At 34.3% G+C, this 144,179-nt stretch overlaps 1 protein-coding gene and 1 non-coding gene across 2 annotated transcripts; one reads left to right on the top strand and one right to left on the bottom strand.

Moving 5' to 3' along the window:
* Positions 1-43,426: 43,426 nt before the first annotated feature.
* LOC125996517 (U6 spliceosomal RNA) lies at positions 43,427-43,533 on the bottom strand. Its single transcript, XR_007491281.1, has one exon. It is a non-coding gene; the product is annotated as a U6 spliceosomal RNA (small nuclear RNA).
* Positions 43,534-54,272: 10,739 nt separating this feature from the next.
* On the top strand, positions 54,273-131,289 carry SLC13A1 (solute carrier family 13 member 1). The gene is made up of 15 exons (XM_049779257.1): positions 54,273-54,368; positions 61,927-62,055; positions 69,342-69,478; positions 71,822-72,009; positions 72,886-72,943; positions 73,025-73,073; positions 87,311-87,462; positions 99,506-99,625; positions 113,671-113,769; positions 114,323-114,424; positions 119,215-119,321; positions 121,609-121,718; positions 125,533-125,694; positions 127,381-127,518; positions 131,152-131,289. The coding sequence occupies exons 1-15, from the start codon at positions 54,273-54,275 to the stop codon at positions 131,287-131,289; spliced, it is 1,785 nt and encodes a 594-aa protein (XP_049635214.1).
* The last annotated feature ends 12,890 nt before the right edge of the window (positions 131,290-144,179 follow it).

The raw sequence follows: 144,179 nt of genomic DNA, 5'->3' as shown, positions 1-144,179 counted from the left end.
AGTGGACCATATGGGGTGCCTGAGATTGAACTTCAGTTGACCATGTGCAAGGCAAGAGCACTCCTCTCTGTACTATATCTCCAGCAGCATACATGATTTCTTTGGGTTCATCTTTGTGTTGATATAAAGTTCACCACAAAAAGTGATGAGTGGAGAGAGAGAAATAACTATCAACTACCATGACAATGATGGTGAGAGAGAGAAACAAAATACCCGTCCCTAAGACAGTAGGGGTTGAAGAGGGGGGAAAATGGGTAACATTGATGGTGGGGAAAAGTTACACTAGTGAAGGGTGGTGGTGTTCATTTGATGACTGAAACCCAACTATGAACATTTTTGTTACCACGGTGCTAAATAAAGATATAATTATCGGGGGGGGGAGATTATTGATTAGGGTGGGGCAAAAGCGGGGTTTGTGCTCATTAGTGACCTTTAGTGATAATTTGGAAACAGTATGTTGTGCTGTGGTTGCAGAATGCATGGCAAAAACTTGAATATTTTACTATCTCTCTATTTCCAACATTGACTGTAATATCAATAGGTTTGTGGTTGAGAGCTAGAGGCTTTAGCCCAGATGATTATCAGTTTTAAAATCTGAAAGGCCTGCATGGTATAGAGGTAAAAGAGGATATCAAGGCTAGCTTAGGAGGGAATCAAGGATATGATAAGTAGTTCTGGTTTTATTCCAAGAAGTGGCAAGAGAAAAGGAACACAATCTTAGCAAACATCATTTGAATAATATGTGGATTTTGGATTGGATAATGTAGGGTGGGCTGATGCCTGCAATGGAGAAGGACTCAGGAAGAATGCTAGGTCAGATGTCTAGAGAACTATGGTGGCATGACTAAGGCTGGAACAGTTGAATTCAAGAAAAAAGGAGGGAACAAAACCCACTTTAGAAGTAGAACATTTTATTGAGATCTTAATGGGAAGAATTGTGACATTATCTGGGCATAATATTATTCAGTGTACCAACAAAGAAAATATCTATATGAACATTTATACATATATATGTGTGTGTATATACACATAGTATGAAGTTGTTGCCAACACTTAAAATCAACTGATTGCCTTATCTTGAGCTAAAAGTTTAAAATTTATCCCTAAACAGAGCTTTATAAGAATGTCTACAATTTACTTTTGACTTAGAAGAAGTACAATTATAGATTCAATTTGTCCTGGGATCAGATTCCAAGTTGCCCTCTCAAGAAGATATAAATCCAGAATATTGATATACCATTTATTAAAAACAAAATATATTTTAAACATTGAATTTTAATCTACTTGAGATTCTCTCATTGTTTAAATTTAAAAATAACTAAGATTTTGAGATACTGATGCATGATTTTTTTTGACCTGACATCTAGTTCTGAAGATTAGATGCCAAGATTTTGAATATAAATATCTTCTAGCAAATAATAAAAGTACCATTTAAGTGTAATTTTAAAGTTTTGCATTTCACAGTAAAACTTTTGAGAATTCTAAATTTTTATAAGTCTAGGCAGAAATTCTTTGAGTTGTAAATAATGGCAAAAATTCCTTTTTGTATATTTATTTTAAATTTTCTCTGGTTTTCTTTTTTCTTTATTAAATTTATTTAAAGAATTGTATCACATAGTTGACATAACAGATCATAATACATTTGTTTTAAGATGGCCAAAAGAAAAGTTACTAAAAATAGAAAAACTAAAGAGATGGAAGAGAAAGGAAAGAAGAAAGAGTTCAGTAGCAAGTATATTTGTGAAAATTATTGATTCACCAATGAACTCATTACAGCATTAGCAAGAGGTTTAGTATGCTTTTTTTTAAGGATAAGAATTAGAGAAATACAGTAAAAAAGGTGTGAGTAGCAATTGTTGTTTGCATAAGCCTAGCAAAATATGGGGGAAATAGAAAGGAAAAAGGCCTTGGCTTAAATTCAAGGAGACCTTACCCCTGAATTCTGGCATAAGACCAACTATGTGCTCTAGGCATACTAGGTTGTTCTAACCCTGAGGCATTCTTTGTGGTCCCAGTAAAATTTTTTCACACAATTGCTATTGTTGGTGTCGGGTTTCTGTTGTTAGAGATCCTGTTTTCTGTGGATATCCTACATCAAAGTCAGGCTGATGTGGAATGTCCTCGAGTTTCACCTCACTGTGACAGGGCAATGCAGAGAGATATATCTGAAAGCAGATTGTTGCTGTTGCTAAATCGTCTGGTTGTTAAAAGAACCCTCTTTGAGTAAGTCGATACCAGGGCAGCAGTAGGGTCTTCCCTGGTAGGGATTTGCTTCTTGGTGATGTTATAGACAACTGTGGTTGTTTCTGTAGATGACATACACGGTTCAGGGATGAATGGACAATAACCATTTTTCTGAGGCCTAAGCCAAGTCATATGGTAATGTTCAGGGTGTAAGGTACAAAATTTGTGTGTTCCTATCTCTATTAGATAAGAACTTGTTTGCATGTGTAATATTTTCCCATTTTTATGTGCCTATGCAAAAAGGGAACAATGCTACAAGTTATTATTAGTGCATATGGGGAGCCGAGGGAACAAGTCCATCAATTCCCATAACTTGGTTCTATCATGAATTCTAAACAGAAACTTTTCTACAAGAATTTCGTATTGAACAGATTACAAAACAACAACAACAACAACAACAAAAAACCCCAAAAAACAATGAGGGAAATTGTCACTATATAAGAGGATATTCAATAAGGTTATAGTTGTTAAGGGAATATATCTAATATATTTAAAGGAGATATACATGTCCCTTTTAAGTCTTTAGAAATAGTTGGGGGGGGGTGTAAAATCCGGGGAACCGTTTTGATCTGTGATTTGGCCTTGTGGAGACTGAAAAATGACTCCCAGCAGGTCCATAAACAGGAAATGTCTTTGAATGGGGACTTCTCAGAAACCGAGTCTAGTAGCAAGCAAAGGTCACAGTCAAGGCAGGTGGGGAAAAGGTCGCTGAGAGTAGATCAATAGCGACAGTGTATTGGCTTCTTATCAGGCTTTTCACTTTGGGAGCTGATTGGCAGCTGGCTTGAGTTGGGATGAATATCTGCTTCGTGAGGAGCCAAGTACTGAGGGTATAAAGGGTTAAATGTGGGATAATATAGGTGGGGGTGAGGTGTGAAGGATTAGAAATTAAGGTGGTGAGCCAAGGGGGGAAGGACAGTATACACATAGACATTCTGTATATTGCAAACATACATTAAACAGACATAGGTATTGGGGACCTGTACGCTCATGTGCATACATCATCAGGCACTAAGGATCAACCCATAGATTACAGTTGAAAAACTGACCCAAATGAAATGGGACAAGATGCTTAAAACCTAAAATAAAATAAGAAAAAGACAGCAAGTCTGATAGAGTGGTTTTTCATTTTCTAGATCAATCATGCTTGGTGAGGGTAGATTATACTGGAGAGGCTTCATGAATTAGATTGTGTATAGTGCCCTCCTAGAAAGAAATCATAGTATTTGAGTCTAGAAAACTAAGTGAAATGATAATTAGCACTTATGTGGAGTCAATACCATAAAATAGACATATGTCACAGAGGACATTGGACAGATATTGGTATGGCAAACACATACATTCATGTGCTTATATCGTCTTACAATGAGGATAGATCCATGGGATGCAGTTGAAAAACTGACCCAGGTACGGTGAGAAAGGACACTTTTTTCAAAGAAAAGAGTAAATAAGGTATACTAAAATAAAATTAAAAGAAAGAAATTTATATATATATATATATATATATATATATATATATATATAAAGTCAGCTAGTCTGGTGTAACAGTTTTCCATTTTCTAGACAAAACATGGTTAGTGATAGTAAACTTTACTAAAGAAAGGTTTCATGGATTAGACTGTGTATAGAGGTTTTTTTTTTTTTTTTTTTTTTTACAAAACACTCATAATTTTCAAGTCTAGAAAGCTAAGTAATATGGTAGTAGGTCCTGTCTGTCGAGTTCATATCATGAAATACTGTCCAGTGTGTCTTGAGCATATCATTTCCTTTCCTAAGCATGCTAAGATTATGAGCTCTATGATATCCTGGTAAACAAGTGCTCCTGCGCATGGGGTTTTGAGAATGGAAACTGATGGGAAGAAAAGTTGCCAGCAATTTCCTCAAGCCATTCCCCAAGGCAATCGGCTTGCAGCCTCTCAGTCCCTCGTGCTGGCAAAAGCCTTCCAGCTCCCAGTACCTCTGGTTTTCTTTATATTCCAGCCTAGGTCAGGATTTAAGGATCCACATTCAGGATGATTTCTGAGATAGATATAAATGTTCTTATTAAACTAAAAGTTATAGGAACACTAACTAGCCAGTTGGTAAATTTCAACATTTTCTATGTGTAAGCATTCTAGTCCCCAAATAAAGAATTTTTGTTCCCCTCCCTACCACATATAAAACGCTAACAAGACTGATCACAAGAAAGCCTGAACATTGTTAGTCTCCTTAAAAAGCAGCTTAGATTGATTTTTTAAGTGAAATAACTTGATCCACAACAATACTCTCTAACAAATTGACATTCACAAAGGAGTTTTGCTGTGCTCTTAGAATTTTAAGCAATTTTAAGCACTGATTTATAAATCAGTGAAGTTGACTTGGATACATGTGGACATAAAACCCAATAGCTAGAAGATTACACAAAAAATTCTTACTCATTGAGAGGTCTCTAAGCCTCTCAGCTCTAAGCTCTTCACTTGAAGAACTCATAGCTTTCACCTCACTTTTGGAGGTATTAAAAATGTACCATTGGAACTATTAAAAATCAGGAATGATACCTGAACACAAAGCCAGGAGTAAGCCTTGAGCATTTCCAGATATGTTCCCCCAAACAAAACAAAACAAAAAAATGGTGATTGTTGGATTTGGAGAGATAGAACAGAGGGTAGGTCTGGGTCATGCCTTGCATATGACTACCCCAAGTTTGATTCACTGGCACACCATTGATGCCCTGAGATTAGCGTCAGGCTTGATTTCTTTCTTTCCTTTCTTTCCTTCTTTCCTTCTTTCTTTCCTTCTTTCTTTTCTTTCTTTCCTTCTTTCCTCCTTTCTTTCTTTCTTTCTTTCTTTCTTTCTTTCTTTCTTTCTTTCTTTCTTTCTTTCTTTCTTTCTTTCTTTCTTTCTTTCTTTCTTTCTTTCTTTCTTTCCTCCTTCCTTCCTTCTTTCCTTCTTTCTTTCCTTCTTTCTTTCTTTCTTTCTTTCTTTCTTTCTTTCTTTCTTTCTTTCTTTCTTTCTTTCTTTCTTTCTTTCTTTCTTTCTTTCTTTCTTTCTTTCTTTCTTTCTATCTTTCTTTCTTCCTTCCTTCCTTCCTTCCTTCTTTCTTTCTTTCTTTCCTCTTTCTTTCTTTCTTTCTTTCTTTCTTTCTTTCTTTCTTTCTTTCTTTCTTTCTTTCTTTCTTTCTTTCTTTCTTTCTTTCTTTCTTTCTTTCTTTCTTTCTTTCTTTCTTTCTTACTTTTGCAGTTTATTTTTATTTATTTATTTATTGCTTTTTGGGACACATCCTGTGATGCTCAGGGGTTACTCCTGGCTATGCGCTTAAAATGACTCCTGGCTCAGGGGACCATATGGGACGCCCGAGGATCAAATGAAGGTCCGTCCTAGATGAGCCTTGTGCAAGGCAAACAACCTACTGCTGTGCTATCGCTCCGGCCCCAGCAGTTTGTTTGTTTGTTTATTTATTTGTTGGTTTTTGGGCCATACTCGATGATGCTCAGGGGTTACTACTGACTGTGTGCTCAGAAATCGCTCCTGACAAGCCTGGGGGACCACATGGGATGCCAGGAATCGAACCGGGTCCGTCCCAGGTCCACTGCATGCAATGCAAATGCCCTACAGCTGTGCTATCTCTCCAGCCACAGGATTGATTTCTGAGCTCAGAGCCCGGTGTCAGACCTGAAGACAGCTAGTTATAGATTTAAAAAAAGGCAAACAAATAATGCTGGATCTCGGGCTATATTCAAACAAGTAGAACTTGGGAGGAGAGACCCTGGCATCACTGTTTTGAGACTTCCTATATAATGAAATGCAGTAACGATGGAAGCAGGACTTCATACAAAAGATGTTCCATCTTCTGTTTAGCAAGGTTGGGTGTTTTCCTCCAAACTTACATTAATCTTAAAGAGCTGGAATTTAGAACTTTCTTGGTGAGAAGTTTATTCAGTGAAAGGCATAAGGAACTTGGCACTGTTTACTGCTTAATAGTAACCAGGTGTGTATCACATTATTTCTGTAAAGAACAGGATAAAAGTAATTTGCCCCAACACACAAAAGCATTTTCTTAATAGGTCAAATGTGATCAATGATTACATTGTTTTTTTAACTAAAAAGCAGGCAGGATCTTAGAAGGACAATGAGAAATGAAGCTTAGTAATTATTCACCGGTTAGATCAGATGCCTTATACCTAAGAATCACAGTGAGAGTGTGAACAAACATAGACCACTCAGGAACTTGGCTTTCATGCAAAACCTCAGGTTCTGGTAACCAGCAATCAAGGAACAATAGGAGGAAGTTAAATTTGTTTCTAACTGGGAAGAAAAATTCAATTGCAACAGAGAAACACTGTAACCCCATACATTCACTAATGACATGTGGAGAAATTGATACACAGAGGAGAATCTATAAAAATTTCTTAAAAATTATTTGAGGATGAAGACCACAGTGACATTTCATTTTCTCAGTCCTTCTGAAGTAACTAAATTATGAGATGCAAGTCTAATAAATACAATAAATAAATACATATTTATTTAAACAAATGTCTAGTACTACACCAACAATAATTGGGTGTTTTGGACTCTGCTTTGTAACTACAAGTAGTTATAATAACTATAGGTTATACTATGACCAAATATAGTTATGGATAGTCATATAACTCATATAAAGTGTATAGAATAATAAGTTATAATAACTTCAAAGTTATTACTCAGAGAGTACAAGTCAGCAGATGGTTTTGTATAGAAGGGACTGGTAAACATGTGGGAATCCAGGTGCATGACATTTACAGTCTTTGTGGCAGATGTGTTCCTTCATGACATAAAACTATTACATTATTATTTTGTCTAATGATATAATCATTATCATATTCACTTGAGTGACAAAATGCCAGATTCATGCTTATAAGTTTTTGCTGTGACTTTTCAAATCAAAGCACTTTTTTTAAAAAAAAAATCTATCAAATTAGCATGGTGGACTGAGAAAACAGAGGAATTACAGTTGTGATATTCAAAAATTATATGCCATTTTAGTCCATCCCTGTAATTCAAGCATTAAATTTGGTGCTGCCAAGATTTAGTCATTCAAGCTTGAATAGTTCTGAATTTAATTATGTGTATCAAGACAAATATTTAAGTGTGAAAAATTCAATCAGAAGAAATAAGAAAAAAGTCAACACAATTTAGAAGGGAAATGTAAAAAGAAATATTCTTATTGTGTTTCTGATTATTCATATAATCATAATTCTTTTGAATGAATTAAAAGAATAAATTTGCTTTCCATGCTATTTAAAAGTGATATTTTGACTGCAAACAAATCAATGTGATTATAGTTAGTAGAAACTATTTAGCTAGAGGTGCAGAAAGACTTATAATAATTTGCCTAATGAATTAAGGAACCTAGTAAAGTTGGAGAAAATAAAACTAATATATTTTAATTGTTAGAGAGTTTAGCTCTGATATCAAATAACATGAGTTTTAATATTGGTTAGGTAGTTATATTTAAATAGGACAAATTAATTATAAAGCCTCACAGTGCTATGTTAGCATATTTTGTTGAGGATAAAAAACAGACAACATGTCTGGCACATAGGAAGTACTCAAAACTTTGTTACAATTATTATTAGTACCAAGAATTATTGTACTGTATATTGCATTCCTCTAAATTATAGCTTTTTTTGTTTTGTTTTGTTTTTTGGGCCACACCTGGCGATGCTCAGGGGTTACTCCTGGCTGTCTGCTCAGAAATAGCTCCTGGCAGGCACTGGGGACCATATGGGACACCGGGATTCGAACCAACCACCTAAGGTCCTATATCGGCTGCTTGCATGGCAAACACCGCTGTGCTATCTCTCCGGGCCCTAAATTATAGCTTTTAATAATCCTATTGTATAAAGCAACTGATTTCCAGTTATAAAATGGGATATATAAAACAGATAGACAAAATGAATCTGAAATTTTTTACATATTTGAAATTTTGATACTTATGGTGATAAAATAAAAAGTCAACTTTCAATGTGATAGTTTATTATTATGAATTTATAACTAGGTGATTAGCCTTAGGTACTGTGTTGATATCAAGAGAATTGGACTGCTTAAACAAGATCTACTCTACTAAATTAATGACACCATCCAAATTCCACCTTGTCAAATGAAATAAGAAATTCTTGGTCCTGGGCCAGAGAGATAGCATGGAGGTAAGGTGTTTGCCTCGCATGCAGAAGGTTGGTGGTTCGAATCCTGGCGTCCCATATAATCCCCTGAGCCTGCCAGGAGCAATTTCTGAGCGTAGAGCAAGGAGTAACCCCTGAGCACTGCCGGGTGTGACCCAAAATCAAAAACAAAAACAAAAAGAAATTCTTGGTCCTATGTGATGTTTGTGTTTCTTCATGTCTCTTTTCCCCAGTGTTGAACTCAAAGAAAATCTCTCCAAAGTGTTACTTCTTCCCATTCCTCATTCATACATGCCTTTTCTGTTTCATCTTTTTTTTATTTCATCTTCTATTCATACAATCATTGAATTTCTGGTTTATAGTCTCTCTATTCTAGCACAGTTACTTTCCTTGTTATCTTCAATCCATATCTTAATCTTCTTTTCTGGGGGGGGGGCAGCACACCCGTTTGATGCTCAGGGGTTATTCCTGGCTAAGCACTAAGAAATTGCCCCTGGCTTGAGGGGACCATATGGGACGCTGGGGAATCGAACCGCGGTCCTTCCTTGGCTAGCGCTTGCAAGGCAGATACCTTACCTCTAGCGCCACCTCACTGGCCCCTTAATCTTCTTCTTAAGAAACTGGTGGACAATAAAATTCTAGTATAATAATAGAGTTTAAAAACACCATTTGAATATAGTTTGTCTAGCTTCTAAAATATTTTCTGACTGAATGATTTATATGCAATTAAACCTTAAAATTTTACATGAATATGGGTCAAGTCCCACATATGAGAAGTCCAGATTGTTAATTATTTAACACTGTAAGTTAACAGAGTGACATGTATTACATTATATAAAACCAAGTAGCATTCTCTCCCTATAAATTCAAAACAAGAACTCAAGCATGATAAATACTCGTATGTGGGAAGCAAGAGTATAAAAAATTATTTTAAGCTAAAATCATGTTTTGTTTGTTTGTTTAGATTGAGCCACACCTGTAACGCTCAGGAGTTACTCATGGCATTGCACTGAGAAATCGCTCCTGGCTTTGGAGGACCATATACAATGCCAGGGATCTAACCAAGGTCTGTCCTGGGTCAGCTGCATGCAAGGCAAATGCCCTACTGCTATGCCATTGCTTCGGCCCCTAAAATCATGGTTTTTTTTTTTTTGTAGAGTCCAAAGGAAATTATTCTTTACTAGAGAAGTGATTGAATTATTCATATAAAATGCTTATCATAGAGGCCAGAGAGATAGGTAGTATAGAGATAGTATAGGAGTTGCATGTGGCTGACCCTAATACAGTCCCCATCACTACATATGGTTCCTTAAGCAATTCCAAAAGTGTTCCCTGCACATAGAGGTGTTCTCTAAACACAGCCAGGTATCATCTTACACTTTTTTTTTTTTTTTTGGTTTTGGGTCAGATCCGGCAGCGCTTAGGGGTTACTCCTGGCTCCACACTCAGAAATCGCTCCTGGCAGGCTCGGGGGACCATATGGGATGCCGGGATTCAAACCAATGACCTTTTGCATGAAAGGCAAATGCCTTACCTCCATGCTATCTCTTCGGCCCCATCTTACACTTTCAAAGTTAATTAATTGACAAATTAAAAGAAGAAAATGCTTAACATAGTTTTTATTATAGTTCAGCATCTATATACTATAAATAAAAATAATTACATTATATATTTTTGATGTGTTTATACATGTGAATGTGTGTTCTTTAATATTTTTTTACTAAGGATCACCTCCATCTAATTGCGATTACCTCCATCATAATTCCAAAGAAAGGATGGTAAGAAAGAGGAGCCTAAACTTTAAAAGGTATAGATGATAGTTTTATATGCACTTATAATATCTAGTTATTTACATATTGTCCTCTGAAAGTTTTTGTTCATTAATTTAATATTTATTCACTTACTTAAAATTATTTAATTAGGGCCAGAGAGATAGTACAGTAGTTAGGGTGCTTGCCTTGCTCTCTGCCAACGTAGAGAATAAAATCTGATAAGAAATAATTTTAGGTGTCCAATGTGTAGTGGGCATAGGGAGAGAGGGCAATGCAGGCATCTGTAAAAGTGAATTTTAGTAGACAGGCCAGTAAGTACAAATCCCAACCAAGAAGGTTTTTTAGATTTTTTTATGAGCCACAAGAATATCCAGGAAGAAGAAATGGGTGTGGGAGGTAGCTGCACATGTAAGATTTTAAGGGTAAAATAAAGGTTTTGGCTTTCATTCTGATTGCAAGTGGGAAGTGGTAAAAGGTTTTTGAGTGGAGGAGTGAAGTGTTCTATTATGTATTAGTCTATATGACTGATGTATTAAAAAGTTCTTTCTAGCTAATATGGAAAGACTAGACTAAAGAGAGTTGGCAGTGAAGACGGGTGGAAGCAGGGAGTCCTATTAGGAAGCAGGGAGTCCTATTAGGAAGCAATCGCAGCACTACAGAGTTGGTGGCTTGGAACAGTATGAAAGATAAAGAAATGGTGTAAAATGGTCCGTTTTTGTCACAGATTATAAAACTATTATTCTACATGTTAGTATATTGTCTCATTTAATATTCCTAAACAGCTGTGAATCATTTGTTCTACTTTGTAAGAAAGAAAATTAGTGCACTTAGTCATTCATGTGTGTTTGAAGTCTAATAGACTCAGCATGCTACAGTGGGGTGCTTTGTTTTTTAGTTTTGGGGTCACACTGGCTGTACTCAGGGCTTAATCTTGGTTTTATGCACAGAGATTACTCCAAGTAGGCTTGAGGGACCCTATGGGGTACCAAGAATAAAACCCAGGTTGGCCATCTGCAAGGACTGGTGCATGCAAGATAACTGTCCCATCCATTGTACTTTGACAGCTGCCCACAAGTGTAATCTTGAACTCTTGCATGATTATTCTATTTGTCTCCTCCTGTTCAGGGACATTTCTTCCCCAGAGTTCTTTCAAGGACCCATTTACTCTTATCCCACATCTATTTAAGATCAGAACAAATCCTTGTTTCAATTTACAGTACCTTCTATTACTTATCCATTTCTGTAGGACCCAAGGAATTTCCCAGACTTCATAATGTACTGAGGATAAAAATTCAATAATCTTGCAGTAATTTGAGTGTTTCTTCATTTGGTGTTTAGTAATTTCTACTGATTCATGCCTTTATCTCTGGTTTGCTTTTCTTCTCTATCTACTACTGTTCCCATTACCCCACCATACATATTAGATATACTGTAGATACCTATACCAAACACATACACATATATACAATACATGCATACACTAATAGCTAATACTCATAGAATAATCTTTACTTTTAATCAATACTTTCCAGTTTATTAGGATAACTTAATTGTGTATTTCCTGCTGTGAAAGGAGAAAGGGAGTAAAACATAACAATTGCAGACCAAAACAGAAACTATCAATTAGTCTTCTCAGAAAATAGTTATTAAAACCTCAGCAAAGATATTTTTGTATTTTTATCTTGGTCTTATCAGCACAAAAGAACTTTTGTTTTTGTATTTTAAAAGCATTTCTGGACTAGAATATTGTAAGGAAAGAACATGTGAGGGGGCTATGGAGTCTGGGAGAATTTCAAGTAGGCAAGTTTTTCCTTGAACATAATGAGAATTTAAACAGCATGATGCCAATTTTTCTCCTCTCTCTGATGGTTGAGGAATAAATGAAAATTAACAGCATTTTTACTGAGATCAAACAGAGTAATTCTAACCAAGTACCTTATAAAATCAAGGTAATTTCCATTCTTGGGGTAAACAGTCCCTCAAAGGCCTGAATGAAAATTCAAGTCTGAACTTGGCAATTTTGTTCATTTTAGAAACTATTGGCTCTTTTACCACCTCCCCCCACCCCACCCCATAAAAGAAAGCTCTTTGTAGGAGGGGTAATTGTTTAGTCTCCAGACAACTTTTCAGCTCTCTCTAAGTCTGGAACTTGAATGTTTCTGTGAAGAGAGCTGCAGAGAAGACTTACTGACATGGATTTTGGCATGCAGGAAGCTTTTCTCCCTAAGCCATCATGGCCCTACAATAGAAAGCCATTTGGCTGAATTGACTGCATCAGTAACGGGACTACAATGTATTTTAGTATCTTTAACCTCCTATGGAGAGTGGGAGAGTGTTCCAGTTCCTAATGGTTATTACTTATGAGTACAACTCACCAATCTTTCATTTCCTCTTCTGTAAAATTACACCGAGTGGTTTGAAGCTACTGGGGAAAGATTATGCACAGACTTGCTGATAACTGAGCTCTGTTCTGTTCCTAAAGACAATCAAATGGATTCTGTTACTCTAGTACTGGTTGCTGTTGTGACAATAAGTGAATTCTGAAGAATGGCAGGTCTTAAATTCAGATCAGTTATTAAGATAATTTTCATCATCAGTGATTCTATAATATCACTTCTAATTATTGATTAGAAATGCAATAAAATACTAATTTCAAAAAATGAAATACAAATTGATTAGGAGTACAGTCAGAGAGCTTTTGAATAAAAAAAATGCTTGATGACATCCAACAATAAAAAAATTATTTTCTATAGAGACCATTCAGTTAATTCTCTGTGTTGATAATCATCTCAAGAAATTATAAATGATTGACCACAATCATGATAGAAAATTAATTTATTCAAAATATTTGTATGAAGAGGTTGGCATATCCTTTGTTTGGAATTCCAGCTGTGCAAAAAGGATATAGTTTTTGTTTCTGTTTTGGGCTCCTATTTACCTTGATTTGGTCGGAGGGATATTAGCGGACTTGAAATGTAATAGCATTACAGTCCTTGTGACCTCTCTTCTCTGAGTAAATTGTTGACCCTTCAGGGGGACTTAGAATGACATAAGTGCATAATCTTAACAGAAACCATCAGTGAAATCTTGACTAGAAAACCTAGCCTTCAGATTACATGTATACATGTCTCTTGCCTTAAGTCCAACTTTATCTAGGTAGTTATGTAGTAATGACGATAGATAATAGCTATTTATTAGACATTTACTGTTTCTTATATAATTCTTTTTTTTTTTCGGGGGGGCACATGATGCTTAGGGTTTACTCCTGGCTAAGCACTCAGAAATTGCCCCTGGCTTGGGGGGACCATATGGAACGCTGGGGGATCGAACTGCGGTCCTTCTTTGGCTAGCACTTGCAAGGCTTACCTCTAGCGCCACCTCACCGGCCCCCTTATTTAATTCTTGACTCAATCCTTGTACTAGATATTATCATCACAAGGTTGAAAGAGTATTGATAGTCAATATTTGAACCTCCTTTACCAGAATTCTAGGGCAAAATGCTAAAAGAGCTTTTAAAATAAAAAAATTTCTGGCCATACTCACTTGCCTCAAGAATCTAAATATGCTAAGCTTTTACCTATATCAGAACTGTAGATGCTTTTTATCTTGTGGGACATATTTTAGGAGAATTTACTTATCTTAATTTAATGTACCCTTTTTTTCTTCATTAATTTCTTCTCTGATAACATCCTATTTGTTTCCTTCCAAGCATTGTTTTTCTTTTCTTTATTTTTTAACTTTATTTTAAACATTGTGGTATACAATTCTTATAATTGAAGAGTTTAAGGCAAAATTAAAATATTTCAATATTTCGATAACACCTCCACCAGCTTCCCTTCATCATGTTCCAGTATTTCTCCACCATTTCTGATTTCCTAGCTCCTCTCCAGATTCATAAAAATATAAATAAGAAGAGGCCTAAGTATGATGCATATAAGAGGTGTACCAAATATTTTTGAGGGTTTAGGGAAGATTTTAGAGGCACTATTTTGGTTGAAGATGGGAAGATAAACTGGAAGCGATCAGAAGTAGGGTGGAAATGTGGATGACTTTTTGTTTAGAGGTTGTCCTGGAGATGTGACATTTTACCCCATTTCACTATTCAGTTATTTGTGCCTTTAGATTGTATGTAAATAACAGGGCATCTGTCTCATCAAGAAATTTTGTGTACTATAGAGAATGTATAATTAATAAAAAGAAGATTTAACTTACATGGATTGTTTGTGTTTATTATTTATAGTTATGTTAGCCATTCTCAATATAATTTAGCAATTTGTTTTATTATTTCCAAATCACCATATTGGGCCATTCAACTGCTGAAGTTCATACAATGAGTTATTTTTTTTTATTATTGTGACTGAAGTTCATTACACAGAATGATTTACGATACATAATGATAATGAATGAAGGGCATTCCCACCACCAATGTTGCCCTCCCTCCGCTCCTGTTCCCAGCTTGTCTCCCACATCTCCCTCCTCTACCCCCCAGAATCCTAGTGCAAATGGTCTCCACCTTACAGCTTGTTACAGGTTGGGTATCTATTCTGTTTGGTGTTCCAGTCTGGTCATTTTATATTTACACTACATGTTCATATGACTGGTCCTGGTATCATTCTTTCCCCCCCTCAATTTATGAGGCTGAATGATTCAAGTTATGCTACTCTGTTGGAGATAAAAAGATTAAGGAAAAGAGAAGAAAAAATTTGGTATCAACTACTAAAAAAGAAAAAATAATCACCAAATAATATCCACAAAAGTGAAAAAGAAAGAAAAAAGTGGAAGAAAAAAGAGAAGGAAAATAATATCAAAAAACAAACAAAAAATAAAACAAAACAAAACCAGAAAAAGTGCTGCAGTGGAAGGGTTTGGTGTTACCTGTGTACCCCACTTTTTTTTGGATAGGCACAGTAAGTATTGGAGAAGGAAGGAAATTCCCATGGCCTAAGAGATTCAGGGTTTCTCCACTATTGAAGCATATTGTCATGGGAACAATCACTAGCTCCATACCTTCTCATTGCCATAGACCAGGGTTTTTTGTTTGTTTTTTTGTGGTGTCAGGAACCTTTCCTCAGTTGTGGATGAGAAAATAAGGCCACTATAGCAAGCAATCTTGGTATTTGCGCAGGTCCTAGGACAAGGCCTAGGATAGAGTCTTTAAGGTTCTAGAGGTACTGTTCCACCATTGTTGGTGTGTTCAGTTTTCTGTATCATGTGCTCCATTTTTTTGCTCGCTCCCTAAGCCGAAGTCTAGGAAATTATGGTTCCAATGGTTCTGCTCAGTCTGTGTTCTCAGAATTGGGCCTCTATACTAAGAAATCTTGATTCTTGTAAGAGACCAGGGCTATAGCCTAGGGTAGGGTTTTCCTTAATGGTCTCAAAGTATGTTCTTCCCAGTCACGGTTTTCAAAGTCAGTTTTCTGTAGTTAACGCTCTTATTTTTCATAGTTCAAAGGATGATACGTCTTCTGATTTCCACTTAGTGTTAGGTGACGTGATAGGACCTCCTGGTCTTAGGTCAAGTTGTCATTTCCTCACTGTCCTCGTTGTCATATTAACACTTGCACAAGTATATCTCCCAATGGAGCTTAGTTCCTGGTGTTGTTGCAGGGGGTTGTTTCAGTTCTGGGATCTGGGATTTGAGAATGAACTAACACTGTCCAATCTCGTGGAGACTGAGTTGTATCCACATGACATATGTCCAGAATGGGAGGCACTCTTGTATAAATAGTGTGAGTTCCTATACTTAGAAATAAGATCTTGTGTCTGAGTCCATGATTTCCCCTTATTTACTGTGCCTATACAAAAATGTATGTTGTCCTTTTGTATTGCTGGTGCTATTCCGGGTAAGGATTACAGGCTACACATACAGAATCTGTGGTGTGGTCTGAGCTTTTATCCCAGGCAAGACGTTTTCTTAGTTTCTGTACTGAGCAGAACCAAAACTGCTGAGGGTAGAGAAAATATGTATATATAGAAAATACAATATATAGATAAAATTAAGATATAAAAAACAAGAAAGTAAATTGAGAAAAAAAGAAAAAAAAGGTATTTAAAAAAAGAAAGTGATGGGGGAAGCTATCTGTATGTTTAGGAATACATATCTTAAGATACATTATTATAAAGGTATTAAGCTTACATAGGCAATATAGGCCTCTCAATTAGGTCTTCTGAGATATTCTTCTGGGGAGTGAAAGCCAAGGTACTTTTTCATATCACAGACTTTTGTCTAGAATTTAGGATATGATTTACGGCATTTCAGAGTCCTGTAGTGTCTTTGAGCTGGGGGTTTTGCTGCAGCTGAATCCGGTATCATGCAACCATCCATGATGTGATGGGGGTGAGAGGGGTCACAAGCTTGAGTCAGGAGGCTTATTGGTTGTGGTTTCTTGCTGAGACACAAGATGAGGGATCTAGAGGGTGTCTTTCATTGAGGAGCTGGATGGTGGTCTGTTGGAAGAAGATCGGTCTTGGTGCCTAACGAGTTAAAAACTGAGGGTAAAGAGGGTTAAATAAGGGGGAGATAACAAATCCGGGTTGGAATATGGGGGGAGTAGAAAGGTCTCTGGGTGTGGAAAGGCAATATAGAAGAGGGGCTATATATATTGTATAGATAAAATGTTTAAGGCTAAGGCTCGTCAGTCAGAGAGGTCAACTGTATAGAAAGTAACGTTCACTTAGACACTGACTTCAGAGATCTATTTGAGTGCTATTCACCATATATAGGATATTCCATTTCCTATAAATAGTCAAGAATTAGAATATTTTTGGACGATGTTAAAAAGGGTTGTCAGTAAAAAAAAAAAAAAAAAAAAAAAAGACACCCTTGCAGAGGGTTTGCTATGGTTGAGATAAATCTGCTTTGGCTAGTTGTCCGGAATGTGGGGTCTCCAAGCCCAGCTCTCGCCTCTGCAGCTTGTGAAGGAATGGATAGGGGAGGAGTTTTTCTCCACCCCATTCCATCCCCCAAAGCCCAGGTTACCAGATCTGGCCATGAAGACCATTCTGGCGTGGGGGAATCTGGCCCCCCGAACTGACTGGCAGTGAGGGGGTTCTTTGGCTAGCTGTCCAGTGCAGTGCCCACAACATACCAGTGCAAGGGACCAACTCCTGGCATGTGGGGTCTCCACATACAATGAGTTATAACCTATATTTTTAATCATGAGGGTGGCTTTATGCTGAGGTGTCTTCAAATCAGCCATTGGCTTGGAAAAAATTGTAGGGAATATAGGTATTTGTCTTATACATGGCCAACTTGAGTTCAATAGCAGGCACCACATATGGACCCCTGAATACTACCAGGAGTGATTTCTGAGTGCAAAGCCAGGAAAAAGCCATTAGCATAGTTGGGTATGTATCTTCTTTTTGCCAAAGGAAAAAATAATGTTATTCTTGAAGGTTTTGCATTTGGTCACAAAAAATTATGAGGAGAAACTTTGAAGGGCTACAAGTTCAAGTCCACTAGATAAGCCCCAAATTAGTTTTGCGAATAGGTCTTTCCATTAGTTGAAGCAGTCATATTTAAATAACAAAGAAAATGTTTTGTAGTTCATTAAAAGAGATGAAATCCTACATACTTTTTATGGCAGCATGATTATGATAGCAGAAGCTGGATCAATTTCTGTATGAAACTAGTAATAAAAGCCTAAGTGATCTGCTTCATTTTTCTCTATAATAAAACTTCATAACTTTTCCTTGCCCCCAAGCAAATACTTCACTTATGACATTGGTCATAAGGTTAAAAATTGCATGTTTTCCATAAAAGGGAAGATAAATATCAGGGCTTGGGATGAAGGCTTATACTGATTGGTGTCTTATTTTAATAGTAGTGAGCTTGGAGTCAGAACAGAATGGAGATGTGTGGAAAGGAAGGATATTTTTTAAGTTTATAAATCAATATAAAAATGAAACAGCCTTTTTGGCACTCTCTAAAGTGGAGCTTTGCAAAAGAAAATAGTCATTTGTTTTCTGTTCACTTTTGACATTATGAAATCAATATCCCTTTGGAAGAATTGTATTTGAAGAATCACAAAATTCATTGTTCTAGTCATTCAATATGACAAGAATGAAAATGTTTTAACAAAAAGCAAGGCAGTAGTAGTTGAATTTTATTTTTTATTGCTCATAAACTACATTTTTCCCGTGCCATTATTATGGGATCTATTAACAAATAAGGGATCTATCATCTTAAGCCCTTATTGTGTTTGTGTTTCAAATAATTTATGAAGAATGGGAGGTAAGGAGGTTAACTATTTCCATTATAACTCTCTGGTATCAACTCATTTAATGTTTTTACTTTAAATGTAGAGAATATTTCTATTTTGGGATCTACCCTTCCCCATAAAGGAGACTTTAAATCTAAAAATAAAGTCCAGAAAGATCAAAATGTTTAAGATATTTAAGGTGAAATATGATATAGTTTCCTAAAAATACTGTTATCATTTATAAATGATAGAAATGTTAAGCTACAAGTTCAGTTAGAACAATAACATTTTAGTTCTCCAGATACTAGTGGAAAAAATTTTAAGTTAAATATAAACATGTGTAAGTGACTACTCATACTAAGATCGTCAATAAAAGAGTTAATACTTATTGATTTTAGAGTTTGTAATTTGGTAATGTGAATTCTGTCTAGCTGTTATGTATATATGTATATAACAGCACCAATATGGGAAAAGAGTTCACAGAGCTAGTACATTGAACTATGGTACCATGGAATGGAAGTATTAAATAAAATCATTTTCTGGGACCGGAGAAATAGCATGGAGATAGGACGATTGCCTTGGAAGCAGAAGGACGGTGGTTCGAAGACTGGCATCTCATATGGTCTCCCAAGCCTGCCAGGAGCAATTTTTGAGTGTAGCCAGGAAAAACCCCTGGGAGCTGCCGGGTGTGATGCAAAAACCAAAAAAAAAAAAAATATTTTCTAAACGTAAAGATTACCATGAACAAAGAGCCCGATATTTAGAGAACATATTTATGTTATGCCTGTTTTCCCAGTATAAATATTAATAGACCCCTGTTAGTTTTAAGTGTGTAACCATTTGGATAATAGTATTGTATCTATTTATGAATCATTGTTATTGTCATTAAATGTTCTCTAGTTGAGGAAGATAAGTTATTTTTAACTTTAACAAACTCAATAATGAAAATAACACAATTATTGTGGGAGACCTCAACACGGCCCTATCAACACTTGATAGGTCAACCAGACTGAAACCCAACAAAAACATACTAGCCCTGAAAAGAGTTATGGAAGAAATAGGACTAGTAGATATATACAGGACACTCCATCCCCTCAAAAAACTGGATACACATTCTTTTCCAATGTACATGGGTCATTCTCCAGAATAGACTACATGCTGACACATAAAACATACCTCCATAAAATCAAGAGGATAGAAATCCTGCAGGCTACCTTTGCTGACCACAAGGCTCTGAAATTAGATGTGAACTACAAAGTCACACAGAAGAAAAACTTTAACAATTGGAAATTAAACACCCTGCTACTGAACAACCAGTGGGTCCGAGATGAAATAAAAAAGGAAATCAAAACTTTCCTGGAAACGAATGATAATGAAGACACAAACTGCCAGAATCTATGGGACACAGCAAAAGCGGTCCTGAGAGGAAATGTATAGCTCTACAAGCACACATCAGGAAGGAAGAAGGAGCATACCTGAATAACTTAATGATGCAGCTCAAAAATTAGAAAATGACCAACAAAAGGAACCAAAAATAGGGAGACAGAAGGAATTAACAAAGCTGAAAGCAGAACTCAATGAAGTGGAAAATCAAAAAACAATCCGAAAGATCAACGAAAGCAGAAGCTAGCTGGTTCTTTGAAAAAAATAAACAAGATTGATAGACCATTGGCAAAACTCACAAAGAAAGAGAGAGAGAAATCTGATAACCCGTATTAGAAATGAAAGGGGGGAGATCAAATGTCTAATTGAGGTTGGAGAGAATTAAGCAAATGTAGTATAATTTGTGATTTAGTACTATTTATTTAATATATAATTTTACAGTATTATTTTGGTTGGATGGTAGAAGCAAATAGGACTAGGGATGTAGTATAGAAAACAGAATGTAAACCAAATAAATAAATATTTTAGCAAAATATTTTCAGTTAATATGGTGAATAATATTGTGTTTAGCCACAATAAACTAATTATGTATTCTTCATTATGTATTCCTTCCTCCACTACAAATTTTGCAGTCCTTATCTATAATATGATAGCATTAAGAGTAATGCCATTTTCAAGGTCATTTGGTCATTCGGTTATGAGGGTGGAACATTGACATGAATGGAATCAATGTTCTCATAAGAAAAGATAGAACATGATTTCTGCCTCCATTTCTCCATTTATCCACCATTTATGAGGATAGAACTAGAAGTTAGACACCTGTTTACTAAAAATAGAACTTCCACAGTATCCCAGCATGAGAGAAACTTGATATTTGGTTCTCAGCCTCCAAATTATAAGACAAATGTATGTCATTTTAATAACAATATCTATGAGATTCAACTATCTGATTCAAATACTGGGGATAAAATAGTGTTTTACTTGGGAGAACCCATTGTATAACCAAATGTCAAATAGTTTATAGCACAGAGAGACAAATAAGAGCATTAGTTAGAATAAGTAACAATGATTAATTCACCAACGAATTGGGATTATTGTGAGGTGATCTATGTATTTGTTAAGAACACTATGGCTGTTAGTAGTGACTATTCAGCAATTACTACCAAGAATTGTTATACATGTCAATACTGGGTTGATATAGTAGCATAGAATTTGAAGGTTCCAGGATGAGGTTAAAAATAAAAGTGGAAGACAAAAATAAAGTTATGGATAACATGTATGACAAAGTGGAAGGAGATATTGGATCAACAGTATAGAGAGTAGGGCTTTTCCTTTACAAATGCCAACAAGGTTTGACTCCTGACTTATAGTCTCTTACACACTACAGGATTAATTCTTGAGTGCAGAGTGACTGAGCAATGTCAGGTGTGACAACCCCCCCCCAAAAAAAAACATACAAAAATACAAAAGTGGGCATAGCAGGAGTGAAAAGAAGAACAAGCAGGATATAGCAGGTTATGATGGTAAAAGAAAATTGGTAGAGGGTAATTTAAATAAGTATCTGCTTGGTTGAGAGGGTAAAGTCCTCCAAAACACCCACAGATCATTTAAAAGTTTATTTCCTACTTTTGCACTATTGATATAACCCACACTCCAGAACTGTTTGAGGTAATATATTCATCCTTTAAAAGGAAAACTTTCTGTGTGAAATCATAGCTAATAAATTAAAAATAGTGGGAACATAGTAGTAATTATCTCAAGAAATTAATGGATAAAAGTGATTTTTCACATTTTTATTACTCATCGTTTGTAGATGTTTTGTGATTCTTTGCATTCTATTTGTTTTGGAATATAGATTTCTTTTAATTGTCATGGTCAAAATGATGAAAGAGTTTCATATCACTGTTGATGTGTTGATGGAAAACAAATCCATAGCCTCAGACAAAGGAGTTCCAGTTTGAAGACAAATGTATGTTGACAAAAACAGAATAGATATTGCAAATTTATACTGACAAACTGTAGAAAAAATAGCACATGGCATGTTCTGCAACTCAGGTTTAGGGCATTTGATATGAAGACTGTTTTCAATTCTAATTTCAACAAGGAAGTTAGTTGTTCTCTTGCTTTGTGCCTAGTGCAACAAAATAACCCTCACCTTTATTCTATTTTGGAGGATTCAGAAATGGCCATTCTTGATCTGAACTGTTTCCCTTGGTGACATTATTGAGTTTTATTTTAACAGCCTAGAGGCAAAACCAATCAGCAATTTATATAGCATCCCTACTATGTGATTTGCTTTCTGTTAGGTACCCTCTAGCAGTCTATAATTGAATTGAGGAGGCAAAAACCTATACATACAAAATAATAAAAACTATGAAGATAAAACTGGGTGGAACTGACTCCCAATTCAAAAAAATAACCTGAAAAAGGAAGGTCAGTGTGAGCTAAATAGCCTAAGGTTCTAACATTATTATCATCAATTTCTATCATTATAACAACAATGGTTGGCATTTACGCTCGCCATATGTTAGGGACTGTACAGACTATGCTATATGTTGTATTGCTTTAAAAATCACAATATTTTTCCTTTACTCCCACTTACAAAGAGTAAACATGCTCTTTGAAAACTTTAGGGTAAAGGACTAAAACCAATAGAACGCTGAATATTAAAGGTCAGCAGAAAGTTTAAGTGAGGGGGGGAGTAATTTCAACATGCATAAAGCCTGATATATACAGAAAAAAAGCAGACTCTATAAAATTAAAACCAGTGGTGAAAGTATTTTCATTAGAAAAGAGACCATATATGTCTCCTACTAACATTAAGAGGGAAGAACAGAGATGAGGATACAGAATTATCTTTATCTTATAACATTAACATTGAAGCTACATTTTTGTATGCTTTGTGTATGCTAAATGTCTTACTGCTAAAAAAAATAGCTCAACCTCAAAGATACTATAGATACTATTAAAATTAAATATAAAGAAAACAGGCCATAGAGACAATACAGAAGTTTGTCTTGCTTGCTGCAGTCTCATTTCACCCCCACCACTATATATATGATCCTCCAAGCATTTCCAGGGACCACTCCTAAGCAAATAATCAAGAATAACCCTGAGAATCTCAGGATGTAGCTCAAAACACAGAAAGGAAAAAAATTCAAATTAAACAATAAAGAAATTTACCCCTCTCATGTGTTTTATAACATATTTATTTTTGTTCCTAATATATTATCTCCTACTACATTAAATAAGGTATATTTAACTGCATGGAAACTAAAAAATGATAAATGAAGATATAGAAAATCAGGATAGTACTCAAGGCCACCCTATAACTGATCTAAAAGCTGCACAAAACAAATGAATCTTGAGGAAGAGAAAAATACCACAAAAGAGTCTTGGAGTTGATCAGGTTGGCTCAAAACACTTGGTCAAGTTTGCAACCTTATGGTGGTTATTACAAAGGTGTACTAAATAAAGACATCCCAGATTTCCTCTAAAATTAGCAGTTTATAGATGAGTAACTCTATAAAATAGATAAAACCTATTCTATTTTTCTAAAAAATGCTTATATGCCCATAATGACTTTAAGATTTTCATAGATCCTGCCATAAAATAGAGAAAACTCAGAGTTAGCATGATAATATAATGGTTAGGGCATTTGCTTTGCACCCATGTTCAACCTCCAGCATCCCATATGGTCCACTGAGCACCAACAGGGCTAACTCTGGAGTGCAGAGGCAGGTGTAATCCCTGAGCATTGCTAAGTGTGACCCTCATAATTATATATATATATATATATATATATATATATGATCTCAAAACTAATATATTTCCATATATATATGGAAATATATTAGTTTTGAGATCCTATTCATTCACTTTATTTTTTGGTTTTTGGTTTTTAGGCCACACCCGGTGATGCTCAGGGATTACTCCTGGCTATGTGCTCAGAGATTGCTTCTGGCTTGGGGGACCATATGGGACACTGGGGATTGAACCTACATCTGCCTTGGGTCAGACATGTGCAAGGCAAATGCCCTACCATTTTGTATCACTCTAGCCCCTCATTTACCTATTTGTTCACACTTTGATTAAAAGCCCTTTCAATCTTTCTATTTATATACTCAAATATATATGTTTCTATATATAAATGGAAAGACATTAATTTTTAAGTCCTATTTATTAACCTATTTATACTTTGATTAGAAGCCCTCAGTAAAATCAATATTGCCAAATGAATTCTAGAAAAAAGCAAATTTTGTTCTTTTCTCTCCAAATACTAGTTTTTTAAACTGCCTTACCATCAGTGCTAGAAACAAAACAGTGATTTATTTATGTGTTTGTGGTACTTGCATGTGTCAAGTACTTTCTCCTACAACCAAATACTTTTGGAAATATATATGAATTAAATACCATTGTATTAGTTAATGAGGAAAATAGTAGGTAGAATGTTGACATCAATGAGTTACGATCAACTTTTCCTTACTCAGTAGTGACTTGGCTTCTAAAATATGGCTTTATTAGAACCACTAGGAAGACACTTTAATAAAGAATTATTATTGGTGTGGAATTCCAGCTGAGAGAATTGATTTAATTGGCTTGAGAAAATACCTTAACATTAGTATTGAAAAAAAAGCAAAAAACAAGTACACCTAAAAGTACATGTACTAAAGAAAATTTAAGGTACTGTGAGAACATTTGGAAGCTACTGGAGTGGAGGGTTTATCTAGAAGTTACCAAGCATGGAGAGATATTGAAAGGATGAAAATATACTAGAGTTGATTTACTCAGGGAAGAAATCTAATTGAAGTAAGGAGTCTCACCCAACCAAACACATTAGTATGTGAGAAACTATGAAAGCCTGACTATGATTGTTACACTCATGCCTTCACTAACAAGTACTTGTTGAATAGCTTTTATACTGAGACACTATATAGTGGCCTAAGATCTATAATACAATAACTTTCCAGAACTCATATCTGCTCTTAAACTATAATTCCGATGGCAAATGTGATATTATTAGTTGCAAACTGTTTATTAAATTTTATTTTCAAAGGTGCTATATAGTAGAATCAGAAGAACTATAATGAGGGTGTGCTGAAGAGATAGTACATCAGGTTGCCTTGCCTTGTATGCAACTAACCAGTTGTGGTACTCAGAGCACTGCCAGGGAATGATCTATGAGCAAAGAGCAAAAAATAAATCTTGAATGCTCCTGCGTGTGGGCCTCCCAAATAAACAAACAAGCAGAACTATGAGAGACCAGTTGAGATCAACATGATTTAACTCAGAGGAACCAGGAATATCAATCTCAATCAATAACACATAATTAGATAATTAAAATTAAATATAATAGATCATTAGGATTAAACATGGACTATGGACAAGTTGGCAACAGAAGCAGGTATGGGATGCAGAGAAACTCTGCAAGGGAAATTAGGTTGTGAAACCCTTGTCAGTAACAAACTGCAAAGTGTTATAATGGGAAGTATGATGTGGGTGAAAAATCAGTGGGTTTTCTCAATGCAGTAAGATTACCTAGGATTTTGTGGGACATGCTTGAGTGCTGCTTATATCACATCCTCTGCTCTTGTGCTACATCAACATTATCAGCTCATGATTCCTTTGAGACTTAACAAATAATTCCACAAATACTTTAACGTCCTCAACTCTTACATTTTGGATGATCTTTAAAGTTGCTAATTGATTTACAATTACATAGTTGTAGAATAAAGATTAGAAATAAAGTTTAGTGACTCAAAATGAGCCTCTTCAAATTACTTCACAGAAAATATTTTGTTTATTGCACTATGAATTATACATAGAATTCGCTTCTCGGCCTTTGGCTAAGATCAAGTGAATTATACACAGCAGAGAAAAGTTTGTTCGAATAAACCTAGAATCACATGTGTAATATATTATGAAAGTACAAAGATGTAGGAATACTTTGTGCTTCATTGCTTTTATAAAAACAATAAAATAAAAATAAATAAAGCAAGAAGTTCTAAACCCTTTTACAGTAGCTAGGCAGAAAGTCCAGAAGAAAGGAGTCTATGAAAGTAATGTATTGTTCAAAGTTTTGTGGGTTTTATGTTTGTTTTTGTTTCTGTTTTTGGACCACACTCAGGGGTTACTCCTGGCTATGTGCTCAGAATACACTCTGGCCGGCTCAGGGCACCATATGGGATGTCGAGGATGAAACCTGGTCGGCTGTGTGCAAGGCAAATGCCCTGCTGCTGTGCTATTGCTCCAGCTCACATTGTTCAAAGTTTAAGTCACTTGATACACTTTAGAATTGCTTCTAAGAAAAAGTGACTAAATTCCTTAAAAGGAAAACTTATAAAGAGAAGTGAAACATCTCACTACTCAAAGTCCACTAAGGACAAGAAAGAGTTTTAACATGTCAAATGGTTTAAGGAATTTGTAGGAACTTAGAAGAGGCAGACCACATATCTTAAGGTTTTACATTGCTCTAGGGTCTCACTTTCTCAGTGTACCTCCAGAAGGAAGGTTTGTGTCTACCAAAGTGGCCTCAAAGTGACTTAGCAGCAGATTCACCAGCAGCCCTTCTGTGTGTAGGACCAAATCCAGGCCATCACCTTTTCATAGTGACATATCCAAAGAATTAATAGAATTGTCTGGCTAAGTGAATTCAAAGAAGTTGTAAGAGAAAACAAAATCTATATTCTGCCCAACTTTCTCTTGTAATATAGTAGCTATAGATATTAAGTTCAGACACATGCTGTGAATTAATATAAACTAACCACTTACTGAACTAAGTATCAAGCATGGCTGCACATAGGAATGCAGGTCACAGGGTCTTGCAGTAAACTAGCACTTCAAGACTTGCTGTGTTTCTGCTTTCCACACTGGTATTAGTGCAGGTTCTAGAGAGCTTGCAAAGTCTATTTGGACATTTTCATAGATTAGTGACTAAAATTAGTTGAGGTGAATGATTTTACAGTAAATATTTAAATTTCCATCACTTTTCACTCTTTCTTTTTTCCTTTTCCCTTATCATTTCCTTTGCTATAAGATGAATGACAAACATGAGAGACTTGGACACTGATGTTTCCTGTCTCAAAAGCTGCAAGTGGGATGAGGATTTTATTGATCACTTCATTCAGATTTTCCTGCAAGAACTAGTTTCAAAGAGCTGACCCTAACCTATAATCAAGCTCACTACCGTCTGCATAACTCCTTGAAGTAGCAGAATCCTACTGATGTTGTGATAAATACTGACCTTCTGGAAAGAACACTGGTTCAGATCCTGGATCATCCAGAAGAAATGGCCAGAATGACAAATGTGTGACAAAGTCAGTATCACAAATTTCTTCCTTACAAAAAGTTATTAGTTTAATATGATTTTAAGATATAAAACTTAAAATAAATGAATCTAGGTATATCTGCTATTGTGTTGTGTTTTATACTTTCATTGTAATAGGATGTTAAATTGGAATGGAATGCATTATTGAGAAAGCATTTCATATGCATTATTGAGAAGGCATTTCATAGTTTAACCAGTTTAACCAGCTTGAGTCATTTTTCATTCATACAACTAATATTTGATATAAGAATTTGAATTAGAAGATTTAAATGTCAAACTTCAACTTGGTTTCTACAACATATGTTCAACCAGTTTTACTACTGCAATAACAAATATGTCTGTGGCTGTATTATTATGCATAACTAATGATAGATTCATTTTATATTCCAGCGATTGCTTACCATGTATAATAATTAGTGTCAAATTGAATCATCACCAACATTTAAGTACCAGGATGTTTTACATAAAATGTTCTTAAATTTCCTCAGCATACCAGAAAAATGATAACTGGAACATGTAGTGTTTCCTGTTGACAAACTGGAACTTGGAATAACTAAGCTACATCTCTTAGGAAATTTCTTTCAATTTTACGGAAGTCTCCTACTAAGTCTTTCTTATTGTTTCTGATTCTCTGGTATCTGAAGACATTTAAATTTCTAATCTCTGTTTAAAGGCTGGGATGGATTTTTGTTTTACTCACATTAGATGAAGCTAAGGTTGGGCCACACCCACTGGTATTCAGAGGCTATTCCTGGCTCTATGATTAGGATTGACCCCTGGTGATACATATGGTCAACAATACATATGGCCCCCAAGCACCTCCAAAAATGATGCTTAAGTATGTATGGTCTCCCAGAAGACAAAAAAAATTGACTTATGTTAGCATGTAGTAAAGTCATTATTTTTAGTTTTAAACAAATAGCAACAAAGATCCAAAGACAACATAGATAAGAAATTGATCTACACAACTGAGTTGGTGTAGGAGGGTAGTATGAAAGGGAAGATGGATGGGTACACTGTTGAGGGCGTAGTATTGTCCATGATAAGCCATAATTAATTTTGGATACTTTCTGTTTTGCTGTTCCTGATTTGCTTAGCAGACAGAACCCCCATAGAGCTATTTGTTCTTGGGGGACCCCATTGAGCAATTGTTCTAGGGATTCTCCTTGAGGCTGAAAGCTTTGGAGATATTACTGCACCAGAAAAGACAGCACAAAGAGGGGTAACATTTTACACACACACACACACACACACACACACACACACACACACACACACACACACACACACACACACACACAGAGTCTGGCCATCCCTACTCCCTCACTGAGAGCTCTGATTAAAGGAGATAATACCTATCAATATGGTGTTTCTCCTGGGGCATACCTGAGCCCCATAGATCAAGCTTATCTGCTTCCTGGTGGCTCACCTACTCCCAGACTACTCTGCTCTGTCCTACTACCTTGCAGGTATCCCAGTAGGGATATAGAGTGTCTGGTCATCAGGCTGGGACCTGTTCCCTTCTGCCATGAACTTGGGGGAATGCCCTTGGTCCCCAAATACACCAGGAGGAGGAAATTGACCTTTTCCAGTCTACAGAGATGACACAATTAGAAGTATTTTAAATTAAAAAATAATAATTTAAAATTTACTAAACATAATTTTTCCGTTTTATTATGTAATAGGCTACAACAAAATATTAGGTAGGAGTATAAAAAGGTTCTGCTACTAAAACTTTTGAACTGCTAATAAAGTGCCATAAACATTCATGCACAAGTTTTTATGTGCAGAAAAGTCTTCTTTTTCTCTTGGTTATATTACAATATGAAGTTTCTGGGTCATATGGTATCACTATGCTTAATTATTATTATTTTTTAAAACTTTCAAACTGTCTCTTAAAGAAGTTGCAGATTTTTATATTCCCATAAACCATGATAATTTACAGTTCTTTACAGTCTTGCCATCATTCGTTATTATTTGTCATTTTTATTAAAAACCATTCTAATTGGTATGAAATTGTATTCCATTGTGGCTTGGCTTTGCAATTCTTTCATGGCCAGTAATCTTGAGCTTCTTTTCATATGCATATCAGCTATTTGTGTAGCATCTTTACAGAATGTTTATAAAAGTTCTTTGTTTATATATTTTAAAGTGTACTATTATTATTTGATTTTTATTTGCAAATATATGTTCCATTGTTTGGGTTATATTTTCACTTTCTTTACAATGCTTTTTAAACTCATGTTTGCTTTTATTTTGATGAGGTTAAATTATGCAGCTTTTCTTTGGTTGTTTGTATTTTTGGTGTCATATTTAAACTGCCAGATCCAAAGTCATGAAAACCTATTATTTAAAATAAATATCTTATATTTTTCAGTTCTTACATCTAATTTATTTAACATTGTGAAATTTATTTATTTTTTTCCATGTACAGGGAGGCAGGGTCCAACTTGTTTGTCTGTGGATATCTTACTTTTTCTATCTCTATTTATAAAAGTACCCCCTCATAGTAGTTTTAGTTTTGTCTCGATTTTCTTTGCCTCCACAGTAGTCTCAAATAATTGACCTTTTACCTAAATTCAAAGTACACATTCCCAGACTCACTGCTATATAATTAGTGAAAACATGTGGCAATGAAGTCAATCCTGAAAAAAATTGTTTACTCAATGTCTTTGAACCAAGTTTTTGGATGAGTGATCACAACAAGCTCCAAAAAATATTCCAAATCAAATAATCAAAAACTTTCTTTATTCCATGTAAACAAAATATTTTTTCAGGAGGGGGGCACATCCAGTGCTCAAGGGTTACTCCTGGTGGGCTTGGGAATCATATGGGATGCCAAGGATCAAACTTTGGTCAGCCATATGCAAGGCAAACCCCCTATCCACTATGGTTTCACTCCATAAGCTATCATTCCATAAGCTAGATTTTTTTTAAGGCTCTAAGGAGCAGTAGGCATTATCTGTCCATTTTGATTACTTGTTTACATTGGCTTTGAATGAGTGTTATATTTCATGTATATATGTTTTATAGAATATCTTAAAATAATAGTATAATTTTAATTTTAGGAAAAACATAACTCAAAGGTTAGATCTCGATTTCTTTTTAAATATTTTTTTAATTCTACATTTTTTACTTAAATTTTAAAAATTATTATTATTTAAATTTTTGGATTAGCCTGGTGTTGTTCAGGGTTTACTTTCCTCATGCTCAATGGTTACTCATTTGATTACTCAGGGGGCCATATACAGTGCCAGGATTGAACCAGTACCAGTCACATGCGAGATAATCACCATAACCCCTGTACTATCTCTCTCTGACCAAAGGTTCTATGTTTTATACTTTTAAAACTTCAATATGTATATTGCATATATCTGTCTATATATATATACGTATATGTATTGTGAAAAGGAACTATTTGTTCAGAAAGATGGGCTTAGTGCAGCATGTAAGAACCAAAAGGATCTTCTGCTGAGTGTTCCCTCCCCTATCCAAAGCAAAGAACCAGGAATAGCCCACAGAACTGCTGAATATGGCCCCCACTCCCCAAAGAAAACCCATAAAAATAAATATATATTATTTATATAAATATAAATCTGTATTTATAATATAATTTATATTATAAACATATATTTATATAATACATAATATATAAATTATATATCATTTATAATATAATTATAAATATGTTTATAAATATAATAAATATTTATATTTATATTCATATTATATTTATAGTATATTATATTTTTATAAATATAAATATTTATATATGTCCTTAAAAATAAAGTTTTAAATATACATGTGTTTACACATACATGTGTATGTATATATACATATACATATATTTAAATATATAATTAGTCCTTATAATGATGTTTTAATAATGAAGCTTACAAATCTATCCACAGGATAAAGAAGCCCACAGATAAGTCATCAGGAAGGAAAAAAATAATAAGAAGTCTTATCCCATGTTTTAAGAGTTGAAAATTTAATAACTTTCAAATTTGTAAAACTATCCTGGTACTTGACTTATTTAGAGAATCTCTCTACTTAGAAAACAATTGGCATGCTTTTTACAATGTCAAAGGATTGATCTCTCAGCTATGAATATGATACTTTAGCTAAACCAAGAAGAAAAATGCAACAAGAGTTACTATGCGACTGGTAGACTGAGAGAGGGTGTTACAATCATAAATGAGTATCACTGACCTATATAAAGTCTGAGGAAGGAAAGGAACAGCTATCTGCCTTAAAATTTAGATAGGAAATAAACCTAAAGTTAAGACACATCAAATTGTATATAGGGAGATAGCTTTTATACAAGGCTAGTGCTTAGAATAATGCTCCAAGTAGAAGGAAAATTAGATGCAAAGGGAATCTGATCTGCTGACTCAGGTTAACAGTAGGTACTTTTGTGGCTGCTAAGTTCTCATATTTTAATTTCAAATTTTATAAATTAATGCATGTTACCCTCTTTCAGTTCCTAAATCAAGAACCTGGGCAGAATAGCTGTCTAAATACAAGTACAATTTTTCTAGAGTGTTTTGTAACCCCCAGTTCTTCTGACTACAGTCTTTCCTATATTTTTCCCACAAATACCTAAAATACTACTGTGAATGATTTGTAATCCACTTTGGTCAAAATGAACATTATTAAAAAATAAAAAATATAGCAAACAAGACAGTCTAATCAGAAGTGACACTAGTCCCACTTACTTTTAAATAGCCTCAATTTATCTTAAACTCTGATTTCTTCATAGTTGTCACCCAATTCTGATGCTTATACGAATCAAAAGTAGAGTGAGTTGGACAAAAGAGCATCATCTTTGGAGTCCTATAGATTCTATTTGTATTAGATTTGAATGATCCAGAAAATTATCTAGTCACCTAGTGCCATATCTGTAAAAATGAGATTGTTGTTGGAAATCAAAGATATGACATATATATAACAGTGGCCATAAATAGTAAATGACCAAAAGGAAATGAACTGAAAAATGGCCTATAGAACCAATGGTAGCAATTTTAATGAGGGAGGTGGTACGTGTGGGGTGGATGGAAGAGATCTTTGGGTCATTGATGGAAGAAAGTTTAAACTAGTAGTAGATGTGATTTTAGAGTACTGCTTACATGAAACATTCTATCACTAAAAATAATGTAAATCACAGTGACCTAATAAAACTTATAAGACAAAAACAATAGAAATAGAAACACTTTTGATGACAGAAATCATGTCTTTCATTTCTATCACCTTTGAGCTTTTCCCAGTATCTGACATGTAGCAGGTGCTAAATAAATGTGAATCTCTTTCTCCTGTTTCACAAACAAACAAAACAGACCTAGCCATCAGAAATTGTATTTTTATTTTCATGGGTCTTAATAGTATCAGGAGGAATTGCTTGTTACATTCAATCCACTTCCACTGTTTGATGGCAACTCCCTTATTGTCATCTTAGGTATAAGTATTGTCATGCTTATGTGAAATATCTTATTCATATCAATTCAATCCTTACAAGAATTTCTTTTTTTTCTTTTTTTTTCTAAATTTTTTAAAATTATTAACAGGTGTAGCCCAAAAACCAAAAGAAGGAAGGAGAGGAGAGGAGAGGAGAGGAGAGGAGAGGAGAGGAGAGGAGAGGAGAGGAGAGGAGAGGAGAGGAGAGGAGAGGAGAGGAGAAGGAGAGGAGAGGAGATGGAGAGGAGAAGGAGAGGAGAAGGAGAGGAGAAGGAGAGGAGAAGGAGAGAAGGAGAAGAAGGAGAAGAGAGGAGAGGAGAGGAGAGAAGAGGAGAGGAGAGGAGAGGAGAGGAGAGGAGAGGAGAGGAGAGGAGAGGAGAGGAGAGGAGAGGAGAGGAGAGGAGGAGGAGGAGAGGAGAAGGAGAGGAGAAGGAGAGGAGAGGAGAAGGAGAGGAGAGGAGGAGACAACAAGAATTTCTATTTGAGTCCATTTTATTAGCCTTATTTATTTTACAACCTCCCAAAATTTAAATGTCTTACCAACACAATTTTATATCACATCATTCAAACAAAAAGTGTAATTGAAAAAACATGATATGAAATAATGTTGGTGAGAAGTTTGGATTTGTCCTCATAGTCTTGTCACTTGATAGGTTTAAGTGTATAAAAAGGATATAAATTGAGAAGAAAGTATCATTCTGAAAATGTTCCTCTATGATTCTGTGATAAAGAAGATGGGCTAGAGTTGGCATAAAAGGTTGAATTTACATGTAGTCGACCCCAGTTGGATCTTTAGCAACAAAACATATTATCTCCCTAGCACTGGTAGGGATAATTCTGAGTATAGAGCCAGAAAAAGGCCAGAGTGCTACTGGGTTGGCCCAAAATACCAGCTCCCACAAAATAAAATGAACAAAAATCCAAGAATATATAAGTATATATATATATATACATACATATATATATACTCTTATGAATAAATATTGGTCTGTTTCTTACCAAAGTTGTAAGTAATCAGTCACAAGGCATTCATTTGCTTCCTTTCAACAGTGAATTTCATCTATTAGCACCATTTTAAGACAAAAGCCACAAATTTAAGTAATAAAGGAGATTAGTCATGAACAAAGAATAGTGTAGTTAAGCCAACAGAAAATTACTGCAAGAGGGCAGCCTAGTTAACTTCTTGTATTCATGTTAATGACATTGCAAAAAAACACTAGACTTAGGTTAAAAACTAATTTCCAAGGAAAATGGGTCAGTCTGACAGTAAGTTGGATGTGTCAATGACACTACTTTTGAAATTACTATTCAAAACTATGTTAATTATTTTGTCTTTTCTTAATCATCAAGGGCAGGAGATGTTCCACACTCAAAATGGCAATACTTTGGGTGGCTAAGAGTTATTCCTGGAGGAGAAAAAATTGCCGGTGAGCAAGAGTGAAATCAAAGCAAAACTGAGATTACTAAGAGAGAAACTATATCTCACTAGTTTCTTTAAATTAAACTATCTAGTCATACTCCATAATAGGCTGGTTATTTTGAATTTATAAAGCCTTCTTTATTAGAAGAATGAACACTTTGATCTTCTCTGTGATCATCTTTCTGTGAATGTTTTGTGAGAAATCCATCAGTCATTAAAATCCTCTAAAATTCTATTCTGTTTTAATTTATTTATTTTTTCAGAAAACTTTTGTTTTAAAAAAAAATGCTACAACTGGTGCCAGCTGAACCAGGACAGACCAGGGGTTGATCCCCCAGCATTCCATGTGGTCCCCCAAGCCAGGATCGATTTCTGAGCACATAGCTAGTAGTGACTCCTGAGCATCCCTGGGTGTGACCCAAAAATCAAAAAAAAAAAAATGCACAACCAGAATTCATTCTAGATTCACCTACAAATTATCCTGAAATTTCTTTCCTGACTTATGTTATTGTCACATGTGAATATTTTAAGATATATTTCTGACATATAAGGGTTCCAGGCATGTGAGTGAGAACACTCAAGAAATAGCAGGAAATATGGTTCTTGAAATTTTAAAGTAGCTTAATTCAACTGTATTTCCTTCCTCAAATTCCCATCTTTAAAATCTCTACCCCTCTCCTCTACTATTCCTGAGTCCCCCATCTTACTTCCCTTACCTCATCCCCCTTTCTAAAATATTAATTAATTAATTAAACACTGTGGTTACAGGTTCATCATAAAATCCCATTCCCCTTTTAAGCCTAAGAGCCAAAGTTAAAGATATGGTCAGGTATGCTGACCATGCCTCCATCCAGGTGGAGGATATGTTAATTGCTCTGTCTAGGCCAAAGTGCTAAAATAACTGGGAAGTACTATTTTTGCAAGAATTGAATCCTTTAAACTTGGAATTTGTTGTGCTTCTTGGTTCATGAGAGTTCAGTTTCTCACTTTATAGGACACAGTTCAATTTTCATCTGTTCAGTCAATTGTTTACTTCAGAGAACTAAATCAATGATTATTGAGGTTGTGGTTAATAATAAATGATAATAATGTTGATGTTTAGGACTTGTGCATAAATCTGAAGTCAGCTAGATTATCCTACCTCCCATATTGACCTCTATTAAGAAATGAAAATAGAAAAATAGTTAATTTATATGGACTTAGAAATTTCATTATATATTTATTACTATATTATTCTTTCACACGAATCCATTATCTTATGGATTATAAAAGTGGTAATAATTTTAACTATTAAAATGACATGATTTGGTTTTTAAAAATACAGAACATTTTGGGTTTGAATATGGAATATGGAACTTAGAGAATATACCCAATGAAATACAGTTTTTGGTAAGTAATAGAACGTATGATGAGAACCAGATAAGTGCACCACAAATCAACTTTAAAATTGGGAACTAATCAAATTTTAGAAAAATGACTGTCAGGAGAATGTTTGACTCACATTCTTGACTTAATATTCTCAACAATATCAATTTATTAAAACTAAGATATACTTTGAACTTAAATAATTCTTAAACTAAAGATAGAAATGTACAAATAAAACAAATTTAGTTTATATATAAATAAGGCTTTTCCAACAATAGTAAAAGAATGTGACTATTTTTCCAAATCGAAGGTGAATACACAAACTTTTCATCTAAATATTTACAGGTAAAGTATTTTAAATTATAGGAATATTTTCAGTGGACCAAATATTTCCCCATTATAAGCAACACTTTCATTGCTTTTATGAGTATTTTATTGAGGAAATACTTTTGTAAATAATATTATATAACTACCTGTAAGATTAGTTGTTTCTTATGTACCTATATTGATAGGTAAGTTTAGAGAAACTTTTTATGAAGAATTCATTTTTTTCCTAACACTCAGCATATAAGAAAAGTAAATATTCACATTAATTAAAGAACAGACAATATTATTTAAATGTAGGGTTATATGCATTATTAAAATATTATTGTAAATCTCTTATAAATGTTTCTTATAAATCCTGAGTCTATTTTTAAATGTACTATTTAAACGCTTCTGTGTTTTACACTTGTAAAAATTTCTTTAAAATGGCTCAATGGTTTGAAGTACTTGTCTGGCATGCATAAGGATATAAATTTAAACTTTGATATCAAAGACTTAGAAGATATCTCAAAGGATTGGGAAACCCAATTTCAATCTCCAGCAATATTGTGTACAGCTCAAGAAGCATCATACATACCATTGTAAGATCCAAGCTTACATGTACTAAATCTATCCTGATAGCTCCACTGTCTGGTATCCTCAGCAAGCAAAATAAAACTAACTTTGTTAGGAAACAACTAATATCAAGAATGGCCAGAAAGATAGTACCAGCACATAGGATGCTTGTCCTGCATGTGGCTGACCCAAGTTATATCACTCTCTTCTCATATGGTCTCCTGAGCACTGACAGAAGTAATTCATGAGCAGAGAGCCAAGAGTAATGCCTGAGCACCACTGGGTATGGTCCAAAAGCCAAAAGCTAATAATAATAATAATACAATGAAAATATCTTTGATACAACAGAGCAGAAAGAGGGCAGCAAGCTTGCCTTTATGTCAAACCTTGATTATCTGGGTGTAGTCTGTGTAAGATGCATATTTGAAATGCACCTCCTGGGGGAATAAGTGGAAAATAAGAATTGGAATTGCCAGGATGATCTATAAGCATAAACAGATTTAAGAGGCATCTACTAGGTTCAACTTTAAGCTTACATAGGATTTAAAAACAGAAAGCTTGCACATTCTTGGAAAAAGTAAAGGACTAGACTCAGGAACCTTAGTTTGAAATGCAAGTTGGGCCTGACACCCTGCTTTGTTATCCCGGGAGTTGTAGTCAGGGTCAGGTAAATTGATACTTACAAGCAAATCAGCTCTCTAACCTCATTATCACTGCTAGCCATAGACTGTTATCTCACAGCCACACCCAATGTTGCCTGTATGACCAAAACAAAAGCCTCTCTGCCTCCCTTAATGTTGTCCGGGCTCTCTCCCTCAATGCGAATGTCCCACAAGCTGGCCCAAAGAGATGGGTCTGAGCTCTGCTCACAGTTCCTAGTCCTGCTGTAGGACTAAGTCAGGGCTTTACAGTCTCCTGAAATTCTCCTGGCAATGGCAACACTACTCGATGGCCTCAATGCCACTGCTGGACTTCTTGTCTTTGGTATCTAAGTAGGAAATTTTATTCTCTTATAAAGTTCATACAAATCATGTCTAATCTTATGTTAAAATATTTTTAAAAATAAGCGTTTATGGGGGCTAGAGAGATAGAGTAGGTAAGAAACTTAGCCTTAGAACTCATGGAAGACCTGGATTCAACATCAAGAAATCCATGTGGTCCCAAAACCCCAGCATAAGTAATCCTTGAGTATAGAATTAGAAATAAGCCCTAAGCACTGCTGAGTATGTGATCCCCAAAACCAAACCAAATAAAATTATTTTACAGTTACTCACTATAATCCTGAAACTAATCAACAATGTCTTACATACAAATTCTAGATTTAATGGTATTAACATTAGATGTCAAAGTAATAATTATTGTTTTAGAATGGCATTATATATATGTATATATATATATATATATATATTTGGCATGCTATCTATCAATCTATATTTAAGCATTGCCTCATGAGTCAGAAAAATTAAAATACAGGGCTTGAATTTCTGACCTGGTTTCAAGGTCTGATACTACATGGTCCTAAGTATTGGTAATTGTATTTCTGGAGGCCTCCAAATACTTCCAGGGTTTTCTGGTAGTCCTGGGCACCACTGAGGTGGCCCTGATATACCTTGGTGCTTTATACTTGGCTTGTAACATTGAATCACCAGTCACACTGGACAAGTGTCATGAATAGTAAGTGACTTTTATATATATACATATATATAATTATATATATACATATACAATTTCAATATTTTGTCTTGATGAGTATGTAGAGAATAAATGTAAACTCCCTAGTATATAGTAAGTGCAATGAGTGGACAATACTATGATATTTTAAAGTTTTATTTTTATTTTGTTTTTTTTTTTTGGGGGGGGTGAGGGAGCATTCTCAGCCATGTTCAGGGGTTAGTCTTGACTCTGCACTCAGAATTCATTCTTGACAGTACTTTAGGAACTATATGGGATGCTAGGTATTGATTATGGATTGGCTGCAAACAAGACAATTGCCCCTACCTCTGAACTATCTCTCTGGCCCCAATTTGTGAGATTGTTCTATACTTGTTAAAAACATATTTGAAATGCACTAAGACATGATTATGCAATGGTCTGTCATATTTAGATTATATAGATAAAACATAGAAAAAATTAGGGGCTACGAGGGTTAAAATGCATGTCTTACCTGTGGCTAATCTCAGCTTAGTCCCCAGCTCCATATATGGCTTTTCTAGCATAGCCAGGCATGATCCTTGTGCACAAAACCTTGTACACATTGATGGTAACCCATTCCCCTCTTCAAAAATAAATTACAATCAAAATATTTTACTTTTGATATAATAAGAGAAATTTCTATTTTTCTATACACAAGGCGATATTTGACAGTTTTTTGAGACTAAGCAGCAATTTATTGCTTGAAAGATCTGTGAAACAGGATAGCCACCCCTCCACCTATATGAATTGAGTCTTGAGCAAAGATAATTCCCAGGTGCAAGCCAAAATTAGACCTGCCAAAGTCAGAGTAAGCAGATGTTATATCACAAATCTTTCAGTTTATTCTCTTTTAGGTATGCTCAGAAACAGCTTAAAGGAAATAATTCAAAAATTGTGAGACAGCCCCTCCACACCAGAAAGCAATGTAACCTCAAAAGGGGTACTTCCCAGTGAAGCTGTAAATAAAAAAATAGAAAAAAGCTCTGGAACCATTATGCTGGGAACGGGTTTTCCCATAAGACTGATAGTCCTCGCCAGCATAAGAATATCTCATACATTGAATTATTGTCAAAATCTTTCCAGGATATCCCTAACCCTGTAACCTTAACATACTTCAATAAGTTAAGAATGTGTCTTGGTATTTTTGCCTTTGTGTAGAAGGTATACATGTGTGCTAAAGAACCTGCTTGAGGTCTCAAGGTCTCTTTGGACCAGGGTCCTCAGTACTGAGCTCTAATAAACTTTCTATTCTCTATCTATCTATGGTGTCTCTGTGTTTCTGGCCTAACATATCCTTTTACAAAGTTATTTTAAATGGCTAAACTTGCCTATTCGAGTTTTAGTTATGGGTGACTCTTTTAGAGGTATTTATATCATACAAGTCAATAATGTTCACTATAAATGAGTCAGTTCTTTTATATCTGTAACAGTGAAAAATACAGAGAAGAGGAGAAAGGATAGTATAAGTAAAAGATAAAATCATTTTGTTTTTGTTTTTGGTTTTGGTTTTTGGGCCACACCGGCAATGCTCAGGGGTTACTCCTGGCTGTCTGCTCAGAAATAGCTCCTGGCAGGCACGGGGGACCATATGGGACACCGGGATTCGAACCAACCACCTTTGGTACTGGATCATCTGCTTGCAAGGCAAACGCCGCTGTGCTATCTCTCCGGGCCCATTTTGTTATGAGACCCTTTTTCAGATCAAATTGACTAGCACCTCAGTCCATAAAGAAGGATCTGGAAAAGTTTTCATCTGAAAACTAATGACTCTAGAATGGAGAAAATCGAGGGCAGAAAGTAGATAAGAAATCTCAAAGGTTATTCATTTCACCTCTATCTGATTTTACTATCATTGTTCTCTCTTTCTATTGGTTCTTGTTTATGTTACCTAAAGGCCTTTTCATTTTTGGAATTATCGCACAAAGTAAAATTCTTTGCGATGAATAAGTGAGACTTCATTTTTTTTACTAGGTGATCAAGGAATTTTGAGAAAAGAAATGGTTTCTTTAAAAAATAGCTAGTTTCAATAAAAATCATTTTAAAATAGCTGGAAAAAGAATATGCCACAAACTCTAAAGTATCATGTGTCTTTTTTGAAAGTTTTATTTTGTTTAGCATGCTAATTTTACCAAATTCCCATATGAAATTATAGCTTTAGAAATTTAGATGTTTGGAAGAAAAACCTTCCTTCTTATCTACATTGAGAAAATAGTAAAAATTTAATAATTTTTTCCTTGATAGAACAAGAAAATGGTCTCATTAGTACAGAATTTTAAATAAGACCTAAAAGGTAACTATAAATTATATAAATGTAGTTATTTTTGCCAAGAGAATTTAACTATAAATTACAGAAATACATTTTGTTTAAGGCAGATACATGTAACTTGTTTATTGTATGATTAACTTCCAATATAACAAGAAATAAAATAATGAGTCTTTAACCCTGAGTAGTTTAAAAATAGATCCTCCCTATCATTGTTATAAATTACCATATCTATAAGAGTATGTCTATAAGAGCTTGTTTACACACAGATACACATATACTTTGATGACTCTAATGACTCATCTCTGCAGATGATCTAGTTAGATGCAGCAAAAGAGTATCAACTCAGTACTGAACAATTTTTTATTTTGTTTTGGCAAGGAGACTTTATATATATATATAAGTTTATAACTTTATAAACCTTTATATATATAAAGGTCGACATATATATATATATGTCGATGGTAATTTTTAATTTTCTATCAAAGGGGTCAGAAGAGCCTGAAAAAATGAAAAGAGCTTTCCCTTCATATAGCAAGGAAATCATTGTGCAACTGGGTGTGATGCTGAAAATGAAAATGCAGCTCAAGGTCACTGAAAGCAATTTGAAAGACAGCAGAGAATTCCTGAATGGGAGAGTCAAAAGCTCTTAGAACCAAAGTTCAAATAAGCAAGGCAGAAGGTTGCCTCAATACAGTGTCTAAGAAAATCCAGAAACAAAAATTTGTTCCCAAATTTTTCCTTTGACACTGCCATTCTCTGAAATTCTCATTATAAGCATAATTTTTTTAGCTCATGCAATGAAATGAGTTTCGTTAGATATTTCTAAACTCTTGTCTGAAGGTACACGTTAAGGACTTGCTCAAGATACTATTCAAGTGTGGATCTGGGAAGATGTGGAATTTCAAAAGAGGTGAAGTACATTGTGGGAACACTTAAAAATTTCACAAATTTTCCACTTCCTAGGCTTGAAAAATGAAAGTAAACCAATGGGGAAAGATAATTTTACTGCTGAAAGGTCTTTGATTTCTCTAAGACACTTAAGCTTATCTCTCTGTGTTAATTATAACAGTAAAACAATAAAACTATAGATTTAATTTTAACTCATGTGGGGACACCTAGGGAAGTAAATGAAAATGATGAGCTAGAGAAATATTAATCCAGGTTGGTTATTTAACATCTGCCTTATTTTGAGACGAACTATTGAAGGCATCTGCTCAGAACAATGAAACTCTTCAGTAGTATTTTGGTTTATCGTCGATTTTTCCTGGTAATTTTCAGTCTGTTGATTTTACTGCCATTGCCAATTATACTCGGAACCAAGGTATGTAAACCTGATTGATTTCCTGATTTATTTAACTGTTCTTTATTGTTGCTATAAAGTTACTTCACTTCTCACTGAATGGATGTTGATATTTGGAGCTCGTAGTCAAGATGCTTTCCATTGTGCTTTGCCTACTTTTCTCCTTTTTAATGGTTAACACTGACAGCTTATCAATAATTAACAGGAGTAATGAAATAATATATTCAGAATTTTTCTGTATCTAGCAACTAGGTAAAAGGAGGAAGGAAAGAAGCACAACCTTTGAAATCTTGTAGTGTGAGTTAATTAATCTCTAGTGCCCCTTAAAAGTTAATCCACCTCCTTCCCTTGTGAGCAACAGCAAGGTGACCTGGAGAAAATACCTGGAAGAGCAGGCTGGAGTGCCACAATTTGGCACTGATAGATTTTCTTCTCACTTCCCTTGCCTTGATGTTGGGATCACAGAGCCTGGGGGAAAATTAGTTTCCTCTTAGAAAAAGAAGATTTGGGTGCATGAAGTAATTTGCCTTAGTTAATCAGAAAAACCTATAAAGTTGCAGGTGATGGGTGAAGTGGAGAGGCTGGGAAGTAGCTTCTAGAATACTTCCAACTCTCTGTGCTGTCAACCTTAGTCACCCAGAGACTTACCTGGCAGGGTTAGTCCTGGCAAAGTCCACTATGATCACCTACACCTCTTTGACTCCAGCGTTTTGCCAGCCCCAGGAGGTAGCTATCAAGAAACTCTTGAAGTCACCTTGTTCTGCACACTGAGAATATGGTCCTCCCTATCGAAGTTCTGGAAGAGTCCATATTCCAGATTGAACAGGGAATTTTCTCTTTGCAGGAAAAGGAAAATCAGTCCTGACTTATAGCACATACGTTTTCCTCTCAAAAAAGAATTTCAGGAGGAAGCAAATAATGAAGTAAAGTACTTTGTATTCTTTTGGTTTGGTTTGGTTTGGTTTGGTTTGAGGACCACACTCAGTAGTCCTCAGCAATGCTCAAGATCATTCCTGGCTAGCTCGGGGACCAGTTCTGGGTCTAGTTCTGGAGATCTAACCTATATCATTCACATTCAGGGAAAGTGCCCTACCACCTGTACTATCTCTACTGTCCTGAAGCAAAATAGTTGTATTGAAAGAGATTTATTTAGGGAAGTGTTACAGTCCACACTTCCCTTAAAAAGGGAAAGGTATATAAAAATAGAGGTAGATGTTGAGGAAAGAACAAGAGCTTCTTCAAGTGGAAAAGCAGAGAAAAGAGGTTAACTGCAATATCAATAAATTGTCTTGGTCTGGAGTTCACTGCATACATAAAATTAATCTTCATGTTGTCACAGGAAAAGTCTTGGACTATTGAGGGTTATTCTAAATTCTTATCTTGATCTATAGATTCCTTGTAGCTTCTGTTCAGAGGTGTCCACCCTTTCAAGGTGATACTTAGGTCTCCAAAGAGCTCAAGATTTATATCAAGTACCTTTGGACTATATCAGGACTAGGCAATTTCTATTTTTCATTTATAAATTTGTTTGGAGGCCACACCCAACAGACCTCAGGGCTTATTTGGGACTCTTCAGTCTGGGATCACTTTCTGACAAGCTCAATGTATCAGTGGGGTACCAGAAATTGCACTCACCTGAACTGCACACAAATGCCCTCCCCACTGTACTATTTCTCCAGATTTGGAAAATTCTTTTTAAGTTTTATTATTTCCCCAAAGCTCATTATTAGACCTCTAAACTCCTCATCCATCTCCCTAGAGTTACTATTAGAATAGAATACTATTCTAATAATTTGAAATTTTATTTCATTTTTATTTACTTGTAAGCATTTTTCTGTTTGACTTTGGCTAAATTCAGAAATGATATAAGAGGAAAAAAAAAAAAGAAAGGAGAAAGAGCAGACAGACTCCCACAATAAAAGGGAAAGGGATTTTCTTTAACCAGGATTCTTCTTATTTTCTTTCTTTTCTTTTTTTTTTTTTTTAAATATGGAACACTTCACGAATTTGCGTGTCATCCTTGCGCAGGGGCCATGCTAATCTTCTCTGTATCGTTCCAATTTTAGTATATGTGCTGCCGAAGCGAACACTTGTTTGTTTTCTTTTAGTGAAGCTTTGATTTATTTTCTTTTTTCTTTTTTGGGTTTTGGGCCACAACTGGTGACTCTCAGGGGTTACTCCTGGCTATGTGCTCAGAAATCACTCCTGGCTTGGAGGACCATATAAGACACTGGGGAATTGAACCACAGTCCGTCCTAGGTCAGCGCATGCAAGGCAAACACCCTCCTGCTGTGCCACCGCTCCAGCCCTGCTTTATTTTTTTTAATTAGATTAAAGTCAAGAGAGGAAAAAAAAATAAGACATGTTCTAGGAAAAATATGAACTTTCCTATAGACAGAAGATTTGTAGATACATACTTCAGGTTGAAATGCAGGTCAATTTTTATTGTGAATGAAACCCAAGTGCCTCAATTGATTTTAGTAAGGCTTCTTCCAAACTGTCATAGCCCGAGTAAGGGTCTGTTCTCAAGCAGAAAAAGCTGTGGATTCAAGATAGTTTTTTCATATTCTTATCATAACCTTTAGATTCTTTTGCAGCTTCACCTTTTCTAAATGGATCCACTTATCTCTACTCTGTGGCTCTTTCTCTCCAAAAACTCAGAATATACATCTCAGAGGATGTGACCCTCAAGTCATTGGGCTCTAACCTCTTTATCTTTTTTTTTTTCAGTGTTATCTGTCTATTCAGTATAGTCTAGAAAATACAGTATTGTTTTATGTTTGTTCTTTATTGTGATTTTTAAAATTACCTTATTAAAGACTTTTAAAACAGTTTTAGGTATAGTTGTTTATAGTACTATTAATGCCTTTTAAAAATCTCTTGGTAAAAATAGCCTGAATCAGCAAACAAGTGAGCACTTTATGCTAAGCTCTAGGATCTGAAACACGCAAAACATGTGTTTAACTTTTTGAACTATGTCTCTGATTTTGTATCACTGCTTACAAGTTATGTGATCTGGACAATACTTAAACTTACTATAAGTCTGTCTGTCTTCTCATATGTAAGATTATGATGAAAACCCATGATTGTTGTAAAGGTTTAGTGAATACATACTAATCAAGGTCTTGGAACAGTGACTGACACAGGCAACAGTGCATGGGGGAGTGCAAGTGGATCCAAAATTGTTTTTACAGCAGGTGAGAGTCCCATAGGGATACTTTATGATCCCCTCTCTCTAAGAGGTAAGACTTACTAATGTCCTTCTTCATCAATTGTTGACAAGGTTATAATACTCTGATTTAACACAGAACCTCATAATTTAAGTATATGGAGTCCTTCAACCTTTCTCAAGAGTCTGCTACTAATGTGGGTGTCTCTTAAAGAAGTTCATTAAAAGACAATAATTTGTTTTTACTACTCTGCTAAAGTCTCTACCTAGAAAGCTGACAAAAAGGCTGGCTCACCTTTGCAGCTTACTGTTGCAGGTTATCTCCTACCAGGAATAACCCCCCTTACCCATGCCTTCTCTGCGTTCCAGAGCTTGGGTCTCTCACATGGAGGCCTCATGAAGGGAAGATACTACTCTATACCCTCTTTGGTCAAATATTATTTTGATCCCTTTGCTTCTCAGAGAATTCATAGTAAAAGCAATAGGTACAGTTTATTGCTTTTAATTTGGTAAGTTTTACTTCTCAAATTTTGTGTGAGGAATCCTTCCTTTTTCTTTTTGCACCTCACATGGAGCAGGGAGAAAATTCTGAGATCACAATTCTGAGGACCCCTCTATGATTCTCTCTACAGGTCATTAGATGAGAAATTTAAACCATAGACAATGAATTTCAATCTCCATGTTCTACCTCTCACAAAAACTTGTTATTCTCACATGATGGTGTTTAACAATTCTTTCTTTTCAATTCACTGGTTTTATTGGCCCCTCAAACTTGACTGTCTCCTTCCAGAGAATTTTGGTTTGTGCCTGAACATTGCTGTTCTGTACTTTAGGATTAGTCAGCACAGGTTCATGTGTTCATGTGGCAGAGAAAAAAGTAAAATAAAAATAGGTTATGCCTGCATAGCATCGGTATATTGTAAGTTCTTATAAGAATATAAGTTCTTTGATAAGGAAAACAAGGAGCTGAAGTGATAGCACAGCAGGAAGGGCATTTGCCTTACACATGGCTGACCTGGGTTCAATCCTTGATATTCCATATAGTCCCCTGAGCCTATCTGGAAAAACTTCTGAGTGCAGAGCCAGGTGTAACCTTTGAAAGCTGCTGCATATGGACCAAAAAACAAACAAACAAAAAAAAAAAAGAGAGAGAGAGTAAGAACTAAATTAAAAGTAATGACTTCAGTAAATTATTTTTTGACTAGAAAGTGTATTTTTTTAAATTTGTGGGACACACTTGGTGACACTTAGGGGTTACTCCTGGCTATGCCCTCAGAAATCGCTCCTGGCTTGGGGGACCACATGTCACACCTGAAAATTGAACCGCAGTCTTTCCTGTATCAGCTGTGTGCAAGGCAAATGCCCTGCCACTGCGCCGTTGCTCCTAGAAAGTGTATTTTTACAAAAGAAAAGATTCATAAATTTTTCCATGGAGGGGTTGAAGTGGAAGGGATAGGAAGTTATTACAAAATGGCAATTCTAGAGTGGGACTAAAAGTTCAGAGTTTGGGCCTACAACATTTGGGGACTACAAGAGTTACACTGATTGGTGTTCAGGGGGTCATCCTGTGCTGCATGCTGACAGATTAAATATAGAAGACGTACTCCAGACAACCCAACAGTCATTTTTTTCCTTACAATTTATTATGAGCACATTAAATCTATGGGGAATACAGGTATATTTAGTAAACTGAACTCATTTCTTTCCCTCAAATCAATTTGTTAAAACTCAATAAATGGTAATGCTAAAATTGTTTTCAAAGCACTAAAACAGAATTTTGTCTTTTTTAGCTTACTTAAAATATATATTCAACTATCCAATCAACTTCTAATTGAACTTAAAGAAAATAATTTTAACTGCTGCTTATAATAAAAGTAGATTTTTTTCCCAGAGCAAATGAAACTCTGGATAGTATTACTTGTAATTAATGTCTTATTTGAATAAATACCTTAAAATACAATAATTAATACAATAAATAATTAAAGTCAAGGAATACTGTTTGTTTTTTGCTTTTTTTTTTTTTTTTTTTTTTTTTGGTTTTTGGACCTCATCCGGTGAAGCTCAGAAGTTACTCCTGGATATGAGCTCAGAAATAGCTTCTGTCTAGGGGGACCATATGAGATGCCAACCAGAGATCAAACCAGATTTGTCCTGGTTGAGCCACATGCAAGGCAAAGGCCCTACTGCTGTGCTATCGCTCCGGCCCTAAGGAATACCATTTTAATTGTGGTATACAATAAAAGTATATCCCTTTTAGAGGCCATGTGACTCTTGAGTGCATAAAATTTAAGCAGCGACTCACTTGGACATAAATTCTGATCAATTTCATTACCATCAAGTTTCAAAACTGGAGAATCATATGCTTCTATGCAAACAGAAATAGGACAGCTAGAGAATCAAAGCAAAAAAGCCAATTTTACTTTATCAAAGCACAACAAGTCTAACTGATATAGGAACAATAAACAATGAATTAGTGACTAGTTCATTTTTCATTTTCCTACTTATTACTGAGTTATTTCTATTGACTAACTTTAATCCTTGTCTAGATCCCACTTCCTGTAAAATGTGGCACAAAATGAGAGATCTTAACTAGTGTTTTAAAGGAATATTCAAAGAGAGGGGAAACAATTGCCTTGCAGAATAGTCAGTCAGGTTTTCTGCCATCTGCTTTTTGTAAATTATATTACTTATACTTAATTACAAATCATAAGACAATTGCATGCCTCTCCAATTGTACTTTTACATTTGTGAAAATTAATGCTTAAAGATGAGAACCAACAGGGCCACAAATATGCTATTTAAATTTAGATTCTTTCAGAATCACCAGTAATGCTGTTTTTCAATTGCCACATATACTCAAAGTCTTAGTTCTTCCTCAAATTAGTAGTTAGTAATCAGTAAAAATAATCCTATAGCACAATTGCTATTTAGCAGCTATTTAAAGGAAATAAATAAATGCAATGATATTGTCTTCATTTTAGTTGGATTGTTTGTTTGTTTTTTGTTCTTTTTTTTTTTTGTCCACACCCAGTGACGCTCAGGGGTTACTCCTGGCTATGCGTTCAGAAATAGCTCTTGGCTTGGAGACCATATGGGACTCCAGGAGATGGAACCAAGGTCCTTCCTAGGTCAGCTGCATGCAAGACAATTTATCTTCATTTTGGAACAAGAGTTTAATAAATAATTTTATATAGAAACTCTTTAAAACTACACAAAGCAAGCCAGATCAATAGCACAGTGAGTAGGGCATTTGCTTTGCTGCTAATCTGGATTCAGTCTCTGGCATCCCATATAGTCCCACTAGCCTGCCAGGAATTATTTCTGAGTGCAGAGTCAGAAGTAACACCTGTGTACTGCCAGTTGTGAACCAAAAAAATATAAAAACAGGGGCCGGGCGGTGGCGCTAAAGGTAAGGTGCCTACCTTGCCTGCGCTAGCCTTGGACGGACCGCGGTTTGATCCCCCGGTGTCCCATATGGTCCCCCAAGCCAGGAGCAACTTCTGAGCACATAGCCAGGAGTAACCCCTGAGCGTTACCGGGTGTGGCCCAAAAACCAAAATATATATATATATATATATAAAAACAACAACATCAACAACAAATCTCAACCAACAACAAAATAACTACATAAAGCTACATGCATTTAGTCCAGCTATGTTCCTTGCACACCTATATTCTTTTATGAAAATTTGTATCATCTTGTTCATTTTCATCATTCTCAGCAACCTGTACTATTTTTTATTTCTTTTTCCAGTTCTCATTTTTATTATTTTGCTTTAATGAAACAAAACCATGAAGAGAAAATTTGCTTGATTTGCAATAGGAGGAACAAATTGAATTATAATAATTTTATAGATCATTTCTCCTAGTCATGCATAACTCTTTATATTTTATACATTCATTAGGACATTTTTACAAATAAGAATACAGGAAAATATCCCAAGAATTGAGGAGCTATTTCCTAATTGATTGCAAACCTAAAAAGATAGAAACAAGGCAATACCACAAGATTTCAATTTTATCTCAGATACATCAGGATTTTTTTTAGAAAATCTTTATTACAGAGAAAGTTTGGTTCAAAATATTGTAGGAATGAATATGACAGATGAAATGTTATAAAGTTCCCCCCAAATGAACACTTTTGTTTAATCCAGTGGTGCTGTGCTGCTCAGGCCACTGGTGCTGGGGGGTCCTGTAAGGCTATATCTAGTGGTATTTGGAGAACTATCAGTGCTCTGACTCAGAATGTTCTGCATGCTAGACTTGTGCTCCAACCTTTTGAACAATCTTCAAGGTCAGAAATTGAGTTTTCAGACATGAAAGGGCACACAAATGTTAAAGTGTAATAATAACATATAGAAATCATGTTCTGTAATAATGTGGTAAATGAGATGAATCATCAGAGACCCAAATCTGATATATTTTTATTTCATGAGCATTTGTGAGCATTTCCTAAGCCCAAAGTGTTATCATTAATTAGAGAGGTGGAAGTTAGAAGTTTAATTCAATGTTTCTGCCTTCAAGTAGATTGAAAAAATCCTTAAAGTCAATAATTGGCTGGCAAATATGAATCACATAATAAAGTGGTATGTAAATTGCTGTTAAATTATTTAAACTTAATTGCATTTACAAACTTGTAGTTGAAAGAAGTTTAAAAACAAAAGACAATAAAACTCATATTTTTCCAACCACACAATCTTGCTTGGTCATGAGCTATTGTTTCTTCTCTTTTGTTTACTCTCAAAAAAAGTGATACTTTTTTCTCATTTCCAGGACTAAAATATTTGTCATCTCAAATGCTGAAGATATTCCTAAAATCCAATCATTAAGTCTATATTGCTTTGTTTGTGAAATCTACCCTTATTTTATTGACATTCCATTGCCATTTCTGCAGGCACGTCCTTCCATGAAATTGACTTTATTTTATTCTTGCTTTTGCTTTGTTTTGGGCTTCATACAGCTGTGTTTAGAGCCTACCCCTATCTTTGCATTTGAGAGTTCTCTTCTGATGGGGCTTGATATGCCATATTGGGTGCTCAATATTGAACAGAGTTCAAAGTGTAAGGCATCATATCCACTGTACCAGTCCATTTTATAATTTCTTTTTCTTCACTTTATTTAAAGAAAATGCATTACAGAGTTCACATAGTTGACAAGTTGACTATAAGAAATTTATTTCCAGATAAGTGAGAGTGAAGTTATTTAAAAATAATAGAAAGAAAAAATAAAGAAGACCAGAAATAAAACTTAAAAAAGAAAAATATATAGTAGCAAGCACATTTGAGAAAATTACTATATCTCCAATTAAATTATTAATATAATGGCAGAGGTTTAGAGTGCTCTTGTTCACTGTCCGTTATGTTAAATTGGTCTGTTCCTATAGGGATGATAGCACCAAACAAATAAATTTGTCCAGGAATTCAAAGTACTAGTATGGATACTGCAGCTTTAATGGGCATGTTCTCAGCTGCAAGTCCTCCCAGAAGAATGGGGAAGCAGAGGAGTTTGCCTACACTCACTCCAAAAAGCACTGGCGATATCAACTCAAAGATGTGTGTACTTGAAGTTTGGTTAGAATGGTGTCCCTGACTAAATAATAGAAGGGTGGAAAGGCAAAATGATGCTTCTGAGTGATGGATACAGCAGGTGTGACCTTGTCAGGGCGGGGGCTTGGTCTGCCCTCTCCTCCCAATTTTTCTTGCTCTCTGATGCATGGCCTGTGTATTCATGATTTTTTACAGTTTTTTTTTTGTTTGTTTTTAGAAAAGAATAAGTTCATGGAATTGGCCCAGTGTGAATATGGTGACTGTGATTATGGGTGTGGTTTCAGTTACCAGGCCTCCCTGAAGATGTAAGATAGAGAGGTTGCTTGCACTTGCTCCCAAAAGCTCTGGTGATTATCATCAACCCAAATATCAGCATACCTAAAGTCTGGTTAGATTGGTGTCCCAAGAGAATGATAGAGGGATGGGAAGACAGGGCCATAGGCAAAACAGTGATTCTAAGTGACATGTTCAGCAGATGTGGCTTAGGCAGTGTGGGGACTTGGTCCACTCTCTGATCCCAGTATTTCCAACTTTCTGCTGCATGGCTAGTGTATACATGATTTCTCACAGCTTGGTACATCTTTTTAGGAAAATAGTGAGTGAATATATAGAGCTGGAAATATTACCCATTTCATTGTTTCATAAACCATTCTAAAATATTAAATTCTTAAATATTATAATTTAAAATATTAAATTCTTAAAATACTCTACCAGAATACCTGCCATATTTTAAATGCCAGTTCAATCCTATTATGGACCTAGTTTAATTTGTCTTCAGTGGTTCCCCTTTGCTGAAGAGAAATGATTACAGCAAAGTATGTATGTATAAAGTATGTATACACTAATATATCTGAGAGATGTTTTCTTTATGCATAACATAATAAAATATTCATCTTATACATTCACATACTACACATTAGTACTGTTTCAGTTACAATCTCTTGAATAGCAATAATTATGTTACCTTTTTGCACATCTTTATTTTTTTCTGTACTTCATTCTTCTCTTGATCTACCGTATTTTCCGGCATATAAGACGACTTTTAAAACAAAAATAAGTCAACTGAAAATCAGGGGTTGTCTTATACGCCGAGTATATCCTGAAAAATGTTTCAATATGCCGCTAATTGAAACAAAAAAAATCAGGCCGCAGAGTTTCCAAATCTCTTTCTTGGGGGCTCCCAAACAGTACTCAGGAGATCTGGGGGCCACTTGTGGCAAAACCCAGCTAACCGTGTTGGTGGTTCAGTGCTAAGGTCCGAGGATGGGGTGTTGTTTGGTTCATGTAGTGGGGGAGATTAACTGACGCCACCGGGGATTTGCCAGAAAAGATGCCTATGATAAGGGACCAATCACTGCCAGGCTGCTGGACCGCCTCTCTAACTCAGCCAATCCAAGCAGGCTTTTCATGCATGCAAATTAGAAAATGTTTTGGAACCGGATCTACACTGTAAAAAGCCTGCTCAGATTGGCCAGAGTCATAGAGGAAGTCTATTACAGTATAATCTTTGAACCTTGCTTGTAGTGATTGGCTCACTGTGGTACATACAGTTGCAGCACAAGAACGTTCTGTCTGATACAGCAAATATAGGCCTAAACCTATGTTTTAACTGCAAAATTAGGGGTCGTCTTATACGCCAGAAAATACGGTATCTTTCTTGGAAAAAGCAGTTCAAACTATGAGGATATAGAGCAATCTTCAATTCTCTCATTGCCTCATAGAAAATTTAATGTCTGTTACAATATGCACTCCGTTTGTTTTTGTTTTATTTTTATTTATTTATTTTTTGGTTTTTGGGTCACATCCGGCAGTGGTCAGACGTTACTCCTGGCTCTATGCTCAGAAATCACTGTGGCAGGCACAGGAGACCATATGGAATTCTGGGATTCGAACCACTGTCCTGTATGCAAGGCAAATGCCTTCCTTCCTTGCTATCTCTCCGGCCCCTTGTTTTTGTTTTAATCTTTGCCTTTACTTCTCACCATTTAACATAAAGAACTATTTAATTTTTTTCTTCAGCACCAAACATATTGCTTATTACATAGTAAATATTTGATAGATATTCAGAATGATAGATATTTGGTTGTTATCCATAACAAGAGATACTTGATAGCTATACAGAATGATTATCTGTCATGTCAGGAGGATGTGGGGTTTAATTTGGATCTTGTAGGAAAAATACGATGCAGAAGAGGATAATAAAAAAGAGTAAAAACTGATTAAAAGTGTCAATAATGCAAATGTAGCAAGAGTACGTTTCTTCCACAAAGATGTCTAGTCCTTTCATGATGCAAGCTTATACAATAATAAATGTGAATGTCCACCAAGTTTATTAAAATATTAAAAATAGTTACTATCTCTTCAAATCATAGGTGAACCAGTAGGTTCAAATAAGTAAAGGGAGTTGGAGGTCTTAAGCACCGGCCTATCTAACTCCCAAGCAATTTAGTGACAGTGTCTTTTAAACATTTATATAAGCTCTTTAAAAAAAAATGCACTGTTTATCTTATCCAGTGTTTCAGGGTGTGTAAGGATAAAAAAAAAAACCCACGAAGCTGAGATTTTCTGCCTGATTGTGGAGCAACTATTATTCATAATGAATAAAAAGTTTGATTAAGAAATAAAACTCTTTGAATCTGCTGAGATTTAGGAGGCTTGCTGTCCCTAAGTGTAGGAATTTCTGATATTTTGCCTACCATATTGTGAAAAACTCTCCAAGTGATGATGTTATACAGTTACATTATCTAGTGTATAAACAAGACACTTAAAAAGAGCTTAATATTCTTTTGAATTAGATCACCCGATTCACCTGAGATACCTAATGGAAATTAAAAGCTATAGATATGAAATTGAGATGCTGCACATTTAATTTTGCATGCTTTGGAAGCAGTTATTTCATGGACTGCTTTTGAATGCATCCAAATCAAAAACCAGATGATCTCTGTGGTTATATTTGGTTCTGCTTGTGCAGCAGGTGTGAACATAGTACATTTCCAAATGCTAATTAATTGCAGAGGTTATATGAAAAAAAAAGGAATAAAAATTATCTAGTAATTAGTAGACTAGAGTCACCTCTGACCTTCTCCTGCTCTCCACTGGAGCTAAAAATTAACAAGAAATCATTTTATTATGTTTTGTTTTGTTTTGTTGTTGTTACTTTATAGTTGGGTTTCCTCATGTTCTTATTTTTTGAGTTGAGGATATTTGGAATTCTTGTTAGCTTTGCAGTTATATAGATTGAGTCTTGAGAAATCACTGCAGTGGTACAAGTAGGTGTATCAGAAACCTCACAGAGCTCTTTAAAGGCTCTGTCAAATAATAATAGTGTTTTTCTTTTAGCACACAGATTTAGAATGCATGATTTTTATTCCTTCTTAATTGCCTTGCATTCTCTTCAACAAATCAATTGCAGCAGGGAGGCCTGTGATTGGTTCTATGTTTCTCAAGCAGTGCTGAAAAATCATACATACTAATTCACTAGCCAAATTACTCCCTAATATCATTCCGTATGTCATTTTAAAGGTAAGGGGAGGATAAAAAGAACCCTATTTTAAAGTCTAATTTATATTTCAATTCCACCTGGAGCTATCATTTAAAAGAAAATCAAGGTGATTTTTAAATATAATCGGCCACATTTCCCAAGACAATTTTTTAGTCAGAACAGAGAGATGTGGAGAAGGGCAGAGACTTTATCCAACTCCCCTCTCCATGATTTTATTTGCTTTTTCTAGCGCTACAGCAAATGCCCCAATTGCACTTAGTTTAGGTGGTTAATAGAGATAATGACTATGTTGTTGCTAATAAGACCTGGGAAAGTAAGATAAAGTTAATTTTCAGAAAGTTGACTTTGAAGGTATAATTTTAGTTTCAATTCTAGCTTTTGGGAAGAAAGATGAGAGGATTTCCTAAGGAAAAATATGGAGAAAATCACCTCTGAGGTGAAGCATCAAACTACCCATACTAAGTAGAAATAGAGTAGTAAAAAAAAATACTCATGGTAAAAATATTGTATGTTTATGAGAGTGATGTAATGATATAAGATAAGGGTGAACTGAATTATTAAAATAAGACAAGGCAAATTTTATTCAGTCAACAAATAGTAACATCTTACTATATGACGTTATTTTTAGCTTTGACAATAAAGTTAGTATGCTTAGTTCATATGGAGTTTATACTTCTTGGAATCCCATCTGTCCCACATAGTAGCAATGTGACCATTGATTCCAGGTTATACCAACCTCATAAAAATTTGGCAGTGACTGAAGATAAGCCATCCGAATACTCCAAGAATTAGATTTGTCATGTAGTAAATTATACACCAAAACATAATTTATCCTCCTCTTTCTTAATATGTCATAAAAACCCATTTTCTCTCTTCAAAACTTGTTATTAGCATTTTATATAAATATATAAAATGAAGAATCCTCAACTTATTAAATATAAACACAAAGTAATACATATTTTTATAGATTAGAGTCATAAAAGAAAGCAGAAAGATACTCAGTGATAAAAAGTGGTACTCAATTATTTTGGTGTCAGAGTCAATTTGAATGTCATAAACTAAAATTTGACAGAAAGTAGAATTATTTCTTGCAGCTATAAAAAGAAAGCCCAAACTGACTACTATTTGAAATAGTATCACAAGATGCAGATATTACCCAGAATCTCAGCCAGGGGTTGAGTCAAGATACCTAAATCTAAGCTATATTATGGATTTGCATCAAGCTGGCAGCATAGGACTCCAGGCTAACAAACCAAGACATATTATGAAGAGGAAGCCAGAGAAAACTATAAGACTTCTAAATAATTATTAATTATTGCAGAAAGAAAAATAAAGGCAAAATAGCTATCAAGTTATCAAGTAGGATAAATCCAAAAACACAATGCCAAAATGAAATAAGACATTTAAGAAAAGCCTAATGATATTTACACACATAAAAGCAGCCGAAATCATATAAAAACAACAGTAAAATCAGTTGTTAGAGGAAGGGAAACATACATACATACATACATACACACACACACACACACACACACACACACACTTGCATGCACACACTCAACCCCAAATAATGCCTATTATAAAATTGGAAATGTGTCAATCATATAACAAAAAATTTGGAGATATATAAATTCCTAGATGCATCAAATCTATCAAAATTATCATCAAATCTTTATATACGAATTTTAAATTAGTAATCATACACCTTAAAAATTTATCAGGAGTTGGGAATGTGACTCAGTGGTAGTCTGTGTGTGAAATGTGTGAGCCATGAGGATTGAGAATGGTGGAGAGAGAGACAGACAGACAGAGAGATGAGAGACAGAGAGACAGAGAGAGACAGAGAGAGAGGGACAGAGACAGAGACAGAGAAAGAGACAGAGAGAGAGAGACAGAGACAGAGAGAGACAGAGAGGGAAGGAGGGAGGGAGGAGATAGAGCGTGTGCACTTAGGACTAGATGTCTTCATTTGTAAATTCTACTATTTAATGAAGAAATAATAACAGGGCCCGGAGAGATAGCACAGCGGCGTTTGCCTTGCAAGCAGCCAATCCAGGACCAAAGGTGGTTGGTTCGAATCCCGGTGTCCCATATGGTCCCCCGAGCCTGCCAGGAGCTATTTCTGAGCAGACAGCCAGGAGTAACCCCTGAGCACCTCCGGGTGTGGCCCAAAAAACAAACAAAAAAAAGAAATAATAACAATTATTTTTAAGATCTTCAACAAATTTTAAAAGTAGATAGGTAGCACTTTCAAATTTATTTGTGAAGGCAAGGTTACCAATATTCCAATTTGTAAGGAAACATTAAAGAATCAGAAATATAAATAAAAAATGTACTGCAAGCTAATTTTGCTTAGCACACATGACTTCTCCCATAAGTGTTGAAATTTCACTCCAACGTGGTTCTATTCTAATAGACAGTCATTGTGAACTCTAAAAAAATTAAATACAAAATAAATAAAATAAAAATTTTAAGGTTTAAACTATTAGAAAACAATAATAAACCAAAGAAATCTTACTAGAAAAGAAACTGTTATGTACCAATGACACATATAGTGAATCCCAAAGATTTTATTGAAAAAAATTATTTTAAGTTATGAGTACTGTAAAATGACAGCTTACAAAATCAATTTAAAAAAACAAACAAGTTGTTTGCATGCCTACAAAAAACAACTAATTAATAAAATAAGTTAAGAAAATCTTATTTATAACTTCATCCCAAGCAACTAAATTCCTTGGAATAATTCTAAGAAAGAAAAGTTGCCATAAAATAAAAACTACAAGATACTGTTACAAGAAGTAGAACATTGGCAGATAGAAAGACTTCCCATATTCCTGGATGAGGAAAAGTAATACAATTAAAATGCTCACTTTGCTAAAATCAATTCAACATAATTTTTTAAAAGCTATTCAACAGATTCAATAAAAATCTTATCAAAGTTGGGACCAGATCGGTGGCACAAGCAGTAGGCATTTGCCTTGCATGCACTAAACTAGGATAGATCGCGGTTCGATCCTCTGGAGTCCCATATCGCCCCCTATTTCTGAGTGCATAACCAGGAATAACCCGTGAGCATCACCGGATGTAGCCCAAAAAAGCAAAAACAAAAACAAACAATTAAAAACACCTGGGGCAGGAGCTGTGGCTCAAATAGTAAGCCATCTCTTGCCCACGCTAGCCTAGGACAGACCATGGTTTGGTCCCCCCTCCCCCAGTGTCCAATATGGTCCTCCAAGCCAGGAGCGATTTCTGAGCACATAGCCAGGAGTAACCCCTGAGTGTCACCAGGTGTGGCCAAAAAAAAAAAAAAAACCTTATGAAAGTTGATTCCCTATATATTATATATAATTTATACTTTAAGGAATTTGGACAAAAAAAAAGCTAAAATTTATATGAAACTATGAAAGACTCCCTGTAGCTAAATCCTGAGAAAAGTGAAGAAAATTTAGGCATCGTATACCCAACTTCAAACAATATTTCAAAACAACAATAATGAATTGTCTGAAATAAACATAGGCACCCTAATAAAATATAATAAATAGAAAAATTACTTTTTCTCATAAAATTAAAAAATATAATAAATTATAAGTTTATTTAATTTTTAATACAATTTTTATTTAGGCATCATGATTTAAGAAGTCATCCATTGTATAGAAGCCTATCTCCATTCTGTTATAAAATATATTTTAATACTTTTTGATAAGAACTGTTTCCATAAAGTTTCTTGAGATTTGCATTCGATAGCTGGTTCTCACCATGAACCTCTAAACCATAATGCTCTAATAGTTAAATCCCAGATACCATAAGTGCCATCTAATACATTTGTATGATCATAAGCTGATCTCGTGAATTCTTTGGCTTGCCTACATTATTTAAATAAAGCAACTGATGACCAAATCTAGCACAATTTTGATTCACAATGGGATTTGTCTGTAACTTGAATTAATATTTACAAACTACCAGAATTCACATGAAAATAAAACCTGAATATCTGGTTGTTTCTTTTGAAAAAAAATGAAGTGTTTTAGCAGCAGTGGGATCATTTTTTATATTAACAGTTCTCCAAACTCAGGAGCACTTACCCTTTAGATACTGACTTGTGCTTTTCAGTTCTGCACAGGAACACCATATCATCTCACTCACATCTTATCTCCTTGACCTCTGTCAGCACTTGAGCAAAATCTCTGGTAAGAAGAATGCTATCTGCCTGATATGATTTGCAAATCTTATTTTACAAGTCAGACTCAAAAGGTAAAAAGAAAGATATGAGCATTTGTGGGAATTGCTTGCAGTATCTTTATTTTAAATTCAAATTCTTAAAAGGAAGAAAATATAATTACTTCCCTTTTGGTAGGTAAGATACCCATCACTTCCAGCTTTGTCAGAAAAGTATATAATTTTTTCTTGATTGTCCCTGATTGGCTGAAAATTGTGCATTCAGCATATCGATGGATCCATTTTAGGAACAAGGATTTCTTCCAATTCCTGTTTTTATCTCCTATCAGCCTGGTCAAGATTTAAATTAATGATGCTCTTTTGGCCCATGAATACTACTTATACATTTGATAATAGGATAATCCAGATAGTATCAGTAACAGTTTTAGGAATCTTATATTAAAATAGAGAGGATTAGTGCTTACTTTTCTAGCATGCATACTAAGGTGAGAAGAAAACAATAAACAAAGCACACATGCAAATTTGTGAAGCATTCCATATAAAAAGTCATTTAAAAATAAAGAATACAGGGGCCAGAGAGGTGGCACAAGCCATAAGGTGTCTGCCTTACCTGAAATAGCCTAGGACAAACCACGGTTTGATCTCCCCGTGTCCAATATGGTCCCCCAAGCCAGGAGCAACTTCTGAGCACATAGCTAGGAGTAACCCCTGAATGTCACTGGGTGTTGTCCTCAAACCAAAAACCAAAATAATAATAATAATAATAATAATAATAATAAAGAATACAGGGCTATTTTCTTTAAAATAAGGATGGGCAAGAATTCTTGTTAAGAATAAACAAGGAGGGCCCAGAGACATAGCACAGCGGCGTTTGCCTTGCAAGCAGCCGATCCAGGACCAAAGATGGTTGGTTCGAATCCCGGTGTCCCATATGATTCCCCGTGCCTGCCAGGAGCTATTTCTGAGCAGACAGCCAGGAGTAACCCCTGAGCACAGCCGCGTGTGGTCCAACCCCCCCCCCCAAAAAAAAAAGAATAAAAAAGGAATGTAGTAAAATCACCATTTTATTTTTTTCTTGCTCATGTATATTCAAAGTAGCTAATATAAGGATGAGTAATTTGTAGTGAACAAGTTCTTTCATTGAAGAAAACTCAGAAGTTATCTAGCCACTGCCACTCCATAGAAGTCTGAATATGTTTTGTTTTACTTTGTTTTGAGAAAAATAGCTTGACTTGAGGTAGAAGAAAATATCATTTTAATTTCTTTTTTTTTACTGTGTTCATTTTAATTTCTTATTAAAAATTCTGAGTAACCAATGAGCCACTAGCAATCCAAACTTTTTCTCTTTATTTTTTTCTATTTCTCTACTTCTTTTTTTTTCTTTTTGTTTTTGTTTTTGGGTCAGACCCAGCAGCACTCAGGGGTTACTCCTGGCTCTATGCTCAGAAATCACTCCTGGCAGGCTTGGGGACTATAGGGGATGTCGGGATTCAAACCACCATCTTTCTGCGTCTAAGGCAAACGCCTTACCACTGTGCAATCTCTCCGGCCCCAGTCCTCTATTTCTAAAACAGAACATGGTACTGCTATCACCACTATATTCTGTAACTCTACAACTACAATAATGAGCAAATAATGATTCAAATAATAAAAGGAAGTTAATAGCTTTCATTTTTTCCAGCCCTTGTTGTATAGTGAAAATCATTGCTACAATTGAAATGTTGTTTGTTTGGGTTTTCTTGTTTGTTTGTTTGTTTGTTTAGGATTAATTGAATTGATAGTATATTAACACTTAGATCATGATTCTTTCCCAAAGTAACATGAAACAATATTGGGGAATCCCAGAAGAATTTCTTAACACTAAAAACATCAAGGAATCCTAAGAGACAGTTCAGTATTGTCTGCAGTGGGAAGGTGGGATAGAAATTGAGAACCTGATAGAACGACAGAGAGACTGGTTGAGGCCGATGAGCAAAATTCTAAAAGCAAGCACACTATTTTTTAAAATCTTATTTCTTGCAAGTATGATAGAAAACAAAGTAATAATAAAGCTAAGAAGTTATTCATATATACTCATGAAGGGAAAAATGAAAGTTTAGTCTTTTGTCCTATTCTGCTATTTTCAATCCTACTCTGTTATTTTCAATTAGGATAGTATTCTCAAATTCTCTCCAGAGCATGTAAAGATAGTCCAATAAATTTTATTTTACTGCTTATTGTTTGTCAAAACCACAGAGTTGGGCTCTTTATAAAGTTGTCAACATCAAAACACATCTTTATTCTTTATCCTTTATAAAGAAAACACAATAAAGGTACAACACAATCCTTCATGACAGAATATTGCAGATACACTGAAAATGCAGGGATGCTAGGGAAATAAACACTGTCAGCTAGGAGAAGAGTAATAGAGCTAGGAATTAGAGCTAGAATAGAACTGGAGAAATCTGAAATAAAATGCCTCATTAAATTTATACTGTAGTTTTCACTGATTAGTTAAGTGTAGTTCAGAATTTAAAGAGATAAAGCACTATAAGAGCACAACATATAATGATGGCTAACCTATAATGCTTACTTAGCTTGGTGCTGCAGATTTCATAATGCAATCATTACATAAGTCAAATATGATGACATATAATCATTACTTAGCAAAACTCTAAAACAGAAACCAAATTTTATACTAGAACATAATAAGTGTTAGGGTCCAGAGTCGAAGGGCAAGATCACACAATTTAAATAAAGCAAAGCTTTATTTTGTCTATTAACAAGCTACAAAGTGAACAATCAGGGCCACCTCCTACAGAAGGTGACCCCACCCAGGGGTCACAAGCTAGGTTATATAGGGCTAGAAGCAGAAAGTCTTAACCTTTAAGTTGATTGGTTGTTTCTAAGGTGTTTCTAGGGTGTTTCATCATGTACATTTATGGCTAGATATCTAGGGTGGTATATTTTGGTTTATAGGGCCTTGGGGTTTGTGTCATTATTGTTGGACAGAAATTTAACCCTTACATGGAACTTAGCTTTATTAGCCTTAAATGGAAACAACTTTAGGTTGACAAAACTAAAGCTCTTCTAAACCTAAAGCCTAAATCTAAATCTAAAGCACTTCTGCTCCAGGCTTCACAGTGTCATCATACTTGGTGAGTCTCATTAGAAGCTCTATTGCTCACCACGTTTTATCTGAAATAAAATCATATTTAAGAGTTTACAGGGTTTGGGCCAGAGAGATAGCACAGTGGTAGAGCGTTTGCCTTGCAAGCAGCCGATCCAGGACAGATGTGATTCGAATCCTGGCATTCCAGTACCCCAAGCCTGCCAGGAGCAATTTCTGAGTACCGAGCCAGGAGTAACCCCTGAGCACTGCTGGTTGTGACTCAAAAACCAAAAAAAAAAAAAAAAGTTTCTTGGGATTGATTTTATTGTTTTTGTAGAAGGAAAGGGGAACAGGTGAACCAAACACAGAGAAATGCAGTTCAAAAGTGGCAGGTGTATCTTATTCTGAAGAGTCAATAATAGGCTGCTTTTACTCTTATTGGAAGTGGGAGGATGTTATATAGGTCAAATGAAGGTAAGCACAAACACCCACCTGAGGCAATATGAAGACAGAAAATATGAACATATTAATTCTTACCTATTTTGAAGAAATTGTGAAATTTAATGCATAAGAAAATTTTATGCCTTTGACTTTCTAATTTTATTAATATATATTTAAATGTGTTAAATTATAGAAACGCTAATTTGTATTCTACCGCCCAATCTACAGGCTCAGAGAGGTCTTCAGAATTTCTTCTTGGAGTCAGAGCGATAGCACAGTAGTAGGGTATTTGCCTTGCACATGACAGATCCAGGACAGACCTGGTTCAATTCCTGGCATCCCATATGGTCCCCTAGCCAGGAGTGATTTCTGAGCACATAGAGAGAAGTAACTCCTAAGCATCATTGTGTGTGGCAAAAACAAAACAACAACAACAAAAAAAAAATACAGAATTTCTTCTTTTCTTTCTCTGTGATACAACTCATCCAACAAATGTGGTTGTAATTTGATGATTTTCCAGCCTCATGATTTCCCTTGAAATTTTTTGTGTCTTTCCAGGAAGCAGAATGTGCCTATACACTCTTTATCGTCGCAGTGTTTTGGATTACAGAAGCTTTGCCTCTGTCAGTAACAGCTTTGCTGCCTGGTTTAATGTTTCCGTTGTTTGGGATCATGCCTTCTAAGAAGGTAAGTAATCTACCAAATGTTGATCAGAATCAGATTTCTTCCCGTGTGTTGATATTTCCATTACACATAAACCCTTCAGATTTTGAGTTTTCTGCCTCTTGAATTCTGCTTGAATGTCTTATTTAAATGACAAAATAAAAAAAACCGCCCCCCCTCAAAAAAAAAAAAAACCAAAAACGAACAAGCATCAGCTTCTTGAGTTATGTGAAAGTGTGTGTATCTATTATCCCAGGTTGACATTTGTCTCTCCTAGACAAAAGGGCTAACAAATTCCTGTCCTGCATAAGTTTTTTCTATCCTGTAAATTTTAGCCTCACACAAGTGTTGGAAAAGCAATTTTTGTTTTTAATGAAGAAAAAAGCTCCTTTGTTTTCCTTTCCATAAACCTGCCGTTTCACAAGAAAATGCCGAATTAACTTTCACGTGCATTTCTACTTTGTTCTTGCTGAGAAGAGTTTCTCATGCTGAGAGCTGTTGCTGAACTTACACAATCTAAGGGTACCTGACTGAAGAAAATGGATTCAGTTTCCCAATAAAAACACAAAATGCATTGAAACCTAACTAGCTATCTCCATGTCTTCTCTAGTTACACAACTGCCTAAATCACAACTGAAACAATGCTCAGGAAAGATATAAAATTCATGATACCAGTGCCTGCAATATATCACCTACGGGCTTCTGTTTTCTACCCTGGGTCCAATGGTGCTGCTCTCTTGAGAAACTCATTTGTCTTGTACTGTGGGTGGAGAATTTTCTCTATAACTAATGTGGTAATACAGATAGTTTTTTTCTGATACTGGCTCAAACCCTTTGTTGCTTTTCATTCATTCTTCTACACTTTAGAATCCAAGTTTAGCCTTTTGAATTTCTGATCCTTTATGTTCTCCTGTTATTTCCACATTGGAAAAGAAATACAGTAAAAAGTTTCTTGAATCATTCTAAGAGCAGTTGCCTAGCAGGGAGCATAGCCAAGAGAGTGGATTCCTACTGCACCAAGACTAGCCAGAATCAATAATTTACAAATTTCTCAAATACTCTCACTGGTTATATGACTCTCAACAAATAGAAAAAATAATGGGTTGGCAAGTTCTCAAAATGAGAAGTCAGACCTATTCCTAATGCCTTGGTGTGAATTGGGGTCCTGCCTCCAGGGATAATTAAGTTACTTTAATGATAACAGTCACATATTTGGCTTATATGATTTAATATCAACAAAGTGACCATATTGACTTTGTAAATGAGGCAGAGAGAGAATTAGTCTGACTGGCATTTAAGAGTATTTCCATAGCAAGCAGGCTAGGACAGAGAAAGGGAAAAGGCTTGACTTTGTAATTCCGGTTTTGTGAAATCAAAAGAAATGTCTTGGCTTGGCACTCTGTGAAGGCTTTACTAAAGCAGCAAAATTCTAGGTACCAATGGTAGCTGCATTCATTATCCAGACTGCTGATATCTACCTACGGTTCTTTTATTACCAGATGTGTCAGCCTCAGAATAATTTTGCAGTTATAAAATTACTGACTTGGACAGAAGTTTGTCTGAGTCACCTACTCTAGGCACGACTGTCCTATACTATTTCTTACAGGTGAAATCATTCAGTAAATGCATACATACTTCCTTGTGTGGGCCTATATTTTCCCACATGGCAATCCATATTAGTAATAAGTTTGGTGCTAAAGAATTCAACTTTACTGAATCCAAGCCTGAAATTCATTCTCTATGACTCAGCATTTTTGTTTTACATCTAAGATTTAACAAATAAACCTTATCTTTTCTTTTTTTGATAGTATTTTTTGCATTTGAATATATATATGAATATATATTAAAACAAAATATAAAATACATATAAATATAAAATATATATGTACATATATATTTGGTTTGGGGGCCACAACCCATGACCCTCAGGGTTTACTTCTGGTTCTATGCTCAGGGATTCCTCCTGACAAACTCCAGGGACTATATAGGAGGCTGAGGATCAAAACTTGGTTGGCAGCTTGAAAGGTAATTGCCTTCCCCACTGTGCATTGTTCTGGCACCAGTTTATTTTTAATTTTTAATTTTTTAGGCCTCCCACTTCTAAGTTTTCTGGTTTGTAGACCTCAGTTTCTTTCTTCAACCTTACCACCCTATCATCCCTACTGTTTTGTTTATTTTGGGGCCACATTTGGCAGCACTCAGAGTTTACTGCTGGCATTAAGCTCAAAGATCATTTCTGACAGGGTTTGGGAGACCTTCTGGAATGATGGAGATTGAACCTGGTCTGCTAGATGCAAAGCAAATGCCCCACCCATTATAATACTGCTCCAATCCTTTTATCATTACTATTTTATTTTCCTGATACTACCTCCAGTGTGTCAAAATATTTAATAAGTATAAATTATGTTATATAATAAATACTCAGTATAAGTTAAAGTTATTATCAGATACATTTGACAGAAGCAAAAAATATTCCCAAAGAAACATGATTGTTATAAAAGTGAATAAATCTTTTGTCTCTCTGTTCTTACATATTATTTTCTTTTAGTCTTTTGCGTATGTTAGGAGCCTTACACATTATTTTTTTGGCCACAATAATTTTATTCTTACTGTGACTATATATAAAGTAGTAATTAGATCTAATTAAATACTAAGACCAATCTGAGAACATTGCTGTACTTAAAAAAATCAACAAATATTTAAATATTCTCTTACATACCTATTAAATTAAACCTGAAATTCTAAATATTTTGTGCACTCAAATATTTTTGAACATATATATTGTAATTATTGAAAATATGTTAATATATAATTATTGAAAATATGTTAATATATAAATTTATATATAAATAAATATATAAATAAAAATTAATATAGATAACTGTGACATTTCACATATGCATTTATAAATATATAGTTACTATATATAGTATATATAGTTAATAGCTACTCAGTAAGATGATAAAATATCTAGAGTTCTATCAGGCACTTGGAAACAGTAAATGAATAAAATCAGATAAAATGTCCTTTTATTTCAAGAAGTAAAGAAACTAAAAAGGAATATATATTAAGTAACAGATAAATTCAATGGTGAGTTAGAAGATATTTAGTGTTACAGAAAAATATTCAATGGGATAATGAGAACAGGGATAGAGTTGGAGTTTTAAAGTGGATAAATCTGATTAGACATATAGTGCCAATTCCTGAACCAAATTTACAGAAGATGAGGGTCAAACATTTGCTCTGTGTAGAAACACTGAATATGGGGAAAATCCAGCATAAAGACCTAAAGGTATTTATACATATATTTCAGTATGATTGGAACAAAGTGAATGAAGAATGGAAAATGGTATTAGGGAGATAACGTTATATGCCTAGATGGCGTGAACTGTCGAGGGACTAAGGAGGCTACTATAACATTTTAAGTCTAAGTTGAAGTGGGGCCTTCTAGATGTCTAAGTAGAAGAGTGTTCAATTTAATTTTTAGTTTTAAATGGTTAATTGAGTTGTTATGTAGAGAAAATAATACAAGAAGGTGTGGCTGCAGTAATTCAAGAAAGATGACATGATAATTCAGCAATAATAATAGAGTTATTGACCATATTCTTGATAATTTTTTAAGTAAAGTCAAGGAAATTTTTTGAGTGACTTAACATGGCCTGCCTCCAAAAAGGGTGTGTGTGTGTGTGTGTGTGTGTGTGTGTGTTTTGCCTTTGCTTTTGACTGATCAACTAGGAAATTTAAGTGATCATCAGTTAAATGGGAAAGAGTAAGAGTAGAGTAGACTTGTTACAAGAAATAAATCTCTTGTTACACCTAATGATCATTGTTGGATATTCAGTTTAGTAAAATATTATATATATATGTGTGAAGATGATACAAAAGGCAGGTATAAAATAGGCAAATGCAAAAGCCCATAGTTCACGAGAAAGAAATGAGCTATAAGTAAACATTGGGGAATCATCAGCATATTGAGATACTTATAAGATTTAGTCAGATTATTTAAGGAGTGAATAAAAATAAGAAAGCAAAGAGGAGGGCCAGAGTAATAGCGCAGCAGTAGGGAGTTTGCTTTCTACGCTGCTGATCCAGGACGAACCTTGGTTCAATCCCAGTGTCCCATATGGTCTCCAAAGCCAGGAGAGATTTCTGAGCGCCTAGCCAGGAGTAACCCCTGAGCTCACCAGGTGTGGCCCAAAAACAAAACAAACAAACAAACAAACAAAACAAAACAAAAGCAAAGAGAAAAAACTGGATTGTGGTAAACTATATTATGAGTTTGTTGTGAGGAGAATGTACTAGCAAAGAATACTGAAAAGGATAGGAAGGTGACTTTGTAGAAAGACTAGGAGTATATGGTGTTGAATTCCAAGTGAAGTGAATGTTTTAAGAAAGTGATTAGTGATAGGAACACCATAATGTTTCTATTGACCATTAAATTTGTTAATACAATTTAAATAAATTTTGGGGGGTAAGGGATTTCGGACCATGTCCAGTGCTGGGGGGGTGGGCAGCTCTTGACTCTATATTCAGGGATAATTCCTGCTGATGCTTGGAACACTATCAAACTGGAACTGTTTGTGTGGAAGAGAAGCACCTAAATTAGTAAATTTTATAATAGGGATCTCTCCAAGGATACTCAGGGGGATCTAAGAGCCATTCAATGCTAAAGTCTAGCACTACTGACGAGCAATGAGTACCATACTTGGCAGTGGTTGGTTGGGGAATATGTGCTCCATCCTTTCAAGTTAACTCTCAGGACACAAAGAAAAATTTTTGAAAAGCAAATAAATATAGTCTATAGAATTTTATTATTGGGGCCGGGCGGTGGCGCTAAAGGTAAAGTGCCCGCCTTGCCTGCGCTAACCTTGGACGGACCGCGGTTCGATCCCCCGGTGTCCCATATGGTCCCCCAAGCCAGGAGCAACTTCTGAGCACATAGCCAGGAGTAACCCCTGAGCGTTACCGGGTGTGGCCCAAAAACCAAAAAAAAAAAAAAAAAAAAAAAGAATTTTATTATTAAAATTGATGAGGCACTTTTTAATTGAGTTTTTCATGATTGAGTTTCAGTAATGCAATGCTCTTATACCAATCTCTTCACCAATCTCCATTTCTCTCTACCAGTATCCCCACCCCCTACCCTATCCCTATAACAGGCACTATTTTCTTTTCTTCATTTCCTCTTCACCTTTTAGGCACTGTATTTTATAGTACTGTTACTGACAGGGTACCATGTATGACACTTTGCTTCCTTTTAGTACCTAATACTGGTCCAGGGTGCAGTCACTTTCCTCTAAAATGTCATAGTGGTCTCTTCCCCGATCTATTTCCTATCTCCACCTACTCCCAGTGGCAAACTTCCTAGTAAGGACCAAGTATCCTGTGACAAAGGACTTTTTAAAAAAATCTCCTTTAATTCACAAATTATATAAAGTGCTTCTTAATATTTAGTAGAAAATACAAATAAAAAAGGAACAAAATAAATTTCTTATTTAATTATAAATCAGTATAAAAAGACTTGTAGAAGTGGTGGTGAATTGATAAGCTACATGGCAGAGAGCACAGGTGCTCTTTTTTCAAAGGTGTTTAGCAGTCCTGGGGCCTGCAAGGCTAGGGATCATACACATAGAAATCATATACTATTCCACTATTTCAGACATATCTCAGTCCCAAAAGTTTATGTTTATTTTATGAATTTATATCCTAAAAGTTTATATCCTATAGTCTCTTGATTGTTATTTGACATACCATTCTTACCTATAAAGAAGAATAATACAATTAGTTTTAAATTCAGAAACATGACTTTGATAATGGTAAGGGTTAGATCAATAAAGGGCAGAACATCATAATCTTGTGCACGAGATTTCTTGTGCCATTTTTTTTTAAATTTATTTAAACACCGTGATTACAAACAAGACTGTAGTTGGGCTTCAGTCACCAAAAAACACCCCTTTCACCAGTGCAACATTCCCACCACCAATGACCCCATCTCCCTCCTCCCACATATTTGCCTGTATTCAAAACAGGCATTCTATCTCTCCCATTTTTTAACATTGTCATGGTAGTTGTTAGTGTATTATTTCTGTGCCATGGATTTCTTTCTTTCTTTCTTTTGGCTCTTGGGCCACACCCGGCTGTGCTCAGGGGTTACTCCTGGCTGTCTGCTCAGAAATAGCTCCTGGCAGGCACGGGGGACCATATGGGACACCGGGATTCGAACCAACCACCTTTGGTCCTGGATCGGCTGCTTGCAAGGCAAACGCCGCTGTGCTATGTCTCCGGGCCCGCCATGGATTTCTTAATGTCAAATCTCATATCAATATCATAAAGTATAAGTTCATCACTCTGACAATGTACATTAATGTTTAAAGATTTTGAGAGGGCCTATAGAAAAAATATTCTACTATATCAAATGTTTGAACTCATTTGACCCCAAATGCACCTATATGGGACTGGAGTGGTAGCACAGTGGTAGGGCATTTGCCTAGCATACGACTGACTTAGAATGGACTGATGGACTGCGGTTCAATCCCCAGTGTCCCATATGGTCCCTCAAGCCAGGAGCGATTTCTGAGTGCAAAGTCAGGAGTAACCCTTGAGTATCACAGGGTGTGGCATCTATGTATGTTTGTGTGTGTGTGTGTGTGTGTGTGTGTGTAAGAGAGAGAGAGAGAGAGAGAGAGAGAGAGAGAGAGAGAGAGAGAGAGAGAGAGAGAGAGAGAGAGAGAGAGAGAGAAATATTATATCACCTATAGTCCCAGAGCCTGCCAGAAGTGATTCCTGATTGCAGAGCAAGTGATAATCCCTGAGCATCCCAGGTGTGGTCCAAAGACAAACAAACAAAAATGTATACTGGCTAGTCTTTATATATATATATATATATTTTTTTTTTTTTGGTTTTTGGTTTTTGGGCCACACCCGGTGACGCTCAGGGGTTACTCCTGGCTATGCGCTCAGAAGTCGCTCCTGGCTTGGGGGACCATATGGGACGCTGGGGGATCAAACCGCGGTCCGTCCTAGGCTAGTGCAGGCAAGGCAGGCACCTTACCTCCAGCTCCACCGCCCGGCCCCTAGTCTTTATATTTTTTAAAAAAATGCTACTTCTCTATAAGAAAAAAGTAAGTACTTTAAGTTAGTATTCTGATCATCTACGTTTATCGTATTAAAATAGACCAGGAAGTTGAAGGTTAAAGTTAACAGCACTGAAATAAAAGCATTGAAAGTTAAAAGTATTGAAATAATGCCTTTCTTGTACAATGTTACTTTTCATCTACAAGTATAAATAACCATTGGTTTAATTGTAATTTCAGGTGGCATCTGCTTATTTCAAAGATTTTCACCTACTGCTAATTGGAGTCATATGCTTAGCAACCTCAATAGAAAAGTGGAATTTGCACAAAAGAATTGCCCTAAGAATGGTGATGATGGTGGGTGTGAACCTAGAATGGCAAGTACTGTGTTTTCTGTTACAGGCTTTTGTTCCAAAAAGAACACTTTTGCGCAGAGCAAATAACTAAATAGCAACGTACAGCCAAGTGATCATCTGTATCACAGTGTAATTTGTGATTTTTTCTATGCAAATATGTAAGTGATATACTACTTACTTGAGCTGTAGGCAGAAAAAAAAATATTGTTTCCTTTCACTGTAGGTCTAAGTATGGGGAGAGTGGAGTGTGTACAACTCTCACTGGGAGTCAATGCTAAGGCAAACCTTGAGCTTCAACAGACAAGATTAATCTACCTCAGCATAAATTTCAATCATTTCTTATTTATTTGGCTGATTACACATTCAAAAATTTTTGAAGAGCATCTTTGATCATTAGCAAGAATATGAAGAACAAAGTCAAAAGACATTATTACTAACAAAATAAAAATGTGTACAGAAGAAATCATAAGTAAATTTTTTTCTGAATTAACCATTGAAAATGAAACAGAAAGTTTAAGAATATGAAATCTTTTGACTCTTTTCCAGACCCTCTGAAGTGAATGAGTGGACATTTATTTAAGGTCACACTGAGGTGACCTTAAGAACATTGTGTCATAAACATTTGGATAATGATACTATGCTTCAAGCCTTAGGTGGTTATTCCCTTTTCAGTTTTCTTAAAAATAAAATAAATGTACTGTATTCTATTGCATAATTTATTCGAGAACAAAAGTTCCCAGATTTATTTGGCTTATCACCACCTTTTCAGAAAAAAATGTTATACAGTGTTGTGAAAATCTATGCTTTTACGAAGAAAAACATTACAGTAGAATAAGCTCTGATTGCACCTTAGAATACTACAATCCCTTAGATAATTCTAACACTTCTTGGGAGGTAGTATTGCATACTTTGGAAAGAATGGTTCTAGAGTATTCATTACTTGTGGAGAAAATTGTTAAATTTAAGACGACTACTGAATACAACTGGTGTGGCTCCAAAATCACAAATAATAATGGACTTTGATAGAACACTAAAAAATGTTAGTTAATATTTTCTAGCATATAAGTACTCTGATTATTTCATTACTACCTTGAAATTTTTCTCTCTTACTTCTTGGGATACAATAGTAATAAGTCTCTTATCCTTGAACATTGCTCACCACCTCCAAAGGAAGGCCTTGCCCATGCACATGCACAGTAGATCTAGTCATATCTACTATACTCTAAGTAGCTTTTCCATTTAGAATTTTCATAACACAAAGTCTTTTGTTCCTCTCACTCAACCTTTACTTTCTTGGAAGATTTTATATCTTATCAATGTTAAAAGTGAAGATAATTTCAATTTTCTGAGTATTTCAGAATTGTTCAGAATCACTTCTTTTTAAAGATATATCTCAAGGGTTTTATTTTGTTCTTAACATTGAAAATATTCACCTACCTCAAAGTAAAATTGAATTGTAGTAAATTTCTTGTAGATATATTTTTAAAGACTTAGAAGAATCTAGAACTGATTCTACATAAAAAGAGGTGTTTGGGATGATTTCCTGAGACATTTTTATCAAAAGATCTATATTTTTTCCCCCATGTAACTGTGAAAGTTTTCTTGATGTTACTTAGAAACTTATAAACTTAGGTAATTTTATTTAAAGGAGAATAGTCATATAATATATAATTATATGTATAAATTATAATATGATATAATATGGTATGATATGATAAGATGTAATGCAATGTAATGTAATATAATTACAATTTAACAACTTCTTAACAACGGGCAAAAATATCATATTCAAGAGAGTATAAATAAAATCTTCAGGAAATTTTATAACCTCATTTAAATCATGATTTTAATCATTTTCTCTACTTAGCAAATATTGAGCTGGATCAGTGAATAAGTAAAATTAAAATGAATTAATAAATATTAACATCTCTTCTTGCCCCTGTGCCTCCTTGGCATATATACTAATAAACAGGGATCTGTGTAAAGAAAGTATGAGAGCCTAAATTCAAACATTAATTGTTTCTCACATCACTAGTATGTGAAGCTGTGTGTCATCTGTGAAAGGGCAAGGACAATTTTATAAACTTTTATCTCCACAAGCTTATTGTTTGCTTATAAATTTTATCATTTTTTCTGTTTTGGGAAAGAACATTATTATAGTTTCCCTGGAGATATATTTGGTAGGAATTCAACTCTTTCTTGTACCATTTTGGTTTGTACTTGTTCTCAGAACTCATCACCTTGGCTGAAACATCACCTTCTATATGTTTTGAAACTATTAATTTCCAACTTAGAGACAACATCCTTTATAATTAAATAATACAGGGAAAATTAATTTAGAGAGTTCTGTCAAACTCATTTCAGGTTAACATTGGGGTTCATGAGCAGTACTGCCTTCTTATCTATGTGGCTGAGCAACACCTCTACTGCTGCCATGGTGATGCCCATTGTGGAGGCTGTTGCACAGCAGATCATCAGTGCTGAAGCAGAGGTCGAGACTACTCAGATGGCTTATCTCAGTGGAGAAACCAACCATGGACTGGAGATTGATGGTATCAAATGTTGCTATGGTCATTGTGGGATCTAGTCATTTGGGAAATAAGCAAAACATATATTCCAATTATATTTTAATTAACTATGCATATGTTTGTATGTCTTAGGATGTGAAGTTAACTTTCTTTTTCCTATATTTCATAATATATTTGCAAAAATTCTTATGACTAATTTTACTGTTTTGTTTTGTCTTGTTTTGGGGTACATGTGTCTATACTTAGGGCTTGCTCCTTGATCTCCATTCAAAGATCTCTCCTGGTAGGGTCAATATACCACATGGGATACCAGGGATAAAACCCTGGTGAGTCACCTATAAGATAAGAGCTCTACCTACTGTATTCTCTCTCCAGGCCTCCCAATTTTTCTTTAAGTTAAAAGTGGTCAGGGGAGGACAATTCGGTGGTGGGAATTCCCCTGATTCAATGTTAATATGTACCTGGAATATTACTGTGAAAAATATGTAAGCCACTATGATTAAAATAAAAATTATATTAAAAAAAGTTGAACTTACATTCTCTGACAAAAGAGTCAGAATGACCTTCCTAGCCTCTAACCAATTTGAATAAAATTCTTTCTTTTTGATCTATATTAATAAACTTTCAATCTAAATATTAAGACTCAAATGCATCTATAAATCTTTAATTCTTACATTTTGTTTGGAATATATTACAATATTTTGTAAAAATATGTGGCTCTGATATACTGCTTTGAAACAATGAGAAATATATTTGTGTTTATAAAATTCCTTGTTTTAATTTATGTTATATTCAGTAGTTGGGTATAATTGTTTTTATTTCTACTAAGGCTTTTGTCTTTAAATATATCAGTTTAATAAACTTTTAACTCTCTAAAATATTTTTTGATTTACTTTACAGAAAGTGTTCATGGACATGAAACACATGAGAGCAAAGAGAAAACAAAACCAGTTCTGGGGTAAAGAATATTGATATTTGGATTAGAATTTTTCAAATTATGTTTTAATAAAATTATAAACTGGGTCAATTTATTTTTCAGATACAGTAATGATGGAGGAAAAGTTTCAAGAAAAATGGAGGTGGAAAAGGTATATTTAATTTGATTCTTTCTAAATAATTATGCATGAAATTATATCTGCAGTTAGATATGTGCATATAAATTTTATTATTTGATTTCTTGACTATAGTGAGTCTATAATAAATTACTGTTTGCCTATGTTAAAGCAGAGAATCTGATTAATAAATGTTCATGGATAAGTTGAAATCAACATCTGATTGAAAACATTCTAGATTCTTAAAATACGTTACATTATAATTGCCTCTTACAGATTCATAGTAATAAAAGTTTGCATTTATAATTTAAAGAACTATAATTCTAGTCTCAGAATATTAGTTCATTTTCTCATTTAAATCTTACTGATGTGATTCTCATGAAAAACATCATCATTTCTCCTGGTTATAACTTAAATCAAACTCTATTCCTGTAAGTATGAACCAGTTATCTTTAGTGTCACAATTGCACAAAGAAACAGTGCACAAGTCATAAGTTGCTTCTATCACAGGTGGGGTAGTTGTCTTAATCATTCTAGACATTAAAGGAATAAAGAAGACTCCTCTGAGCTATCACATAGAATTCATTTTTTTCCAAAATAATTCAATATGAAAATACTATTTTCTGTAATATGGGAAGCAATGTATCTCAATATCAGTAACAAAGGAGTACGCTTAGAAACATTCCTATATTATCCATGGCATTAACAATAGGAAAGTAAGACATATATTTCTTACTAAGGCTCTAAAATATTAGCATGTAACTGTATAAGAAAGAGAAAACTCTTAAAATTAACAGAAATCTTCAAGGAAATATGGTTCTACGTAAGAAAAAGTGAATAACAAAAAATGCTTAAATATTAACTATAAAAGTTTTGAGGTTTTTAAAGATACAGTGAAATATATAATTATGAAAAATGTTATTATCTTTACATATAAAAAAACTTTAAAATAAAATCAAAATCATATATAGAGAGACGATTATGAAAATCATTACAAAAACTGAAAAAAATAATATATTTGAATTGTAACGTAATTGTGGACATCTTTAGAAAATCTGAAAAACATCTATAACAACAACGTTTTCTGGCGTGCTTTCTAAGATTTAAGTAAGGCTCTTCAAAGTAATTTGAGATCCAATTCTACTTACATTACAGTCTATTGATGAAAGACCTCCCTAAGTACACAACTCAAAATCCACCATGGAAATTAAAATTTTTGTTTGTTTTTCGGCCACATCCAGCAATACTCAGGGGTTACTCCTGGCCATGTGCTCAGAAATCGCTCCTTGTGTGAGGGACCATATGGGATGCTGGGGGATAGAAGCGCGGTCCATCATAGGTCCACGCATGCAACGCAAATACCCTACTGCTTGCACCACCGATCCGGTGAACCCAATTAATTTATCCTGGGCATATTGTAGGAGAGGAAACATGATATAATAAGATTTGAGTCTAGAAGGAGAATAATACGTATGATTAGAGAATTTTCAACTACATATTACATAATTACATAAATTACTAAATGACATAATTTTAAACTACTAGGATCACATGTCCATGTCCATTCCTTGTCACATTATATTACCTAACTTGGACTAGGTCATGAATAAATGTGTATTTCTATTAATGATGCAAGTGGAAAAGGAAGAGGTAGTCTAATCAGAGAATGCAATGACATTAAATATTCAAGTATGTAGAAAATGTTTGGATAGGTGGGACCAGGTTTAATATAGCTGCTCCTGTTTTAGTTGAACAGCTAAGATGAAAATAATTTAGTTGATTTTAGGGGAAACTGAGATCTTTAAAAAGGTGATACATTAAAAATCCTGCCCTTGAAATGCACTATGGTAACAATGTGATGGTCAGATGCTGTGAATGTAGATGGACTATTTGAGTAATAGACTTTAGAGATAAAAAGAAGTGTAGAATATGTTGTATGGGGATATATGGGGTTAGTTATGATGCCACTGATATAGAAAACAGGAGGATAGAATAAGTTCTTAATGGAGAAAACCAAGATAATTTGGGTTAATTTTAAACAATAGATATCAATGACTGAAAGTTTAGGAGATGAGCGTGAGACTATTGAGTCTTGCTGGCCTTTATAACCCAATGACTAAAAGTTCAATAGCATGTAAAAGAAAAACTAAGGGTAACTATTTACTTAACAAACACATTCTTTATGAGAGATAACAAAAAGTTATGTTATAAATGGTATTTTGAAATAGGTTTTGACTTTTACTAATTATAAGTTACTTCTCTAGAATCAACAAATTGTATATTTGGTGTTCTGATTATAATAAATTGCTCCTTTGGTTTGCCAAGTTTCTACAAGTTAAATTAAGACTAAATAATCTTGTGAAGTAAATTGTATCTGTTTAATGTAGAAATGAGGCAGAAGGAATATTTATACTCATAATGTTTTGGACTTTGATCTATTTCATGAGTTAGGTAGGCCAATATGTTGAGTTAAAATAAATCCTATGTGCATTGAATTTGAATTTCAAATCATAAAAAATTAAAATGCTATTTCCTATGAAGTGAACATTTTCGATTTCAAAGAAGAGGGAAAATATAAAAAATATGTTGTCTTGTAAATTATATTTTTTCCATATTCTAGCTAAAATTGTTTACATATACAATCAAATCAATCTCAGACAATTGATTAGCATTGAATTTTTCAAAGTTTATTCTGATCTCATGCTTTAGAATTTTTATTTCATATTTAAATGCAAAAACATATACATTGATCATAGGAATCTTAGAAGTATAGCAAAAGTTTCCATTAGGTAGAAAAAATTAGTAATTACCGAATAAAATTTAAATTTAGTGATTTTAGTAATATTAAAATATATACATTAATATTTGAAAGTTATTATCTTCTCAATGAGGTTTACTTTTACCACGTATTTGATTGTAGTCAATATATTCTTTTACCAGATCTCCCAAAATTGTCCTACTTTCTCTAAAGACATAGCATAATCATACAAATTATATATTTTTATTTTATTTAATTTATTTTTTCCACTAAAATTTAAGAATCTACTAGAAATGGTGCCAAACAGATAACGAAGTGGTAGGGATTTGCCTTGCACCTGGCTAACCTAGGACAGACCTTCTTTGATCCCAGTCTCATATGGTCCCCAAGCCAGGAGTGATTTCTGAGTGCATAGACAGGAGTAACCTCTGAGCATATGGCGCAAAGAAAAAAAAAAATCCAAAATAAAAAATTTATTTTGGGGGAGTATGAATGGCTTTTTATCCATTTGCTCATTTATCTCAAAAGTTTAAAACAATAGTTATTATAATGTAAACTTTTATAAATAATTAAGTAAAAGTTTCTCAGTTAAATTTATATTATGTAACTAATTCTGGGTATGAAGTCTAATATGAAAAGAAGCAAAGTAATAAATGTTTAAAAGTAAAAATTAGGTTCAAACTAATTTCTCCAGGTTTATTGAAGTTTAATTGCTGTACATTATATAAATTTAAGTTGTACAACACATTGAATTTATACATAAATATTGCAAAATAATCATTATTATAACATTTTAATACTTCCTCTGGATAACATGACTAAAATAATTTTTTTATTTTTTATTGAGACAAATGTGAATTACAAGTCTTTCACAGTTGTATTTCAAGCACATAGTGACAGTGAATTAGGGCCATTCCCACCACTAATGTTGACCTCCCTCTACCATCCCATAACTCCACCCTTCACCCTCTGGACTGCTAGTGTAACAGGTCCACTTTGTGTTTAGCTTATTATAGTTTACATTTCATAATTTTATTGTCATTGACCTTTGCTTGGGTATTTAGAACTGACCTTATTTTTTTTTCTTTTTTGAGCTGACCTTTTTCTTTTCCACTCAATGCTCCTGAGATCACTTGGCCCCAGGGTCCCATCTACTTTTTTTCTCAATTTGTAGGAAGAAACTGAAATATGAGGCAGAACAAAATAATTCATATTCCAAGGTTCTATAAAAAAAGGCAGAAGCCCATATCTAGAAGCTATAAACAAAATTAAAAGAAGAAAAAAATAGGGACAGATATGGCAAGTTTTTGTTTTGTGTTGTTTTGTTTTTTTGTATAGGCACAGTAAACATTGGGCAAATTAGAAAGGAAATTCCCTTTGCCTAAGAGATATAGGGTGTCTCTACCCATGAAGCATACTGTCATAAGACCGACTACAGGCCCCTGGCATGTTAGTTGTCAAACCCCAAGGTCTTTCTTTAACATGACCAATATTTATTTTTATAAGTTAGGAAGGTAAAATAACTTAGCAACTTTTAAGCATATAGTATTATTAAATAACTAATTCTCAAATTATATTTGTTTATTAATAAATGTGATTTTATATTCAAATTTAATTCTCTTGAGTTCTAAGAAATTGCTTATTCATCTTATAACCACAAGATCTAAGTTCTAAGTTCTACTACCCTTCAACCAACCAATGACAATAATAGAAAGAGAAAAACAATGCCTGTCTCAAAGACAGGTAGGGGATGAGGGAGGAAGGAAATGGCGGGAAAGTTGTACTGGTGGAGGGGATGTCATTTATGGGTAAAACCCAATTAGAAACATGTTTATGTTATGATGCTTAAGTAAAGAAATTATATACTAAAATAGAAAAGCACTAATATTATTCAAAGTAATGCCCCAGATTTATACATAAATTTGTCCAATTTCTAAATCTTCAGGCATCTTTAAATAAAGAAATTGATTAGCATTCAGCTTATAATAGAAGGTCTAAGCTAATTGTTTTCTATTTAACTTTTGTAATTCATAGCCCACCAAAGAGTAAAAATAGTCCAAAAAGAATTTTCTCAAGCAAGTTGAATTGTGCTTTTAGTTAGTCATTTAATATGACAGTGAAAATCCTTACTGAAAATCAAATTCTTTAAGACAACTCTAATGTTCTGCATATATTCAAGGAAACATAATAGCAAATATGATTCATAAAATCAGGAACTACGAATATAATTTTGGCAATTAAGTGGTTATCAATTCTGGAACATATGGAACCAGGTTAGAAGAAAAATAAATTACCCTAATATCTTAAAATTCTGACAAGAATTCTCTGAAAAAGACTTGGTCCACGGCAGTAGTTGATGACATAAATTCACTTATAAATAATAATTTATTTTGGACCGGAGAGATAGCTCAAAGAGTTGAATGCATACTTTGATAGCTGAAAGCACACTTGGGCTGGATCCCTGGTATCCTTTGGTTCCGCAAGAACCACCAGGAGGCTCTCCAAGCAGGGCTAGTTGCAGCTCCTGCACACCATCCAAAACGAAATAATTAGTTTAACATTCATTGTCAAGAAGAAATCACAAAAAAAACCTTAATCATGACCTTATTTAATATTTCCTTTTTTATTGTAGCCAAAGCCCATACTCAACTATGAATATATATAGCACATTTCCTCAAAACATTTTAATGCTCAAGATAGTTGTTGTTATCTTCTTCTATCATATATATCTTTTATTTTTGGATTAAAGTAGTTGTTTTTACATTTTATGTTATATATTATCTAGAAAATAACATAAACTCAAACATGTTGGCAGCATCTGAATTTTCATTTAATTGTACAGTAAACTTCCCTCACTATATAATTTATTCTAAGTCTGTGTTTCGCTTCTTAAAATTTTCAGCAATGCTATTCTATGGATCTTCCAATGATACTTCCTAACAAGGAAAAGGATTTATTGTGCCTATATTTATATGAGCTTTCTTTAGACTGATGTCTATCTGAAATTTTTCTGTCCTTTCATTTTCTTTTCTTTTTTTAAATAATATATTTATTTAAGCACCATGATTACAAACATGTTTGTAGTTGGGTTTCAGTCATAAAAAAAACCACACCCCTTCACCAGTGCAACCTTCCCACCACCAATGCCGCTATCTCCCTCAATAATTTTTTGTCCTAATTCTTTAGATGTGTCTTTTGTAAAATAATTTTATACAGGTTGAATTTTTTGCCTAATTAAGTACATTTAAATTTTATACAGTTGTATAAATTTAGAATTATTTTTACTGTCAGATTTATACTTTCTATCTTTTTTCCTTAATTCTTTTGTATTCTTTTTAATTTTTGTTTTAAATAAACATATATTGATATTGTGTGTTCTATTTCTATTATTTTAGCAATTCTGATTGTGTATATTCATCGAATAAGGCTGTCAAAGTAACACAGATGGTGTTTTATGCAATAGAAATGTATTTTCTTAGCATTCTTCAGGTTAGCTATGATTAGATCACAGTGCTAAATGGCTCGTTTATTTCTAGTAGGGCCTCTTTTCCTGGCTTGTAGTCAATTTGCCTTTTCAATGTGTCTCTACAACAACATGTACTTTCCTTGGTGTAAAGCAGCTTTTCATCCTATGACTTCATTTTGTCTTTATTATCTTTGCAGTCTTTAAATCATATGTAGTCACACCAGGCATATTGTTTTAACATAAGAATTGGGGTATGTGGGGCCAGAGCGGTGGCACAAGTGGTAGGGCATTTGCTTTACTTGCAGCTAACTTAGGACAGACTGTGGTTCGATCCCCCAGCGTCCTTTATGGTCCCCCAAGCCAGGGGGACCATTAAAAAGAGTGCATAGTCAGGAGTAACCCCTGAGCGTTACCATAGCTCAAAAACAAACCAAAAGAAAAATTGGGGAATGTAAAACTTTTTTAAATCTAAAAAGTATCTATATATTGCTGTTTTCCTTAACAGGTACAATTGTACAACAATAGTACAGATCACAGAAGCAAGATCATTCCTTCCTATTTCATGCTATTTCACCATTTTTCAGTTCTAGTCATTATTTGCTTATTGTTATGTAATTTTACCTATAAAGCCAATTCATATTAGAGATATATTTTAAATTTTTGCTCACTGTTGCTTCTATTTTTCATCTTTCTGTCTGAATATGTCTTTTGAATATATTTCAAAATGTGAATATAATTATAAATATTTTATAAATATAAAGCGAATATATTTCAAAGAGTGCCTTCCAATAGTAAAATGTTTTGTTTTATATAATGGTCTTTATTTTCCTATTCCTAAAATATATTTTTCTAAACATCAAGCTACAAATTTGTCATTATTTTTTCTTTGAAAATTGAGATATGGATTTACTTCCCATTTATTTTTACTATTGAGAAGTTAACTAACCTGTTTACCTGAAAATAAGACAGTGTCTTAAATTAATTTTTGCTCGCAAAGATGTGCTAGGTCTTATCTTTCCATAAAGAAGAATATGGTACGCATTTATTGTTAAATGAAAATAAAGCAAATTTATTACCTGTAACAGTATGATAGTTGTCAACACAAACCAGACAAACTGAATTCTACAGCCCTAGCAACCAGTTTATGGTAAATTAATTTTCTTTCCAAGACAGAGCCTAAAGGGGGCTTATTTTCAGGGGATGCCTTATATTTCACCCAGAAAGAAAATTATAAGTAGGTCTTATTTTCAGAGGATACTTACTTTTGAGAAACACAATAGCTATCAGTTCAATTACTATTCCTTCAGAGAAACTATATTATTTTCTCTGGTTACTTTGAAAATGAAAATGTGTATGTGTTTGTGTGGCCAATATATGTGTGAAATCTATGTATTGGTATTTTCCAGCAATTCTTGACATTTCTTAGCAATTATTTCCTCTGATTTTTAGTTAAATAAATCTTATATCCTTCAATATATTACTTATGATTATTCTTTCTGTGAATTGCTAGGGCCCATCTGAGTAACTTTATAGATCTATCTTCAGTTCATTAATTCTTTCTTCAGCTATGCCTTGGATTTCAGTTGTCTACAAGAGTTTTCAATCATATTATTGTTCTTCTAACACACAGAACACCAACTTGATAACATAAAACATATTCAAATTATTTAAGTGTTCACAGAAAATAGTATGTTTCCCTTAAGTCAGATGACATTTTCTTATTTTCTATTTATACTAAAGGATCTGGTGATTTGTGAGTATTTTTCAATATAATTTGCCATTGTGAGTAGGTTGTTGGCATCTTTTATCTCTATCTTTCCTTGCAAAAGAACCTCAATCCTTAGATTAAAAATACCTAATTATTAATTAATATTTTCATGTTTATTTAGTATCAAGGCAAATTCTTGACGTCTATGTAAGTTTTATATATTGTGTTTAAAGATATTTAAAAAAAGTTGTTTAAAATAGCATGTTAGGGCTGAAGAGATAGCACAGTGGTAGGGCATTTGCCTTGCAGACAGCCAAACCAGGACAGACTTGGGTTTGATTCCTGGCATCTTATAAGGTCCCCTGAGCCTGCCAGGAAAGATTTCTGAGCACAGAGCCAGGAGCAACCCCTGAGCACTGCCAGATGTGACACCCTCCAGAAAACAAACAAACAAAACAAAAAAAAATAGCATTTTAACTAGAAATTTGACTTATGTAAATGGAAACAGAAATTGCTATATTATTTATTTTGTTTTAGTAATTTTTGACATCATAAAATAACCAATTCATTCCCAATGACATATATAGTTTTTTTTTTTGTTTGATTTGTGCTCTTCACTAAGAAATTAAAATGGAGGTGATGGAAGTTGACACTGGTGGTAATATTGATGTTAAAATGGAAGTTCCTTAATTTTTAGGATAATTACATTTTGAATATTATCCTGGGTTTAATTATAATCTTCCAAGATTACTGAAAGAGTCTTACTATGAATCCTCAGATCTTAAGTGCTTAAAGTTTAAATATCTTTCCATTTATCAAACTATTACTGCATAATATAATATCCCAAGTTCAAAGCATATAATACATATATCAGGACTCTTCAACAGACCTTCATGAAACATTCATATATAAATTGTAAAATATATCTCTTATTACATTTCTGTGTTGTCAATTCTGTATTGTTTTTATCATAAGTTTTAAATATGTAAATAATTTTTTTTTTTTTGGTTTTTGGGTCACACCCGGCGGTACTCAGGGGTTACTCCTGGCTGTCTGCTCAGAAATAGCTCCTGGCAGGCACGGGGGACCATATGGGACACCGGGATTTGAACCAACCACCTTTGGTCCTGGATCGGCTGCTTGCAAGGCAAACGCCGCTGTGCTATCTCTCCGGGCCCTAAATAATTTTTTAGACCTCACCCTAACCCCTCCACCCCAACCCTATTCTTCACCAAGTCTCCTAAATATGTAAATAATTTTATCATGAAAAAAGTTAAAGCCATAAACACAATATGGAAAGGTTGATTTAACTAAATCTAAAAGGGGTAATCTGTTATTCTTGTATTCAAACACATATAAACTCAATATGCAGAGAACAAAGGATACAGAGATCACTACCAGCCCTTACACATTCATGGAGAACTTTATTTAAACCAATGAATTTGTGAGCATTAAGTTCAAGATCAACCTACATATTAATAATTTTAATGGTGGATTATTAATTTTAAAAGGGAAATACTGAATTTACTGCTAAGATAGCAGTTTTAATTTGCCATTTACCCCCATTATATCCTAAATCTCCATTAAATTTAAGTCAAGATTTTATAAATAAATGTGAGGTGGGAAATGACAAAAATATTTTTAGAAGCTGGAAAGTAAAAAAGTAGATAAGAAAAATACTTAGTGGCCCCACAAGGCCATAAATCTTTGTAAATAATAAAATAAATTAATAAGCAATTCAATTTATATAACAGTATCATTTAAAGCTTCTTTTAAGAAGGGTTAAGTATAGAATTGCTTATGAAGGATTTACATATCTAATTTGTTTTCCAAATATACATGGATACAACTGTTCCTCCTCTAATAACACGCTTTAGACATGGTAAAACAGAAAGAAGGGAGAACCAGGCACAGATCAGAGTTAAGGGGAAGGTGTCACGATTGATATGCTTAATATCGAGAATCCTGTCTTTTATCTGAAATCCCCTGCAGCCAAGTATATATCCCATCACAGTCTTCAAACCAGTGGGGTTTTTTTTTTCATGGTGAATGCAATGAGCATAAGAAAAAGGACAAAAATATATAGTATTGGTTTTCTTCACCAAAAGTCGCAGACAGGTGGTATTCAAGTGAAGCCTACTATAACAACAAATCTCAAAGCATATGCACACAGTTCTCACCTGGTTCACTTCTTATATATCAACCAAGAGCTATGAAGTCCTGAGCATCTGAAGAGAGCCTCAGGCATGAAAGATACAGTCCTAAAAAACTAGAAGAAAACAGAACTTGCAGGAGACTGAGACTGTGCAAGAAGATGAAAGAATACGCAAAGAAACTGTTGTTAATATATTCAGAGGGATAAACAAAGAAATTGCACTCATGAAATATAAATTGCATTATAAAATAACTAGAAGATAAAATATAAATAAAATATAAAATAATCATATGAAAATATAAACACAGAAAATTTAATAGGAAAAATAAAAACAAGATAGGACAATATTAGTTCAGAAAAATAATAGTGGAATTATATAAAACATTCAAGAAAATTTCCATAATGGAAAATACTTCTTGTGACTAAAAGTCTCTTTGGGCTCCAGAAATAGATAAAATAGGTTCACATAGTGAAGGTCATTGAAATTTCAGAATACCATAGAAGAAAAAACCCAGGAGTTTTGAAAAGGTGTGTATGTGGGGGAAAGCGGGGTTGCTTTAAAAGATAATGTGAACATCTGTTGATTTCCTTCAACAAAATTAGAAATTCAGAGAAATACAAAATGTCTTCTGTTTCACATTTTTTCCATCTGCAGCCAATATCCATTCACTCTATCAATAAACTGAGAGAGTTAACATATTATAGCATTTTCCAATTTATATTTAGAAGAGGAAGACCATGGAAAAGATGTCTCCAAACAATAAAATCAGTAAACTACTTGATTCTGATAGGATATTATTGTGTTTGATTGCTCTGAGGGAAAATTTAAATAACTACAGAATATGTAGTTGATTTTATGGTAAGTACTTAGAAAACTAACCATATAAGAAGGGGTATAGATATTCACAACTGCAGAGAAGAGCTGGTGAGTTATTCAAAACAGAGAGAGTAATATAGTCCATTGATCAACTATTAATGGGTCTCTAGGCTGCATTTTTAACATTGATCTCTGCTGTAAACAAAATTACAAAATATTTATATTGTGCAAAAGATATAGTTGAAAAGTATTTAAACATTTAATAGATCAGATTCAAACGATAATTTATCATTATCTAACATAATGGAAGTTACACTGAAATACCTAAAACTCAAAATATGCTTCCATATGAATATTACTAATGTTAAGTGCAAACAAATTACCAAAAATATCTGTTTCTTCAATTGTCTTTGACAAGTAAAAGTATATAGCATGATCCATTTTGTGAAATTAACTTTGCATGACTTTTGAAATATAGCACTTTCATAACATATTTAATTAGCAAATTATTTGTATAACCCTGTGGAGACCTCTGGATTAGTTAGCAGTAATTCATTTTAGCACCCTAGATTGGAAAAGTGTATGTAACATGCCCTAAGAATCTGTAATTACTACCACCAGATGGCAATAGTGAGTTTTATCAGGCTCTGCAAGATTTTTTTGTTACTGTGTTTTGTTTTGGGGCCACACCAGGTTTGCTGAGGATTTACTCCTAGCTCTGTGCTCAAAGATCATTCCTAGAGGATTTTGGGGGTACTAAAGGGGTGTTGGTTGACTGCATCTGTTTCTCTGCTCTAAGGTTCTGTTCTAAAAAGGTCCTTTGATACCACCTGTGTGATAATTTGTGATTGTGATTTTAGTCGTGACCAGACAAAATTTCTACATTTACTTGGTAGAAATGTTGTGAGTGCCATTCATTGTGGCTTGTTTTGGGGTGAAATAAGGAAGCATGACAGAAATGGTATTGAATGAAGACATAAAAGCTTATGGTTGCTATAGTAAAGGCAGCATGAACCAAAATATAATGAAATCAAGAAGTCTTAAAGCTCACATAAGCAATGTTTTATAAGACAAAATGATTTTGGAAAAACCACCGAGTAAGAAATCAAATACAATGATTCTTATTTTAATTCTGTAGTGACTAGATATGCCACCTTTTGTTCTCTCAACTATTTTGAAAAATCTGGCATTCATATCAAGGAGGCAGAAGATACCTCATCTCCCATAGTAATAACTTTGACACATTTCATATCTGTCTTACTTTTAGGTACTTAAATGTGTCTAGATGTTTTACTTTTGTTAATTAAATTTTCTGTATTTTTAATTTTATAAAATCTCTAGTCATAGAATTTAAAGACTTTTCCATTCTTATTCACAATTTATCAGTTTGATAACTTCTTTCACACCTTATTAGGTACTGCAGGCCCTGACTGTTCTCAACCTCACCCTTTTAATCACTTTACTCCCTCAGGCTTGTAAGTTCTTTAAAATTGTTCTTTTTTCCCTCCCTCTCTGAAACATTTATATAAGAAAAACCAACTCACTGTGTGAATGCATGAATTATGTGCATGCTCCCGTCCCTCCAACACACACCATTAATTCCTCTTCCACATTTGGATACATGTACTTATTAGTCATGGTATACTTTTTTTATACTATCCTTTTTTATATCTTACAGATGAGTGTAATCATTCTATCATTTTTTTCTCTGACTCATTTCACTCAGCATAGTACTCTCTATATCCATTCATGTATAAGCAAATTTTTATTTATTTATTTTTCTCTTGATTTTTTTATATATTAAAAAAATCCTTCACTAGTGCAACATTCCCATTGGAATGGGATGGGAATCTAGTCATGATATACTTACTTAAGAAAGTTTGCATGGGCTTAGCCCTGATCCAGAGGTCATCAGCTTAATTTCTCTCCCAAATTGCTGTTTCAAGGCCTTCTGCATTGGGCAAAAGATCAATTTGCTGGAGACCCTCCCTCTCTTCATTATGCAGTTTCTGTACCAGTGGTTGCTTTTTAAAAGCTTCATTTTCCTGTTCTTTGCTTTCCACATTGGTCCTTCCTTTACATCATCAGTATTTACCCCTTACTTAATCATCATTTCTTCAGTGATTTTAACCTAGCAATCACATGATCTGAGCAACAATATTAAAGCTGAACATATAGTCTAACTCTTACCCAATAGAAAACATACATGGTATATCCTATACTCCATCCCACCTCCTATAAATTTCTACTAAACTCTGATATATTTCTGATGCTATTTACTATAGAATTTGAATTTACATAAAATTTGCAATATATGGCAAAAGTGCTCTATTTACATAAATACTAATTTATGTGTAGTAGTATATCTTGAAAGCTTTTAGGGAAAATATCTGGGATATCCATACAAGGTTTAATGAATGACAAATATTTTGATATATTTTTTCTTTTTAATTTTTTCTTATTTTGATTTTTAATTTTATGCACTTTCATTTAATTCATTGTTTAAAATATATTGTATATACTCTCAGTTAAACTTTTGTATGAAATGTTTTTCTTTGTTGTTTTAATATGATAATAAAATTATAGCTTTTGCATATTTAAGTTTATGTTATTATAAATGTAACAGAACTCAAAACATCATTTTATTATTTGAAATGTTTTGTATTAAAATAATTAATATTTAGTACCCAATTTTAGTTGCTACTTTGAAAAATTCACAAGAACTTTCAAATTTATTTTTATTCATTTATGTATGTATTTATTTTAATGTATCATTTATTTTTGAAATTGCTCAGTGTAACTTTTATTCTATGGAAATTAATCCTATAGAGGAAATATAAGAAAAAAAGGCATCAGTACCTCAATCTACTTGAGATAAAAAAAAATGGATACCCCTGAGGGATAACCTTTAAGTTAATTAGAAAGTAAGAGGCCAATTTCAGTACTTGGTGCTGCCATTCTAAATGCCATTGCCACAGCCATGATAGTTTTAGTGACTAGGACTTTTATCCTTATCATGATTTCTCAAAAAAGATCTTTTGCTGCCAGTGTAAAAGAGTGCATGCTTATCTATGTGGAACAGAGGATAATTTTTGACTCTATATATCTTAAACACTTATAGTTTCTTATTTTTAATATTTCAGTAGGTTGTATCTGAAATGGGTAAAAATTGGTGTGCAGAGACCATTAAGAAAAGGCTATTACAGTGACCCAAATTTTTTCACCAAGCTGATAGCCCTAAAAATGAGAAAGCTCAGCAGTGTCCAGATATTTACATATTTTGGGTATGTTAAGAAAATATATAAACATAGTTACTGCTTGTAATGCAATATATAGGTCTGATCTCATAGGAACTTTTATCCCCTCTAGAATTTAGGTACAGGGACTAAATACCGAACAAAGAAGGACCACATGATGTGTAAGCTGATGTGTCTGAGTATAGCTTATTCTTCTACCATTGGTGGACTAATAACCATCACTGGAACCTCCACCAACTTGATCTTTGCCGAGCATTTCAATGCGTAAGTAAAATCATTGTATTGTTGAATTAATAAATGGATAGCATACAACTTGCTTGACTTTCTCTTACTTGATTCAGTGAATCCAAAGACAGACCATGTTGCACTAACAAACTCTCCTCTATTCCCTATCCGAGCATTCTCTTCACTGAGAATTAAATATTTGGGACTTATTTTAAAATTGATAGATGCATTCAGATTGATCAGATTAGTTCATAATAGACGACTTCACAGGGTTGAGAGATAATATAGCGAGAAGGCTCTTGCCTTGCACATTGCAGATCTGAGTATGATCCTGATATTCCATATGATCAAACACCTACCAGGAATGATCCATGGGCTCAGAGTCAGGAGCAATTCTTGAACATTAGTGGGTGTGATGCCTCCCACCCCCCAAAAAGAAATAACTCCATTTTGACCACTCTAATAGAACAGGAAAGACAGTTTTAATTATAATAATTCGGGGGTCGGAGCAATAGTACGGCATTTGCCTCGCATGCAGCTGACCTGGATTAGATCCCCAACATCCCATTCCCCCACCCAACCCCCAGCCTGCCAGGAGTAATTTCTAAGCACAAAGCCAGGAAGGAATAAACCCTGAGCACCACCAGGTGTGGTATACCGCTAGGTGTGCCCCTAAAAACATAAAACTGCAGGGTATGTAATGAACTACAATAAAATGGGATTATTTGGCTAAAACAATTTATGTATTTTGATAACAGACATTAAACTAGAATAATGAGTGCATGAAAAAAAATTTTAATTACAGAAGACTTAGCTTCAAAATTAAAAAAAAACAAACTACAGAATTGAGCCATTAGGATAAATGGCAGCAATAACGTGTTCCAGAGACAGACATAAGACTCTAAACATAATTACTAGATATTCTCAGTCACCCATATTGAGTTTGCATTGATCTTTGTTGTCTTCTTTTTTACTTTTTAAAATTTTATTAAAGAGCATTGTCTTATTAATAATTAAGTTATAGATTTATAAGGTTCTAGCACTAGATCAATTTGCTGGAGACTCTCCCTTCTCTTCATTGTGTAGTTTCTGTACTGTGTAGGTTCTAGCACTAGTCTCACTACCAGTATCAACTTCCTTCCACCCGTGTTTCCTAAGTCCCTCCCATCCCCAGCCTGCAACCTTGAGAGGCTTTTTTTTGGGGGGGGAGGGGGACGGACATCTGTGGCATTCAGGGGTTACTCCTGCCTCTGTGCTCAAAAATTCTTTCTGGTATACTCAGAGGACCATATGGGTTGCCAAGGGTTGTAAAATCACCCCAGGTGCCATATTTCAATCCTGGGTGATCGAGTCTGAATCAGAGTCACTCAATAAATAATCCAACCCAGGCTGAGGATGAAACACTTGTAGTCTGTTAATCTTCTATCTTGTATAAATCACATAGCTGCCTGCCAGAACTGCTGTTTTTATTAGTAAAGAGATCCCTCCCAGATGGGGAAAGAAAAACAAAGTAAGGGGTAGATAGCTCAGGCTATTCTGAGCCTATATGACCCAGGTTTACATAAAAGACTATCTTTATTTTGAGTAAAACCAAGTTGTAAACAAACAGATACAAAGAAACCAGGAATAATTTTTGTTTGGGGGGAAACACGGTATAATTTAACAACTGCCCCTTTCTGTTCAAAAAACAAAAGTAGTGTTCTTAATTGTTCTCTGCAGGAGACAAAAACTCCAGATCAGAACTTATAAAACTCTTTGCTATTTTGCAAAAGGCAGAGTAAAAGTTGGCTGTAATAACATCAAAGTTTAAATTGTATATATCATCCTCAAAACAATCAGCTTTTTTCATAATTTTTCATATGTCATACATGTTATGAAATTTTTTTATTGACTTCTCTGAACATAAACATTAGAACCTTCCTGCAGATACACCTAATTTAAAAATTCTTAAATATTCTTACACCAAGCAGTGTAATACAAGTCTACAAAATTTGAGTTCCTTTTCATAAACTTCTCTAAACAAAAATCACAAGAAAATTTCTGCAAATATATATATATATTATATACAGTTTGAAAATAAGTTTGCTAAACATTCTTATAATGAGCACACTGTAATAGTCTATTGTATCCAAGTTCCTTTTCCATCTACTTCTGTGGATAAAGCCATTAGAACATTTTTGCAGACATAATTTGAGAATAAGTTTCTACAGAGTATACACAATCAAATATCATAGCAATTGGAAAACATTCACTAGGATAGCTGAGAATTTTTAAAACTAACAACATTATGCATTTCAAACCTGGTCAGTCATATTCAAGGCAAATGACCTCCCCACACTGCTCCTCACTCCAGCACCAACAGACGTTTATTTTAAAATTTATTCTAAGTTTTCTTTCACAGACTATCAACCAACATTTTTTAAACCATTTCCTTGACTCATTGAATGTTAGTCCCTTTTCATTGACAGATTGAAGAAATTGTAACACTGAACAAAATATTTCAGTAACTACTTTCACTAATTGCCTAATATTCTGTAATTTTTATGGGAATGTACCAAAAAATGCTTACATTTACTTTGAAATTTATTTCTTCTCTTGAAAAGATTGACTTAACATCATAAATTATACGCAATTTGAACAGAAGTATATGAAATCTAGTGTGTCTTGATAGAAAATGTTTAGAAAGAAGTAAAACATCTTTACTTTAGATAAACTATACTTTAAATCATCTTTATATATCACTGTCATATTACGGGATTATGTTATGTGGCACAATATAATATTTAATGTATATAAGTTGATCAAGCCCAATATATGTCATTTAACTTCTCTCTATATATTTCATAAATATTTAATTCATCAATGTCTGACCCTAAGAATTCAAAAGTAACAATTGAATAAAATACATGAATCTTATTGGAAAAAAATTCAGAAACTTGAGACAACAGAAAAAAATAAAAGACCTTTATTTTTTACCCATATATTTGGAGCTGGAGAGATAATCAGTTTTATTTCCAGATTTACTATCAGAATGCTGCTTTTTCATTATTATATTTTTACTACCATAATTTCTCTTAGAGCTACTTGCCGTATGTTTGAGCAGTATCAATTATCATCTTTTACAATGACATCTTGGGTTTTTCCCAGTTTCAAAAGCATACATGAAGCCTAGGAGCCAACAATTTCCTGTGTTTAATTGATATTCTGGAAAAGGTACCTGCTTAAAAACAAATAATGACAATTAGAAATCTAATAACACAATTGAAGGCCTTTTATTGACTTAGGTATGTAAAATATGTGTACATGCCATATATGTTGTTCTCTTTTTTCACAATAAATAAGAATAATACATTCTGAGAAAGCTAAGAAATATACAGGCCTCCATTTATTTATGTATCAAACCAAACAATATTTGCTGGGGAATGATAATGTTCAAGGCACTGTTTTTAATTTGTTTGAAGGATGCAAAATAAAGTTAACATAAAATTACCAGAAATTTCTCATATGTTTTTCTAGATGAAATATATCTAGTAAATCGTTGAGAATTTAAAGCACAACACACTTTTTTGATACGGGAGGAGGTAAAACAGCATATATTGAACCCTTGATCAGTTTATATAAATAATAATGTAATAGAGTATCACATTCTATATGTCCTCACAATGCTGGTGGTATAAAATGGTGATGATTAAAAATATAAGTCTGGGTTTAAAATGTGGAGTCCTGAGTTATGAATAAAATGGAGCACCATTTTGTAAAGGCTTCATGTCAGGCATTTTTAAGGTTCTGAGCAGGGAGAGATGCCATTTTGTAAGGACCACATGTGTAAGCCACATGCTACATTTCCACAAGCCTATTTCCAATTAACACTCCCCCAAGCTACCTTGCCAGACAAGGTAGTCTATCAGAGGACACAGGGAGCAGTAGGAAGGTACCCCTAGAAAATAGTCAATCATTTTAAAGATCACCAAAACTCTAGAACCTCCTTATATCCCTTCTCTATATAATCCTCTTCATCACCTTTGTGGAGTTTATCTCCTAGAGATAACCCTGACTGGTCATCTGCTGTTGGCAGATGGAGTAAATTTTTGTTCGGTTTTATTTCAGTTGTGTAGTCTCATCCTTCAACTCTGGACCCTAACAAAAGCATACACATTTCTGATTGCAAATATCTTATACAAATAAACTAATTGTAAAAAATTTTCCAGACAAGTGTAACTTGTTATGAAAATAAGAATAATATCTCTCTACCAACTTTTTGACATCACCCTTAAGGCTATTTCTTTAGCACACCATGGTTCTTACTGGAATTTAAATCTGCATGCCCTGTTCTACTATGCTTTGGTACTTTCCTAACTGGCCTCCCTTTCTTCACAATACTCTCTGGTCGAACTTAAAGATGGCCTTTAGATCCACATAGGAATTAATCAGCTCTACTGGGTATTTTATATACATAGGAGATACATTGTTATTAAAAAGTTATTTTTAATTTCTCTCTTAAAAATAAGATCTTACTCTTAATTGACGCAAATAAAGTTGCTCTTACAAGTGCCCTTTCTTAACTGAGCAGAACTCAGACACTTAAGTATTTTCTTAAATAGCGCTTAAGTTTTCTCCTTTACTCTCAGTATGTTCTTAATATAATGTTGATTTCTAATATTATATATATCTTAGAGAAACAATTTCAAACTTCTTATAAATATGCTAGCATGCCACACCCACTGCCGAAGTACCATCTATATTCTGCCACGTTAGCTCACTGGTCTTCCTTTTTCTTCTGTTTCTTCCTTTTATTCCTTCAATAAGTTCAATTATGTGATCAGAGTTCAGGTATTTGTTTTCATTTAGTTTTCTCTGTTCTCCTGCTTTGCATCTCTAATATTACCTATGTGTAAGGCCAGTCTGTATTTAACTTTCTCCTTTTGACATATTGTGCTTAGCATGACCTTTCCTATTATATTGCTTTGGGCCATTGTTACTACCTTGCTGTGTATATTTAAATCCGACTTATGAAAGAAATTGGTTAGTATCTGTCTCTTTTATTTTTATTAACTTCACTCAACATGATATTCAATAGTTCCATTAATTTTGCTGCAAATTGCATGATATTGTTCAGAAACTCTAGGAACTTTCACCAGTATGACTCTATAGGTAGTGATGCTATTAACTTCTAAGAAAAACACGAAAATCTTACTGGAGAAATGTGTATCTGGTATTGGCTCTTGAGATAAGTTAACTCTGGGAGCTTAACAAAGGGAAATTTAGGAAATCATTTACAAATTACAATTCAGTTAGTTATCAATAGAGAGGAAAGGGGTGAGAAGAATCTTATAAAAGTATTAAGATTAGGGGCCGGAGAGATAGCATGGAGGTAAGGTGTGTGCCTTTCATGCAGAAGGTCATCGGTTCAAATTCCGGTGTCCCATATGGTCCCCCGTGCCTGCCAGGAGCAATTTCTGAGCCTGGAGCCAGAAATAACCCCTGAGCACTGCTGGGTCTGACACAAAAACCACAAAAAAAAAAGTATTAAGATTAAAATCTTATTAGATATAGCCACAAAAAGAAAATGCAAAAAGAATGATAAATTAGTAGAATCAAAATAAAATAGTGACAAGGAAGAAAATAAGAAAAGTCCATCACGGTAAGATTAAAAAATCTGAGAAATGTAGGGTTTTTGTTGTTCTGTTTTGTTTTGTTTTTGCTTTAGGCCACAACTGGCTGTGCTCAGGGCTTATTCCTGGCTCTAATCTCAATAATCACTCATGGTAAGACTAGCGGGCTGGCTATATTGAATGCCAATAAGTGAACCTGCATCAGCCCCATTCAAGACAACAATATTATTGCTCTGGCTACAGGAATGTAGTATTTTAAAAGTTATACTCCATTTCCAAAGTGTAGAATGTCCTGCATTACAAGACAATAATTAAATAGGATGATTACTGAAAGGGAAAAAAACTCTTGTTCTTTGCAGTGTCCTAAAAGATAGTAGATTTTATGGAATAGGTTTGCATGCTGAGAAGTGGGCAGAATACAGACAAGAAAAGTGAAGGCATGGATAAGGAGTATAAAGAGGTTTAAATGATTCTTTCAATTTAACACAAAATATAAAAATAACAGATACTATAACCAGAGACAGAAAATTATTTTAGAATGAAGGGGATACCAGTTTAGTTTTATATCTCAGAGGAAGAAGACAATAAAATCAGAACTGTAAAATTTTGAGAAGTAAATAGAATAGTGTCTAAGAGACAGTTAAAGCACAATGAATTTAAAACAAGAAAAGAATTACTAGCCTTGGAAAAGCACATAACATCCTGAGTAACATGAGGAAAAGAAAAGAAGTGAAGAGAGAAATTTTGAATCCTATGATGTCTCCTGACTTCACAGGTGAGTAAAGAGTGATAAGACTCAGAGTTGAAGTAATAGGCCCAGAACTATGAATGTGTCAGTAGAGAAGGTGACATGAATCCAGCACCCTTCTAATATGTAGCCTCTTTGCATCATAGACCATATGAAGGTGTTCTGCTTATATAATTAAAAAATATTAGATTCTTTTGTATTCTAGGAAGGAATGCATTTGTATTGACATCAACATGCTACATTTGGGGGGTGGGTTGGAACACCTCAGTGGCATTTAGGGGTTACTCCTGGCTCTGCACTCAGAAATTGCTTCTGGCAGGCTCAGGAGACCATATGAAATACCAGAGATTGAACCCGGTCCATCTCAGTTCAGCTGCTTGCAAGGCAAATTTCAAAATTTCCTACTGCTGTGCTATTGCTCTGGCAATATACTACATTTTTTTTTTTTGGTTTTTCGGGCCACACTCATTTAATGCTTCGGGGTTACTCCTGGCTAAGCATTCAAAAATTGCCCCTGGCTTGGGGGGGACCATATGGGACGCTGGGGGAATTGAACCGCGGTCCTTCCTTGGCTAGTGCTTGCAAAGCAGACACCTTACCTCTAGCACCACCTCACCAGCCCCAATATACTACATTTTTAACAAATATAAGTAAAAATAGACATACTAAATATTATTTGAAATACCTACAAATATTAGTTTGTGTCTAGTTAGACTAACCATTCCTTGGTCATTAGCTTATGTATAGCTTAGAAGACAAATTGCAAAGTAATACTTAGGAATAACACTTAGAAAATAATTATGTCATTCAAATCAAGAATGGACCTTCAGTTTTATAGTCCAGGTTCTAGGGTAATATAGATAACATCTCTCTGATGCATTTTTGTCTCTTGTCCTGGTATATAAACTGAGGATAGGAAAGGGGAAATTTAAAGGGTAAAATAGAAAAAAATGAACAGATGATAAGAAGGACAGGTGGCAGGGATTTTGGACATACTGATAAAGTAATTGTTTAATTATATATCAGAACTAGATATCTAAACCACAGAAACACTACAATTGAAATTATGATATTTAAACTACAATCATAAAACTTAAATATGTCCTTCAAAAATATTGTAAATCACAGTGCCTAAAAGGAAGAGAAAGAGAAAGGCAAAAGAGACAGAGAGAATGGTAAAACAGAGAGAGAAAAAGGTGAGAGAAAAAGAGAGAGAGAACAATGTGTTCATAAAGGCTGGTACAAGTGCATGGCATGGGGAATAAAAAAGAAACTGGAGATATTGGAGTTGGGAAATGTTCACTGGTAAAGGGTTGGGTTTTGAAACTTGGACTGAAACTCAATAATGAACAGTTTTGTAACTGTGTATCTCATTAAAATTCAATTAACAAATTTATTAAGAAAAAAATACCTGTCAAGGAGGCAGGTTGGGGAATAGGAGGAAAACTAGAGGCATTGATGGAGGAAAACTGTCACTGGTAATGGAAAACGAGTTGATAAATTTTATAACTGAGATTCAACTCTCAGTAACTTTGTAAGTCATAATGACTCAGTAAAAAAATAGGTTTTAAAATGAATGTGAAGTATTCTTAAGTTTTAAATCTAGTATCTGGGGCACCTAAACTCCAATTCTGTGATTAATTATTATTTTTGAACTAAACTTTGAAATGGACACCTATCCTTTGATTGGCCACCTCCTGTCCTCCTATTGCAGCCTTACAGTTTCATTAAGACTTTTATTGATTTTTCCCCACTAGATGACTCATATGTCTTTAATTTCTGTACTGACTCTTAACCTTAACTGGTACATTATTTTAGTCATAACTCAATTGTTTCTTTCCCAAACACTAATTATTTAATCCTGAAATTAACCCATTTCTTTCCACTCTAGTTCATAACAATTTTTAATTATTTCTGTTTGTGCAGACATGAAATAATTTTAAACTTTGTACAAATACTTTTAAATAAACATTTTCATCTTCTCTTAGCAGAAGTCATATTTAATAATTTCTTATTTATATTTACATTTATTTAAATTGGTATTATATAACAACCTATATAACCACCTCTAGTGATAATGGCAAATATGAATAACTTTTATTCTTCAGGCCAAAAAAATAGATAATTGATTAATAAACATTAGTTTTGATTAACTTTACCAAGATATAAATGAAGCTAGAGAGAGAGTATAACAGGTAAAGTGTTTAGCTTGTGCACATTCACCCATGTTTGATCTTCAACATACCATAAATCCCCTAATCACCGCTAGGAGCTATTCTTAAATGCAAAGCCAAGAAGTAAGCCTTCATCACTGCTAGGTGTGCCCCTCAATCAAACAAAAATAAAGAAATAAAATAAAAATAAATAGATTAAATATGGATTGTACTTGAAAACCAATTAAATAGCACATTATATTTTGATAATAAATAATGCTGTTAAATGAATGATTATTAGGAATACTCTTTTATAGCAAAATAATTTTCATGCATCAATATAATTTAATATTGACACACAGTTAAATCACTCAAAAAACCATCAACTAGAATAACAATGGAAGTCATCAAAGACAAAATTTTATAGATCACTGGTTATTAAAGTATATTATTTGGTTTGTGTGTGTGTCAAATATGAAAAATGTTCTGTACATGTAGCTTGGAAGGGAGTATATTATTAATGATCAGCACAGTCACTCTTACTAATTATTTATTACATCATGTTTACTATAGGTTCATACATCAAGGGATGGTAAAATTATTAAAATATTATTTTATTAAAAAAATTAAAAAAATATTTTATTAAAGCACCACAATGGCAAACTGGGGGCAGGCAGAAAAGGGAACATGAAAGAAATATGTTTATAGGTGCCTTAAATGTAATGCCTGCTTCCCTAACCTCTCTTTGATAAGTAGAAATAGTTAGAAAGTAAAAGTAAACCAGTTATCCAGCAATAGCTTTCATTAGAATCACCACAATTATTTTTGCAAAGCTGAGATATATAGATTTCTTAGAAAGAAATGCTCTGGTAGAGGATGGAGGCACAATAGAAAAGTTAAACTGTTTGTTTTACATGTGGCCTAAACAATTTCAATCCTTAACATAGGATATAGTCCCCCAGGAATACCGTCCCTTAATATAAAACCAGAGAAAATGTTGAGCAAACCTACAGGTAGCCAACCATTCACACTCTTTCCCACAAAAGGAGTAAATACTGGAGATGGAATTTGTTTTTTTCAGGGTTTGAACTCCAGAACTGGTCCTATTATATATTAACTTAACATCTGTGAACTTCAAATTCATCATATGAAAAATGAAGGAAATTTTAGAACTTACTATTGTAAGAATTAAGTAGAACAACACTTGTTTTTATTAGCAACGGTTCTAGTCCATTGGAATTTGTCAATGATCTTAGACATTGCAACTGTTTTTCTGTGATTATTTTTAGAACCTTAAGTCTAGATAATGAATTCTAAGTAAATATTCTAAAGGAAACCTCTGAGAACACCAACTACAAAACTAAACAATTGCTTTGACTTAAAGTTAATCACAATAGTCATTTATCAAAAGAACTATAATTAGTGTGGACACTATCTTAAAGTGTTGTTAATGGGCAAAATCTGTTACAAGGCTGTAAGTTTTCACAACACCTCCATTTTTATAAAAACCATTTCTTTAATTGGTGTTTTAATTTTTAATTAAAATTTTAATTTTTAATTAGTATGATTCTTTAATTATTTTAATTAAAGTTTAATTAGTATCATTAATTAGTATTATTTTGTTCAATAATGTTAACCTATGTTTCAACAGTTATTTATATATGTATATACATGGATGTATATATTATATAATAAAGAAATTTAAATAACCATTTCTATAATTGTTTTGAAGTTATGTTAGCTGGAATATGTATATGCCTTCAAACTTCAAAAACTACATTGCCAACCTATTCAATATAAATTGCTAGTTTACAGATTTACCTATTTTTAAATTATATTACCTCCTATGTTTCAATAACTTCTACTACAATCTAAGTACTTTCTGATGAAATATATTATCTGTTAGATAATATATTTTATGACTTTTATTAATTACTACTTTTTTTTTGTGTGTGTGATTTTTGGGTCACACCCGGCAGTGCTCAGGGGTTATTCCTGGCTCCATGCTCAGAAATTGCTCCTGGCAGGCACGGGGGACCATATGGGACGCCGGGATTCGAACCGATGACCTTCTGCATGAAAGGCAAACGCCTTACCTCCATGCTATCTCTCCGGCCCCTATTAATTACTACTTGATTTGACGTATCTGTACATTGAAATTACTACATGAAACCACACTAGTTATCTTTTCTAATCCTCATACATTTCAAACTAATTCCTACTTCAGGGACTTTGTATTTGTTATTATATCTTTATACGACACTATTTTCTAGATATTTGCAACACTGGTTCCTTCTTAGCATTTAAAGCTCCTCTCAAATATTTTTTCTATCTCAACATTGTGCAAAAATTCTCCATTCCCATAATAATTATTTTGGGGCCACACCTGCTTATGCTCAGAGCTTACAACTGTCTCTATGTTCAGTTTCCACAACACCTCCATTTTTTTTTAAATTTTTATATGGTCAAAGTGAATTACAATTCTCTCACAGTAATATTTGAGGCACATAGTGACAATGAGTGAGGGGCATTCCCACCACCAGTGTTGTCCTCCCTCCATCCCTGTTCCCTCCATTTTTTTTTTTTTTTTTTTGGTTTTTGGGCCACACCCGGTAACTCTCAGGGGTTACTCCTGGCTATGTGCTCAGAAGTTGCTCCTGGCTTGGGGGACCATATGGGACACCGGGGGATCGAACCGCGGTCCATCCAAGGCTAGCGCAGGCAAGGCAGGCACCTTACCTTTAGCGCCACCGCCCGGCCCCTCCATTTTTATAAGACCATTTATTTAATTAGTTTTTTAATTAAATTCTGGTAGGACTGGAGAACCATATGTAATACTTGATACTTGGAATCAAACCCAGATTGGCTATATGTAAAGCTAGCTTTTTTGCTTGTTTTTTGTTTGTGTGTGCGTGTAGTGTTTTGGGCCACACCCAGTGCTTCTATGTGGTTCCTAGTGGTTCCTACTTCTATGTCTTACCTTATTTGCATATTTATAATTTGCATATTAACAACAAGCACAGACCCACATGAGTGAGATAGTACAGCAGGTACACATTGAATCCAACCAACCCCTATATCATCCCAGACACAGAATATGGTCCCCACATCTCACCAGGACTGATCCCTGAGCACAGAGCCAGGAGTAAGTCCTGAGTACAGTTGAGTATGATCCCAAAAACTAATAACAAAAATATATAGATCCTATTTCTTGTGTGTTTAATGAGTATCAGGCATTGATCTGGTACCTTTTTTGTGAATACATTTTTTATTGGATAGGTAAAGAAAAAAATCATAACATTCCCACACTTTCTTTTGTGGGATGTAACAATAATTATGAGTTTACAGACTCAAGACAAGGGACAGGGAGTCTAAAATTATACTTAAATTAATACATCTATATCTGCCTTTTTAGTTGGTGTTAAGTTTACCCTATATTTTTGGCCTTCTTGGCTATGGCACAGGAAAGATATATACTGTTGTCTCCCAACAACCATCAATAAGAATTCTATTGTATAAACATATATATGTTTATATTCCTATAAACACATTTTCATGTTGTCTCACAGGTACTACCCTGATTGTCAATGCATCAACTTTGGATCATGGTTCATGCTCTCCTTTCCAGCTGCCATAATTATTCTAATCCTATCCTGGATTTGGCTTCAGTGGCTTTACCTAGGTTTCAAGTAAGTAAATATTCCATGTTTACCTAATAAATAAATATTTCAAAGTTACACATTCTCAATTCCTTTGTCAGTGCTCTTTCATGAATTTTTGCATTTTTTCCAACAAAACTGACATTGACTATGAAAATTCTATGAAATTCTATGAAAACAGATCATCTTAATACAATTCAAACTTTACAATAATAAGGTAGTTGTAGGGAAGATTGGCATAAGGAGCTCATTATAATGAGGTTCCAATATAGTTTGATGAAGTGGAATATTAAGGAGTCTTTTCTCCTTTACACATCCCAATTCTCTTGACATACTGTGGGGATTCTGTCAGGTCTACTTGAACTATTTAATAATTTTCCATTCAGGTCTTCCTGCTTCATATTAGCAACAGCATCTATATGTTGGAAAATATTAAATTAAGATTTTAGAGTGTATTCTTTAGAAACAAAGTTGGATGCTCACTCACTTGACATGGGATGAGGTGGGGTGGGATATAATTTATCTCAAGCCAGACTTGAGATTTACTGATCCAATCTCAAGTTCAGGGTCTTCAACAGTAAACCAATAGACTTTAACTAGAATAACAGTAAAAAAGGAAATGTCTAGACAGTAAATGGCATTAAAAGGTCGAAATTGTGTTTTCAGAGTAATTTTAAAATATTACTTTGGCTTGAACAGGAGTTAATTTTTCATAAGTACCATGAAAAGCAAATGACAAGTGATTTACATGAAAGAACTTACAATTATGAAGAGCTTCTCAGGAAAAAGAAACCTAAAATGCAGCTTAACATACTCATCATATATAAAACTTTGAAAAGGAAGAAAAGAACTGTACATTCAATTCTGGGTGGTTTCTTATTCTCACCTCCAAAAAATTCACTTTATGGGACTGTATTCAAATAATGTCCATGACCGGTGAGTGGAACAGCATGTTTTCCACCAAGTGAGTGAAACTGAAGTCAGCAATTTGCACTTCTGGAAAGCAAAATACTACAATAAAGTACTGTTCTGTGCCTGTACCTACATTTTTACTAAGCTTAGTCATATACGGACTAATAGTCTTATCTTTCCATCCCTCTTCCTGGTTTTCCTCCAGAACTGCCACAATTTTCTTAGGAATGAGGAGGTAATACTGATTATTTTTTAAAAAAATCTATTTGACCAGATTGTGGAAGCAGCATGTGGCAGTTCTCCTGCTGAAGCAAATGTGTGTAATGTCACTGACTTCAGCAGGTGGGTATCAGTGGGGAGAGACCAGCTGCATACTAAGTGCCCCTTCCTGGAAAACCAAGCCTTTGGGGGGTCTATTCGACTGTACAGGATGTACAATACAGGATGCAGGGGACAGGAATCCTAAATGATGAACAAAACATCCAGTCACAAATATATAGCTATTTCATTCTTTTTTGCTACACAAAACGACTTTATAAAATATTCATGCAAGCATTGTCATAATATGGAAATTTTTCACCAGGTAAGAAAGAGAAATAAAGAAAGTAAAGGGCAGTTGAACTGGAATATGCTCTCTGTGTAGAAGAAAAACACTGTGAAGTGCATACATTAGACAAAGTCCATTAATCATGATCAATGTCATGTTAGAACATTTCCCTTGTTTTCCACTACTGGTTAGACACCGCCTTGCTTCTTGTTTTCTCTAATTTTTCAAAATCCCTTTCAGTAGGCAAAGGTATTCACCTCCAGAAGTTTCACATTGACAATTGAGAACAATCAGCCACTCCCCTAGCAAACTACCATACATTCTGATTAGTCTGTTGACTGTTAACATAGTTAACTCACCTATTATAAATGACCTCAGGATTCTTGAGGAGAGAAACTCATCTATCATTGCCACTGAACTCATTTAAAAGGAGAGCTTGATGCATTGTCATATGCATCATCAGTTCCTATGTGAAGGCATTAACCTTCGTTTGCAGAAAAGACAATTTGGCTTTTGACTTTAACTATTTGTTGTCCCAAATCAAAGTGGAAATATACAGATATACACTGGTGGAAAACAATTTCTAAGGAAAGCCACTACTTTCTCTAACTCTACTGTCCTGTTCTCAAGAATTTCTCAGGTGGTATTCTATGTGTTGGTTTCTTGTATTAGTAGTATTTATTTTGTGACAAGATGTAACATACTAAAGCTAGTACTAGTCAGTAATTGAACTGAGGCTATGTAAGTTAAATATCACCTCATTGATCTTAAATGCAGCAGCATCCAACTACTTATGTTCAGTGGTTGAAATGCCTGCCATAAAGTGATTATAAATGTGTGGGATGGATGATTTCAGAATTGAAACAGTGCTGCTTCTTCAAATGGAAGGAAATAAAAACAAGATTGGGTAACAGAGTTATAGAAAAATAGAATATATCTGTGTAGCTACCTCACACCATTTCAGTCTCTTTTGTATTCCCTTATAAATCTGGTTCATACTTAATCCAAAAAATTTACATTAGAAAATGTCTTTGACTTTTTTCTATTTTAATATTTTTAACTGAGACATGGTTGATGTACAAAAAATGCCATATCAAATGATTCAAAACTTGATATGTTTGGATATAATTATATCCTGATAAAACTACCATCAATATGAATGCCATGAATTTATAACCATCATCACTGACAAAAATGTTCTCCTATAGCCTGTTTAATTTATGTTTTTATGCTATTTATGCTTTTGTTTTTCTCTTATATAACCACTTGGCATAAGATCTACCTTTTTATCAAACATTTAGGTAAACAGTGATATATTGTTAATCATAGGCTCTATTCTTGACTGTAGATTTCTAAAATTTATTTATTTTTTTTATTATTGAAACTTAGACCTATTGATAATACTTCCCATTTTCCTCTTCTTCCAACTCTTAACTGCTACCCAATCGCTCTATAATACATATTTGACTCTGTTGTGTATGTAAATATTTTGGGGGATTACTATGTTGCTCACCCTAATCTGATTAGGTGATTGTGCCCTACCCTAGGGTGTGACCTGGCATTCTGCCCCCACCCTAGGATAGGACCTGATTCTGCTTCCACCATTGGTTGGTATCTGATCCCACCATTGGGTGGGACCTGACTCTGGACTATAAGAGCAAGGGTCTGTGGAAGGCGAGGGCTTTTTGCTGGCTGGAACTGAATCTGAGTCTTTGGACTTCAGTTTTGTCCATCCGAATAAAGCAAATATTTCCACGAGCCTGATTGTCTGCGAGCTGTTTACCCGCCGTTTCACCTCAGAACCGTGGGCTAGACAGGGTGGCAGACGCGTGCTCCGAGCTGGAAGAAAAGGGCCTCATTCTCCATCCCTCCATCAGTCAACCTCTTCAGGGGCTGACCTACTACATAATGGCGCCTGGACAGGGACCTGAACCCTGGACCCTCAGAACTGTAAGTGAAATATTTCATTGGAAATTTCCTATGCTGACCATCAAATGGTTTCTGTGGTTAGTCATGTGGATTTTACCACCCTTAGTCTTACGCATTGGTGCTCTAATATACAAGTGGATCATTCCATTTTGTTTAAAACTTATTGGTTTTGATCTAAGGACAATCACTGCAGTTGGATGGTTGTGGTCTATATTTCAAATGAAAAGTGTAGTGTCTCTAGCCATCATAGTTTGTGGAATTTCTGTGTTGACTAACGTTATTATTATGAGCATAGTTATTTGCTGTTATTTCTATTTAGGAAATAGAAAGTGTAGAAATGGTGAGGCTAAAACCAGTATAGATAATAAGGAAATTTATCTGACAAAAACTCAGACCAAGGTGCAGGCTGACGAATCCAGCCCCACCATCAACAATATAGAAACTTTTGCTGGAAGAAAAACAACTCAGAATGTTAAGCCTGATTCTAGTGAATTGCTTGACAGTAGTGACTCAGATAATGATCTACCTCCAGTGCTAACTCCACAAAGTATGCCTCCTTCTAGTCACAAAATTGAATTGCAGAGCAGAGCAGATTCAAACGATGAACCACATGCTCGGTCTCAGAGCTCTATTCAGAGTAATTTTGCTAATCAGGCCTTATCCCCTATAGATGGGGTAAATGTTTCTAACTATGTACCCTATCAGATGGAAGAATTAGATCGGTTTAAAAGATCATGTAAAGAAAATGGGCCAAAATCGCCATACAGTGTGGAGTTATTAAGACTTTGGAGTCATAACTCATCTTGGACTTTGTATGATTTTAAAAGAATCGCTGAAATATGCCTGTCGTCTAAACAGCGAACTGAATGGGAAATGTACTATTCAGAAGGCGTAAAAGCTAAATTATATAGTCCGGATGGTATGAAAAAGCAAGTGGCAGGTGTTACTCTATCATATGAATTATTGATGGCAGAAAATCAATTTGCAAATATTCAGACACAAGCAGCTTTACCTAAGGAAATCTTAAATTTAATCAGGGAGATTGCATTGTCAGCATGGGAAAAAATTGATTCTAACAGCATTGGTAGAGGAAACCTTTTAAAAATTACCCAAGGGCCTTATGAGTCATTTGCAGAGTTTGTAGGTAAGATTAAAGATGCTCTGAAGTTACAGGTGGAAGATGAGGAGATTAGAAACTTCCTAGTAAAATCTTTGGCCTATCATAATGCAAATTCAGCCTGTAGATTAGTATTGAATACATTAAATGAAAAGTCAGATCTGAATGATTACCTTTATGCCTGCCGGAATGTCTATGTGGAACCCCAACCCCCACCCCACTCAGACTCAGTACAAACCTTCCCAGTTACCAAGGGAACAATGCCTTACTCCCCTCGGGGACAGAACACTTTCCGGAAACCAGGTCTTTGCCCAAAATGCAAAAGGGGTCGCCACTGGGCGAAAGATTGCAGATCCAGAAACCTCATTAATAATAACCTAAGTAGAGGTTTCAACACAGTCCCCAGGAGGCAAATCGCCTGCTACCATTGTGGAAAACAGGGACATATCAAAAGAAATTGTCGTCTCCTTATAAATTCAGCTCCCCAAGAACACACATACAAGATGCAGGGAAACGCCTACAGGGCCTCCCCCCAGGCCCTTCCAAATCAGGGGCAAAGTTCACAGACAATAATCCTTCCAAGCCCAGCCCAAGAAAATTCATCACGATAAGGGAATTAATCCACTCTACTTCAGGGAGTGCCGGATTAGACATATTATGCCCAGAGGACATTACAATTTACCCAGGAGCATGCCCTTACATGTTAGAAACTGGCATTGTAGGCCCGCCACCCCCAGATACCATGGGTTTGATTCTTGGCAGAAGTTCCCTCAACATAAAGGGTATATCAGTAATCACTGGTGTCATTGACTCAGATTCCATGGGAGAAATCATTGTAGTTATTACTGTACCAGTTACATGGACCTTTAAAAAAGGAGAAGCGATTGCCCAGATAGTAATAGTGCCTTATGTCAAATTTGGGACTTCAGATAAGACTAGAATTGGAGGTTTTGGAAGCACAGATCCGGGTGCTGCTCAAAACACAATCGTGGCTCTGGTTACTAAATGTAAAGATGAACACCCAATGATCAAACTTCACTTGGAAGGCAAACCCTTTGATGGAATGATAGATACGGGTGCTCAGGTTACTGTAATTTCTGATAAAGAATGGCCAGAAAATTGGCCTCTTCAGGAAATCCCGTATTCCCAAGAAGGAATAGGAGGCCTGAGTTCCTGTCTGTTGAGTACGAGGACTATACTATTTTACGGCCCAGAAAATCAAAAAGCAATAATCAGACCTCACGTGGGCCCATTTTCACCATCCCTGTGGGGCCGTGACCTACACAAACAGTGGAAAGCAGAATTCCACATTCCATTAGCTCCAGAAGAGCCCGAACCTTCTTTTGATTTAAAAACCAAAAATTTTTAGTGGGGGCCACTGCCGTAAAAACACCAGCACCAATAAAAATAAAATGGAAATCTGATTAACCAATTTGGACAGGTCAGTGGCCCCTTAAAACTGATAAATTAAAGGTGCTGACAGAATTAGCGGAGGAACAGCTAAGTTTAGGACATATTGAACCATCTTTTTCTCAATGGAATTCACCTATATTCACTATAAAAAAGAAATCCGGTAAATGGAGACTTTTGATGGATCTTAGAGCTATAAATTTATCCATGATACCTATGGGCAAATTGCAGACTGGTTTACCATCACCTGTAGTTATTCCAAAGGAATGGCCACTAATTATAATTGATCTGAAAGACTGCTTCTACCATATTCCTATCCACCCAGATGATAAAAAACGTTTTGCATTCTCAGTTCCTTCTCTCAATAATACCCATCCCTGCAGACGTTTCCAATGGACTGTTCTCCCCCAAGGCATGCTGAATTCCCCAACCATGTGTCAGTTTTTTTTTTTTTTTTTGGTTTTTGGGCCACACCCGGTAACGCTCAGGGGTTACTCCTGGCTATGTGCTCAGAAGTTGCTCCTGGCTTGGGGGACCATATGGGACACCGGAGGATCGAACCGCGGTCCGTCCAAGGCTAGCGCAGGAAAGGCAGGCACCTTACCTTTAGCGCCACCGCCCGGCCCCCTTTGTGTCAGTTTTTTGTAGATAAGGTTTTGAGCCCTGCTCGTGAAAAATTTCCTCAAGCCATGATATCTCATTATACAGATGATATCTTGCTCACAATGAACAACAAAACAGATTTACAGGAATTATACTCTTATGTTACTGACTGTTTACAAACATCAGGACTGAAAATAGCTTTAGAAAAAATACAGATAATGCCACCGTATCAATATTTGGGTTTTATTTTGGACCGGACGTCTATACGTCCACAAAAATTTTCTATCAAAAAAGAAAACCTCAGAACGCTTAATGATTTTCAGAGACTTTTAGGTGACGTAAATTGGCTCCGCCCTGCACTAGGAATCCCAAATGCAGAGTTATCTAATCTGTTTAAAACGTTGGAGGGTGATCCTGCTTTAGATAGCCCGAGAAATTTAACAACAGCTGCAAAAAATGAATTGGACATCTTCTTGAGCAGATTACAAAAATCGTTTCTCTCAAGATTCATCCCAGGAGAAAAGGTATTACTGTTAATCTTCCCTACTATAGAAACCCCCACAGGGGCCTTGATGCAACAGTCAGGACCTTTGGAATGGGTGTATTTACATAACAAACAACCTCGCTCAGTTGTCCCCTACTTACAACTGATTTCAGAGATTATTATCAAGGCAAGACTCAGATCTATATCTTTACTAGGTTTTGATCCAGATATAATAGTTTTGCCAGTACCAAAAAAGGAAATTGAGTCAATATTGCCAATTAATGAATCTCTACAAAGGGCCCTCTCAGATTTCACAGGAGAAATATCCTCCCATTATCCAGCAGGAAAAATTTGGGACTTTTTAAAGAAAACTCAGTTTGTTATTTCTTCAATTGTTCGGGATTCCCCTATCCCCAATGCCAAGGTTTTTTACATTGATGGATCCCAAAATGGAAAAGGAGGAATAACTGGAGACAACATTAATATGACCATAGATACCAAATATAAATCTGCACAGAAAGTTGAATTAGCAACGTTAATTTACCTATTAGAAAATGTATCTGAAGCCATGAATATAGTTTCTGATTCTTTGTATGTGGTAAATTTATGTCATGTGATAGCCACTGCATCCCTTAATGCTAATAACCCGATCATACAGGACTTACTTAAACAATTACAGCAGCTTCTTCAAAAACGAACTGAGCCCATCTTCATCACACATATTAGAGCCCACTCAGGTCTTCCAAGACCTATGGCTCAAGGAAATAAAACTGCTGACTTGCTAGCAATGCCTATATTTAAATCACCTGTAGAGGAACATTCAGCCCTACACACAAATGCTCGCCGTTTACATGTGAATTACCAAATTCCATGGAGGCAAGCTAGAGAAATTGTAGAAAACTGCAACGTATGTGCACCGTTAACAAAAAAGACTCACATAGCAGGAGCAAACCCAAGAGGCTTACAATCTAACGAACTTTGGCAAATGGATATAACTCAAACAGATTTATTTCCAAGGAAACCTTATCTTCATGTTGTGGTGGACACTTATTCTCGGTTTATGTGGGCAATTCCCATGTCTTCTCAAAAATCTAAGGCTGCTTGTAGTTTTCTTTTACAATGTTTCTCTGTGATGGGTATTCCATATTCTATAAAAACTGATAATGGGCCAGCCTATGTTAGCAAAACTTTTGAATTTTTTTGTAAGGAATGGCAGATAAGACATCTCAGAGGAATTCCTTACAATTGTAGGGGACAGGCCATTGTAGAAAGGACTCACAGAACCTTAAAAACTCAATTGCAAAAAAATAGAAAAAGAGGTTTACCACCAACGGATTTGCTATCTTTGACTCTTATCACACTAAATTACTTTAACTTACCCCAAGGGGAAAGCTACACTGCAGCGGAAAGACATTTTAAAGAAGATATTCAGAGACAAGAAACAACCCATAAACCTATTTGGATCAAGGAGGATGAAAAATGGATAGCTGGCTATCTTCTCCTAAGAGGAAGGGGTTATGCCTATGTTTCTATAAATGATGACCCTCCCAAGAAATTTTGGGTTCCATTACGTCTTGTTAGAAATCGGGCTAGCACAAATGATCAGGTTCAGACTACAAACTCCCCTTCAGAGAAAAAACAGAATACTTCAGACACTAACAGCAGTAATATTACTAAGGTCTCTGGGGCAGGGAATGATTTAGCTGTCACACACCATACAATGAGTGAGACTGATGGTAGTGATAAACCCTTACACTCCGAGATGCAAAAGGAAAGACAGGAACCTGTCTTAACTGGGCTCCAAAATATAGGAAACTCTTGCTACATGAACTCAATATTGCAATGCTTGTATAATATTTCAGACTTAACTCAGTATTTTTATAAAGATCATTATAAAAAGGATATTAACAAAAAAAATCCGATGGGGCATGAAGGTAAATTAGCCGAAGAATTTGGTCGGCTCATCAAAACCATGGGAAATGGATTTCATAGATATATTAACCCTGAAAGCTTCAAAGTAACAATTGGTTTACTTAATGACCAGTTTGCTGGACACAATCAGCAGGATCCTCACGAACTACTGATGTTCCTAATAGAGGGATTACATCAGGACTTGCTTACTGTAAATCTAATGACAGACAAAACTACACATCTCATGGGAAATGAAAATTATGAACAATTTAGTCCAGAACACCAAAAGGCTCATAAATCTATTATTTATGATCTCTTTCAAGGACAATTTAAATCTATACTCCAGTGTCTCACTTGCCACCAAAAGTCTGAGGTTTATGAGACATTTGTTCATTTGTCTTTGGCTGTTACATCTACAGATAAATGTACATTACAGGAATGCCTCTCTGAATTTTTTAAAGAAGAAGAATTAAGAAATGACAACAAAGTTCTGTGCAACAGTTGCAAAAATAGAAGGGATTTTTCAAAGAAAACGTACTTATGGAAACTGCCACCAGTACTTATAATACACTTGAAACGTTTTGCTTTTGATGGCAAACAAATTAAAAAATTGCATACTTATGTAGATTTTCCTTTAGAAGACCTCAATTTAGAGGAATTCACTTCAGAGAAGAAAAGCAAGATTAAGAAATACAACTTATCATCGGTGTCAAACCATTATGGTAAAGTTCACTATGGACACTGTACTTCATACTGTAAAATTGCTGCAAAACAACACTGGATCAATTTTGATGACAAGAAGATCAAAAAAGTCCCTAATACATTGGTGAAATCCACAGCAGCATACATCCTGTTTTATACTTCTTAGAGATCTACAATGAACACCAGATAATCATTTTACTTCCTTATCAGTTGCTATTAATGCTCTAGGATTCTTTCCACAGGCAAGATCAATGAATATAGATTGAAAATCATGAATCCCCAATGTGTTTCCTTGTAGGATGGATTTATGTCTTTTTTTTTTTTTTTTTTTTGTGGTTTTTGGGTCACACCCGGCAGTGCTCAGGGGTTACTCCTGGCTCCATGCTCAGAAATTGCTCCTGGCAGGCACGGGGGACCATATGGGACGCTGGGATTCGAACCAATGACCTCTTGCATGAAAGGCAAACGCCTTACCTCCATGCTATCTCTCCAGCCCCCGGATTTATGTCTTAATTTCATTATTGCTCTAGGTCTCAGTTAATCATGAAATTTTACAAATTAATTTAGTCAAGGTTCACCTGAAAGAGAAATTTCTCATCATATTAATGTTGTTTTTCTTTCTAGGTATACTCATTTAACGACTTTCACTCTTTTTATTTTAACATCATTGCTTTATTTCCCTCAATTTAGGTTTTAAGATGCTGACATAATGATAATTTTAGGTGGACTTTCTTCACAGTGCTTCTTGCCTATGATTGATTATCATAAAGTTACTGTTATACAATAACTTTGTATATATACTGATATACACGTATAGTAGAGTTGTTCATGTTTGTATTACGCATGAAATTCTCTTTCAGATCTGCTAGGCAAAAAAAAAATTTTTTTTAGTGAATTTGAAATGATTTATCTAAACAATTGCCGGCTATTACATTTAAAGGAGCTTTTAGTTGATTCAGCTGAATTCTCTTTTCTTTTGCTCTATTTTGGATCCTTTCCAACAAATATTTTTTAGTATGAGTGAGTGTTATGGCCATATTTTTTGTGAAGTCTGTGTATGTATGTCTTGTTTAGTGTCTGTCTGTTCTGCATATTTTGTATATAGTTTCCTTTTTCCTAACTTTATCTTCCCCAAATTAGTCTTCCTTATCCTTCCTTCTCTCTTCCTAGTCCTTAACATTTTAATTTTCAGGATTTCACATGTGCAACCCATCTCCTTCACCCACAACTACAAGCTTCCTGATCTCGGCGGGAAGAAGAAATCCATGACTGTTGGAGTTTTACACCATATATGCTGCAAACTTGTTGGAAATGAAGCCACCTGGGATTTGTGTCACAATGTAACACCAGAGAAAAGATCCATGGACAAGACCCACAGTCTCTGGATCCCAGTTAAACTGTGCTATCTGAATTTCTGGTTTTCCATCCACATACACAATGCTATTGTTGACCGTTTCTACAATGGCTACCCCAAGATTGCACCGATCCCAAAGGAAATACAGAAGCCCAACCAACTTATGATGTAATGATGTAACGCTTGGGGATGCCCCAACACATGGATGACTGTACTGGCCTTCCTTCTTTATTCAGCTTGATGTTATCTCCTGTACAAGGCTTCAACCCGCTTTTCCAGACCCATCAAGTGTCTTCTGCTGGTCTTTTTGGAGTTCCAGACCCCTCATATTTACAGATTGGTATTGAACTCTGTAGAAATTTCATCTGTTGTTTTTCCTATAACTGTAATCCTTTGAAGTTATATTTGGTACTACACTTCTTTTGACTATCGTAATTAATGTTTTTCTATTTTAGTTTTTAATATTAGGAATTGATGTTGTATTACATTAATGTTTTGCTTTCTTGACTTTAGGTTTGTGAGTTAGATATTATTGTCTATAATTTCCTAAATGATATTTTTGTCTGTTCTCAGGGTTTTTTGCTGGGCGCATCATAGGCAAAATACTAGGTTTATAGAAGGTTCCATCCATTTTGGATGGGCCCTCAAGTTGTTTATTTACACAGGGAGGGTCTCTGCCTTAAACATTTTGTTTTGGTTTGTGACTTAAGCTCCCATCTATAAATAGTCAACATCAATTTCAGACATCTTATGGACTTCAGACAGGATTAAGAACTTGGACTAAGTTCAGATACCTATTGATCATCATTGCAGTGGCTCCCCACTGTGCAGAGGGTGTATGAGCCTCTTCTTCTGAAATAAAGGCCTAGTTCAATGCCCTCAAAGATGGGCTTTCTGGTCTACCTGAACTTGAATGAAAATGGAGCTGGAGATATAGCATGGAGGTGAGGCGTTGGCCTTTCATGCAGAAGGTCATTGGTTCAAATGCCGGTATCTGCCAGGAGCGATTTCTGAACGTGGAGTCAGGAGTAACTCCTGAGCACTGCCAGGTGTGACCCAAAAACCAACAACAACAACAACAAATAAAGAAAAGGTGCTTCTCCTTGCCTGCTACACAACCTTTCTGGTGTCTCTTCGAAAGATCTATGTACGTCTTAGATTTATCTTGTCAGGAGCTTGTAGTTGATTCCTTGATACATGTTTCTGGTTTTAGACACCCTGTGCTTAGGTTAGAAGTTTTTCTTTACATTTTCCTGTGATGCGCTTATGCAAACAGCCGCTCTTTTATTAGTGACTAATTTTTCTTTTAATAATTGTAGACAATATTGTTTGTTTACTAAAAACAAAAGGGGGAATTGTTGTGTATGTAAATATTTTGGGGGATTACTATGTTGCTCACCCTAATCTGATTAGGTGATTGTGCCCTACCCTAGGGTGTGACCTGGCATTCTGCCCCCACCCTAGGGTAGGACCTGATTCTGCTTCCACCATTGGTTGGTATCTGATCCCACCATTGGGTGGGACCTGACTCTGGACTATAAGAGCAAGGGTCTGTGGAAGCGAGGGCTTTTTGCTGGCTGGAACTGAATCTGAGTCTTTGGACTTCAGTTTTGTCCATCCGAATAAAGCAAATATTTCCACGAGCCTGATTGTCTGCGAGCTGTTTACCCGCCGTTTCACCTCAGAACCGTGGGCTAGACAGGGTGGCAGACGCGTGCTCCGAGCTGGAAGAAAAGGGCCTCATTCTCCATCCCTCCATCAGTCAACCTCTTCAGGGGCTGACCTGCTACAGACTCTTTTAAATTCTTCTGTTAATAAGATCTTGTATTGTTTCTTTACCTTATCTGGCTTATCTTACTTAGCATGCTGTCCTCCAGATTGATTTGTAGTATATATCTATACTTCATTTTGTATGATTAATAGTCTACTATTATCTGTATAGCATGCCAGTTTATATGACCTTATTAATTGCTAATCAATGGACATTAAAATTATTCAAATAGCTTAGCTATTATGAATAGGATACTATAAACATGCAATACAGATATTTTTAGAACTATATTTAATTCTATTAAATATATTCTAAGATATAACTCATAAGTTTTCATAAATTTCTCTAAATGGATTTTTTTTGGGGGGTCACACCTGGCACACTCTGGAATCACTCCTGACTCTGGGCCAGAACTCACTCCTAGCAGGCTCGGGGACTATATGGGATGCCGGGATTCAAAATGGGTCCGTCCTTTGTTGGCCCTCTGCAAGGCAAACGCCTTACCACTGTGCTATCTATCACTCTGGCCCCCAAAATGGATGTTTAAAATCTAAAACTAAAGATGTGATTCTTTTTTTTTTTTTTTTTTTTTTTTTTTTTGCTTTTCGGGCCACACTCGTTTGATGCTCAGGGGTTACTCCTGGCTAAGACCTCAGAAATTGCCCCTGGCTTGGACGTCCCATAGCTAGTGCTTGCAAGGCAGACACCTTACCTCTAGCGCCACCTCCCCAGCCCCTAAAGATGTGATTCTTTTATAAAAAATTTATAAAAAATTTGAAGTCCTTGGATCTCAAAATAGAAAAAATGTAGTCACCAAAAATTAACAGCAGCAAAATGAAATATGGACTTGGCCAATGACATAGTTTGAGTATTAGAGCATATGGCTAGCTTGTGTATGACCCTGAGTTTAATGATTGTTGAGCACCACTCAATATTGACAAAGGTTGAAAAATATGAGTCAAATATTTTCAGTATCAATGTATTTTAAGATTTATTAGTCATAGTATGCCAAAACAGCATCTATAAACCCTCCACCCACATATAAAATATTATATGGAGATATTTTACAAGTGAAATAAAACTTACACATGAGTATCAGTTAATGGCCTATATATAATAAATATATTGAAACATATGGCAATTAAAAGTAAGCACCGAAAATGGTTTAAACAAAGTAAAAACAGAAGGAGAGAAGAAAGCAGTCAAGAGATTGAGGTGGAAGTGGAGAATACATTGAGTCATGTGTAAGGAAATTTATAGTTCATTACGTTTTCACAGAAATACTTTCTACAAAGTGAGAATCCTTTGTTCATCAGGAGTTGTTTTTTTTTTCAGTATTAAAGAGATGTTCAAATGTGGGAAGACAAAAACCGTGAAACAAAAGGCTTGTGCTGAGGTGATTAAACAAGAGTACCAAAAACTGGGACCAATGAGGTAAGAATTTTTCACACACACACACACACACACACACACACACACACACACACACACACACACACACACACACACACACACACACACACACACCGTTCATATTGAACAAGCTTTTCAGAAATCGCTCCTGTCTCAGGGGGTCGGCCCACGGTACCGAAAAAAAGGTCCTTCCTAGATTGGGCACTGCAAGGCAAACGCCCAACCGCTGTGCTATCACTCCGGCCCATAAACAAGCTTTGTAAAAGACAAATAAAGCACGTAATGTAGTGTGTTTCTAACATTTGTAAGAGTACTGAATATGCTGACCTTTTAAAACATCAATTAGCATAATGAAATACATTAACTAACTAAACTATACCCTCAAGATTTGGAAGAAACTGAAAGAGCCCGAGAGGAGCAAAGTCATCTGCTTACTTAGTTGATTCTCTCTAAATAGAAAAACATTTAGTTTTTCAGTGTTTAGAGTTCTGCTAAGATTGTGCCCGACTTAGCTCGGTGTTGCTACAAATGTCCTGACTGAGAAGATGAATAAAGGATTAAAATTTTCCCACAGGAATCAAGAAATTGTGACCTTGGTCCTCTTCATTATCATGGCCCTGCTATGGTTTAGCCGAGATCCAGGATTTGTTTCTGGTTGGTCTGTGCTTTTTTCTGAGTAAGCATTACATATTGTGTTTCTCTTATATAAAACCTATAATTTAGAAATTGTAGGACATTTCTTTCTTTCTTTTCTCCTTTAAAGAAATATTTTGTTATCTTTTCTGGGAGAAAAATGGTAAGGGACAAATCTAAAATGAGGCCATGAATAAAACTCTACCTGTTAGATTAAAATCTGGTTCCTATACACCAGGCTACTTTCAAATATAGAAATATAATATGCAGAAAAACCATATTCCATAGTATTTAGAAATTATGCTGTTTCATTTCCAATGTTTTCCCTTCTATCTTTATCAAGTCACTTATCTCTTATTTTCTTATAAAATGGAACAGTCGTGCCTCCCTTCTTCCTGAGCTAATATTAAAGTTTCAAATTAATATGTTTATTATTACCAATAAATGCCGCTCAATACCCATTCCTTACCTATCTTGATATCATATCAGGTGATATTTTTCAATTTATTGTTTTAGTTTTCTGAAAATTTATTTAGTTTAACAGTTTGCCCTTTTTTAAAAAAAAAATTAAGCTTATTCTTGCATCTGCTCACTATATATATCACATCAGCTTCTATTTTATAAATTCCTGAGTAAGCAATAAGACTTTTAAAATATTTAAATTCTAATAATGAAAAAGGTTTGAATTTATTTTCTCTTTCAGTGTTTTCTATACCAACAGTCACTGCTGAATCATACAAAGTGAGGGGGAAGACTGAAGCTTAATTTCTAAATAAAGAACCATCCTACAAGTCAATAAAAATACTTTGGATTTGATATTTTTGTTCCTAATCTATCTTTCATGGAGAGAATCTAGCTCCCATTTTACACCCTCTATAATATAATTAGGGAAAAGTACCAAAATTGTTTGGATAATATATATTCTCCTCTCATGGAATAAATTCCTCTCTCCCAGAATCAGAGGCTTTGGATCATGTAGGTATTACAGATATTTTTTTTAAATGGTGTAAGTTTGACTCTAAATTCCCAAGACCATGTAAAAGATCTCATTGACCACACGAAGTCCCCAAAGCCCTTTAGTGGATTATTTCAGAGGCTCAGTTTTAGCTTCTAAAATGTCCATGTCCCTCAGAGTAAAACTTTATTACTGAAAGATTCAAACAAAAGCAACATCTAATTATTCAAAATAAAAATTTGATAACAATTTCATACTTCGATGGCAAGACATCTTAAAACCTTACTCCCGCCACCCTAGATAAAGAGACTTCTTTAATTACCTTTGTTTAAGGCTAAATGAAATTAGATAATAACCTAATATGAGCTGTCAGAAATCCCATTAGAAAATTCAATATAATTGTGATCTAATGTCTATTTCTCACAGGAGGAAAATGAAATTTGGGAAATATTTGGTTAGGAACAGGAAAATACCAGGTATTTGCCATGAGCAGGTGCTCATGTTACCTAGAATTCTGAGAGAAAATCATAGGAAAACAGAAGTTTGGGAGAAAAAGTGGTTCAAGGTTAAAAATCAAATTATCAATTATAGTTGAAAACTGCCAAAGCATATAAATGCCAGTAAGCTGATATAACATAATACTGAGATCAACTTACTTCATACAAGAAACGATTCCTTTGAAAATAAATTATTTCAATATTTATAGACTAATTTTATTTATTTAAAGTATACATAATATTTTTATTATATTAGATTTTAGGCATTTCGAATGTCTAAAGTTAGAATGTTCTATCAAGATTTGAAGCTACCAACAAATGTTTTCATCCCATCTGTTTGAACCTGGACTGAATTCAATGTATCATTTTTGCATAAAACAAAATCAGATTACATGATTCCTGACCTAATTTGGCAAAATAACAAAATTTATAATTGGAATAAAATAAGGAGCGCTAAATTAATAAATACTGGTTAAGTTTATTAAATAAATTATACCAAGGTTGCTTTTTTACTCAACAGTGAAGTAGAGAAAATTTATACCTAGGGGTGTAAACTTGTCAAACTGACAAGTATATTGTTTTTTTTTTACTAGGTTATTCAAGTAAATTAAACAAATAGAGAGCAACAGTATGCCCACTGATAACTACAATGTAGCAATATAATGTTTAGAATGCATAAATCTGTCAAACCACAAAAATTCACTGTAAATATTACTGTCTTTTAGAACTGAATTCTAATTATTTTTGCTTGATTTATTAATCTCTGATTTCCAGGTGCTGAGACTTTTGGGAATCTATCTTATTTGTTGGAATGGCCTGGTCATTCTCAGATCCCATCTGTTCCTGAATCATTCTTAATTTGTAGAATGATTTTTTTCTGAGCATCTCACAAGTCATTCTAATTATTAAATATTCTTGGTTGATTTAATAGGATGCAAAGTATTAAATGGGTTGATTTCATTTGAATAATATGGGAAGATCTTGCAATCATAGCAGCAGATGTTACATCTTAGAAAAACAAGATCAACTGCTTTTCACAATGACAAAAGAATTTTAGTGAACTCTAGAAATAGCCATGCCTTCCCACAATTCAGAGAAGATTATATATTAATTATGCAGTTTCTCCTAGTCTAATCATTACTTCTACCTCAATTCTTTGCCAACATAATTAAAAGAATAACAAAGAAAATGTTGTTTACCAGATACATATGTCTTATTTAAAGGAAATTTGCCATGTTGGTCTAGTGTCAGTAAGTATACACATGGTTTTGAAAAGAGAGAGAGAGAGATGGAAACAATGGTAAAGTAGTATTGATTTTGGAGATGATAACTCAGAAAAAAATTTCACTATAAAATAAATTTTATGAGTTGTCATATCACCCCTCACACAGATAGGGTAGCCATGAAGGATTAATAAACCAAGCCAGTCAGAAAAGAATCATGAAGTCTGTCTGTGCCTAGTGATATCTCTGAGCTCCAAGCAGAACTCATTCTTTATTTATTAAATCAATTCCCAGTTCACTAGAAAAAGGAAGGTTGAAAGAGACAAAGGTGGTCTTTTACATAAGAAAGGAGAGATTTTCAGGAAAGAAAAAAGTGGGGAACACCTTTGTTTTGGATTATTAGCTGGGTATCATCTTATAATTCCACCCTTTCTGTTTAAAAAAAATGAGAAAAGTTACAAAAGTTTTGTTTTACTGTTTTCTGCTAGAGGTGGAAACACCAAATCAGAACCTAAAAGTGGTTGTTATTTTGCAACAACCTGTTTTATATTTTACTTTTAGGCACAGCAAATTTGACTATAAAAGTGACACAAGTTAGATTGTGAATATGACATTCTCAAAGCAATCAGCTTTTTTTCCCAAATCTTTGTCTTATAAATATCACATTTTTCATAGACTTCTCTAAAAATAAACATCAGAATCTTTCTTCAGATACACTTAATTTGAAAATTCTTAAATATTGTTACACTGAACACAGTAATAAGAGTCTAGAACATTCAAGTTCCTCTTCCATAAATTTTCTTAAACAAAATCACAAGGACATTTCTGTGATTTTATATGTTTTTCTGAGTATATATGTATATATATACATATAAGTTTGCCAACACATTCTTAAAAAGAGCACTGTAATGAGAGTCTATAGTATCCAAGTTCTTTTTCCATCAATTTCTGTGCACAAAGACAGTAGAACATTTTAGCAGACATAATTTTGAGAATAATTTGCTAAATATGCACAAACATGTATCACAGCAATTGGGAAACATCCACTAAGATAGCTGAGAACTATTAAAAACCCAACAGCATTATGCATTTCCCCAGAACTATGCAAAGTAATATTAAGCACTAAAGTTGGATACAACTTTTCTGTTTTTAGATAGAACAAAACCATAGTTATTAAAATCCATACAAGTAGAACAATTTAATTAGCAGTATAGTGACTGATGCAAGTAGGACTGAGAGTTTAACCTAGAAGAAAATTGCAGGAGGTTCTGAAGCAGCTTCTCCTGAGTTATGCTTCAACTGAGCTTAGATTTTTCATTGTCACCATCTTCTCCTCCATCTCTGCCTTCTGTAGTAGGCTCTAAGGTTGTCTGGGACTATAAGGCCTTCAGTTCCTAGGCTGGAATCTGGGTGGAGGGACTCGCTCATCTCCCTGCTATTGGTTCTCCTCAAATGAAGCTTTTTCTTTGGCTTATACCTCATCAGTGACCTTGATAAACTGTTGAAGTTTGGTGGACCTAGGTCCTCCCTCACACAACGCACCTTTGTTAGAAGAATGGCAATGGATCTTGGCCTCTGGGATGCTGCTCAGAGACTTCAGCATTCTCCCCTTCCTGCCTGCTCTGTCCCAAGTGAGAGGGGTCTCTTCCATGTTCAGAACAGGCTTTATGTGCTCCAACATTTTGTTTTGTTTTGTTTTGTTTTGTTTTAAACAGAAAAGGTGGGATTGCAAGATGATACCCAGCTATTAACCCAAAACAGATGTTCCCCATCTTTTTCTTTCCCATAAATCTCTACTTTAATGTGTATAAAGCTTACCTGGATTGGTAATTTGTCTCTCTCAACCTCCTCACTCCTGGTGAATTGTGAATTGATTTAATAAAGACTGAGTTCTGCTTCGTGCTCAGAGATACCACAATATGCAGACAGACTCCATGATTCTTTCCTAACAGGCTCAATATATTAATCCTTCACCGCTACCCTGATTCTTCAGACCCATCTGCCTGGGGTTAGAAATAAGGTGCCTGAGGTGATCTCACACCTCATGGGTTTTATTTTATACTCCATCACTATTATTACTTGTCATCACCTGAAGGTGATTATGTAATAAAAATTCTTGAATCTGTTTTTGATATGCTTTTTTTTGGTCCTTTTTCAGGTACCCTGGTTTTGCTACAGATTCAACTGTTGCCTTACTTGTAGGACTTCTGTTCTTTCTTATACCTGCTAAAAAATTGACTAAAACTACATCTTCAGAAGAAATTGGTTGAGTATTATGTTTAATTCTGGATAGCTTTTATAGAAAAGCAAAAACAAAGGCTCAGTTAGTATTTGAAGAAAAAATACCTTCATACCAGCATAATTCCTAGTTTATACATCTACAACCTTACTCACCCCCTATTCAGAAGAAAGTTTATTTTCCTTGGCAGAAGTATTAAGCAAACTTCTGTGTTAATGGTAGTAGATAGTACTTGGTCAGTGATAAGACCTTCTACTCTAGCAGCATACATAGTTGATATTACTGACAATCAAAGGAACAAAAACTTGGACATGATTAATTCATAATGAGTAAACACCTGGTAATGAATCCTGATGATTTTAAAATGAGGAGGTTTGAAAGAGGAGGAACATTTACATTTGGTTAGCAGTTTTGGATAGAATGTGAATGAATCCTACTCTAGCAAGAATGTAGTGTCATAACTGACAGATATTGGATATTCCATAGATTTTCCCACTGTGTTTATACACAAATAAATAATATATATGTTTATGTGAGCATACCACCTTACCCTCAACATATATGTATGATTTATACTGACAGCATTTTCGGGTTAGTCAAAGTTCTCTGCTAGCAATGTAAAACAGATTATTTTAAATTTCTTTGAAATAGTATAGTACATCAAAGTTATATTTATTGATGGTAGTGGTAGTAATGGTGGTGGTTTTCTTGTTCTTCCTCTTCTTTTAAAATTTTTTGTTGGACTAAAGCTGGTATTACTGTAGGGGACTTGGCACACCTGATTTCTAGTTTTAGATTTCACAATGTATAATGAATTGGATTTCTAAGATATATGCAAATAGCAGGGCATAGAAATAAATATCTTTTGTTATTCATTTGTTTGGTTGCAATGATTTCTACAAGATCTTAAGGACAGTGATATTCAATTAACTTTGTAATCAAAGTTTCAAGTCCTATAAAAGGCATCTGTAGAGGAATCAGTGCCTGGTTTAACTTACATATGTAATGACCACCTGCCCAGGACTGAGAAAGAAAAAGAAAGTAGAAACCAAGTATACTTTTTAATATTCCTAGAGTCTATTTTTTTATTTTTCCTGTTGCTGAGGCCTACAATCACCACCAGGGGGTTTCTGAGAGAGGGAGAGTTAGATAGAAATTCACTGGACAGAAGTGGTCAGTAGAGGCTCTGACACAAAAAAGAAGGAGAAAGGAATAGATACAAAGTAGGCAGCATCTCTCCAATACTTTATCTCTGGCCCCCTGCAGATAGCAGGCACTGTTTGGATCACTATCCTGGGCCCCCTGCAAACGTCCAAGTTTTTTCTTTTATAAGAGGAAAAGGGGATATGTCCAAGGGCACGTCCACATTCATTATATTCATTATATTCATTATATATGTCATTATATTGGGTTTATTCCAGGGGGATGTCCAAGTCCAACTGCCATACATCAACAATTTATCTGAATCCTCAGTCATGAGAAGTCATACCCTTTATTTATCATTCTCTCTTACCACTGTTCACTCTTTTTCTTGATGGACTTATAAACACTAGAAATTTAAAAATAAACATATATATTAAATTTTATGTACATGGAACATTTCAGATACACTTGCATATATGTGACCTTAATTCACAAAAGCAATTGTCATATTTTAATCAACAGTGAAGAGAAATATAATTTAGACTTGGGGAAGCTCTAATGTGGATCTCCAACACCACAAGTTTTTTATACAAATCTCTCAGTCCCATAACTAGTTATAAAAAAGTATTGGAGACAATATGGCCTAAAATATTAAGAAATTTTTCTAATTATCAATAGATGGATATTATACATGGCTTATAAGTAATAGTAAAATTTTATTAGAACTGAATTATTTTGATGTCAAATTTAGTTGAATCCATAATTATGATCATTTTTGAAAAAAGGGCTCAAACAAGTATTAATGAACTATAATTACAAAGCCTTACTGATGAATTATAACTATTATTTATTAAAGTATTTCACATAGCCCGAAGATATAGCCAAACATGCTGTTTACCTTAAGCAAACATGTTAATGAAATTAGCAATAGTATGCAAATTATATTTTATAGTTCATTTAAATTTATTCACTAATATAACATAAATCTCTAAAATAAAAATATTTTATAATAGAATGCATAAAGTGGTCACTACTCAAAGTTTAGACCAAATCCCTATATTAAAAATAAAGAAATAATAAGAACTTATATGATAGATACTTAGAATAATCAAAACTTGTCAAAATATTATATTTTAAGTAATGTATAACTCTAAAACATTTTTTTCCTAGTTGCTTTCGATTATTCTCCATTGATTACTTGGAAAGAATTCCAGTCATTCATGCCCTGGGACATAGCTATTCTTGTTGGTGGAGGGTTTGCCTTGGCTGATGGCTGTGAGGTAATTCTGTGTGTCTAGTATACTTAACAATTATCTAAACTTTTCAAAAAAAAAGACAGACATTCTGTGGAGCTAAAGCAATAGTTCAGTGGTACACACTGTGCACACAGCCAACCCCAGTTTCATCTCTGACATCCCATATAGTGCCTTTAAGCTTACCATGAATACTTCCCTCACACAACACAAAGAAGAAACGAAGAAAATATATAATACAAATAAAGAAAATATACCACACAGTTGAGAGAAATTAAGTCTTCAAAAATTTTCCAGCCTCCAAGTATAAAATAAAATTCATAGGGTATCCTAGAATATCAAAATAAATGAGGAAAAGATCATAGTTTTTATCCATGAGTATAATATACATATACTTAATCTATGAAAACCATAGTATAAGAAAAAGTTTTTCAAATATTGTGAACAGTTACTTCTAGTGAAACTTGTTGGGGTTATGGAGATTATAGCTTTCTCATATTTATGAAAATTTGAATCATTCAAACTTCTCTAATACACACTATGATCCTAATTAGGTCAAAGTAAGAAAATGAAAAATACTAGTGGTTTTAAAGGTATTTAATACATATTCATTGAATGAAATTTAAAAATCACCTAGCAGTGTGTCTAATTGGAGAAAGAAGTAAAATCACGACCAAAAATAAATCAGGTATAACTTGAGCTTATCTATTCAGATACTTTTTATCTGTTAGTAAGTATAAGCCTGGAAAGGTTCTGTTTTTCAAAAGTTTTCTGGTGTTTGTGAGTTGATGAGAAAAGAATCTTCTCCAAAAGTCCAAAAAAAATGTTTCCTCTTAAACTAATTAAAATCTTCTTTCTTTTAAATTTTATAGCCTTCTACAAAAGATAAATATTGACAACAGTTCTATTTTTATATTTGGTCATCAATCTTTTTAAAAAGCCTGTTAATAGAAGTGTGGTAACCAGCTTTTAAGTTTCTACGAATTAAAATTTTTATACTTCTCAGGACAAATAACTATTTTGTTCTCTTCTTCATAATTCTTAGGGAGACTGATTTTTATATTATTGTCAACTCTTCTTGATAGATTTTGAATAATGGGCTTTAGAAAGGATACTCTATATTTTTAAGAGTAGACAAAATACTTTTAAGTAATAATTATGAGTGCCACTAAGAAAGTAGCTTTAAATCTAGATATGGCAGCCTAATATACTGCTTCTATATAACTGATCGAAATAGATGTAAAACATTTTTTATCCAATGTCATAGTGAGCACTGGTTTCTCAAAATAAGTAACATCCATTATTGTGGTTGCTAATTTGACTTATGAGAAAATCAGAATAAGCAATTCTGGCATTGACGTGAACTTTGTTCATATATTCTTCCCAGACTGTTAGTCTATATTTGATCCTTGACACTAAAACTTATTTTAAAGGCATTGACCAGGCTCTAGAAGAGTAGAATCTAAACAATTAAGAAGTTATAGACATTCTTGATATCAGAGACTATCACTTGAAGGATTTCAAAAATTGAAGAGATATAATATGCTATAAAGATCCTACTATATAGAATCACTTATTTAGGTTAAACCTAGAATGAACCTTGATGGTTCATTCAATATGAACTAGATGGTAATAATGAATTAATGTGCTCCCTTACCACAGTTATAAACAAATATAGAAAAGGGCTTTGTACAAAGATCTGGAGAAAATTCTTTTTTTATATATTAGTATGTTAGTGGTAGATGTATTATAGGAGCTTTTATATTCCAGAGATACAAAATTGTACTTCTAAATCATATACAATATTGTAAACCAATATTACCTTAAATAACTATTTTTAGTCTTAGTTTTTTCTCTCCATGCTCAGATGATCATCACTGTCAATCTATGCTCTGGGAATCATGGGCTGAAGTCTTGTACAAGAAACGCAGGTGCACTTCTGCTTGAGCTCACTTCTGGCCTATTACATAAATTCATTAAAATTTTGTTCCAAATTATAATTAATTTGGCAAATATTAGACGTAGCAACTCTCTACATGAGAACTGTGAAGCAGTAAGACACTAACACATTCACTTCCTTGCAATTCCCCCAGTCTTAAATGTACTTTAAGACTATTGGTTTGTTTGTTTGTCATGATTAAACTCGACCTGATAGTTACTTTCAAATTTTATCATAAAATAACAGACCTCCTTTTCCTTTCTTATACCTTCCTCTAGGTTTTTACTTTGGCTAAACTTGGAGGAATTACAGCACTTTGTTCAGATCCTCATTAAAATTGCAATAATAGAACAAGAATGTCCACTCATTAAAATGATTTTTAGTTTTATAGGAATTATAACATACAAGAGATTAAAATTAGAAGATAGAAATAAATTACTTGGGGCCGGGCGGTGGCGCTAGAGGTAAGGTGCCTGCCTTGTCTGCGCTAGCCTAGGACGGACCGCGGTTCGATCCCCCGGCGTCCCATATGGTCCCCCAAGCCAGGAGCGACTTCTGAGCGCATAGCCAGGAGTAACCCCTGAGCGTCACCGGGTGTGGCCCAAAAACCAAAAAAAAAAAAAAAAAACAAAAAACAGAAATAAATTACTTGAGACATGACTGACTGACAAATGAAATCTAAGGTCCTGCAAGGGGAAGATCCAGAAAGAAACAATCAGATTTAACCACAGAATCCCAAGAGAGTTTAGAAATTAGAAGTAGCAGATGAATTGAAACCTGGAGAAAAGACAGAACTAAAAATAAAGAATAGCTTTAAAAGTATATAAGAAGTTATGGGCTTTCTAGAAGCTAACTCCAGTCCAGACTCCTCAGCCAAAGTCTCTCTTCTTCCAGGATAGAAAAATTGAGATTCATTCTGTAACAAAACTAGCTTAAAAACAAAAAACAAAAAACAAAAAACCTAGATGGCTGGATTCAGTTACCTATTATAAAGTCTTTTTTACAGTACTTTTTGTTACTTTCTACTATATCATAGGTTTTTGCAGGTGTTTGATGACCTAGAACTACCTATTTAAGTTTAAAAGGGAAGCAGTATAATATTGATTAAACCTCTTGTCTCAGTGAGGGAATAACATGATAACTTGATACTTAGATTGTAGAAATAACCTAAAGGAATGGAGCATGCTTTGCATGGTAGAAACTGGTTTGATGCCTGGTGCTGTAGTTCCCCTGAGCAATGCTAGTTCCCCTGAGCACTGCCAGAGCAATTCCATCAGCAACAAACTGGGATTATCTAAATATCAAAATCAAAACCAAACAAATTAAAACAACACACATTTTGGTATGTTTTTATAGCCCAAAGAGCTACCATGCATTCTTTCATATAACTTTAGATCCAGATACCACAAGGAACTTCCCAGAACTTAAAGAATACAACAGGAATAGACTCTGAACACTACCAGCTGTGACATTAAAAGAAAAACCTAAGACCAAAAATAAATAAATTTGGAAGGTAGGAAAAAGACAATTTTTTAAAATATTTATAAATACCTAAACATAGATCTACCTAAATATTTTTGAAAAAACAAATGAAAATCATTCCCTTTAGGACTCAGATTAGGAGCTAAAATATTATTAAAATGTTCATATAGATTAAGAAAAGAAATTTTAAAATTAAATTAAAAATAAAGACAATTATTTACCAAATACATGTCATCAATGTTAAAATATGAATGAATTCTGCAATCAGAGAACCTACACCTATTAATACACATAAACTGTGAGATTAAAGTTGCATTTCAGAAACATGCCTCAGAGCTAAATTATGTTTTAAATATATTTAAATTGTTCCTGAATAAAATAAATTATTAATGAATAACATATACAATTGTGTTCTTTCAGGTATCAGGACTATCCAAGTGGATGGCAAATAAATTATCTCCTTTAGGTTCATTACCAGGATGGCTAATAATTCTTATATCATGTTTGCTGGTCACAACTTTAACAGAAGTAGCAAGCAATCCTGCTACCATCACTCTTCTTCTCCCAATTTTATCCCCACTGGTGAGTGTCTCATTGATCCCATTTACATTCTTCATCAATAGATCAGCATTCTATTTTACTTATCATGTTGTTTTCTCATAAGTGTTATATATTTGTATTAATATTAGAACTATTTTCTTCTTGGCTCAAGTATCACATATTTTGTATGTGGGGTGAATATAATATCCCTAATTTTTCTTGAGGATCCCCTGATCCTCTTCTGGTGAGATTTAGGAAACCAGGCTGGGTGGTTCATTGCTCAGACTCATTAATAACATACCACTGGAGGAAACCAATGATATTGGAAGTCAACTGGTCAATACTTGTGGTGTTTAGAGGATGCCACAGCCATACACAAAGGTACTTGGGTAGTGCACATGAAACTGGAGTTCAAACTCATATCCTAGTGCATGTATAGCATGTGCTCCTGACCACTGAGAGACCATCCTGGTCTCAGGCAGCCTAACATTAAGTGAACAACTTTCATTCATACTGTACAGGTTTTTCTTTCAGAGATAAATAGAAGGGTCAGCCTAGTTCTTTTCCAATATTAAGACTTTCAATTCAGTGTTTCCTAGTAATTTTAGTATTTAGATCTCTATCACTAATATTGGCACTCTCTATCCAGATTATTCCTAAATTTCTAGAAAGTGATTCATTATATGTTATCTGCAGGTGAATGAAAATCTAAGTTTACTCTCCAGGCACAGGAAAGCATTTTAATAAGATAACTAAAAAAAAGCATATTCTCAAGGTCAGAGAAAAAGTATGTTATCCATCCCTTCTCCCTACCCAATTATTGATTATAAGTAACAGCTTTAAGGTAAAAAATATTTTGGAGACAGATGATTTTGATGTAAGTAAAACACTTTAAATTAAGAAAGATTGTCCTTCTGGACTTCTTCTGCTACCAACTCAACAGTTATATTTTGATATTCTATCACAAACTAGAATATAAATATAAGAAGCTTGTATACTTTCATTATGTTTTTTTCTTGATTTTTATTCCTAAACATAAAGTGCTAGACAATTATGTGATGAATTAAAAAAGTAACAACTCACCCTTTGTGAATATTGTTAAGTAAGTTTTTAGTTATCCATGTCACAGATAATAGTTAAGATAATAGTCTGATAAGAAGATTTAGAGCTGGAAAGAATATGAATCCATTCCTAAGCTCCACTGCTTGATAGCTGTGCTTATAGGCAAGTTACTTTAACCATTTCAAGTCTGTTTCTTCATCTGCTATTTAGGCTTATAGTATGCGTTTCATAAGGTCACTGTCAAAATTAGTATATAAGAAAAGATACACTTTTTGTATATTATATAGCATATTAAGTGTGCATATATGTTCTATTTATATATAAACAAATTAACATACATATAAGCATTCATATGTATGTATTTATATACATAAAACTTAGTTTAGCACCTAATACTAAATTAAAAATAGATGTTTCTATTTAGTTTCTGGAATAAACATTTTTATTTTATAGCTTGACTGAACCATAATAAATAAACATAAATAAATAGCTGTAATTATATAAAATGTAACAAAAAAGAAATTTCTGAAAAATATTCTTAGATTTCATTTATGCCTATAATTGTATATCTTTACATTTTATCTGGAAAGATATAATTTAGTAATTTTGCTTACTATGAGGTGTGGTGCCTATATAAGTTTTTCATAGACATTTTTTCCCCAACAGGCTGAAGCCATTCAAATGAATCCTCTCTATATCTTGTTACCTTCTACTCTATGTACTTCATTTTCATTCCTCCTACCAGTATCAAATCCACCCAATGCTATTGTATTTTCATATGGCCATCTAAAAGTGATTGACATGGTAAGTTAATTTAAAGAATGCTATTAGATTCAATATACATTTTTAGCACCATAATTAAGGAAATGTTCATGGTTGGATTTCAGTAATAGAATGTACACTACTCTTCAATACTGCAATTACCCCAACACCAATTTATCTTCCTCTTCCTCTTTTTGATCAACTTCTTCTTCCTCTTTCTCATTTTTGTTCTTTCTTCTTCCACATCCTCTTCTTCTTTTTTGTTCTTCTTTTATTTCTTCTTCTCCCCTTCCTTCTTTTTCTCCTTCTTATCCTCTTCTTCCTCCTCTTCCTTCATCTCCTCTTTCTCTTCTACCTCCTCTTCCACCACCTCCACTTTTTCTCTTCTCTTTTTTCACCTCCTCCTCCTTATTTACTTCATTGTCCTCATCTATTTTTATTTCCTCTTCATAAATATATAGTAATTATTTAGCATAGAGCAGTTATATACCATAATAATACATGCCTATATATCCATATATATCCATGTATAGGAAAATTTCATGACTTTATTTTTTCAATGGCTGCATAGTATTTTATTGTGTAAATATAACACAATTTCTTTAGACAATCACCTGTTGTTGGGCACCTGGGTGGTTTCCCGATTCTAGCTATTATAAATAGTGCTGCCATGAACATAGGAGTGCAAAGGACTTTCTAATTTGTGTTAGTGTTTCTGGAGTATATCCCTACCAGTGATGATACTGGATCATATGGCAACTGAATTTCCAGTTTATTATTTTTAATTTTTATTATGATTTTTTATTTTGACCAGTGTGGATTGCAAATCATTCACAGTAAAAATTTTAGGTATATAGTGACATTGAATCAGGGGCATTCCCACCACCAATGTTGTCCTCCCTCTCCCCCTGTTCCCAGCATGCATCTCATATCCTCCTCCCCTGCCCTATTGCAGAATCTCCATATTGTTTTTCATACAGGCTGAACTAGACAGCATTCCCACCAACAGTGAATATGAGTTTCTTTCTCCCTATATCCATGAAAGCACTGGTTGTTCTTGTTCTTTTCATGATTTGTGACCGTCTTTGTTGTGTGAGATGATACTTTATTGTTGTTTTGATTTTCATTTCCCTGATGATTAGTGATGTGAAGCATTTTTTCATGTGCCTTTGGCCATCTGTGTTTTTTTTTTTTTTTGAGGAAATGTCTGTTCATTTCTTGTACCAATTATTTTGATGGTGTTAGGTTTATTTTCTTGTGAGGTTCTATCAGTACCTTGTATATCTTAGATATTAGACATTAAGAGTTGGATATAGGGTGAATAATTTCTCTCCTTCCATGGATGTATCCTAGAAACTGTTTCCTTTAAAATGAAGACACTTCTTTTTTTATTGTAATTCCACTTACCTTTGCTTCTATTTGCTTGAACAGAGCTATGTCCTCCTTGAAGATGCCTTTTATCTCAATATCCTAGAATGTTTTCCTATGATTTTCTTTTTATAGCTTATTCAGGTCTGATATCAATTATTTCATTTTTATTTGACCTTTTTTGCATGGTGCTAAAGTGATATCTGAAGTCTCAGTTTTGCATGTGGCTGACCAGTTGTCCCCAAACCACCTGTTAAGAGGCTTTCCTTTCTCTGCTTTCCTTTACTTGCCCCTTTAGCAAAGGTTAATTGTATGTCTAAATACATTCTCTGAACAATCAAGTCCATTCCATTGCTCTGAGGTCTTTTTTTCAATACCATGCTGTTTTAATTACTATTGCTTTGTAGTGCAATTTAAAATGGGGGGAAATGATGCCTCCTATCTTCTTTTCCATAAGGATTGATTTAGCTTTTTAAGGTGCTTATTGCTTCAATTGAATTTCAGAAGAATTTGATACACTTCTTTTAAGAATGCATGGGTATCCTTATCAGGATTGCATTAAATCTGTACAATGCTTTGGGAATATTTTAATGGTGTTCATCATCCCAATCTATAAAGAGGGTATATGTCTCTATTTCTTTATATCTTCTTTCATTTCTTGAAGCAGTATTTTTAAATTTTTTTATATAGGTTTTTCACCTCTTTAGTTGACTCCAAGGTATTTGAGTTTCTGTGGCACTATTGTGAACAGGATTTTTTTCATGTCATTTTTTTTCTCTACAATTATATGTAAATCCAAAGGTTATGGAGAGCCTCACTCTGCTCCCTGTGGCTGGTTGCCAAACCATGTGTCTCCTCCTCCGCTGCCTCCATATTGTCTGTGTGAGAAGAGGGAGAGCTGCCACCACTGCTGCTGCTGCTGCCACCACAGGCATCTCTATCTTCTTTTGTTATCAGGATGATGTTAGCTTCATAAAATTGTTTGGGAATGTTTCTGTTTCTTCAAGTTTTTGGAAAAGCCTGAAAGGGATTGACACTATGTCATCTTTAAAATTTTGAAAAAATTCATTAGTGATTCTAACTGTGCCTGAACCTTTGTTTTGGGGGGAGCCTTTTGATTATCACTTCAATTGTCTCAATAGTTATATGTCTTACAGGGGTTGCAGATTATCTTGGTTTAACCTTGGGATATTGTAGAAGTTCAATAATTTATGCATTTCTACCAAGTTCTCTTGTTTTGTTGAATAGTTTCTCAAAGTAATCTTTGATTTTCCTTTGAATTTTTGTAGAGTTTATAGTTACCTCTCCTTTTCACTTCTAATTCAGTTTGTTTCTTTTTCTCCCTTTTTTTTTGCTAATGATTTATTGATGTTTATTTTTTCAAAGATCCAACTCTTGCTTTCATTGCTCTTTTGGATTTCTATTTTGGATTTCCAATTTATTAATTTCAGATTAAAGCTTAATTATTTTATTCCATCTGCCTAATTTCTGGTTTGTATTGTTGATTATTTCCCAATGTTTTATGCTATGCCAATAAATTTGCAGATAGGCCCCTTCTTCCTTCTTGATGAATCCTTGCAAAGCTATAAATTTTCCACTTATTACTGCTTTTGCTGTGTCCCACAAATTCTGATAATTCATGTCTTTATTCTCACTTGTTTCCAGGAATTTTTTTTATTTCCTCTTAGATTTCATCTCTGACCCACTGGTTGTTCAGTAGTGAGCTGTTTAGTTTCCAAGTGTTAAAATTTTTTCTCTATGTCTGTTTGTAATTCACTACTAATTTTACTGCATTATGATCTGAGAAGGTAGTTGACTCAATTTCTAGCCTCATAAATTTTATGGAGGTATGTTTTATGACCCCAATATAAACTTTTTTGTGATGTCCTGGGTTATCTTTCCTTTTACAAATTAAATGCCAGGAGATGGATGCTCTGTATTCTGCTCGTACAAGTGATAAATTTATTGTCAGAGAATTTTTAAGAGTGGTAAATAAATATTACTACCACAAAACTCAACATTGGCATAAATAGTCATTTTTGAAAAGGTATTTTTTCTCTAATTTAAATGACTCCTACATATTACGAAGAGAAACAGCTCTGAAAATTCTCAAATATCTTTTAGTAAGGACATTAAATGGACATACTCTTTTGACTTTAATAAAGCAACTACTTGTTTTATGAATCAGTAATGTACATTAATTATTAAGCATATATAAATCTGATACATAACTTATGAAACTGTATTCTAATTCACCCTTATATTTGGGACATTTAAAAACTAATATCTATTTTTTCATTGTTCAAGGTTAAAGCTGGAATTGGTGTAAAAATTGTGGGTCTTGCTGTTGTGATGCTTGGTATGTTCACCTGGATCGAGCCCATGTTCGACCTCCACACTTACCCTTCTTGGGCCCCTCCAATCAGTAATGAAACCCAGCCATGACAAGTACAAATGTTTTGACTAGCTTGTGGTAAGCTCTCGGTGCCATTAAAATATCACCATAAAATTTGACTCTAGTAAACTGATGAAAGACTTAAATCAGATTTGGTATAACTACTGCAGCTCCAGAGAAGAACTAAAATCTACCATCAGAACTGAGTTTTTATTTTCTTTAAGATTCAACCAAAAAGCAACTTCCTGCTTTCATCAAATTTCCCACAGTTGAAATTGTGCTTATGGACCAGCGTTATCTTATATCATCATGCAAATAATTTATAACATGACTTTCTGAAATATTTAGTCATTTGCATTATGGTATAGTTAAGGTTCAGTGTAATATTTCAAATGAAAAATCATTTCAGAAACTTCCTATGAACTTAGAGATTGAATGTGTAGGGGGAAAGTAAATCTGGTATTTGTGTAAAAATGTCTGCAATTGTAAAAAAATTCTAAAACATCAAAGTTGTGGTCAGCTGATGTTGGAAAATAAAATTTTATATAAAATGTTCATTCTTTCTATAAATAATCAAATTAGTTTTGATATATATGTGTGGTACAAAATTAGAAATTAAAATAGTAGTTCAAAATTATATAATTATATATAATATATATTTTGTATATATAATTTGTATATATTATATATTATATTTGAACTAAAGTTCAAATTATAGCTGTTTGCCTAAGAAGAGAAAACTCATAAATAAGCATAATTTTCATTTGAACCAGTGATTTGATTAATATTATTTATACGTTTATATATCTCAGTACATTGAGAAATGCATTTGATAGAGCTATACAAACATTCTTGGTGTTTTCATTAACAGAGAATGGTTTGAATAAAAAACTAGCTATGGTACAAATGTATATGCATATGTTACACACATTGCTATTTTGTTTGTTTTATTTTATTACTACCATTATTTAAAAAAAGATAAAGAATAATGTTTTATGGATAATAACTATATAGAGACACAGAAAAAATATCTCATGTAACTCCATCATATCTCAATTGTACCTGAATATTAGGGGCAAAGAAAAAATTTAAAAGGTTTTTGGCTTTTAGACATATTCTCAGCATGAGAAGAAACTGACAGTCTGCTGCTACTGATTTGCTCTTGGTGTTCCCTCTGCCTCCACCTCCCTTTACCACAGACTTTTGCTTGCTAACAGATTTGGTTCCTGAGAAATCCCCTGCTTAAGGGCATTTTCTTTTATGGGACTGTTAGAGCCATCTTCCCTAGACTGCACAAAACAAACCACAGCATGAAGCTGTACCCCGATCTTACCCCTTCCCTGTTTATTTTAAAAGAGTTAAAGAGGACATATAAATTTCCTTTGAATATTTCTTTTAGATACACCCCTTTAATAGGCATGACCTATTCTTTATAGGCATAACCTATCTTCTCATGTAGCAATTTCCCCTATCCTCAGGTTCCATTCAATATACTAGTAGTATACTAGTGTGCTATATACTACACTATATATAGTAGTATACTATATATACTATATGTGCTAGTTGTTAGTATACTACAGTACACTGGTAGAAAAATCTCTGTTCAGAGTTCATGTAAACAAAATGCTCCAGGGACTGTTGATCTTGACACCTTGGGCCCCCATATGCACTAGTAACAACTCCCTGTGACACTGTCCTTTTTTACAAAGGCACATCAAAATGGGAGAAGTTAACAGTTACAAACAAGTTCTTATCTAATAGAGATGGGAACACAAAATTGTTTATACAGCAGTGGGAACTTACATCCTAAACACTTGACATAATGACTTGGCTTAGATTCCAGTTGACTTGACATTGACTATTCACCACTGAACCAAGGATACCACCCACGGAAGCAAACATGGTTTCCCACACCAACACCAGGAACATAAATTCTACCCTATTACCACCACCAAGGCACTGACTCACTCCAAAAACAGTTCTTATATCACCCTGACAACCAGGCAATAGTCTTCTTTTAGGGCAGATTTCTCTGCAATGTTAACCGATGGAGCGATGAATCAGAAGACACTACACAACACCCGATCTTCAATAAAGAACCTGTATAGAAACCATGATTATAACTACAGAAACCTGATAACACAACTGTGAAACTGAAGAGCTGACCACCGAGAATGACTAGGGGGTTGGACAACTGAGTATGCCTTGAGTTGGTCTTATGCCAACATGCTTTGGGGGTATGATCTCCCTGTTTTTTTAGGTCAAAGGTGCTTATTTACAATTTCTTCTATACTTTGCTGTGCCTACGCAAATGACAATTGCCACACACACACACATCTTTTTTTAAAGTGTATTTCCCATCTCTAGAGAAAAAATATGGGAGCATACTAAACCTTCGGCTATTGCATTAATGACATTATTAGTGATACAATAATTTTCACAAATATAACTGCTAATGAACTCTATCCCTTTCCCCCCATTTTTAAATACTCTATTCCCTTTCTACTTCTTAATAACTTTGCTTTCTGTCATCCTGAAACAAATGTATTATGATCAGTTATGTCAACAATATTATGTTGACATGTTTTATGATATGTTTTCTTTAAATAAAAAAGGTTGTTGGCTTTTAAATAATCAATAATTGATGTTATAATAAAATATTTTAAAAGGTAATTATTAAAAACAAAGAGAAAATAAATATCTGGTTATTCAAACAAAAATGAGATGAGAATAACCTAGAAACTAGGAAGTAAGGTCCATTACCATTTCAAACAAGACTAGAGAAGGAAAAACTGACAATCAAAAGCAAATTAATAGAAAAGTAATTAATTAATAAACATGTTAAAACAGAAGTTATCAGGCTAAATTTAGAAAAGGAAGTCAAGATTTTAATAACATCTTTATGATTTTTAACCTTTACAGAAGTCATCAAACTAGGGTATTTTTATTTTTGTTTTGATATGTTAGTTTTGGGTTTGGGGGGCCACATCTGGTGATACTTAGGATTACATTTGTCTCTGAACTCGGGAATTACTCCTGGCAGTGCTCCGGGAACCATATGAGATGCCCGGACCAAGCATAATCAGAGCACCTTACCTATTATACTATTACTCTAGGCTAGTTATTTTTTCTACCTCAAATTACTCTTTAAAGTTATCTTTAAAAATTAAATACAAAACCAGGATAATTTTAAAAGAAGAAATATATATTAAAACTTTTATCTAATATGTTGTTATTGTCCTTTATTTTTCAGGTTATTAGTAAAGAAAAAGTTAATATTTTAAAATACAAATATATATCATTTAAGATTTAAAATATAACATGAATGGATTTATTTTTAATGTGTAGTTCTTCTATGCTCATTTCATTCACTTATTCGTTAAGCTATCATATGTTACACATTTATTTGTGATTCAGGTAATTATTTTATTTTATATTTTTTCTAATAATTCAATTTATCACAGCTGAATAACAGATGAATTATCACAGATGAATGTTTTATTATTAAAAGTGAAATGAATTTTCAAATCATAATGGGCAAGGTTTTAGGTGTACGGAGTATGGAGGGAAAATTTAAGTCTACACATAGAGCTAGAAAGCTAAAAATAAGATGAAGCATCAAATCAACTGGGATAAAATATAAAGCATAATATATTGACATAAATGTATGATTTAAAGTATTAAATGGGCTAAATTTTGCAAATTAAAATCTTTGAGAGTAAAAATATATACTATTTATATGATATAGGATTAAAACATAAATATGGAAAAATATTCAATAATCAAATTCTGAAAAAATATACTGAGTAAAAGCTAGATGTAGAACTCATTATAAGTATCTCACTCTCACCTAAAAATAAATTTAGTAATCTCCCCCAAGTGGCTCCTAGATGGCACTTGTCGTCTGCTGGCCTACCTCATGCTAAGCCTACTTGTCTAGAAAAGCCCAGGATCCAACATCACTGGCTTCATTCAGATACTAATGAAATTCAAAAACAAACTAATATTTGAAACACAAATTATCAGTTTAATGTTCAAATAGCATTTGAAAATAAAACTAAAAGATAATATATGTCTTTATTTGTGAGAATAAATAAATGATCCTAATAGAATTAAATAAGCAAGAAATTAAAGCATAAACTCATTCTAGAAATAGAATTATTGAATGTTGTAATAAAATAAAAATATACACAAAAAGATAAAAAATAAAAAAATGTAATTTAAAAAACTAATCAAAATAAGCATCTTGACAAGTTTTATGAAGATGAGAGAGATACAGTAGACTTGATGTAATGCAGCAGAGGGTAATATGCTTTGCAAGTGTAATACCTTGAAAAAACATTAAAGGTAGAAAGTATCAGGAATATCTTTATTCTTAAAAATTTAAGAGATGGATAAATTCCAAAGCTATAGCTTCCTGAACTTACTGAATAGAAATTATAATCAAATATCAAAAAATGTTAAACTTTTGAAAAAGTAATTAAAACCTCATCATCCACCCAAACATACACACAAAAACACACAAACACACACACACACACCAAACTTAGACAAATTTCTTAGTAAAATTTAGTTTGTAACACTCTAAGACAGAATTTTAATTGTATATAAATTAATTTTGTAAAAAAAAAAAACTCTCCAACTATTCATGAGCTGCCACAATTATATTTCCAAAACTGTCAATAAGTTAGAAGGAAGAAAAAAATTATGAATTGATCCAACTTCTAATTATAGGTTAAAAATAAGGAATAGGAACCCAAATTGAAATATATATTTTATGTTTGCAATCAAAAAATTATTGATTTTAATGTTATAACGTATGTTCTGTAGATCTTTTTGTTTAATTATAATTTAATGTTGAAAAGTAAAAATAAGCTAGATAAACTTACCGCATTACCAAATTAAGAAAGAAAAAAAAATTATAACTACTGTAATATATGCAGTAAAAATCAATAAATTTTAATTTTTTAAGTAGGGTCTTTTGCAGTAGTACTCTACGGTTTAATGCCATTTGCATTTAACCTGGTTGTGGTTTTATGTCTCATTACTGAACCTGTGATTTTGTGCAACATAGTTGGTCAGTACTGAGAACCATCAAAATTACAATCATTGGGTGTTGTGGGAATGAAATAATGGGTTGCTAATCAGGATCTCAAACATGTAAAGGGTAAGCTCCATTTCTTGAGCTATTTCCCTGGCCCTATTCATTTTTTTTAAATATTCAGCACATCAGTAAAGAAAATGTCCAAAGAGTGAATACATCACCAGATACAAAAGTGTGTATCCATACAATACCAATAATAAATATTGAACATAATAGTACAATTTCTGATCCTCTATCCAGCATTATGTTTGAAATAAAGTTAAGATAAAACAATTACCGTTTTTGGTTTTTTTTTTTTTTGGTTTTGTTTTTCGGTCACACAGAAAAATATTCAAGAGTTACTTCTGACTCCACACTCAGGAATCATTCCTGATGGGCTGTGGGACCATATGGTACACTGGAGATTGAATCCAGGATTTGCTGCATGCAAAGCAAATGTCATTCCTGTTGTGCTATTATCTGGCCCAACAATTATCTTTCTAAAGAGTATTAAAGACCAATACCCTTGATAAACACAGATGCAAAAATCCTCTACAAAACCTAGCAAATAGGATCCAATGTTTCATTAAGAATGTCACACACTATGACCATGTAGGTTTTATTCCAGAGATGCATGGATAGTTTAACATATGCAAGTCAAAAATATGATATGACATACTAATAAAAGGAAAATAAAAAACATATGACCATATCAATAAATGCAGAGAAAGCATGATAAAATACACCTGTTCACGATAAAAACTCTCAACAAGATGGGAATGGAAGGAATCTTTTCTCAATATAGTGAAGGCTATTTACCACCAGCCTATGGCAAATATTATACCCAATGGATAAAAACTGAAAGCCTTTCCCCTAAAATCAGGCACAAGGCTTCCCCCTCTCACCACTCCTATTTAACATAATACCAGAAGTACTTGCCATACCAATTAGGCAAGAAACATATATCAAGGCGTCCACACAGGAAAGGAAGAAGTCAAGATTTCATCACTTGCAGATGGCATGAAACTATATTTACAGAATACTAAGGACTTTACCAAAAAGCCTCTGGAAACAATAGATTCAGTTAGCAAAGATATGCTACAAAATTAACATGCAAAAATCAATGGCCTGCTTATACACAAAAATGGTAAAGAAAAAATAGACATTGAAAAGCAGACCAATCATAGTAATACCACATAAACTCAAATACCCTGGAGTCAACTTAATTAAAGAAATGAAAGACCTATACAAAGAAAACTACAAAGCACTGCTTCAAGAAATAAAAGACACAATGAAATGGAGTCATATACACTCTTCATGGGTTGGGAGGATTAACATCACTAAAATTGTAATATTCCCCAAAGCATTGTACAGATTTAATGCAATCCCTCTAAGGATACTCATGACATTCTTCAAAGATGTGGATCAAACAATTCTGAAATTCATTTGGAACAATAAACACCCATGAATTGCTAAAGCAAACCTTAGAAAAATAAGATGGGAGGCATCACTTTTCCCAATTTTAAATTGAACTACAATTGAAATAAAGACAGACTTTTGGAGCAATGGAATAGTCTTGAGTATTCAGAGAATGAACCCTAGACATACAATTCATTAATCTTTGATGAAGGGGCAAGAAAAAAATTGGAACTATCAGAAAGATGCAAATCAAAACAACAAAGAGGTACCATCTCACACCACAAAGACTGGTATACATCACAAAGAACAAAAAAACCTCATACATTGCAGGAAGAAATGCTGTCTAATCCAGTCTTCCTGAAAACAATATGGATATTCCACATAATTGGAAACTGAGCTTCAATTTGTTCCAACAATGCCACTACTAGGGATATAACCTAGAAACACAAAAACACAATACAAAAATGCCCTCTGCAATACTATGTTTGTTGCAGCACTATTTACGATAGCCAGCATCTGGGGGAAAAAAACCCAGGTGCTCAATAACAAATGAATGGCTAAAGAAACTGGTACACAATGGGATACTACACAGTTGTTTGAAAATAAAGTCATGAAATTTTCCTGTACATGGATAGACCTAGAGACTATTGTGCTGAGTGAAATGAGTCAGAGGGAGAGAGACGGACAGAGAATAGTCTCACTCATCTATGGGATTTAAGAAAAATAAAAGACAGTATGGTAATAATACCCAGAGAAAATAGAGATAAGGACCAGAAAGACCAGCCCACTGTATGAAGCTTACTACATAAAGTTGAGCACATTTAGAGAAATAACTTCAACAACAACTACTGTGATGATAGTGAAATAGAATGCCTGTCTTAAAGAGAGGTAGAGGGTGGAAAGCAGGGAAATGGGAAACATTGGTGGTGAGAAAGTTACACTGATAAAAGATGGTATAAATTTGATGACTGAAACCCAATTATGGACATTTTTATAACCATCTAATTTATTTAAATATATAAATTATTATTTTTTAAAAAGGAAAAAATGAAAGATAAAGGAGTACAGCCACAGGAAAATTTGTAAATCATTGTATCTCACATGAATCATTAATGCTTATTAAGATGAGATCAGAAGGTTTATTAAACTCATGTTACTAGTTGAAAAAAATAATTATCTTTTAAAAGAATAATTAGAAGCATCTGCCATCAGAACTTTCATTAAATATTTAATAGAACTCTATAGAGTGAAACAAGCAAAAAAATCAAGTAAATGACAGCATTTGCATTTATTATTTTCTCCAAAGGCACATCATTTAATGAAACTATTATATACAAGTCAGAACAAAATGAAGCATATATCTATATAATATCAAAATGCAGAAAATAAAATTTAAAAGTTTTAGCATTAGAGTTGTGAATAAATGAAAAGTCTGGAATTCTTTTCTTGCTTGAAGAAAACTAGGACTTCAACCCCCAACACTACCATGGTCCTTTGAACTGAAACCACTGGTAGTCTCACAAAATGAAAAAAAAATACAAATAAATAAATAAAACATAATTTTGTGCACATACTTTATTTGAATAACTATAAAAAAACTATGTGGAAAAACTTGTAACACTTTCATAGACACTGAAGAATGACCAGAAAATGAGGAGAAATACATTAAAATATAAAAATTTATTATCATAAACACCTATGTCCTCTATGTTTAACAATTAGTTCAAAGTAATTACAAACAATATCCAAAAATTATTTGCAAAATATTGCAAAATCATTTTTGTTTTGCAAAATTATTGTGCACTTGACAAATCTGATTATAAAATATTTATGGGACCTGAAAAGCAGTTGGTGAGCTGTGGAACTGCTACACCCTTAACACCCTGCAGTCACTCTGGCTCGATAGCTCCACAGTGTACTTGGAGTTGAGACACTTTTCAGGTGGATTTTAGTCCTCTTCAGGCACTTTGGGGAAACCTCCATTCAGATTATTTGGATTCTATACATTTTATCCCCATGCCCATCATATTTGGCCCCAAAACACAATCAAAGGAACAAAGAAACACTTACCTGAGGCTTGGAAGAATAAGGGGAAGGGCTGAAGTTGCTCTGCTTTGTTCCATCAGCATTTCTTGAAGATGATTCCTGACTTAACTCCACTACTTGCTCAGTCAATAGTGCAAAAATCATGATCAGCTTGCTTTAGGAACGTCACCAAAAAGTTCAAGTTCAGAAAAATGACCGTCAGTGGGAATGACCAGCACAGCTTTTTTTGAATTCTTTTGACCATTGAAATAATCTTGATTAAAAAAAGGGGCCGGAGAGATAGCATGGAGGTAAAGCGTTTGCCTTTCATGCAGGAGGTCATCGGTTCGAATCCCGGCGTCCCATATGGTCCCCCGTGCCTGCCAGGAGCAATTTCTGAGCCTGGAGCCAGGAATAACCCCTGAGCACTGCCGGGTGTGACCCAAAAACCACAAAAAAAAAAAAAAAAAAAAAAAAAAAAGAGAAAATGTTTAAAGAAAGAGTACATGGAGAAGGGGCTCAGCAGTAGGGTGCTCAGTAATACTAGGCAAGAGAGACTATGTAATTTCATGATTGGAAAAATAAATTGTGTTTTCACTGGCTGCTTTGGCTAAGCGAAGATCTAATTACAATTGGTGGACAGCTAAAAGTTTTATCTCATTTGGTCTATAGAATCCTTTATTTTTTTATGCATGTGCATAAATTTATTGGCATTTATTTTTTTAAATTCAATGCTGAAACACTATTTAAAAATATTATGGTATAAGTATTTTCTTTTTTTTTTTATAAATTATCTTTATTTAAACACCGTGATTACAAATATAATTGTAGTTGTATGATTACAGTCATGTAAAGAACACCCCTCTTCACCAGTTCAGGATTCCCACCACCAATTTCCCAGATCTACCTCCTCCCCACACCACCCACACCTGTACTTGAGACAGGCTTTCTTTTTCCCTCATTCATTCACATTGTTATGATAGTTTTCAGTGTAGTTATTTCTCTAACTGCACTTATCACTCTATGTGGTGAGCTTCATGTCATGAGCCGCACCTATATGGGAAGGTAGGGGGAAATAAGGGTTGGGACTGAGGCAGTAAAATATTAGAAATGCGATTTGTAGGGCAGTGTCAAGGTCACAATACAAGATGGATGTTATGGATATATAAAATATATGCATACAATACTATCAATAGGAAAACAAGGAGAAAAAAGATTCCAGTGACTGTCCCAACATAAACTAGTGCTAGAGCGACCCTCCCTCCTCCCAAAGTGCATTCCCATTAGTGTAGGGAGAGGGAGGGGGGAAGCCTGAGGACCAATAAGAGTCCACCTGAACCCATTTCTGGCCATCTGAGCTGGTACCCAGGGAAGGCCTGGAGTCAGGGGAAAAAGACAAGGACCGTTGGGGGCCTGCCAAGCCTCCCAGCACTCCCCAGGCCAGGGAGAAGGGCTTCGGTATGGGGCCTCCCCAAATCCCACATTTATTTTTTTATATAAAACCTTTGTTTAAGCACTATGATCACAAGCATGATTGTAGCTGGGTTTCCGTCATAAACAGAACACCATCCCCTTCACCAGGAAAGGGATCCATAGAACAAGACATGGGAAGATATAAAAAGACTGAATTCTAAATATGTGGCTGATCCTTTCATTTTCTCTCTCTCTCTCTCTCTCTCTCTTCTACTAGTATACTTAACTTCTCACATTTTCTTCCTTTACTTATACCATTTGAGAATATATATTATAAAATTTGAGGAACTTTTCTTCCTCAATAAATGATTTTAATCATATTATAATTTTATTAAAATTATAAATATAATTTTAAAAAATATATGGCAAAGAAAGGCCCAGAATAACAAAGGGACTATGAACATAAATTTTATTTTCTTTCATTTATTTTTCTGAAATAAAAGCAACTATATTTTAAAGTGCTCAGTTATGCATTCTAATTTTACTTTAAAATTAAAACCCCAAAGTTTTTGCCATAATACTCTCTCAGTATACATGCATGTTGTAACAGACTTCAAATGATACTAGAATTTTAACGCATATTTTCACATTCTGTTTTGAGAAGAATAAACAACTATAACTATAATGCTTTGTTTATTTCTGTCAGCACTAGGGAATCCAGAATCTTCAAGAAATTATTCAAGATATCTAATTCACAAACTTACTAATTTTTCTAACTTCTTAAAAGCTTAGTCAATAAGTTAATTATAAACAAAAGCTCACAATCCTTAGTGTACTTTTTATTGAAGTATAATTGACATACATTATTTTGTTCCAGATGTACAGTGTAATGATTCAACATTTGTATATATTGTAAAATATTATCACAGCAAGTATATTTCCCATCTGTCTTATGAGACATATTATTTCTTTTTATCACATTTATCATTTTAATATAATATTATTGCCTGTATATTACATTAACTGCACTTCTTTAAAAATATATCTGATGGGTAGATAGTGAAACTTATAAGAAAAACAATCCATCCTTTGCTAAGACTTAAATAATTTTTATTCTTAATATTTCACTATGTAATGGTTCTTCTGTTCAAATATTTAAGCTACCATATATAAATAATATGTTAAATCATTTTCCTTAATGTTAGTCTTTGGTAGAAAGTCATGTACTAAGCATTTTTCTGAGTCATTGGTATCTTCTTTACTAGAACACCAAAAAAGTGAAATAATAACTAAAGAATAATTTTGAAGTTATATTTTATATTTTTAAGAATCTAGTTCTAAGCAAATGAAAACATATTCTCTCCCCAGCACTATGTTCATACCAAATACTAGTAGAGGACTGAAAAATTGAAACCCAGCATGGTTAAAGTATGCTTCCTTTTCCAGATTAGCAGGGATTGCTCAAAAAAAATCTGTGAATTCATTCAGTGTACTTGCCATCTGAACCATGGTGCTAATGATTTATATCAACACATACCCACAGATCTTTATTCAGCCTGTCCTATATATATCCAGACAGACTTGTTTGACTACTCACTCAAAACATTGGATGAAATTCAGGAGATTCAGCAGGAGATAAAGTTCTAAGTAATGATCGTGCAATGATGGTCTAACTTACTGTAATAACCTTTGATAATAACCTTTGAAAACTTTACAAACCCACTCTTCTTTTGAGCTAGACACATTATAGACTTTGTGGCTCATAGTTCATCTTTAGAGTAGCAACTACTTTCGGTACTGTTCCAACTCAACAAAAGTAATCAGTGTGATCCAGCTGAAAATACAGAGGAGTACAAAACAGTAGGGCTAAGGCTGCCACTCTACTCAATGAAGCATTGAGAATTATCTCTCTGAACCTTATGATCTCATATGGATACCTAAACAATGAAAAAATATCTTAAAAGGAATTTTATAACCTCTAGACAGACTCCTCCTGGTTTTTTGTTTGTTGGTTTTGTTTTTTATACTTTGGGTTTTGTTTTTTCTTTTTTCGTTATATTCTTTTCTTTTCTTTTCTTTTCAAACAGAATCACATAACTTGAATCATCTTGTTCTAACTCATAAATGGGGGGGTGAATGGATGGTACAGAATCAAACAGTTATATGAACATTGAGGAGAAATAAAACATGATCAGAATTAAACACCAAACCCAAAATCAATGACAACAGAATTGATACCCAATCTTGAAAAAACTATACACACAGGGGACCAGTTATACTAAAGTCCTGGAGGCAAAGGACGGGGGGGGGGGGGGAATGTTGGGAAGAGGGTTGGAGGGAGGACAACACTGGTGGTGAGAATACCCCTGATTCAATGTCACTATGTACTTTAAATATTACTGTGAAAGACTTGTAACTCACTTTGATCACAATAAAAATTATTTTTAAAAAGAAATTTTCTAAGGAAGAGTAAGATAAAAGCACTTTCCTGTAATTAAGAAAGAATGAGAACAAGCAGTGTTGGTGGGGATGTGGAGAGAAAGGAACTCTTATCCACTGCTGGTGGGAATGTCATCTAGTTCAACCTTTATGGAAAGCAATATGGAGATTCCTCCCAAAACTGGAAATCGAGTTCCCATACAACCCAGCTATACCACTCCTAGGAATATACCCTAGGAACACAAAAATACAATACAAAAAATCCCTTCCTTACACCTATATTCATTGGCAGCACTATTTACCATAGCAAGACTCTGGAAACAGCCAAGATACCCTTCAACAGATGAATGGCTAAAGAAACTGTGGTACATATACACAATGGAATATTATGCAGCTGTCAGGAGAGATGAAGTCATGAAATTTTCTTATACATGGATGTACATGGAATCTATCATGCTGAGTGAAATAAGTCAGAGAGAGAGAGAGAAAGACACAGTATGGTCTCACTCATCTATGGGTTTTAAGAAAAATGAAAGACATTCTTGCAATAATAATTTTCAG

This window comes from Suncus etruscus, chromosome 1, assembly GCF_024139225.1.
Source record: "Suncus etruscus isolate mSunEtr1 chromosome 1, mSunEtr1.pri.cur, whole genome shotgun sequence".
Lineage (NCBI taxonomy): Eukaryota > Metazoa > Chordata > Mammalia > Eulipotyphla > Soricidae > Suncus > Suncus etruscus.
This window is presented reverse-complemented; position numbering and strand designations above follow the sequence as displayed.

Bases quoted from the DNA above. Each gene is read 5' to 3' on its own strand.
- SLC13A1 (XM_049779257.1), top strand. From the start codon at position 54,273: ATGACGTTATTTTTAGCTTTGACAATAAAGTTAGTATGCTTAGTTCAT. The intron at 73,074-87,310 runs GTATATTTAATT...TATCCCCTCTAG, and splicing joins GAAAAATGGAGGTGGAAAAG to AATTTAGGTACAGGGACTAA. The intron at 87,463-99,505 runs GTAAGTAAAATC...GTTGTCTCACAG, and splicing joins TTTGCCGAGCATTTCAATGC to GTACTACCCTGATTGTCAAT.